The sequence below is a fragment of the Schistocerca serialis genome, chromosome 6, assembly GCF_023864345.2.
Source record: "Schistocerca serialis cubense isolate TAMUIC-IGC-003099 chromosome 6, iqSchSeri2.2, whole genome shotgun sequence".
Lineage (NCBI taxonomy): Eukaryota > Metazoa > Arthropoda > Insecta > Orthoptera > Acrididae > Schistocerca > Schistocerca serialis.
In genome coordinates, this window is record NC_064643.1 from 720,746,958 (window position 1) to 720,891,136 (window position 144,179).

Here is a 144,179-nt window from a genome sequence, read left to right on the forward strand (position 1 = left end):
TGCCTCGGGCATGGATGTTTGTGATGTCCTTAGGTTAGTTAGGTTTAACTAGTTCTAAGTTCTAGGGGACTAATGACCTCAGCAGTTGAGTCCCATAGTGCTCAGAGCCATTTGAACCATTTTTTGTAACGGTTCGTTCTGCCACGTCTCGATCCCTGAGTCAATAGATTGGGACGTTTGCAAGACAACAACCATCTGCACGAACAGTTCGATGTCGTTTGCAGCAGCATGGACTATCAGCTCGGAGACCATGGCTGCGGTTACCCTTGACGCTGCATCACTGACAGGAGCGCCTGCGATGGTGTACTCAACGACGAACCTGGGTGCACAAATGGCAAAACGTCATTTTTTCGGATGAATCCAGGTTCTGTTTACAGCATCATGATGGTCGTATCCGTGTTTCACGACCTCACGGTGAACGCACATTGGAAGCGTGTATTCGTCATCGCCATATTGGCGTATCACCCGGCGTGATGGTATGGGGTGCCATTGGTTACACGTCTCGGTCACCTCTTGTTCGCATTGACGGCACTTCGAACAGTGGACGTTACATTTCAGATGTGTTACGACCCGGGCTCTACCCTTCATTCGATCCCTGCGAAACCCAACATTTCAGCTGGATGTTGCATGTCCTGTACGGGCCTTTTTGGATACAGAAAATGTTCGACGCTGCCCTGGCCAGCACATTCTCAAGATCTCTCACCAACTGAAAACGTCTGGTCAATGGTGGCCGAGCAACTGGCTCGTCACAATACGCCAGTCACTACTGTTGATGAACTGTGGTATCGTGTTGAAGCTGCATGGGCAGCTGTACCTGTACACGCCATCCAAGCTCTGTTTGACTCAATGCCCAGGCGTATAGAGGCCGTTATACGGCCAGAGGTGGTTGTTCTGGGTAGTGATTTCTTAGGATCTATGCACCCAATTTGCGTGAAAATGTAATCACATGTCATTTCTGGTATAATATATTTGTCCAATGAATACCCGGTTATCATCTGCATTTCTTCTTGGTGTAACAATTTAAATGTATGACGTGGCCTAACAACCCTGGAGATTTTAATTTTAGTATCTTCTGTATGTTGTGAGGGACAGCTAACCTTACGATGTACAGTGTGGATATCACAATGATGCTTATCAGATTGACTGGCTGAGACTCAGATCGCTCCCCACCGGTTCATAAGCATTTAATGCAAGGAGTTGTTCGACGGATAGGTAATAGGACAAGGTTGGCCCCACTAAGCAAGGGTCTGATCGCTGTATATTACCAAAGGTAATAAACAGGTGATAATCTGACAATGAAATGAAACAGTTGTCCACATTAATTCATGTGGAATAAAGTCTCTTGCTTTCATTTGTATGACTAACAAATTATCGCATAACCTATTCAATTTCAGAAAGTAAGGAAATGCACAGAATACGAAATCTGACAACTATCGAAATGGGATGGTACTAATCTAACTTTTCACTGTCCCGACAAAGATTGGATAGTTAAGGTGAATTTGTTACATGCATAAGCTGTAAATGAATTACAGGAAGAGAAATCAATTGGGGACACAGCGTGATTGCCCAAAGCCACCGCAAGAGGGGGAAACTACCACATGCAAATAACATCAGTGACCGAGTCACGAATGAGGATTCAGGCACTCGAGAAAACTATACGATACACAGAACACAACCGACCCTAACAGCAGGCCTACCAACTTTCAGTGATTCTCTTCCCTTGGTCGCCCATGCAGCAATTTTTCACCACGTTCTGCACTCAGTAATGTGGAATGTTAAGAGCAAACTCTAACACATGAGGCACGGACTGCTGGACCAGACTTTCTGTCCAGCTGCTTACGTGTCACTGTATCAAGTGCTTTGTTCCGTGTCTCCAGTCGAAGTGTTCTCTTCCAGCACAGATTTCTCTCTCCTTTCTATATGCTTGCTCAGATCCTGTGCACCATAGAAAACGGCTCTGCAAAGTGCTCGACAGTGATATTTTTGTTAATAGGTCAACAATCTCCTCTGCTATCAACGTTAACAACCGTTCCCTTCCCACCTTTTACAGTTCTTAAAATTCAGAGTTGCGCTCCCACTCTTCAGCTAAGTTTCCTACTTCGGCCAATGTGCTTCTATATACCTCCAAATTTCTCAGAGGCTGGTGTCCTGAGTCTGTTATTTTTTAAGGTTAACCAATGAGGAACCCTCTCACAACTTTTTAAACAGGAGAGTATCCACTGTCCATAAGGTGGCCCATCATCTTCCAGAGAGAAAAGAATTCCTCACCACAATGCAGCTCCATCACCTCTGGCCGAATGCAGAGGTTACTATACATTACTGAGTTCCACCTGCACAGCGTTCTCTAAAAGTAACTCGACAGCATAAAACAAAGTTCCTTTGAAATGTGCGTTGGCCACGCGGCGCTGCTTGTAAAAACTAAAACTCTGCACGAATGCAGGTGTTCATCACGATAAGTCGTACTTCTGTGGGTGTGGTGCCTGATGCCATATTGTGAAGAGTGCATTATGCTGTAAACTGCCACAATAGTTCCCCGGTAGCCAGCCTGAACAACGCTTGCATTGTGGTGGGTAACTGCTACTAGCAGGCCTCGTTACAAACATTAGTTAAATGAGAAGAAAGTAAAGGAAAAAAAGGAAACATTTTAGACGGGTTCAGCTACAAGGGAGACGACACTTGTAAACCTGCCCCAGCGCGCACGACGCAACGGCAAGCTCGCACTTCCGTCACTCGCCGTCACTGATAGATTGGGGTGAGGGGATGGGAGTAGGTGCTACCCAGACACGTCACCAGAGATCAACCTGCCTGTGACTCTGGCTGGTCGGTGTCTCTTTTTGGGCAACCACACTGGGAGCTTTGACCTTGACCCAGTAAACTTCAGAGTCATATTAGCCTTAGTACCTAGGACTGCAGTGTCGAAAGTACATCGATGTAACCTGACGTGATTAAGTACTATTAGTTACCAGAGACCTATATGATTGAATCAGCATTCAGGACACTAAATAACTGAAGCACACATAACTTCGAAGTGCTGTCGGTTCAAAAAATGGCTCTGAGCACTATGGGACTCAACTGCTGAGGTCATTGGTCCCCTAGAACTTAGAACTAGTTAAACCTAACTAACCTAAGGACATCACAAACATCCATGCCCGAGGCAGGATTCGAACCTGCGACCGTAGCGGTCTTGCGGTCCCAGACTGCAGCGCCTTTAACCGCACGGCCACTTCGGCCGGCTGCTGTCGGTTCTTTTGCGGCGCTGAGTTATACACAATGAGAGTAATTTCCTTCATGAAAACACACAATGAGAGTAATTTCCTTCACGAAAACAAATTATTAATTACATATCCATGGTATCAAAAATTAATTCCTGATTTAACAGTTACAGTACGCAAAATACAACCGATATTAAATTATCATGACAAGGAGGAGATGACGAGGAGATTAGTGTTTAACGTCCCGGCGACAACGAGGTCATTAGAGACGGAGCGCAAGCTCGCGTGAGGGAAGGATGGGGAAGGAAATCGGCCGTGCCCTTTCAAAAGAACCATCCCGGCATTTGCCTGAAGCGAGTTAGGGAAATCACGGAAGACCTAAATCAGGATGGCCGGAGACGGGATTGAACCGTCGTCCTCCCGAATGCGAGTTCAGTGTGCTAACCACTGCGCCACCTCGCTCGGTTTATCATGACAAATAACATGGTATAATAATCAAATGATAGTGGTTTTTAGCCTAGTCGGCCGCAGTGACCGAGCGGTTCTAGGCTTTTCAGTCTGGAACCGCGCGACCGCTACGGTCGCAGGTTCGAATCCTGCCTCGGGCATGGATATGTGTGATGTCCTTAGGTTAGTTAGGTTTAAGTAGTTCTAAGTTCTAGGGGAGTGATGACCTAAGATGTTAAGTCCTATAGTGTTCAGAGCCATTTGAACCACTTTGTTACTTGCCTACTGTTTTTCTTATTGCTCATTCGTTGAAGTCATCGTGAAATGCGTCAGCCAAATGTTGTAATGATACGTTTCATGTTTCACTTTTATTGTACCTATTTATAGAAATCTCTATTTTACTGTAATGGGTAATGATAATAAGTGCAAAAATCGAGTCACTAACATATACCTAACGTTTCCACATATTTAGTGCATTTCCTTCATTCAATGCATGTCTGCATTCATGAAGTGGAGAAGCCATTTAATAGAAGGTCTGAAGCCACTTGCGGACACCAGACGAGAACTTATGGACAGGAAGAATTCTAAATGCAAACTGCTTGGGCTGGGCTGACCCCAACTGATTAGGAAACAAACGTCTTGATTCCCATTAGCTGCCGCCGTATTTTCCCATATCGAACATACTGATTCCCACATGCTGTCAACAGAGCGTCTAGTGGGGCGGTGGGTTGATTATAATACTAACAACGTTCAATCATAAGTCATAGAAGGAAATATTGTTGAATTGCTTTAAATATTGTTCGCCGTCTTTTACGAGAGCCTGGAAACTATTTCTGTGGTCAGCCAGAAAGCGATGGACCATAGTTCCACATTATTGTCCAGCCCACTGAAATAGATGTTTCTATTCTCTATTTGCTCAGCGGGATCAGGACTGTGATTATGAATGAAGATTTTTAGTTCTAATTGATACATATATTTGGTAGAGTTTCACACGCACAACATTGTTCAAATGGCTCTGAGCATTATTGGACTTAACATCTATGGTCATCAGTCCCCTAGAACTTAGAACTACTTAAACCTAACTAACCTAAGGACAACACACAACACCCAGTCATCACGAGGTAGAGAAAATCCCTGACCCCGCCGGGAATCGAACCCGGGAACCCGGCCGCGGGAAGCGAGAACGCTACCGCACGACCACGAGCAGCGGACGAGCATTGTAATGTTCATGATTTTCGTACTGACAGTAAATCACTCTATTCTAAACAGCACTATGAGCACTTCAGACGCGGTAAGTTCCTACTAAAATATCTTTTGCCCTGACTACTGTTAATCGAAATAAATGCTCGCCACAAAAATGGAAAATAATTGTCACCACTTGCCACGCGGATTTGTTAACATTACTGGCGCCACACTAACAGTTACTTTTGCGAAATCTAACCGATCCAGGACGGTGTACAGTCCTTGCGAGTTCACTCTCTGTTATTACTGAAAATAAGCGTTTTCTAACAGCCTGTCTGACGTCATCCGAGGAAGCGTGCACTCCAGCATTTGACTGACTCGGATCTTACAGGGGCTGGGTGCGAAGTGAAGCCTAGTCTTGACACTAGGGCTGTATTTATGTATGTGGCGCAGCGGACGGCCAAGAGAACACCCGCTGTCATCCGCTCTATGCCCACGGTAGCAGTCTCTAAACGGTCACCTCCTTTCAAACATAATATTTTATAACAACGTAATAAATCAATTTTGGAACTTCATAATTTTTTCAAGCATGTAGATAAGTTGGTTAAAATCACAGAAGAAGTTTTACCACACCTGCATTAAAACTTTGCCTCCAGAATTTTTAGGACGGAGCTGACAGTAGAACATGACCTCTGAACTACAACTTTAAGATACCTTTTATTGGTTGTTATTAACATCAAGGTCCAAAAACTTGTTATAGCTGTATTATTTATAGGTTTCGTCACGTGCTGTAACCAAAAATTTCTAGCATTAATATAACAGATACTTATTCTACTACAAATAAGGACGTTTTTGTTCCAAATTTAGTTTCCAGTAAGTTACTCGAAAACTATTAGAGGTAGCTTAATGGAATCACGTAGTGATTCATTTTATGTTGGACTGAAGCGTCCTACATATTTTCACATTTCTACTATTTAGAACCTTCAGTTTTTTCGTAAAAACGGGTATTCTGACCAAAATGTTGCTTTAATCACATTGAGACTTATACCAGTTCATTTTGACATACAACTGCACATTTTGGCGAATTTCTGGCTTCCTAGCTTTATTATTTAGCACCCCTTTTTTTCTTAAAACGATGTGTTGTTGTTGTTGTGGTCTTCAGTCCTGAGACTGGTTTGATGCAGCTCTCCATGCTACTCTATCCTGTGCAAGCTTCTTCATCTCCCAGTACCTACTGCAACCTACATCCTTCTGAATCTGTTTAGTGTATTCATCTCTTTGATCTCCCTCTACGATTTTTACCTTCCATGCTGCCCTCCAATACTAAATTGGTGATCCTTTGATGCCTCAGAATATGCCCTACCAACCGATCCCTTCTTCTAGTCAAGTAGTGCCAAAAAACTGTGTTTTGTTAAAAATATGGACCTAATCAATCTGAGACGTGACAGTTTAAACATTATTTCACTAAAGCATATGTTGACATGGAAAAGCAATGAAACTTTTAATTTCATTCTTAATTATTGTGCGATACTAGTGTGTTACGCACAGACGCGCTGTGGTGACGTGGCGCTACTAGCAGTGAACTGGGGAAGGCCCGGCACACTCGCTCGCCACTGTATCTCTGAAACGATACAGCCATTGTTTCCCACAGTCTCCGAAGCAATCTTCAGTTTGGCCAGGGAGGACGAGAGGCAGTGAAAAATAAAATTTTCAGAAGTCTTCCGATTTCAGATTTTTTGACTTCAAATCGTTTGATAACCCCAATGATTGAATCATTCTCGGCCATGTCTGCCCGAGATGAAACCTGGAGACCTTTATATTCGATTGGGGCCAAATGTAAGCAGTTGCACTGATTGCATTGCCTGGTGATTTGCCGTATATAATGTCTCCATTGGCGTTATTTGCAGTTAAGAACAAAGCTTTCTTATATGTTTCTTGTTTTCTGGGAGCAAAAAAAAAAAAAGTAATGCAGGGGACATCATCAGTATCCGGGGATCTGTAGAACTTCTCCCTGACGTTTCGTTCTCAACTACGGAAAACATCTTCCGAGTCGTTGACTCACCTCGGAAGATGTTCTCCGTAGTTGAGAACGAAACGTCAGGGAGAAGAAGTTCTACAGATCGACCACGGCAACTTAGCCCGGAAGTGTTTACTGATGAAGACGCCGGCCGTGAAAGCCTACATGGAATAATGCGGGGGACGTCAAATAATTAAGGCAACACATTTTTTTCTGAAAGCAGGTTCATTTTATTCAGGCTTCTAATACACTATATTATTCCCGACCCCTTTGGCTACGAAACGCTATTTTTCAGTACAATCTCCGTTCAATGCGACGGCTTTATGCCACCTTACTGGGAGGGCCTGTATATCCGAATGGTACCACTCCAATGGTAGATGTCGGGTCCAACGTCTTGCTGCGTCAATAACCTCCCCAACATCCAAGTACTGCTTCCTGCAGAATGCATCTTCCATTGGACCGAACATATGAAATTCGGAAGCTGCGTGATCCAGGCTATAGGGGGGATGAGGAAGAACAGTCTTTCGGATGCACAGACTTGTGTCAGACCTTACGTTGTCATGGAGAAGTTCGTTTGCATCACCACGGATGAATGTGTACGCACGTTCCAACATTGTAGAGTCACAGCTGTGTGCGGCCGGGAGATCGGACTGGTTTGCGGGACCCCCTTGCGATGATGACAAACGCCTCGTATAACGCTCCAGTGTGCTTCTGTTCACTGGGTCGTCAGCGTAGACACGTGCAAGCGTCTATGAATACCTGCGATGCTCTGCTTTCACGCCAAAAGAAACTCAGTGAAAGCTGTCTCTTTGGAACGCACCACCGTTACACAGGCCATTTTTAGGGCTAAGTATGGCGCCCCCACCTATCACAACTTCACGAAACTATATAGGCTGAAGCTGGAGTATTCCACCATGTTCCACAAAAATTCCACATTTTTTCAACCGAAATTCGCCGAGAAAAAAATGTATTGCATTAATTATTGAACGCCCCTCGTACCAACGAGAAATAGATAATTCCTTTACTCCATGAATTATAAATATTTGGTGTAACAGCTCAGGGCGACTCTTGGAGATCTCATTTATAAATAAATTTCTCTATTCTTTCAGACAACTTAAATTGCTTTGGCTTGAAAAATTCACAATATTCATTGCAGAGTCGTTCACAAATAAAAATTTGTCTACCCTTTTTGTGTGAAGAAACATTTTTCGCCATTGCTTAATGTAACTCTGGAAAGTTATTGGGAGACTTTTCTCTATCTTCAGCCTTTCTCTTCGCAGTATTATTGACTCCCTGCCGGTTTAATATACCACTATCATCCTTTTCATTGATATGTTCTAACTTCAAATGGACAATACAATATAAAGAATTTAATTTCAAAAAACAATAACATGTTATCATTGTACACTTGTATCTAACAACGCCATCTAGGATACACTTAGCCGGCCGGAGAGGCCGAGCGGTTCTACATGCTTCAGTCTGGAACCGCGTGACCGCTACGGTCGCAGGTTCGAATTCTGCCTCGGGCATGGATGTGCGTGATGTCCTTAGGTTAGTTAGCTTCAAGTACTTCTAAGTTCGAGGGGACTGATGACCTCAGAAGTTAAGTCCAATAGTGCTCATAGCCATTTGAACAATTTTTTTATTATACGCTTATGGAGAAAGGTCTTATAACGGTCTACTACCAACAGTTTGTTGCCCTTTTCACTAATCATTTTTTCAGCCTTCATCGTACACTCACAGTGCACCTATTACGTGCAAGGCTGAGTGACTTCTCCGGGTGGCGGTTATCACGGTATAAGTGTGTGTGTGTGTGTGTGTGTGTGTGTGTGTGTGTGCGGCCTTTATCACGGGATAATTATATATTTTTATTTTTATAATTATATTTTATGATTTTGGTTGGGGTGGCTCTAAATATTGGGGGCTAGCATGAGACTTTTAATTAACTTATACCGCGATAACACTCGTACAGACATCGGCTGCCCCCAAAGTACGTACGATATAATATTTTTCAAACACAACGCGCGACTCACCGCCTTCTAGTAAATAGTTTGCGTGAGCGCTGCTATTTAGAAAAGAAAATTTGCGTATTCTTACGCAAACTGGAATTATTGATATGAGTCTCAGGGGCTACTGGTTATTTATGTACCAAACTACATAAAGATTAACTGAGATATTGCGGCGCTTATTGTCTGAAAATATTTTCAATATTTCTTGTTCATTATTTGCAAGGCAAAACTGGAGAGAATCTCATCTGCCATTAGACGGCCAAAATGAAACATACTGAACTCATTCAGTACTGTGAATCTTAGTAAATGAAATTTATTACTACACTTTTTAACTTTGAAATAAATGAAAGATCAAAATTGAGAACTCTCTCGCATTTACATTTAATATTATGACGTGAAATTTTCATTAAATAATACAGTCAGCGTAATGGCCGACTAAATCCAGCTAGGCGAGATGAGCTCCGTGCTCTACGGAGTTCTGTAAAAACTTGGTTAATGAGAATTAATGGTTGCGATCATGTGAGATGACAACTAAGTCAATAATACACAATTTCTAATAACAATTTCTACTATATTTTGCAAAAATACGGATAAAACATACATTAATTATCAGACAGCACTACAAAGGTGGCCTACCGCTAGACAAAACAAAACAGGAGCACTTTCAATCGTCTCTGATCTTCATGGCCTATGTTACACAGAGATTATACCAAAAAACTGTGTTTTGTTAATTACATCGATATTTGTGTTCGGATAATAATGATTTACATTCTTTACTATATGTTATACATTCCGCAGACGTATTTAGTCTTTAGATAATTTATGATTCACAAGTCGCGAAACAAAAACTACCTTTCCCTTTCTCCAAATGTCCATTTATGTGACGGTGAAATGGAGTAGCGAAGTTCTGGTAGCCGAAAGTTAGTGGAAGCAACACAGATGTTATTGATCAGCGAACTATCAAAAGTGGAAGGCAAGTGTTTCACAATACAACCGCAGGGCGGCGCAAAAGGAGGATGCTAAGTTCACCGTACTTGGATATGATGTGACGTCATTATGACGTATACACGCTACATCGAAAACGATAGAAACCGTATATCGACTATTCGACTTTTGTGAACTTTCTAGAGGTTGTGACAGGGTAGCGCTGTGCTCTGCGCCATTCGTTTGTGAACAGTAGACTCCAAAGCTGAACTGAGTATATGATGACCAAACACATTGGTTCTCCGAGTAAGAGACCTTTACTGGTGCCAATTGCTGCAAGCTTCATCCAGCAAAAGTAACGAGACTTCTGCATAGTTTAAGGTATCCGCTCATGTTGTGATGCAATTCGTATTTTGCATAATCCTGTCTTAGCAAATTATACTGCTGACATAAACCACATTGACATGGCCAGGTACATGCTAAAACTATTGTGGTTGTATACATGACATAATATACAGTATGTCTGGTTTATCATACCACCATGGAATGCTTTGACACTGCATTCAATCATTTGATACGTCAGTCAGTACTAAACACTAACCTTTGGTTAAGATTACATTGAAAAATCCACTTCCCCTCGTATTTCATCTCCGGTCGACGATTTTTCTTCAACAATGCCTCATATTTTTCTTTTTAAGTTCGAAATTCAATCATTCTACACACCAGTCACTACTGGACACTCTGCTGTCCGAGTGTAAAATTACTTGGAAAAGTAAAGACTATCTTGGGATGGACATATAAATTACTTAGCTAACAAACTTGCACGAGTTCTCTTTCAGCTATATAATTTAAGAAAAAAATGTCAGCAAGGGTATGCTGCTACAATCTAATATGTACTGACAAGACCAATTGTATGAAACCATTCTAAAATGTTGATAATAAATAAATATTATTTTCGGCGTAAGCATTCAACACAACAATCACACAATCTAATCTGTTCCGGACATAAGAAGACTTCACTTTTTTACGAAACGTGTTGGCTGTGGTGTTTTCAAGGCCACAGTCAGGAATATTTCTATTAATATCCAGCTCTTTTATTTTCCGAAATACGTATACGCTGCCACACTGAGCTGTTTTCAGAATCGCACGTGTCAAAACAAACCACTAGCTGACGACAGTTTAGAATCTCGAACGTTCGTAAAAGTCGATAGGTGTGTTAATCGACTAAAGCGTATATACGTCATGATGACGTCACAGCATATCCAGGTTGGGTGAACTTAGCATCCTCCGGCGCAAAACGGCGGGAGCGTTGGCCAGGGGGCAGTGACCTGAGTGCTTACCGGCAGGTAGAACCTGTGGCCACGCCCCTTTGCCACTTTGCACAGTATTGCGCTGGGCTGTTGCGTGCGACTCCAGGTGTTTAGAATTTTGATCTTAATCCTATGTAGCAGAGGAAAGAATTCAGTGTGGGAATGCTGTAGCGTCGAGTCCAAAGCGAAATAAATGAGGCGCTATCTCTGTTAAAAGAACCCCTCGGTAGCGCGATTTTCGCCGAAAGTTATCTGACAAAGCCGGAGGGAGTCATGCTCGACAAGAGATAGCTGGCCAGCGGTTTTCTCGTGGCAAAGCTGTGTGGCAGTTACCGGACGCAAGACCACGCGAGCGACAGTTTGTTTTTCCCGATACGGGAAATCACTAGCTTAGGAAATATCTATTAGGTGAGAGGTTGGAGCTCTGTTTCTTAAAATTTCATTGGGTGATCGTTGTCCGCCCCCGGTAGCTGAATGGTTTCTCGGTGGGGGAGGGATTTTCCCTGCTTCGAGAACACTAGTCGGCGGTGCGGGTCTCTCGCATCGTCGAAGTATGGGACCTCATCATCGTCATCACCCCATTTATCATTAATTCTGCAGGCACGGTAGCTCAGCGTGTTCGGTCAGAGGGCCGATTGTCCTCTGTAATAAAGAAAACTGAGTGAAGGAATGAATGATCAACTTGAACAGATGTCATGTGACGTCCGCCCAGACCAAACGAAACGAACAATGCCGAACAAAACCATAAAAAAAATGGTCATCGTGACGGATTGTCAATCCTCTGGACCCGGGTTCGATTCCCGGATGGGTCGGGGAATTTTCTCCGGCCAGGGACTGGGTGTTGTGCTGTCCTCATCACATTCTTATCATCCTCATCGACTGCAGATCGCCGAAGAGGCGTCACATTGAAAGACCGGCACCCGGCGAACGGCCTGACCGACGGAGGGCCCTAGCCAAACGACAAAGTAAAATAAATTGGGTAATCGTTGACTGTGCTTTTCCAGTAGTGGAAGAAGCTTTGTACGGACATTTTGCGGGACACTCTGGAGCAGAGATAGACAGATAGATATCCAGCGATCATGGGCCTTGCAGATCACGCGCTGCTTCCACAAAGTGCCTCCATTCCTTCCCGTTTTGTGTCCGATTCCTCCAGGTGTCTTCAATTCCCAGGTCTGCTAAGTCCTTCACCATGTCGTCCATCCAGCGCTGCCTTGGTCGTCCAATGGGGGCGCTTGGTTTTTGGTTTCCCCGCTAGTGCCATCATCGCCTGTCTTCCATCTGGCATACGGGCCACTTGGCCCACCCATTGTATTCTTTTGCTCTTTATCTTGTGTAGGATAGTTGGTTGCCATATCAGTAGGTACAGTTCATCGTTTTTCCTCCTCCTCCATTCTCCATTATCTAAAACTGGTCCCCATACCTTCCTCACTACTCTTCTTTCAAATATTAATAGTTTTTCCCATTCGCGCTTAGTCATGCTCAATGTTTCTGAACCGTACATTACTGCTCGGCATGCCACTGTGTTGTAGATTTTCATCTTAGTGTTCAGTGAGACCGATTGAGAGCCAAGTGTCTCTTTGAGGGAATGCATGCATTTCGTTCCCACTGCTATTCTTTCTTCCTAATTGCATGAAGTATGTTTTGTCTCGATTCACTTTGAGCGCTACCTTCTGTGCATAATTGTCCATTTTCAGGTACATTTCTTTCAACTCGTGCTTTGATTCTCTTAATAGTACTACGTCATCTGCATATGCGAGGCAATTGAAGTTACCATCCATCTCTACTCCAGCCCACTCCTGTTGCCTACACTCTTTTATTACTTTCTCTAAGATGACATTGAACAGAACACATGAGAGGGCATCCCCTTCTCTGAGGCCTGTCTCAATCTCGACTGTTTCTGATATGGCTCCTCGGAAACGTCCTGCTGCCTTTGACCCTTCCATGCAAGCTTGCGCCATTCTCACTAGCTTCTCAGGTATTCTGAAGTCCCGCATTGCCTTGTGTAGGCTATTCCTGTGTCTGCTGTCATATGCACGTTGAAAATCGACGAACAGGCTGTAGATATCTTTATCATATTCCCAATGATTTTCAAACAATTGTCTTAGTGTGAAAATGTGAGCAGAGAGGCAAGTTTTTTTTATTTTTATTTTTATTTTTTAAGAACACTTGCACACTTGCACATGGTTGGTAGATGCGGTTAGAGGCACTTCACTTGAACGAGAGGTGCCGACTTCTATTTGAGAATCAACTCACCATTATATGACTGATAAACTGATGTTGCCGACAGGCTACAGGTCTTCCCGTTCTGAGCTATCATTCTGGTGCAATTATATTACAGCGACGGCTGTCACGTGAGGAGAAAGGTTAGGTGTTTTTCTTTCATTTCTTTTAACTTCGTTGGATAACACGACTTCATATTACCTTGTAGAAGGGATCTCATCCTTGATTGAGCGGATTTAGGTATTTGCATATAAAATCTATACGAGCAATTATTATATACCCAACAGTGGTTATGCGTTTTAGATGAAGACTCGTTGAGATGATTCTCATTCTTACTTCATCTGTTCCTTGCGGGTCTGTCATGCAGTATATGACTGCTTCTTTTCCCTTTTCTTGTTTTTGTGTCTGTAAATCACATTAATGTGTGCTTCCGGTTCGTGTGCACGCTCTCATAGACCAAACAAAATTGGCGTTAACGTTTTTCCTCCTAGCCATCAGTCTCCTGACTAGTTTGTGTGACCCGCCAGGAATTCCTGTCTTGTTTCAACCTTTTCATCTCAAAGTAGCGATTACAACTTACGTCCTCAATTACTTGCTGATGTATTCAAATCTCTGACTTATTCTGCAGTTTACACCCTCTACACCTCTCTCTAGCACTATGGAAGTTATTCCCTGATGTCTTAACAGATGTCTTGTCGTCATTTCCATTCTTCTTGTCAGTGTTTTCCATATATTAATTTCGTCGTCGATTCTGCGGCCAAACTCCACGTAATTTTCTTCACTCTTTTGTAGCACCACATCTCAAAGGCTTCGATTCTCTTCTGTTTCAGTTTTCCCACAATCAATGTCTCACTGCCATACAGTGCTGTACATACGGTATATTCTCAAAAACTTCTTCCTCAAATTAAGGCTTACGTTTGATATCACTGGACTTCTGTTGCCTTTTTTGTCAGTGCTGGTCTGCTTTCCATGTCCTCCATGCTCCGTCCATCGTGGATTGTTTTGCTGCCTAGGTAGCAGAATTGCTTAGTTTCGTCCGCTTCGTGGTTCTCAATTCTGATCTCAAGTTTCTCGCTGTCTTCATTTCTCCTACTTCTCACTGCTTTAGTCTGTCTTCGGTTTGCTCTCAATCCATATTCTGCACCCATTAAACTGTTCATTCCATTCAGCAGGTCATATAACTCGTCTTTAGTTTTCCAGAGGGTGACAATGTCATCAGCGAATCTTATCATTGATACCCTTTGATCTCGAATTTTAAGCCCACTCCTGAACCTTCCTTTTATTTCCATCATTGCTTCTTCTATGTACAGATTGAACAGTAAGTGCGAAAGACTACATCCCTGTCTTACACTCTTTTTAATAGGAGCACTTCGTACTTGGTCGTCCACTCTTATTATTCCCTCTTGGCTCTTGTACATATTGTTATTACCCGTCTTACACCTGTCTTACATCCATTTTACTCAGAGTACTGTGTTCTTGGTCTTCCAGCCTTATTGTTCCCTCTTGGTCCTTGTACATATTGCATATTACCCGTTTTTCTCTATATCTTAACCTTAGTTTTCTCAGAATTTCGAGTATCTTACACCATGTGGCACTGGCGGAAGCTTCTTTCAGGTCGACAATTCCTATGAACGTGTCTTCATTTTTCACAGTTTTGTTTCCATTATCAACTGCAATGTCAGAAGTGCTTCTCTGGTACCTTTATCTTTCCCAAAAGCAAACTGACCGTCATCCCAGAGATCCTCAGTTTTCTTATGCATCCTTCTGTGTATTATTCTTCTTAGCAAGTTCTCGCACTTGTCGGCTCTTGCTGTGTGAATGATGCTCCTCCGAAAGTATTATGGCATATCGCCAGTCTCATACATTCTGCACACCAACGAGTGTAGTGTTTTTTTGCTGCCAGCTCGTCAATGATTTCAGAAATTCCGATGGAACGCTTTCTGCCTCTTGTGCCTTACTTCATCATAAGTCGTCCAAAGCTCTTACATTATCAATTCAATAGATAGATAACCTTCCTCATTATAGTTTTGTAAGAACCGCAATCAGAGCTCATTTACAACGGCCTTCCGTTTCTCATCTTGCGATCCATTCCGTGACGTATTTGATTTCATATTTGAGTTTATTGCCATAAATCTGTCCCACGGTCATCTTAGTCGGAAGTGATTACAAACATGAACGAATGGTTCGTCAGCTCTAGTCGGCGTCCTGCTCGGGTGCCTGTAGCGATCTGAGAAAGCCTGGTCAGGATAGTCAAAATGAGGCATCTTTTAGCGGACGCTTCGACATAAGACTTAGGTTCTTATGAACAAAACGGAAGATCATTCCTTAAGCGTAGATCAATTGGCGCGTCTGGATTGGTTTGCAAAGGGCCAGCCAGCCTGTCATGGCGAGGCCGAGAGACGGTGCTTTAGAAATGTTAGTCACTGCGGAACTAAAAACTGCAAAAGGAGTTAGGAAGGTATACACGTGGAGCATGTCTGGGAACCGACGTCAGAGAGTGAGTGGGGGGTGGGGGGGGGGGGGGGGGGAAGGGAGAGAGAACTTCTCGCTTGGCGCCAACGGCCGACGTTCTCCAAGTCAGCTCGTGATTCCTTCTACAACCATTCCTCTGACTTCACACAGCGAGTGCCTAGAGGGCCGATAGTCGGGAGTTACATTTTCACAGTAACAAACAATCTCCTCTGCAGCAATTTCTTAATGAATTATACGAGGTGCGACAATAAAGTAATAAGACTGATTTTCTTTGCAAGATGTGGCAACCCTGGAGGCTTGCATAGGCACAATATCTTTGACCTTGGTCTATAAGCTGCTTCTAGTCCATGTGGCACATCGAAGCAACTGCTCAGTCGTGAGTTGTGCTGTAATAAGGTAACACGCGTTTGTGTCTCTTGTCACATAAATGGAACCGCGTAATATTGCGCAACGGTATGCCACTTCTTTTTGTGTTAAATTGAGTGAAAACGCGATGACAACTTACGGTAAGCTTCAGAAGGCTTTTGGAGAGGGGGTTATGTCAAGAGCTCAAGTTTTTCATTGGCATAAAATGTTTAGTGAAGGCAGAACGAATGTTGAAGACTGCAGAGGACGACCATCAACCTCACGGACAGATGTCAACTTGGCCAGGGTGCGTGAACTCATACGATCTGATATGGGTGCCTCCTGGACAAACAGTTAACCAATATTACTACAAAGAAATTTTGGGAAGACCTGATAAAAGAGTTCTTAGTGTCCGTGCCAACATTCCTGGTAACTGGATTCTGCATCACGATAATGCGGCATTCCATACTGCTCTGTCAGTACAGCAATTTTTAACCTCAAAACAAATTTCAGTGCTACCACAGCCACCTTGTTCACCAGATATCGCTCCATGCGACTTTTTTCTATTTCCAAGAGCCAAAACGGCGGTCAGGGAACACCAGTTTCAAACAACTTAATACGTCCAAAAAGCTGTGACGAGGGTCTTGGAGGATATTACAGAAAATGATTTCCAGAAATGTTACCATCAATGGCAGAAGCGCTGGAAAAAGTGTGTGTGATCAGAAGGGAATTACTTTGAAGGTAGCAACACTAAACTAGACTAAAATGGTAAGCAACATTTTTTTCACATCAGTCTCATTACTTTATTGTAGCACCTTGTACTTGAACATTACAAGAAAATTTAAAATGAAAAATTCTATACAGTTTTAGAATAGGTGGACGAACTGTGTGAAACATGTAAGGCATGGAAGATTATTTCCACTACTGGAAGTGTGTGAAACTACCCAAATTAACTGTCATTGTCTACTGGCTTCCTGGGGCATAGGGCAGCAGGTCAGAGGTGTGATCAATTTGGCAATCGATTCTACATCTGCATCTGCATACAAATACCGCAAACAATCATACAGTACATGGCAGAGAGTATTCATTACCACTAATAGTCATTTATCCTCTTGTTCTCTTCGCAAATAGAGCAAGGGAGAAACGACTGCCTATATGCTTCTGTATGAGCCCTAATGTCTCATATCTTCGTGACGTATGTTGGGGACAGCAGAATCTGTCTGCCGTCAGCCCCAGGTGCTGGTTCTCTAAATTTTCCTCGAAAAGAACATCGCCTTCCTTCCAGAGATTCTCATTTGAGTTCCCAAAGCGTCTCCGTAATACTTGAGTCTTGTTCGAACCAGCTGGTAACAAACCTAGTATTTCGCCTTTGAACTGCTTCGAGGTCTTTCTTCAATCCCATCTGGTACGGAACCCACACGCTCGAGCAGTACTCAAGAATAGGTCGCACCAGCGTCCTAAATGCGATCACCTTTACACGTGAACCACACTTTCCCAAAATTCTCCCAATAAACTGAAGTCGACCATTCACCTTCCGTACAACATTTCTCACATGCTCGTTTCATTTCATGTGACACTGGAACGTTACGCCCAGATATTTGAACCACGCGACTGTGTCAAGCAGCAGACCACTAACGCTGAATCCGAACACTACAGGTTTGTTTTTCGTACTCATCCGCATTAGCTTACATTTTTTTTTTTTTTTATATTTAGAGCTAGCTTCCATTCATCACATCAACTAGAAATTTTGTCTAAGGGCATATTATGTTTTCGTACAGTCACCCAACTTCGACACCTTATCGCACACCACAGTGTCATCGACAAACAACCGCAAGATTCATCGTAGCTTCATACCATCAGAATTTCCATATTAAACTGCTGCACCGCGATGGTTAGTCTCGAAGACCGTTTTTTCCGTGACGCCCGACCAAAATTTCCGTGTCTCAGTCTGTACAACTGTTGACTGGTAGGGATGCCAGGATACTAACGTGTGGCTGAATTCTTCTTCTTCCGCCTAAACGCTATAAACGGTGCAGGGAAACATTCCCCTAGCTTAAGTTCAAATAAAGAACAGATGAATCAAAATAAAGAAACTGTATTAGCACGAATGTTATCTGTGTAGTGGGAAGTTCTGTTTACAAGTTGTGACGTGGTTAAAAAAAGAAAGGGGACTCCACGCAGGTTCGAACGCAAGAAAACATTAATGCAGTAAGATAACAATTTAGCAGTCTGCAGAAATGTCTGCTCGAAAACAGGCTAAAGCTATTCAGTAAACTGGTGGAACGTGCGTCGAATTTTACAAGAGGACTTGTGATTTCGTCCGTACAAGATGGTCACTGTTTAACAATTGTTTGAATGTGTTTATGACAACCGTGTGAGGTCATGCGCAAACATCATTCAACTTGGGTTCGATTCCCGGCGAGGCCGGAAATCTTCTCTGTTCGAGGATTGGGTAGCGAATGGTCTTTTTCCTCGTATCGTCATAACTCATACTGAAATCGCTTTCATCGACTCATATGAAAAGTATAAGCGTACGTAACTTCATACCAGGGTATGACGTGGCCCTAATGAACGTTCTAAATTGTCGCAACACACTGTCGTATCTCCCACTGGTGAGATGGCAGTATGGGCATATCCCGAAGAAAAATCCTTTAGAGTGCGCCTGATTATGCTGTGATCCTTCGCAGCGATGAAGCACATTTTCGCTAATCAGGATGTGTTAATCGTCAAAATTTCCGATACTTCAGTGGACGAAACCTTTGTCAACATCATGAAAACCGACAACGTAATGACTGTGTAGCTGTACCGTTCACAGCTGGGAGATTTGGGATTATTTGTCCTTGCTCTTTTCAAGAGGATGTTCCCACTGTCACAGTAAACTCTCAACAATACACTCACGTGACCAAAACTTTTTTCTCTTCATCAGTATTCAACGCACTGCAGTTTGTCCAGGTAATCTTTCAGCTGCATGGAGACCTCGCTGAAACAGCTCAGACTTACCTCCAACTGCTGAGACATGTTTTCCTCAGACGCTTAATTTCTTCATGTGGTAACGTCCCCTGACCAACACGCTAATCGGACATTTCACCCTGTGACTTTTTTCTGTGACAGTATCTTAGGGCTGAGGTGTTCAAACATTGACCGAGGACTCTACCTGCCCTAAGAAATGCAATAAGGAAAGAAACTGGTCTTATTCCTCAAGAAATGATCGTTTGTGGAATGCACCACTTGAGTGAAAAAGTTTAAAAAATGACAAATTTCCAATGACACAACGTTCGTGTTAACACAGTTTATTTATTTTCGTCGATTTGTTTCTTATTTGAACTTTAAATCAGGGAGGATATTTTGCCACATACTGTACCTGCAGTATCGTCTAAGAACCGCCGGATCGACTCTTCCCTCGATGCTGTTAAAGTGACCCATCGTCCTTAGTGCCTGACGGCCGTTACCCACTGTGTCTTCGCAGAGCACGCAGTGCCACGACGTGGGCTCCGGAATGTCCACTCTACCACAGGCGCTGCTAAAATTCAACTCTCATTTGATTTAATACGGATACGTAGCATATGGACACTGACTGATAGGTAATGCTTCAGCCTGCTCGACGAGAGACGAACTCTCATAGTTCGTTTCTTACCGGTGTTGGGGAGAGATTCATATTTTCTCGTGTCTGTATTTAAAGTATCCTATTTTTTTTTTGCCACAATTTTAAGATGCGATTTTGTATTAATCTTTTTCGTGTTGCTCTCACTTCTATCATTCACACTGACGTTTAATCGCACTTACTCTACGAATGACCGGCCAATGTGGCCGAGCGGTTCTAGGCGTTTCAGTCTGGAACCGCGAGACCGCAACGGTCGCAGGTTCGAATCCTGCCTCGGGCATGGATGTGTGAGATGTCCTTAGGTTAGTTAGGTTTAAGTAGTTCTAAGTTCTAGGGGACTGATGACCTCAGATGTTAAGTCCCATAGTGCTCAGAGCCATTTGAACCAATCTTTCAGCAGTACGGAGACCTCACTCAAACAGCTCAGACTCATCCCCAACTGATGCGACATGTTTTACTCGGATTCTCAATTTCTTCATGTGGTAACGTCCCCTGTCCAACACGCTCACCGGACATTACACCCTGCGACTTTTCTCTGTCACAGTATCTTAAGGCTGATGTGTTCAAACTTTGGCCGAAGCCTTTGCCTGCCCTAAGAAATGCAGTAATGGAAGAAACCGGTCTTATTCCTTAAGAAATGATCGTTAGTGGAATGCACCACTTGAGTGAAAAAGTTTAAAAAATGACAAATTTCCAATGACACAACGTTCGTGTTAACACAGTTTATTTATTTTCGTCGATTTGTTTCTTATTTGAACTTTAAATCAGGGAGGATGTTTTGCCACATCCTGTACCTGCAGTATCGTCCGAGAACCGCCGGATCGACTCTTCCCTCGATGCTGTTAAAGTGACCCATCGTCCTTAACGCCTGACGGCCGTTACCCACTGTGTCTTCGCAGAGCACGCAGTGCCACGACGTGGGCTCCGGAATGTCCACTCTACCACAGGCGCTGCTAAAATTCACCTCTCATTTGATTTAATACGGATACGTAGCATATGGGCACTGACTGATAGGTATTGATTCAGCCTGCTCGACGAGAGACGTAGTTCGTTTCTTTCCGGTGTTGGGGAGAGATTCACATGCTCTCGTGTCTGCGATTGACGTATCCTATTCGTTTTGCCGCAATTTTAAGATGGGACTTTGTATTAATCTTTTTAGTGTTGCTCTCACTTCCAAGTATCATTCACACTGCCGTTTAATCGCACTTATTGAACGAATGTAAAATATCTCTTTCCCTGATTTTCGAGTCCAATAGCAATACTCCTAGTATTACAAATACTGCCTGCCATAGGTTACTGTTAATCGCAGTAGCACACCGCTCTTCTAAGTACTGAATTTGGCTTAACAAACAGTAACCTATGGGCTCAAACACTTGCATTAGCTGACGCTAATATAAACTGGCAGGATGCCCTGACTGGTTTCAAGAAAAGTCTAAACTGTGACCTCTCGGGTTTCCTCGGCGGGATTGATAAACAGTGTGCTTCCGGTACTTCCGCCGAGTCGTTGGTTCCATTTTACGCATTGAATTGACACAACTAGGCAGAACATCCGGAATCATAACATTTTAAAACCTAAATTTTCTATTTTCGGTATTTATGATTTTATGCAGTGTGGTTGTACCTTTCCTACCTTCCTCTAAACGACGTCCATTTATACAATGTGATCAAAAGTATCCGGACACGTGGCTGAAAATGACTTTCAGGTTCGTGGCGCCCTCCATCGGTAATGCTGGAATTCAATATGGTGTTGGCCCACCCTTAGCCTTGACGACAGCTTACACTCTCGCAGTCATACGTTCAATCAGGTGCTGGAAGGTTTCTTGAGGAATAACAATCCATACTTCACGGAGTTCTGCACTGAGGAGAGGTACCGATGTCGATCGGTGAGGCCTTGCTCGAAGTCAACGTTCCATGGATGTAATGGATGGAGAGGGTTGTATGGGCGCACGACGACAACGTCTTCAGCGCCCGCTCAGTTACAGACTGAGACGGGTGTCTAGAAAATACTCAGAACAGTAAGATAAAACAGAATGTAAAACACAGGTAACAAGGCTGGAAAAATATGTGCCTACCCACACCGAAACGTGGGACGAAGCATGCCGTCGGCAGTAAAACATGGACAACACAAGAAGAAAGTAGTAGAGGGAGCAAAAACAATGTAGCAGATGGAAGTGGCTGGCTGACCGCAAGGAAAAAGGGAGGAGCCAGCCACTTTGCAATACACTAAAACCTCCAGCGTTGCAAAAAAATTCCAAAGGTGTTCTATAGGATTCATGTCAGAACTCTGTGTAGACCAGTTCATTACACGGATGTTATTGTCATGTAATCACTCCGCCACCGACAGTGCATTATGAACAGATGTTCGATCGTGCTGAAAGATGCAATCACCATCTACGTATTGCTCTTCAACAGTGGGAAGCAAGAAGGTGCTTAAAACGTCAATGTAGGCCTGTGCTGTGATAGTGCCTCGCAAAACAACAAGGGATGCAAGCCCCCTCCATGAAAAACACGACCACACCATAACACCACTGCCTCCGAATTTTACTGTTGGCACTATACACGCTGGCAGACGACGTTCAAAGGGCATTCGCCATACCCACACCCTGCCATCGGATCGCCACATTGTGTACCGTGATTCGCCACTGCACAAAATATTTTTCCATTGTACAATCGTCCTATGTTTACGCTCCTTACACTAAGTGAGGCATCGTTTGGCATTAACCGGCGTGATGTGTAGCTTATGAGCAGCCGCTCGACAATGATATCCAAGTTTTCTCACCGCCCACCTAACTGTCATAATACTTGCAGTGGATCCTGATGCAGTTTGGAATTCCTGTGTGATGGTCTTGGATAGATGTCTGCCTATTACACATTATGACCCTCTTCAATTGTCGGCAGCCTCTGTCAGTCAACAGACGAGGTCGGCCTGTACGCTTTAGTGATGTACGTGTCCCTTCACGTTTCCGCTTCACTATCACATCGGAAACAGCGGCTCTATGGAAGGTTAGGAGTGTGGAAATCTCGCGTACAGACGTGTGACACAAGTGACACCCAGTGACCTGACCACGTTCGAAGTCTGCGAGTACCGCGGAGCGCCCCATTCTGCTCTCTTACGAGGTTTAATGACTACCGACGTCGCTCATATGGAGTAACTGGAAGTAGGTATCAGCACAATGCACCTAATATGGAAAACGTTTGTTTTTGGAGTGTCCGAACATTTTTGATCACATAGTGTATATTGCAGCACAAAATAACAGGGAAAAGTAAAAGAATACAGCAACTGAAGTAGAAAGCGGTTACGTTGTTATCGTCAATATGCCTCGTTTATCAACCACAGCTGTAAACAGCCTCTTAGAATTCCACATACGTACGGTCTTCAGTATTTGGCGTTCAAGGTCGTCGCTTCTGTCGTTAATCCATCTTATTTATCTCGTGCTCAGTTCCTTTTCTCATCACGAGTAATCCAACACAGACTATCCTTAATCTGTCTCCTTTAATTTGCCTCAGTATACGGCCTGGACATCTCAGTTCTGTTTCATAGTAGACTCTACCACTACCTCGATTTCTGTGTTTTCTCTTATCAATTTATTTACGTTTCTGTCCCTTCTACTTGGATGTAAAATTGCATCTTCCCAATGCTTAGCAGAGGTTGAAAATACATCTTCAGTTGTAAATTACTTTATTTTCACACGACCGGTTTCGGGCTGTTATAAGCCCATCCTTAGGTACCGTACTGGAAATAGCAAGCGACGGGAGATAATTTTCATACGCTGCAACACACATAAAAAACAAAAAAAAAAAAAATTTTTTCTAAAAAGTTTTAAAACAGGTAGGGCAGTGTGGTACAAATACTATGTCAATGCGCTAGTGGTACCAGACAGTACTACGGACGACTGCCTGGGTAGGGAATATACAGGGTGGTCCATTGATCGTGACCGGGCCAAATATCTCACGAAATAAGCATCAAACCAAAAAACTACAAAGAACGAAACTTGTCTAGATTGAAGGGGGAAACCATATGGCGCTATGGTTGGCCTGCTAGATGGCGCTGCCATAGGTCAAACGGATATCAACTGCGTTTTTTAAAATAGGAACCCCGATTTTTTTACATATTCGTGTAGTACGTAAATAAATATGTTTTAGTTGGACCACTTTTTTCGCTTTGTGATAGATGGCGCTGTAATAGTCATAGACATATGGCTCAAAATTTTAGACGAACAGTTGGTAACAGGTAGGTTTTTTAAATTAAAATACAAAACGTAGGTACGTTTGAACATTTTATTTCGGTTGTTCCAAAGTGATACATGTACCTTTGTGAACTTATCATTTCTGAGAACGCTTGCTGTGACAGCGTGATTACTTGTAAATACCACATTAATGCAATAAATGCTCAAAATGATGTCCGTCAACCTCAGTGCATTTGGCAATACGTGTAACGACATTCCTCTCAACAGCGAGTAGTTCGCCTTCCGTAATGTTCGCACATGCATTGACAATGCGCTGACGCATGTTGTCAGGCGTTGTCGGTGGATCACGATAGTAAATATCCTTCAACTTTCCCCACAGAAAGAAATCCGGGGACGTCAGATTCGACGAACGTGCTTCGACGACCAATCCACCTGTCATGAAATATGCTGTTCAATACCTCTTCAACCGCACGCGAGCTATGTGCCGGATATCCATCATGTTGGAAGTACATTGCCATTCTGTCATGCAGTGAAACATCTTGTAGTAAAATCGGTAGAACATTACGTAGGAAATCAGTATACATTGCACTATTTAGATTGCCATCGATAAAATGAGGGCCAATTATCCTACCTCCCATAATGCCGTGCCATACATTAACCCGCCAAGGTCGCTGATGTTCCACTTTTCGCAGCAATCGTGGATTTTCCGTTGCCCAATTGTGCATATTGTGCCGGTTAACGTTACCGCTGTTGGTGAATGACGCTTCGTCGATAAATAGAACGCGTGGAAAAAATCTGTCATCGTCCCGTAATCTCTCTTGTGCCCGGTGGCAGAACAAATGTAATTCCTGCTACTGATGTGCGGATTAGCCGCGATAGCAGCTAAAACACCTACTTGTTGCAGGCCGTGGTTGACGTTTCGCATCTGGCTGAACACTTCCTGTTTCCTTAAATAACGTAACTATCCGGCGAACGGTCCGGACACTTGGATGATGTCGTCCAGGATATCGAGCAGCATACATAGCACACGTCCGTTGGGCATTTTGATGAGAACAGCCATACATCTACACGATATCGACCTTTTCCGCAATTGGTAAACGGTCCATTTTAACACGGGTAATGTATCACGAAGCAAATACCGTCCGCACTGGCGGCATGTTACGTGATACCACGCACGTTTGTGACTATCACAGCGTCATCTATGAAAAAGCGAAAAAAGTGGTCCAACTAAAACATTCATATTTCTTTACGTACTACACGAATACGTAATAAAAAATGGGGGTTCCTATTTAAAAAAAACACAGTTGATATCCGTTTGTCCTATGGCAGCACCATCTAGCGGGCTAAACATAGCGCCATCTGGTTTCTCCCTTTAAGCTAGACGAGTTTCGTTCTTTGTAGTTTTTTCGTCTGATTCTTATTTCGTGAGATATTTGGCCGGTCACCATCAATGGAGCACCCTTTATGCAAATGATATCACGACACTTACGCTGTGCTGTGGTCCCCGAGCCCCGCGTATATCAGGCGCTGTGTGGTGCCTATAAGCGCAGAACAGGGAGCAACGGATGCGAACAAGGAGGCAAATTGGTAAACCCAATGCTTGTTGGGCAACTCTAATCGATTTTACTGTTTGCACGTTTCATGTTCGAGTTTCACTACCGTAAGTTAATACTGGCGCTAAACACTGATTATAGACAATACTTTTCCGGGAGACATTCTGTTTAAGTCAGGTTGTGAGTTTACTTCTGAATGCTGCATTCAGTTTCCCAAATGAACTACAAGCTACTTTTATCCTCGGCGTTACTTCCTTAAGTGTTCATCCCTTTGTCAATTGTTTCCATAACTCCATTATTTATCTCGAGAATTTTTCTGTCAGCGTGATTATTGCGCATTAATTTGGTCTGCTATAATTACTCTTCAGGTGTGCTGTTTTGTATGTCGTGTTCACTTCCTCCATTATTCACTGACATTCTTCTCGATATGAAACAAATAATGTCATCTGCAGATCGTAGATAACTCAAATGAGAATCGTTTGCGCGCCTATTGCTTCTTGTTGTCATTTTAATCATTTGAAGACCACCTCCAAGCTGTAGAAAATACTTTTAGGGAAATGGAGTCAATTTGCCTATTTCCTTTCTTAATTATTAGGGATGTCTCGATAGATCCAGTTGGTAATATGTTGTCCGTTGTGTGCTTTCGTAGTGCATGTTTTTAAGACTCTCGGGCATTACCGTGGATGGAGTTCCCGACACTTTGCAAAACATTCTGCCAAAGAATTTGCCAGTCATCTTTAGACAGTGGCTCACATTCACTTGAGTGAAACTTCTGTAATCATCAATATGGAGAATCTATTACACAAAACGTACTGTAATGTAACCGCGCTACATGCCCTTCCACGTCGTTACATCAGTGAAGCCTACCGCTACATTTAACTGTTGTCGCTCAGAAGGGTGAAGTGGAGATTAATAAGTTTGTTTACGTTAGGTTAATTGGCTACCATGAACCCATACAACGGTTAGTACTCTTGTTGTACTGATATTATAAAAATTCTTGGTCACCAATGAAAATTTCTTACGTCTACTTTCGGCCTTACAGAACAGTTTGAGGTGAAACATGTCAGTCGAAAGCAACTCTGTACACGGACAGTAGAAATTTGGAAAATTTAAAATCCACGGCCAGATCTGTATTTGACGTGTATATGGATAACGTGGAGCCGGTGGCGCTGGCCGAGCGGTTCTAGGCGCTTCAGTCCGGAACAGCGCGACTGCTACGGTCGCAGGTTCGAATCCTTCTTCGAGATTGGATGTGTGTGATGTCCTTAGGTTAGTTAGGTGTAAGTAGTTCTAAGTGCTAGGGGACTGATGACAGATGTTAAGTCCCATAGCGCTCAGAGCCATTTGATAACGTGGAAATTGTCTCTAAGGCCGAATCTGACCAATCGTAAATGTCAATAAATTTCTGCTTTTGACAACATTTAAGTGTCTCTGCGGAACCCTCGTTAATATTTAATGAGAAATAAGTTCCCTTTTGCTGTTTTAGTAGTACATAAAGCAGGCATGAAAAGAGACACTGTGTACGACTTTTTCACAAACTTAGCTACACAGCTAAGCGTTTTATTTATGCTGAAAACTGCAATTACGTCTCATGTCCTCAGCCTTGTTTGAACAATTGTTAGACTGGGCATAAGCAACAGTAATCTTCAGAAGACTACTGTCCATTGAACAAACAATGAACTTCTCTAGGATGTTGTTTCTGCTCACAAGGGAACCTCCCCATCGCACCCCCCTCAGATTTAGTTATAAGTTGGCACAGTGGATAGGCCTTGACAAACTGAACACAGATCAATTGAGAGAACAGGAAGAAGTTGTGTGGAACTGTGAAAAAAATAAGCAAAATATACAAACCGAGTAGTCCATTGGCCGCAAAGGCAACATCATGGAGACGGGCAGCCCAGGAGCGCCGTGGTCCCGTGGTAGCGTGAGCAGCTGCAGTCGGAGAGATCCGTGGTTCAAGTCTTCCCTAGAGTGAAAATTTTACTTTCTCTATTTTTGCATAGTTATTATCTGTCCGTTCGTTCGTTGACGTCTCTGTTCACTGTAATAAGTTTAGTGTCTGTGTTTTGCGATTGCATCGCAAAACCGTGCGATTAGTAGACGAGAGGACGTGCCTCTCCAATGGGAACCGAAAACATTTGATCGCAAGGTCATAGGTCAACCGATTCCTCCACAGGAAAACACGTCTGATGTATTCTACACGACACTGGTGACGGCATGTGCGTTACATGACAAGAATATGTTGTCGACCAACCTAACTTGTACACTTGGCGAATGGGTAAAAAGATTCTTCTACCTTGCCCGATTTACGTTTTCTTGTGAATGTGATAATCACTCCCAAAAAAAGTGATGGAAACATAAGAGTTTGTCACATATACTGAAAATAAAAAAATAAACTTTTCACTCGATGGAAGATTTGAACCAAGGTCCTTTCGTTCCGCAGCTACTCACGTTACCACGAGACCACGACGCTCCTGCGCTTCCAGTGTCCTTGATGTTGCCTATCTTCCATGAACTACTCAGTTTGTATATTTTGCTTATTTTTTTACAGTTCCACACAACTTCTTCCGGTTTTCTCAATTGATCTGTGTTCAGTTTTTCAAGACCTATCCACTGTGCCAACTTATAACTAAATCTGAGGGGGGTGCGATGGGGAGGTTCCCTTGTCAGAAAATCCGAACACAGACAAAACAATTCAAATAACGTAACATACGAATAAAATAATGACCTCAATTGATTCAAGTACATAAAAGTAAACATAAATGGAATGGAAATTTTCGTTGTGACTGCAGGCCTGTTTATGAAACGCACGAGTCTGACTTAGCCAGGCAGGATGAAGAATGATTTCATCGATTGCGGCCTACCAACAGATTCTTTCCTTAAGGGCCGCGCGGAGTGGACGAGCGGTTTGAGGCGCTATGTCACGGATTGCGCGGCCCCTCCTGCCGGAGGTTCGAGTCCTCCCTCGGGCATGGGTGTGTGTGTGTGTTGTTCTTAGCATGAGTTAGTTTAAGTAGCGTGTAAGCCTAGGGTCCGATGACCTTAGCAGTTTGGTCCCTTAAAAGTTGAGTAAGATTTTACATGCAGCTGTGTAAGACGGAAAGGGAACAAAAAGAGTGCAGCAAACACATCTTACGAACACAAAATTTTAGATTTATGTGCGATGGGCCGGTTAAATCCGAAAAGTCGTAACTAAGACGAATAAAGAAACGATGATAAGTTCACAATGAAGTTCTGCTCTGAAACTACAACTGATACCACAAGATTGAACTTTCCTTAGCGTCGTCGCTTTCAATCTTGTGGTATCGCTTGTGAGACATTAAAGACCGAAACATCAGTCAGTCTTAAACAGTTAATGTTTTGGAAAGTTTCCCTGCCTTCTAAGCAAATGACGAAACTTTATTCGAAGTTTTGATCTCCGCTGCCCAATTGTCAATTAGGATCTGCAGCGGATGATACCTTTAACAGCCCCTTTTACTCGTAGAGGCAGAGAATGAAAAGTATACAAAAATATAAAAATGTTGTCTGCAATTCCTTATTTGGATGATGACTGGATAACTTAGTTGTTATATCGTATTTAAAGTTATGCTGGGTGATAGTCAGATGCGACCACACAGACTTTGGTTTGGAATCGGTAGGTTATGAAACAGAGAAACTTTAATTCTAAATATTTAACAGTTATGAGCAGAAACATGTAGTGTTCAGTTTTGAGTTCAGTTAAAGGTACTATGATAGACTGGCATTAAATCCAAGAAAGCTTTCCGCTCTTGTTATTGGGTATCTTTTGTTTGCACAGATTTTAATTTCTACATGTAACTGACTTCATCTTCACTGGATGCAGAGTGACGTATTTTCAGCGAGCTGGTGGGTTAGCTTAGGGGTGCCACCGCGTAACCATGAATGAAGTTGTGCCGTAGGTGAGGCAAGAGCGGACTTCTTTTGCTCCTCCTCTAACACAGCTCGTTACTTCCGACAAGATTTAGGCTGTTACCAACCAGGCCAAGTTCGTGTAAACTCTATTAACTTTGCAGAAGTCGGCACGCAAGCCGCTCGAAGTTCCACGTAAGTGAGGATGTTAGTACTTCAGTGAAAGTGAGAAGCTACCACGAGATACTCCTTTAAAAGCACTGTACTGAGGAAGTGGACATTTCTTTGTACCACACTGCAGTCCGCCATTACAAGTCTTCAGAATTTCTAACAGGTTTCATGGAAAGGCCATAAAAGGAAACGAGTGTTGGTAAGAGCGTTTTAGTAATAACAATTGTTGTTGATCCTGGCATGGAACATAAAAATGAGGATATCTCCAGCAGTTGCATGTGTCAAGCAGCTAACAGATATTCTATGTACTAAACAGACATGGAGTGTCGCAAAATTTCTCGGTTGGTAAGGTACAGAAAGCAGCGGATTCACAGACGGATATTCGAGAAAGGGAACCAATAGTCTAAAAACAGTATTTCAAACGGCACGACGAGTTGAATGAACAATCGATATGGGGCACGTATGTGTGCACTATTTGTTTCGGCATCCTTTATTTTAACAAACATTACACAATAGTCTTTGTTGTTTTCGTTATGGCTTTTTTTTTTCCTTTGAGGGTAACAGGACGTCGTTGTTGTGTGAAACCCCTGTGTAAGATGAAGAGAAACTGATTTGTACGATTATGTCCTTGTCTCACTTTACGACAGACTTCTTAGATGACTGAGATAGTTTTTCTTTTCGTTCTAACCTCAACTGTAGCTTCAGTCATTAGGCATTAACTGGTTGCAGCGGAAAGTAGTGAAACAACGTTTACGTCACTTAACCGTTCTTAACTCCGTTCAGTTCGATGTTCTCCAAAATACTAATTCCCGTTTATTCAACATGTCATTTTTTTTCTTTGTAAAACTGATACCGAACCCTCTCAGTATTATGAATCTTATTTCACCGTTCATGGAGTATACATTCATCCTGATGCTATCATCGTTCTTACTAAAAGCGCAGTTCTGTTGACGATTTGCTATTCTCAGTTATTGATTCCGTTATTGCGCTCGTTGTCCCACGATACCTGCAGGTTCTTTGCAGTTAATTTCAGGGATTAGCAAATCCACCTACTGATTTGGTGATAGGTACTCAGTGCGTTCGGTCTCACGAACATCATTCAGTAGTTCAGCACGGTCGTATCTATTTTTTATTTTTTATTTTAATCTTCAGTCTCCTCGTTGGTAGAATTCCTCTCCTGTGAAGAACCCCGCTTTCTCTTCTCATTCCAAGTAACTTTCAGCATCCTCCTATTGCAACACAACTAAAACATTTCAATTCCCTTCTTCGCCGGCTTTCCCACAGCGGACGATTCACTCCCGTACAACACAGGCTGTAAATGTAAATATCTTGCTCACATTAAATCCGATGTTTTATACTAGTAGAGTCCCTTTGGCCAAGAAAGTCCGCTTTGTCTGTGCTGTTCTGCATTGTACACCCACCTCACTTTATCCTTCATGTGTTCCCTTGCTTCCAAGGCAGCAGAATTCCTTTACTTCGTCTACCTCACGATCCTCAAATTTGATGTTAAGGGGAGGTTTACTATCTTTTGGCTCAAAAAATCGATTTTTTAAAATTTCTTTTTTGGATCCATAAAAGTGTTTAGAATCCACCCCTCAAACGGTTTTTCCGAATGGAAATGTTTGTTATTCGCTGTTGAACAAAAAACTGAACCTGCCTGAAATCAGTCTTTTTCACGCACCAGTTTTTTTCTTTCAGAGGACGAGTTATTGCACCGGTGCTTGGGAGGAAACACACAAAATTCAAGTGAAAGTTTGAACGCATGTGTTCGGAAGTTAACCCCCAAGTGCGAAGACTGTGGAGATTGCAACTTTCCTCGCAGTGAGCAGCTTCAAAGAAGGGTATTCAGAAATTCTGAAGACCATGACAACGATTGGACGTCACCCTGGGACTCTATTCGACGCAGTTCTCCAAGCATTCGGACGACCACCGGACTCAAGCGGCCGAAAACCGCTTGTCACCGGCCGTACGAGAGGCTCTGGAGCAGCACAGGATGGCCCAGATCGAGCAGAACGCCCTCTGTGAGGGAGACGAAGGACTAATTTATGGACCCGAGTACCGCTTTTATTCCGATCCATCAACCATAAATATTTTTACTTGGCCGATGAAGTTGAAAAATCGATGAAAAAACCCTATTTTTTTCAAATGGCCGGCATTTTGTTTCCTATGGTCCAAATAACTTAAGCGAGGCACAACTCCTAAATAATATCATACACTTCGCGAACGTCAACTCCATTTTTATTTCAGGCGAGCCGGTTGACCTGTGACATACCGCGCGTGGAGATCTACATCGAAATTTTGTTTCATTCCGACGCACTTCCGCCTTTTCTATTCGACATTTCCGGTCGAAAAAGCTTCCAGTTTGTAGAGGAAATATCAATAAACATTTTGACGAAATTTGACATTGATCTCTATAACATATCCCAAGAAAAAAATCCTCAAAGAACATGGTTTTTTCGGGCCAAAGATAGTAAACTTCCCCTTGGGTTTCTCGTTGTTCTCATATCTGCTACTCTTCATTACTTTCGTTTATCTTCTGTTTGCTCTCAGTGCATAGTGTTTCCTAGTTAAACTGTTCATTCCGTTTAACAGGTTATCCAATTACTCCTCACTTCTACTGAGGATAGCTGTGTCCTCAGGGAATCTTATCATGGATATCATTTCTCCTAAATTTATTCCCACTCTTTAACCTGTCTTTTACTTACGTCATTGCTTCTTTAGTGAATAGACTGGGGCGACAGACTACAACCCACTTGCATACCCTTTTTAATCCCAGCATTTTGTTTTTCTGTTTTACACCCTTTGAAATCTGAGCATTTTGTTCTTGGTCTTCCATTTCTGTTCTTCTCTCTTGTTCTTTTCACATGTTGTATATCAGGTCTGCTCACGGCGTGTTTCGGCTTTGCTCGACCCTTCCCGGTACAGAGCGACATTTCATTTGGTACTGCGACGTGGCATTTATCGGTCGGCACGGCACTCTTCAGTCCGGTAGAATCGCTATGTCAGCGCTGTTTTCCCTCAGTTATTTCTTCGTGGTACGAAGGAAGCTCACAGGTCTAGACACTGTATGCATAAAAAGAGGCACTCTAGCGGTCTATCGTCACAACACTTTAAAACTGAATGGGGATGACAGAAGAGAGGGATGAGAATTCTCAGCATCTACTGTGAGCTCCCATAATCGACGGAGTCCGCAAATTTTCTATGCAACGACATTACGACACCATGTAGGAAGAATGTCTATGTTTAGTTGATAATGAAAGAGAAAAATTACAACATTTTTGGAAGTTTGCCTTGAAAATGGCGGGGTGTTCTCCCGCCGAAATATCGGCGGTCGCTGAAAGTGTTACCTGGCTGAATTCCCGGAAGTTATTTGAAAGTTGTATACGCCAGGAGAAACTCAGGTCTCAACATTTTTGGAAAGTTACTATCAACAATCGTCAAGTAAAGTATAAAATGCGTGTTTAACCATCAACGTATCTTCTTTGATGACCATGAAGTAGTACTGTCTGGAAACAAAGTTTTCCGCATCACTCACGTCGATACAGACATCATTATTGAACCGACGCAGTGCCTGACTTCCTCGCAACCTCAAGAGTGTGCACTGGGTACGCACCTTCAAAAACCATTGCCATTCCTACCAGAAGGGATCGAAATTTCAGACTGAACACCATGCTCAGTTCTCGAGGTCGGGAGGTAAGCTGTGCAATACTGCCTTCTACGCTTGCTTGCTCAGCCTTTGGATAAGCCCTTCGGTATACCGCGGCTTGATGCTGCGCAGGAGGTACTTAACGGCAGCACTAACCTCCGGTGCTTCGAGATAACTGCCAGTCCGCTGCGCTGGAGCTAAGCTACAAGCGGGCAGGGCCATCCCGCTGTTTATACACACCAAACTGCCGTCTGAGCCGTGGCCCACAGTAAATTACGGTGAGCACGTAAGCCCGGCGGAAATCTTAGACGTGGTCTTGTGAAGCGGAGTCTGGCACTCACCAATGTCAACCCCAACAGCGCGTTTCTAAGGTTGAACGATCAAACACCTTTCCCAACTGAAACGGGATTATAGGACAGACTGATGAGCAAAACATTGTGACCATTGTCCACCACGGAGTTGTATGCCGTTTGGTGGCCCTGAGAGCACGTGACGCAAAGAGAAATACACTCCGGGAAATTGAAATAAGAACACCGTGAAATCATTGTCCCAGGAAGGGGAAACTTTATTGACACATTCCTGGGGTCAGATACATCACATGATCACACTGACAGAACCACAGGCACATAGACACAGGCAACAGAGCATGCACAATGTCGGCACTAGTACAGTGTATATCCACCTTTCGCAGCAATGCAGGCTGCTATTCTCCCGTGGAGACGATCGTAGAGATGCTGGATGTAGTCCTGTGGAACGGCTTGCCATGCCATTTCCACCTGGCGCCTCAGTTGGACCAGCGTTCGTGCTGGACGTGCAGACCGCGTGAGACGACGCTTCATCCAGTCCCAAACATGCTCAATGGGGGACAGATCCGGAGATCTTGCTGGCCAGGGTAGTTGACTTACACCTTCTAGAGCACGTTGGGTGGCACGGGATACATGCGGACTGCATTGTCCTGTTGGAACAGCAAGTTCCCTTGCCGGTCTAGGAATGGTAGAACGATGGGTTCGATGACGGTTTGGATGTACCGTGCACTATTCAGTGTCCCCTCGACGATCACCAGTGGTGTACGGCCAGTGTAGGAGATCGCTCCCCACACCATGATGCCGGGTGTTGGCCCTGTGTGCCTCGGTCGTATGCAGTCCTGATTGTGGCGCTCACCTGCACGGCGCCAAACACGCATACGACCATCATTGGCACCAAGGCAGAAGCGACTCTCATCGCTGAAGACGACACGTCTCCATTCGTCCCTCCATTCACGCCTGTCGCGACACCACTGGAGGCGGGCTGCACGATGTTGGGGCGTGAGCGGAAGACGGCCTAACGGTGTGCGGGACCGTAGCCCAGCTTCATGGAGACGGTTGCGAATGGTCCTCGCCGATACCCCAGGAGCAACAGTGTCCCTAATTTGCTGGGAAGTGGCGGTGCGGTCCCCTACGGCACTGCGTAGGATCCTACGGTCTTGGCGTGCATCCGTGCGTCGCTGCGGTCCGGTCCCAGGTCGACGGGCACGTGCACCTTCCGCCGACCACTGGCGACAACATCGATGTACTGTGGAGACCTCACGCCCCACGTGTTGAGCAATTCGGCGGTACGTCCACCCGGCCTCCCGCATGCCCACTATACGCCCTCGCTCAAAGTCCGTCAACTGCACATACGGTTCACGTCCACGCTGCCGCGGCATGCTACCAGTGTTAAAGACTGCGATGGAGCTCCGTATGCCACGGCAAACTGGCTGACACTGACGGCGGCGATGCACAAATGCTGCGCAGCTAGCGCCATTCGACGGCCAACACCGCGGTTCCTGGTGTGTCCGCTGTGCCGTGTGTGTGATCATTGCTTGTACAGCCCTCTCGCAGTGTCCGGAGCAAGTATGGTGGGTCTGACACACCGGTGTCAATGTGTTCTTTTTTCCATTTCCAGGAGTGTATATCAGTGGAGCAGAGACGAATAGGGAACCATTCTAGCAACTGTTAGTGGCGCACGTGCGAAAATCCGCTGACTTAAGATACACGACGATGACGTGCTACAGACGCTAAATTTAAACGACGGGAAGAAAATGCTGCGATATGCAAATGATTAGCATTTCAGAGCATTCACAAAAGGTTGGCGCCAGTGGCGACACCTGCAACGTGCTGACATGAGGAAAGTTTACAACCGATTTCTAATACACATGCTCGAATCCTGCCTCGGGCATGGATGTGTGTGATGTCCTTTGGTTAGTTAGGTTTAAGTAGTTCTAAGTTCTCAGGGACTGATGACCACAGATGTTAAGTCCCATAGTGCTCAGAGCCATTTGAACCATTTTTTTGTCATACACAAACAGCAGTTGACCGGCGTTGCCTCGTGAAACGTTGTTGTGATGCCTCGTGTAAGGAGGAGAAATGGGTACCATCACGTTTCCGACTTTGATAAAGGTCGGATTGTACCCTATCGCGATCGCGGTTTATCGTATCGCGACATTGCTGCTCGCGTTGGTCGAGATCCAATGACTGTTAGAAGAATATGGAATCGGTGGGTTCAGGTGGGTAATACGGAACGCCGAGCTGGATCCCAACGGCCTCATTTCCCTAGCAGTCGAGATGACAGGCATCTCATCCCCATGGCTGTAACGGATCGTGAAGCCACGTCTTGATCCCTGGGTCAAGAGATGGGGACGTTTGCAAGAGAACAATCATCTGCACGAACAGTTCGACGACGTTTGCAGCAGCATGGACTATCAGCTCGGAGACCATGCCAGCGGCTACCCTCGACGCTGCATCACAGACAGGAGCGCTTGCGATGGTGTACTCAACGACGCACCTAGGTGCACGAATGGCAAAACGTCATTTTTTCGGATGAATCCAGGTTCTGTTTACAGCATCATGATGGTCACATCCGTGTTTGGCGACATCACGGTGAACGTACATTGGAAGCGTGTATTCGTCATCGCCATACTGGCGTATCACCCGGCGTGACGGTATGGGGTGCCATTGGTTACATGTCTCGGTCACCTCTTGTTCACATTGACGGCACTTTGAACAGTCGACGTTACATTTCAGATGTGTTACGACCCGTGGCTCTACGCTTCATTCGATCCCTGCGAAACCCTACATTTCAACAGCATAATGCACGACCGCATGTTGCAGGTCCTGTGCGGGCCTTTCTGGATACACAAAATGTTCGATTGCTGCCCTAGATAGCACATTCTCCAGATCTCTCACCAACTGAAAACGTCTGGTCAATGGTGGCCGAGCAACTGGCTCGTCACAATGCGGCAGTCACTACTCTTGATGACTTGTGGTATCGTGTTGAAGCTGCATGGGCAGCTGTACCTGTACACGCCATCCAAGCTCTGTTTGACTCAATGAACAGGCGTATCAAGGCCGTTATTACGGCCAGTGGTGGTTGTTCTGGGTACAGATTACTCGGGATCTATGCAGTCAAATTGCGTGAAAATGTAATCACATGTCAGTTCTAGTATAATATATTTGTTCAATGAATACCCGTTTATCATCTGCATTTCTTCTTGGGGTACCAACTTTAATGGCGAGACGAATAGGGAACCATTGTAGCAACTATTAGTGGCGCAGGTGCGAAAATCCGCCGACTTAAGATACTTTGATAAAAGCCAGATTATTTTGGCCCAGTGCCAGGGAGCGAGCATCTCAAAAACTGCGAAGCTGGTCGTCTGTTTGCGTGCTGCTGTCGTGAGCGTCAATAGGAAGTGGTTGAAGAGTGCTGAAACAACGAGTACGCGACAAGAAGTCGGACGTGCGCGCCTCATCACAGAGCATAGGGATCTGAGGCTTTCCTGCTCTCTAAAACAGGGTAGGCTGCGATCTGTGGCAGATTTGACGACAGAGCGCGGTGCTGGTGCAGGCGCAAGTGTTTTGGAGCACACTGTTGAGTGCAGAGTGTTGACTGTGCTGTTACGCAGTAGAGGACGTGTTTCCATGTTGCCCCAACAACACAGTGAATTATTATGATTAATTGAAACCCTCAGCTAACGACAGGTGTTGTTGCTATACTTCGATGGTGACAGCTGAAAATGTGTGCCCCGACCGGGACTCGAACCCGAGATCTCCTGCTTACATGGCAGACGCTCTGTCCATCTGAGCCACCGAGGACTGTAGGGACTCATGCCTTGCACGCTTCCCGTGAGACCCACATTCCCAACTGTCCACAATTCTACATATGTAATGTACCTAATAGATATTTGCCCATCCACTCGTTACCGCGCACACTTTGGCGATTCCCATAAGATTTCGGGCAACAAATTCGCACATAGCCTTTAACTGTATATATGATAGACCGACACCGTTGGCACAATAAGCGAGTCTACTGACATGCTACCGTCTTGTATCGCGTCATCCGTCGACGGGGGCGGCGCCATGGCAGTGGAATCCGCAACACGTAGAACGGATGTGTCGTCATCGCCCTGTGTTGGAGGCTGGAGCGCTGACTCAACAGTGGATATCGGCTGTCATGGTGAAGTGGTAGCTGTCGTGAAGGCTGCTACCCAAGTCACAGGAAGCAGCGTCGGCTGCGATGGCGAGTCCGCATTAGCCGGCGGCAGTTGAGTGATTCGACGTTGGATACAATCGAATCTGAGGTGTCCCTCCTTCCCACAACCAGAGCATGACTTGGGTTGCCCGTCGTAGATGACGATGGCACGGCAAACACCGATATTGAGATATGAAGGTATAGGTCTTTTAAGTTCTATTCGGACCTGGCGGACTCCGTTCAGTACAAGATATGTCTGGAATTGCGTCCATTTTTCCGCAATATGTTTGTGCACTGTGCCGTAGGGACGCAGCGCTGTCACGACGTCCTCCGCCGGTAGTTCGAATGGAAGTTCGAAAAGTCTGATCGAGTGGAATCCCATGGCAGAATAATCGACGTGCACAGTCCCCACATTACCATCCCCATGGCAGCAACGGAGGCCCTGTTTCGTCTCCCGAACAATTCGTTCACATCTTGAAATATACGATGCTACTCACAATGGACAAGTGGATGCCAAGAATGTCGGTCGCCGGTATTTTTTTCTCTTCTCGTAGGAATCGTTCGACTTCAAGTGCTTTGGATCGTGCAAATTCGTTGCGGAATGTAAATTTGAGCGTCCATTTTCTGTACTGGTGCGCCATGGCGATCTATATGCTGAGTACGGCCCGCGCGGGACGGCCGAGTACGATGTAAACAACACGAGCGCTCGCTCCGCGGCAGGAACACAAACAGCGCGTCCTCACCGCAGCACTGCCCAAGGCCAACTTCCCGTGGCCTTCCACTGATGACGATGAAATGATAATGAGGACAACACAACACCCAGTCCCTGAGCGGAGAAAATCTCCGACCCAGCCGGGAATCGAACCCGGGCCAGTTGGCGTGACAGACCGCCGCGCTGACCACTCAGCTATCGGGGCGGACAATAAAGAAACACGTGACGCTGTTCACATGAGTACTAAAAGAAACCCGCAAAATTTCGATTACGTGATAAGTCATACAAACCTGAAGGCTGTAAATTCAACTAATATTTTGGGATTACAATCAAAATAACTTAAACTGGAACGATCACATACGAGGGTGAGTTAAATGAAAACCTTAATTTTTTTAAAAAATATTATTTATTGTGCAGAAGTGGTACAAAGCTGTATCACTTTTCAACATAATGTCCCCCCACGCTCAATGCAAGTCCTCCAGCGCTTACAAAGTGCATAAATCCCTTTAGAGAAAATTTGTTTTCGTAGTCCGCGCAACCACTCATGCACCGCGTGGCGTACCTCTTCATCAGAACGGAACTTCTTTCCTCCCATTGCGTCTTTGAGCGGTTCAAACATATGGAAATCACTTGGGGCAAGGTCTAGTGAATGTGGTGGATGAGGAAGACACTCAAAATGCAGGTGTGTGATTGTTGCAACTGTTGTACGGGGAGTGTAGGGCTTTGCGTTGTCATGTTGCAAAAGGACACCTGCTGACAGCAATCCACGTCGCTTTGATTTGATTGCAGGCCGCAGATGATTTTTTAAGGTATCTGTGTATGATGCACTGGCGATAGTGGTCCCTCTAGGCATGTAATGCTCCAAAATGACGCCTTTTTCGTCCCAAAAGAGAGTCAGCATAACCTTCCCTGCTGATGGTTCTGTTCGAAACTTCTTTGGTTTTGGTTATGAGGAATGGCGCCATTTCTTGCTCGCTCTCTTCGTTTCCGGTTGGTGGAACTGAACCCAGATTTCGTCCCCTGTAACGATTCTTGCAAGGAAGCCATCACCTTCTCATTCAAAGCGCCGAAGAAGTTCTGCACAAGCATCAACAACTTCGTTCTCTCATTTCAGGAGTCAGCTGCCGTGGCACCCATCTTGCAGGGACTTTGTGAAACTGGGTCACATCATGCACAATGTGGTGTGCTGACCCATGACTAATCTGTAAACATGCTGCAATGTCATTCAGTGGCACTCGGCGGTTTTCCTTCACTATATCTTCAACTGCTGCTATGCTCTGTTGAGTCACAACTCGTTGTGCCTGACCTGGACGAGGAGCATCTTCCACTGAAGTCACACCACTTGCGAACTTCCTATTCCATTCGTAGACTTGTTGCTTTGACAAACATGCATCACCGTGCTGAATCTTCATTCGTCGATGAATTTCAATAGGATTCACACCTTCACTAAGCAAAAGCCGAATGACAGAACGCTGTTCTTCCCTGGTGCAAGTCGCAAGTGGGGTGGCCCACTTTATACCGATACTGCGACGGTATGTGTGCATCTGCACTATGCTGCCACATACAGGCCATTCTGCACGCTGTTTGTAGCACGCTTACCAACTTACAGGATATCGGCCGCAAATTTCGATTTGTTATTACAGAGTTAAGGTTTTAATTTGACTCACCCTCGTAGATAGTGTTGTGGGTAGAGCAAACCAAAGACTGTGATTCGTTGGCAGAACAGTTAAAAGTGCAACAGGTCTACTAAAGGCACTGCTTGCATCACGCTTGTTCGCCCTATTCTGGAGTGTTGCTGTGCGGTGTGGGTTCCGCATCAGGTGAGACTGACGGATAACATCGAAAAAGTACAAAGAAGGGCAGCTCGTTTTGTATCATCGCGAAATAGGCGAGATAGTGCCACGGACATGATACGTGAATTGGAGTTTCAATCACTAAAACAAAGACGTTTTTCATTGCGAAAGGATCTTCTCATGAAATTTCGATCGCCAGTTTTCTTCTCCGATTGCGAAAACATTCTGTTTGCATCCACCTACATGGGATAAATAATCATCACGATAAAATAACAGAAATCAGGGCTCGAACTGATAAATTTAAGAGCTCGTTTTCCATGTGCGCCGTTCGAGAATGGACGGTAGAGAGACAGCTTGAAGGTGGTTCATTGAACCCTCTGCCAGGCAATCATTTCATCCTGTCATGTGTAATGGTACTTGAATTACGTAACCATTACGGCACCTCACCTCAACCTCTCGATACCAGCAATATTCTACTGTGTTTCTGTAAAACAGTTAACATATTTCTGTGACAACATTCAGATTTGATTTCATTAATGTAGTGGCACTTCGATACATCGATATGTTTGTATTTCAATGATATCATTCTTATGTGTATTCTTTCTTTTGTCACTATGATCTTTGACGTACTTTTAACTCTGATTTTTGGGCGCGTAAGCGGTTATTAGAGAGACAAGCTTTGGTCGTCATGTTAAAAAGACGCAAATTGTAGTCAGTTTATGAAATGTGAACTTTAACAGTGAGGAAGATATTTTCAAGTATGTTTTATATTGTGAAGTGATGTTTTGGAACGATTTACGTGATATTGCAACAAAAGTAATAAAAAAGAAGTGTGACTTCAATTCGGAGTGCTGATTACCTTTTTACATCACCATTGTCCTAACCTGCAAAAGTTTAATCCTCAAGAATGGTTTATGAAACACATCTATAAAACTTTTGAATATCGCAGAGCCGGCCGGGGTGGCCGAGCGGTTCTAGGCGCTACAGTCTGGAACCGCGCAACCGCTACGGTCGCAGGTTCGAATCCTGCCTCGGGCATGGATGTGTGTGATGTCCTTAGGTTAGTTAGGTTTAAGTAGTTCTAAGTTCTAGAGGACTGATGACCTTAGAAGTTAATTCTCGTAGTGCTCAGAGCCATTTGAATATCGTAGAATAACACCTAGGCCTCTTTGCGTCCGAACTTGGAATCATCACTACCTAGATTTTCGACGATTGAGCCATGAATTCACAAACACGAAAAGACGAGTGCCTAGTTTATCCATTATTTCAAGAAATGACTTTATTAACTGTGCTCTAATGACACTTGCCACATAATATAACTTTGTTGTTGCCCGAAAATGCAATATTTAGCAGCGTGAGCATTACTACAATCGTAATTAATTTTTAACCTTTGTTGTGGTAGGGTTGTTAGACATGGAACAGAGCACAGTAATACGACGGAATGAAATGATTGCCTTTCGAGACGCTAACTGCTCGGAGGTCGTAAACGGCGGAACCAGTCAAGCCGCCCCCGCTACCTGAGGCACGGGCGAGACACGGACGGCCCTCCCGCACAGTATTCGCTCCCGCCTCAGAGAACAGCCGACGGCGGGGCACAATTAGCGCGCAACAGAGGCGGCCATGTCGGCTACACGGCCGCTTTGCTGTTCCCTCAGATTAAATTACGAAAAACGGCCGCTCCCTCAACCTCCCCGCGTTCAGAAAAGTTGCCCGCCAAGTAATTATTTACTCATCCATTAGCGGCCTCCCGCGGCGTGCCGTATTTTTAATTAAATTCTCCAGCTGAATTTTTTTTTTCTTTTCGCATAATTTTGTGAATAAATTTACATCCACATGAGACGTGGTCCTTCTAATGGCATTAATGTCAGAGTAAATTTTACTAAAAAAGAAGATTATTTGATTTATTCTGAAACAATGTCTGTGCCCATTCCTGCATAAAAGCGCTGTTACCAGCGTGAACTGAAGTTTTCACTTTATCTTTACCATTCTTACTACTGCTGTTGTGTGTGCGTGTGGTTTACGTGTAAGTTGTGCCGTTTCCGTGCACAGGTGCAGTTAAAAATATAACTGAATTAGAGAACTCTGCAGAAAATTGAAGAAAGAAACTCTTAACAATTGTAGTTTTATCCTTAGTAATGCACTCATGATATTACAACTGTTCATCCTACCTTCACACCTAACATTTCTTGATGGAGCCTAAACTATTATGTAAAACTGGGCAGCAGTTTTATTTCCATTTTGCTCTCTAAAATCGTTGCAGGAGAGAACTTCAGCGTGTCTTTATTTTCTCAGTACAAAATGTGCATCAGGAATCTCTGTATAACTACATCCGCCTCGTATTTACGTTTAGTTAAAAAATTTAAGGTGAAGCAGTCATCAACATTTTCCACAACACTTGGTCCTGTTGTAGGCGATGTCCTGTCGCCTCTCACCGACTTCTGAACTGAATCAGCCATTCAGTTACGGAGGGACGTACATTTAGCGTGTACTCTGATCTGCGGTGCAACTCGGCACTTTGTACACCACCAAACATTGCCGGAAGCGATAAGTGACACATATAATTTTAAATCAGAACGGAGATCAAAACGAAACTTTTGGGGCCGTAGCCTGGCACTTCACCACTGACCCAGCGATCTACAAATAAAAAACAAAATTGCATTTTCGATAAAATGTACATGTGTTTGAGGGATGAAGAATGGCTGCTGCAGATGAGTGTTCAAATAGAAATCGTTAAAGCTGAAAGCAAAGGAATGCTATGGAAGCTCTGAAAATTACTTCCAAAATATTGTACATGCAGGACACTAACAATGCTGTAATTACAGGAGTCTCAACGAAAGGTGATAGTCAAGACACAAGAAAATACTGAATCATTGATCTTCTTTCGTAATGCACTAGATATTCGCTAACATTATTGCCAGTTTTATGCAGTATACATTCGATTTTGATGAAGCGCCTGTAACGACTGGACATTTTCATTACTTGGTCGTAAGGGGATATTCATTGATCGTCGCTTCGTCACGTCCGTGGCGACTGAGGTTAAAAGAATGACGCCGCATGGGATTAGCCGAGCGGTCTAAGGCGCTGCAGTCATGGACTGTGCGGCTGGTCTCGGCGGAGGTTCGAGTCCTCCCTCGGGCATGGGTGTGTGTGTTTGTCCTTCGGATAATTTAGGTTAAGTAGTGTGTAAGCTTAGGGACTGATGACCTTAGCAGTTAAGTCCCATAAGATTTCACACACATTTGAACATTTTATTTCAAAAGAATGCCAAATGCCCCGACACTTTTCCTTAATTAGACGGAGAAAGGTTCACTCAGCTGTTGATCTTCCGTCCCTGGACCACAACGGCATCTGTCATCATGTAGTTGCAGAGATTGTTGCCGAGTCGATAATCCACTCTAAGACAAAAAAAACGGTGCACCACGAAGGAATTATCCAAATGGGAAGGAAATCAGTAGATGTGATAAATATGTATGGGCAAATAAATGATTACTATTACAGAAAAATTGGATAATTTAGTCAAGAGAAAGAGCTTCACAAACTGCTCAAGTCAGTAACGCGTTGCTACACATCTGGTCTTCATAGATGAAATTATTCGGCTTGGCATCGTTTGGTAGAGTTGTTTGACGTCCTCCTAAGGAATTTCGTGCCAAATTCTTTCCAACTGGCCCGTTAGATCGTCGAAATCCCGAGATGGTTACAGGGCCGCACCCATAATGCTGCAAATGTTCTCATTTTGAGAGAGATACGGCGACCTTTATGACCAAGATAGCTTGATCGTCAGCGGGACTCATCACTGAAGACCATTCTTCTCCAGACAGTGATAATCCAGGCCGAAGACGTTTCTCAAGACACCCCGCAAAGTGGTGGAATACCAACCTGAATGTCGCCCGCCGTATGGTCGGGCATCCAGGAGTGATGGTCTGGGGTGTCATTTGTTTTAATAGCAGAACCTCTTGGTTGTCATCCGCAGCACCCTTACAACATAGCGGTCCGTGGACGATATTCTTGTCCTTCATGGCAGGCCATTTTTGGCGTACAAGATAAATGCTCACAAGCACACGGCGAGAGTTTCTACTTCTTCTCTTTGTGCTTGCTAAACCCTTCCCTGGGCAGCAACAACGCCAGATCTCACCCCACCTGAGAACGTTTGGAGCATTATGGACAGGGCCCTCCAACGAGATCGGGATTTTCACGATCTAAAGTGGCAAATGGATAGGATTTGGCGCAATATCAAATGGCTCTGAGCACTATGGGACTCAACTGCTGAGGTCATTAGTCCCCTAGAACTTAGAACTAGTTAAACCTAACTAACCTAAGGACATCACACACATCCATGCCCGAGGCAGGATTCGAACCTGCGACCGTAGCGGTCTCGCGGTTCCAGACTGCAGCGCCAGAACCGCGCGGCCACTTCGGCCGGCTGGCACAATATCCCTTAGAATATCCAACAACTCTATCAGCCAATGCCGTGGCGAGTAAATGCTTGCATAAAGGCCAGAGATGGACCAATGCGTTACCGACTTGCTAAATTTGTTGAGCACTTTTTCTTGAATAAATCATCCATTCTCCTTAAATTTTATTGTTTTAGAGGATATATTTAATAAAGGGAAGAAGAGAAAGCTCAGTAAGTGACTGGTCTCTATTGAAATTAAAGGTGAAAGTAAACCAAACGCATTGATGCAGCCCTTTCATCCATTTAGATTTGCCCACTCACAATAACGAGCGATTTGGCGTGCTGCCTTTCTCCTATATGCCAGGTATTGCAAATGACAAACAAATCAAGAACTTCAGTAACGACAACGAAACCGGAAACCACTCTCCAAAGAGAGAGAGTGAGAGCTAATGGAAATGGGGAATGCAAGCCACGGGAAACTAGCTGCATAACAGCAACGGAGTAGCGCGTTGCAGCTTAGTACGTTACGGCTGACAGACTCGTAGCACTGAATGCTAGGAAAAGCAATCTATGTGACTGCACTAGTGTAGGTACCGTAGCTGCTTCCTGTCACCAGTCACGTTACTCGACTGCTATCTGGACTGTCCATGATGTGATGTGATATGATGTGATGGAATGTGACGTAGAGTCAGACAAATTCTAAGATGGTAGTAACCTCCGCGTTGCGCCTATTCGTGAAGTGACATATGTTACATTCTCAAGTAATTGAATACGGTTAGAGCTCGGACATAGTGTTTTTGTTACCTCGGGGTCAACCGGCTGTATGGTTCGTGGGGAAGTGAACAAGTCCCCGTAGCCGACGTAATCGGAGAAGTAGGCGCTAACTGTTCCTGTGACCTCAGACTGTTGGTGCTGATAAATCATTTAAAATTCATGTTTCAGGGCCTGCTTAGCAGCCAGTTTTTCGAACAAGCTGACATTTCGTATCCGTGCCGTCTAGTCATAGCTGAAAGTAACTGGTCTAAATTTAATAGTAAAATATGAAGGTATGATATCGGTGGTGTTAGCTGGTCAGAGAAAATTGGTTTTGATACTCACAAAAAAATGGTTCAAATGGCTCTGAGCACTATGGGACTTAACTTCTGAGGTCATCAGTCCCCTAGAACTTAGAACTACTTAAACTTAACTAACCTAAGGACGTCACACACATCCATTCCCGAGGCAGGATTCGAACCTGCCACCGTAGCGGTCGTGCAGCTCCAGACTGTAGCGCCTAGAACCACTCAGCCACTTCAGCCGGCGATACTCAGATTGATTGATTTCATTAGATACCTTTTTATTACCCAGCTAATAGGACTGGGCTCAGTACCAATAAAAATCGTCATCTCATCATCAACATAAACCTATAATCGGATTTTCTGGATTGATTTTCTTTCTTTCTCGCTTCCTCTCTTTGCTTTCTGGTATGGGGAAGGGCAGTCTCGATGGTTTCACCATTTGCTCCAACATCCCACGAAAAACTATGGGTTACAAGTTGAAACAAACTGGCTTTCGAACTAGATATGGAAGAATCGACCACAAGCCTGTAGTGAACAAAACTGTTGGACAGAGAAACAATTGTTACATTGTCCTTGAGTCACATATTCTGAGGAAGTGTTTGACTCAGCTCCATAAAAGCTTTTATGGCGATGAGAAATTGAAAACTAAAGTATATAACAATGCGACGGCTCCCAGATGTTTGTTTCAGTACGGATGCACTAGTACAATCCGAACTCGTACGGAAATTAATAATTTGCGAGAAGTCAGTTTAATGGACGAGGGACTCTGCATTCCGGCGTGCGACAAGTTGAAAATGTAAGTCGGTCTAGGACCGTGTCCGAATGACTGTAGCGGTTAAGCCAACCACCCTTGAGATGAGTCCCGGTCCAGTACAAATTTTCTACTTTCACCATTCCGTTATGGCAATTCCCTGTGCTGCTGGAAGTCAGGTATTCCCACCACTCTGTTTGTTTCTCAGTTCTCTATTTCATCAAAGCTGAAACTTTAGTCAGACATGGGCACTCACTATCACCAGAACCATTTACAGCTGTCCTAGGCTTTCCAGATCCTTGCGCCAGGAAAACTGACAACGTGTTAATAGAGCACAACGGGAGCATCTACGGTTTCTTGATGACACTGTAATAATTGCCACTGCCGCAAATAAACTTCAACAACTTACAGCATAGCTTACCAAAGAAAGTTACAAACTAAATCTGAAAATCGACTGTTATCAAGCTACAATAATGCAGAGTGAATATGCTGATGAGAAAATATTTTAAATTAACACTAACCTCAGAGAAATTGTTGATATATTCTTTATTTAGAGCATTCGATATGGACGGCTCTATGGATAAAAATTACAAAAAACAGAGGGAAAGGAAGCAGCAGAGTAGAAATGCATAAAAGTTATTTTCGAGAAGGAAATATCTTTCAAAGCTAGTTTTCCGGTGCTTCTGAAGCGGAAGGTTTCAAATCAATACGATTCGTCAGTTGTGACATATACCAGTGAGACACGAGCTTTTTGTACGAAGACCATTCAAAAACTGGGGCGTGCGTGACGAGATCACAATTGAACAGATTTGTCAGGACACAGGTTGGAATGTAGGGTTGACAGATGACATTAGAAAACCAAGCGGTGACCCCAATATTGTTTTCAACACAGTGGAGATGTATTTGCAACAAATAGTTTGTTCATGGAAGTCGTGTATTACGGTTTAATTGTACTGTCCATCAGCAGTCGCACAATTAACAGAAGTCTGGAGTTATACGATACAAGTGTGTCTGCCACGCTGAATATATCTCTAATTTCTCTATTGATTATCATTACCGTAAGGAATTATCTGCATTTTTGTAGTCGACCGACATGAATGAACGAATGAGTGCAAGATTACCATACAAGTTGGTTATAATCAAACATTCGCTACTTGAGCCTGTGTAGACAGGAAACTATTTACACCCTGGGTACCCAGCCTCATAGTTATGATGTTTAGACGGTGTGCTGCAGGATTTGAGTTGTTAGTAGTGTTAGTGTCATGACTTGCCGCCAGGCACCGGTACGGGAACAGCTACGTAGGGATCAAACAAAAGCATCAGTAGGCATCATAGTTGCAGACAGTCAATATGTGTCTGGCCAGGTGAGCAGGACTTCATCTACATCTACGTGATTACCCTGCTATTCACAATAAAGTGCCTGGCAGAGGGTTCAACGAACCATCTTCAAGCTGTCTCTTCACCGTTCATCTCTCGAACGGCGCCCAGGAAAAACGAGCGCTTACATTTTTCTGTGCGAGCCCTGATTTCTCTTATTTTATCGTGATGATCATTTCTGCCTATGTAGGTGGGTGCCAACAGAATTTTTCGCAATCGGAGAAGAAAACTGGTGATTGAAATTTCATGAGAAGATCCCGACGCAACGGAAAACGCCTTTGTTTTAGTGATTGCCACTCCAATTCACATACCATGTCTCTGATACTATCTCCCCTATTTCGCGATAATACAAATCGAGCTGCCCTTCTTTGTACTTTTTCGATGTCGTCCGTTAGGCCCACCTGATGCGGACCCCACACCGCACAGCAATACTCCAAAATAGGGCGGACAAGCGTAGTGTAAGCAGTCTCTTTGGTAGTCCTGTTGCACCTTCTAAGTGTTCTGCCAATGAATCCCAGTCTTTGGTTTGCTCTACCCACAATATTATCTATGTGCTGGTTCCAATTTAGGTTATTTGTAACTGTAATCCCTAAGTATTCAGTTGAATTTACAGCCTCCAGATTTGTGTGACTTATCGCATAATCGAAATTTAGCTGATTTCTTGTAGTACTCATGTGAATAACTTCACACTTTTCCTTCTTCAGGGTCAATTGCCACTTTTCGCACCATACAGATATCTTATCTAAATCATTTTCCAAGTCGTTTCGATAATCTGATTTTACAAGACGTGTACTCACGTTTGTTGGATGGTGAGTGGCTGCTTTTTACACAGAAAAACGAAACTTTTGCACTTTGTTTCTGATCCAGATACGCCTCTCGCGACACACGTGAACAGCAGGATGGCGTAATATTCTGCATCAGACACAAAGTGCAGAACTTTTGTTTTTCTGTGTAAAAAGCAGCCACACACCATCCAACGAACGTGAGTACACGAATAGCTAAGCAACACCTAAATACACACCAAAATAAATGGTTTCCACAACACTGCCACAACCCCAAGTATATACTTCTGACATACGAGGTTCACCTTCTAGTATTTGTTTGCTAACAGCCGCTCACATGGTCGCAGATGACATGACGTTCGCTAAGTAAGAAGACGGCAATAGAAAAAAAAGAGCACAGAAAATATGTCACAAACAGCGCCAATAATTGCTTAAAACATGCTGTAGCATACAAAATATATAAGGTAGTATGAAAATATCAATATAAAACTATATTTCAAAAGACAATTTGTAAAAATGCAATAATGTTTTACTGTGTTTGTACAACCATACCATTTTCTGTATGTTTTAGATTAAAAATCCCCATTGATGATGGTGATATTTGTTCCCGAAACTAGATTGGGATAGTAAAGAAATAAACGAATAACAAGGTGTTTTGCATCAAGGCGGACTCAATTTGTGACAGTAAAATACGATATTCATATTTCGGCTTGTTTCGAATCACTCGCCTATCTCAGTTATCCGATTGACGTTATAACTGGCGTGGATTACCACTAAAAATAAGATATCAACAAATTTTCTGCAGGAAAGATTTGGAGTCGCCCTTGGAGAGCAGATTCGTAAATGTGAAATTATTGCAGCTTTAGGGTGCTTCGTAAGTCATAACTGCATTGGAAACCAGATCTAATTCATCGTATAACTGTTTAATGGGTCATTCTTCTTGTGATACTCAAAGCTTAATGAAAAATTATTACTACACATTTTAAAAATGGACATAAAAGATAAAGTAGTATCAATTTTAGATGATTTCTGGTGTCTCGTCCACATTTATTGATACACTCGTCAGTCAGAACATTACGATCACCTGCTCAATACGTCTATGGTCACAAATTTTTTATCATCAGACTACCGGCTTCGGTGTATAATGTCCATCTTCAGATTTGAGTCAAAATATGGGAAAAACACAAATACACTATCAGATTGTCTACAGCTTAAAATAATAAAGTAGGCCATAATGAAAAGTATTATTGACATACATATGCATTTGTGAGGTTTAAACGTGAAGATGCATACCTTTTCTATAAAAACATGTCCCAATATTCTGGAGCCATAGTACCATCGCCAAGTGCTAAACAAAATAAGCGCCAGCATCGTCAGATGTATATAAATAATGGTATATACAAGAGTCATCTTGTCAGCAGCACTACTGTTCAAAGCAAGCTGCCATCCAATAGCCACAAAATCTTTGTGTTGCAAGTTCGCCTGATGCCGCTACTGTAGGCCTACACATATTCTTTACCGATTAATTGTATAATGTAAAGTAAAGGGGGGATAGAATCAGTAAATTCTGTAATGAGCTCATAAGGTGTAAGAGGCGTTACAGTAATATAAACCAATGAAATGAAACATGAGAGAAGCGATATTGTTAAAAAGGAGTAAGTTAAGAGACAGTAACTGACACACGGTCTAGTGGCGACATTATAGATAATGACATAAATAGTAAATAGCTTTCCGAGTACACAGAATAATACAAAAAATTACAAAACAGATAGCTGAAGAAGCCCAATGAATGAAAACAATTTGCCGCACATAATCAGCACCCTCTGTTAGCGCTAACGCCAGAACGTCGCATAGGGGAGAAGTGGTTAGAGGAACGTGACCGCCAGAGGGCCCCTCGTACATTCAGGCACGCGTCCCACTTAAAGAATGATAAAGCTCCGTACCAGTGGTGAGCAAGATTATCTAGTTAATAAAGTATATTACACATAATTAATATACAGGGTGATTATAATTAAACTTCAACTTTCAAACCACTGTAGAAACAACACCACTGGTCAAAATAACGTCCAATTTCAACGAAATATTATCGCAGAGGGGGACAACGTATGTCAGAAGAAAAATAAATAGCTACAAAATGTAGCAATAGATAGCGCTGTAAGCATCATAATTTAGTAGTGGTCGACTACAAATGACAAATGAATCTTACAAAAATGATTAAGGTGTACGTTTGACTTTAAACAAACTGTACTACTCAGTGTGCATGGGTGTACAGATGTTACACTGTTTGATACGTAAGCCCATCCACCACAGCAAGGTCATATCACATCGGATGGAGAAAATCAGTTTTTAAGTATCCAAAGACAAAAAACAGCATATAAAGCACCAATCAAAATGAAATCAGATCCCTGGACCTCGAACGTGCGTATGACCGCATATGGCATTCCGGTCTCCACTTCAAGCTCCAAACCTTCGCCCTTCCCATTAACTACGTCCGTCTGATCGGCTCCTTTCTCTCCCGCCGTCCTTCCTATGTCACCATCCATAACACAGATTCCTACACCTTTTTCCCCTCTGCTGGTGTGCCCCAAGGCTCCGTCCTCTCCCCCCTTCTGTACCTTTTGTACACAGCGGACATGCCGCCGCCGCCAGCCCCCGTCCACCTTCTCCAGTTTGCTGATGACACCGCCTTCCTTGCCCTTGCCCCCACCCTACTGCGCTCCCAACACCTTCTCCAATCCCATCTTGATCGGTTCACCGCTTGGTGCAACCAGTAATTGCTCAAGGTCGATCCCTCCAAAACCCAGGCGATCATTGTAGGCAAAACCACCCCTTCCTTTCGCCTCCTTGATTTCTATCTTACCATCTATGGCCGTCCTATCACCCTCACTCCCACCCTTACGTACCTTGGCGTCACCCTCGACCGTCGCCTCTCCTGGACTCCCCACCTCCGGACAATCCAAGCCAAGGCGCGCTCCCGACTCAGTCTCCTCAAGCTCCTCTCCGGCCGTACGTGGGGTCTGGACTCCTCCACCATCCCCCACACCTATAAGTCCCTCATCCGCCCTATCCTTTGTTATGCCCATCCGGCTTGGATCTCCGCCCCCCCTACCTTTTATAAATCCCTCCAAATCCTTGAACATCATGCTCTCCGCCTCGCCTATCACATCCGACTCCCCTCCCCCACGCGGATCCTGTACGATCTCATCCCCTTCCCCCACCTCCTCCTTTTCCTTGAAAGGCTATGGATCCTGTACACCTCCCGCAAACTCGATCCTCCTCACCCGCTCATCTCCCCGATCCTCTCCCACCCCCGCCCACTGCCGCGCCTGTATTCCCACGTCCCACTCGGTCTCCATCTCTCCACCCTCCTTACCCTCTCCCAAGGTGTCTTCCGCCAGCTCCCCCTCCCTGATGATGTCCTCCTCCCCTCCATCTACCCCTCCTACCAACTTTGATCCTCCCTCCCTCTTCCTGTATCTGTTCCTTTGGGCACCCTCCATCCCTCCCCCCCCCCCCACTTCTCCCCCAGGCCTCCCCTCCCCTGTCCTTCTACTCCTCCTCCCCTCTCCTCAGCCATTGGCATCTCTGTTCTCCCCTCTCCACCCTCTCCTCCCGCCCTCACCCTTCTTCCCCTCTTGGCAGGTCCCCGGACTCGCACACACTACGTGGACTTTCGCGTGCTGGAGATCATTGCCATCTGTGTCTCGTGTGTGTGACGTCGTTTAGTGTTTTTAGTGTCCGCCGTCACGCTTCTCCGTTCACTTGTGCCATCGGATTCATCAGTGTTATGTGCGCCGTGTCAACGTGTTTTCAGTGTCTTTCTCGTCGAGTGTGAACGGCTCCGTGTTTTTTGTGTGACTGTGACAGCTATTTTTTGCCCGTCACTATGTTCATTTTCATCCTCCGTTCTTGTACTGTGATTGTCAACTCTATGGCTGAAGAGCGGCGTAGCATGCCGCTGCCAGCCTACCTGATTGTTCAGGTGTTAAAATAACAATAAAGTAAAAAAAAAATGAAATCAGATTAATAATTTCCGTGTGCCTGGCGCAAGACATGTTCAATATGCTGTCCACCGTTTTCTACGACAAGTTGAAATTGAGAAACAGTATGTTCCACAACAGATGGAAGCATTTCCTGGATCACGTTCAGAATGTGTTACGCAATGCGGCCTTCAATGCAGCTACATTTTCAATCGGAACACTGAGCACAACATTTTTCAGATAGCCCCATAGCCAGAACACACACGGACTAAGATCGGGTGATCGACGGCCAGGCTGTAGGGAAATGGCGGCTGATAATTCTAGCATTTCCGAAATGGTGCTTCAGCAGCTGCTTAACTCGATTTGCAATGTGCAGAGGGGCGTCATCTTGCATAAAAATGATTCCATCAACACATCCAAGTTGTTGGAGAGTTGGAATGACGTGGTTGTGCAAAAGACGCTCATAGCGCTTACCAGTGACCGTACAGGTAACAGGACCGGAAGTACCTGTCTCTTCGAAAAATATGGTCCTGTGATAAATGATGCCGTAAACCCTCACCACGTAATGACCTTTTCAGGATGAAGTGGTACTAGTTGATTTGCGTGTGTGTTTTCCGTTGCCCATATTCGACAGTTCTCTGTATTGACATATCCTGTCAGATGGAAGTAGGCTTCGTCTGTCCAAAAAATCCTCCACGGCCAGTCATTGTCCACTTCCATGCGAGCAAGAAATTCTAAAGCAAAGGTCTCTCTTGCTGGCTGGTCAACAGGAAGCAACTCTTGCACATGGACAATTTTGAATGGATAGCAAAGAAGGATGTTGCGTAGGATTTTACGCACCGTGCTCACGGGTATGTCCAATGTTCGGGCAATTTTCCGTGCGCTACACGTTAGCACACCATCACTCGTCTTCTCCTGCATTGCTGTGCCCACTGCTTCCACTGACGTCGAATCAATTGCTCTCCTCCCTCTCCCATGTTGAGCACCAAAATAACAAGTCTTTTCGAATTTGCGAATCATTTTCTCCAGATCCACGCAGTCATCGGACCAACGCCTTTTTTCAAACGCTTTAGTGTCCGGAAGTTCTTCAGAGCGACATGTGCACAGTCATCATTCTTGTAAAACAGCTTTACAAGCAGAGCGCGACCCCGCATTGAGACAGTCATGGCGAACGTCGCAGAAGCGAAAGCAGGAAAAGCCGTGTACCCGGCGTGTTTATACCAACTTCAATGGATCGTGCGTATGACGGGTGTTTTCATTTACGTATTCTGACGCATAAAGCGCCGTCTATTGATCAGTTTTAACCCATTTTTTTTTCTTCTTCCGTACGTTTTTCCTCTTTTACGATAGTATTCCGTTGCAATTTGAAGACGTTCTGACCAGTGGTGTTATTTCTACAGCGTTTTGAAAGTTTAACTTTAATTATATTCACCCTGTATATTAATATTTTTATACACGGAGCAGGAACGGATTTCCAGAATGAGGTTTTCACTCTGCAGCGGAGTGTGCGCTGATATGAAACTTCCTGGCAGATTAAAACTGTGTGCCCGACCGAGACTCGAACTCGGAAACTTTGCCTTTCGCGGGCAAGTGCTCTACCATCTGAGCTACCGAAGCACGACTCACGCCCGGTACTCACAGCTTTACTTCTGCCAGTATCTCGTCTCCTACCTTCCAAACTTTACAGACGCTCTCCTGCGAACCATCCTTTCTTTCAGGAGTGCTGCTTCTGCAAGGTTCGCAGGAGAGCTTCTGTAAAGTTTGGAAGGTAGGAGACGAGATACTGGCAGAAGTAAAGCTGTGAGTACCGGGCGTGAGTCGTGCTTCGGTAGCTCAGATGGTAGAGCACTTGCCCGCGAAAGGCAAAGTTCCCGAGTTCGAGTCTCGGTCGGGCACACAGTTTTAATCTGCCAGGAAGTTTCATAGGAACGGATTTCATTGTTCAGATTGTGAGATGTGATGAAATGTGACCACTGCGTCCCTGCCTCCAAATGGATGAGCATGGAGTGATAGCGTCTCAGTTCCTCTTGTTCAGAAAAGTCCACTGTGTCACCAACGGAGGAAGAACGATGCTCAGTTTCTACATCGACTGGCTACTACTGGGTAAAACAGTTAATGCTGAGCAGTGTTGCAGTACGTTGATATGACTCAAACCTTCAGACAAACCGTCAAGAACAACCACAGGGGCAAGATGTCGAATGGGGTGTTGCTTCTCAAGGACACCGCTATAGTACATGTGGCCAACTAGACCCTCGCGATCCTCGAAAATTGCGATGGGAGGTCCTGGAACATCCTCCTTACAGTCCCGATATCTTACTATGTAACTCTAGTATCTCTGGTCCCTTAAAACAACGGTCACACGTTCATCTGCGACTAGGAAGTGCAGGACATTGTGGGAATCTGGATCCGTCAGCAACCCACGAGTTTCTACACAAACCGTGCACTCCATTCCTACGCAATGGGATCGGTGAGTCAGTGTTGGCAGTTACGTGTAATTGTACTGTTCCACATGAACTGCAATGGTAATATTGTTATTGAAATTTCTCTACACATGACTGTACTCTTCTTTCTATTTTGGCACACCATATACTTTGTGTTTCTCTTCATCGAAATAATTTCCTGCTGCTGTTCACTATTTCACTGCTGCTTATTTCTCTTGCAACGAGAAAGTTTTCAGTAGAAATGTTTGACGTCTTTCGTACACTATGTATCCCGGAAATTGAAACTCCGGTCTTCATATGCTTTCTCGGAATATCTTATTTGTTCACCTTATTTCTTGTATACTGAAACATCACTGTTAGACAGGTTTGGTATTAATAATTTTCGTATTCATATCGGTCTGTCTGTATCGACTTTCTGTGTACTGTACACATGAAAGCATGCATCCTGATTTTTAATAAATATTTCTTCCACAAGGACTACTAAGAAAGAAATTTTTTTTCATAGTGTGACACGCCCGGGAGTACAATTCGTGGTGGTGGGGGGGGACCCTTAAATTGATTTCTCACTTCGGACCGTGCGCCCTGTCAATACCACGTACCTGATACTCCCCCGGCGCTTGTATTGTTCTGCTCTACATTGCTGCTGGCTTGCCTGAAATTATCTATCGAAATATGCAAGCGTGTCTAGGGAAGCCACTCAACGTTAAAACACAACACTGTCCTACGTCTGGTATGAACAACTATATTCTGAGACGATAAAATAAAATCGCAGGTTGCACAGTTTGCATTCTAAGTCATAACTGTTCATCCTAATTAACGGATGATTACCAGTCCACAATATCACTCTGACGAGCGTACACGTAACCGAACACGGCGTGGATGATTGTTGATGATGCGGAAGCCGAATGATCGAACTAAAGTTCTTACGCTTGCCATGCATACACAGATTTCTTTTGAAACAAGTCCTCCTTGACACTATTAATGATATAACACTGTTTATAGAGATAATTTTTCAGTTCTCACTCTCACTTGTATGAGCATGCGCGTAACCGTCGCGACGCGGCTGATGGTTGTTGATGCGGAAACTCGATGACCGAACGCACTTTCTCACGCTCACTACAAGACACTGGGGCATGATTACACTCTTTTATGGTAACTAATTTCTACTGATTCACGTCAGTTCATTCTGGGAGACCGAACACGGCGCGGATGATTGATACTGTACGGTACGACACGCAACGATAGGAGACACAAATACGTTATCGGCGGCACTACTCATTTTTAATTACATCTTGACGCACTTTCCTCTGAATCACGTCCATATTTCATCACTTTACTGTAATAGCACTTCTACTTCCATACCAACAATGCCTCTCACATGGAGAGCTACCCATAACTCAACATAACAGTTCCGTGTCCCGCGCTCGACTCTGCAAACGCTCTGACCGAAAAGATACTCCGCAACCAAGGCAGCGATATGACAGTACACTTACAACAGGTTTAAAAACATTAATAGTTTTTCACAACAAGCTTATATTTGTTCTTATCAGTAGAGCTCCTCGCAATGAAATTACATCAATCATCATCTTAGCGTTTAGTTATGAGAAGGGTTACAGAGCAGGTTTAGGGTTTATGATTTGACTGTTGTAACAATCACTAGTGAATGCACAGAGAAGATGGGGTCACCCTCACCACACAGTACACTGTAATTCTTGAATAACACTTTCTGCGAGACATTAATGCTGTTTATATCATTTCACTTTCGTAGGAAGATATTTCAGAAAATTTACTCACGGTAAAACGAGATAACTGGACAAAAAATTAGTCACTCCTAGAAGAATCATTTAATACTGTACCGTCTAATTCCGCCCATGGACTTGGTAACCTCTCTGGATTCAGTCAGCCCACAAGGCTGTACAAGTACGTCGCATCCAGGTTAAGCCATTTAATGAGGATATGATCGTGAAATTGCACTAAAATACGGTGACGGTGATTTTGGCGTTTTACCTGCCGTTCACAAATGTCCCATGGACTTTCTGTGGAGTTCACGACCGGTATTTTTGCAGACCAGTCGAGATGTAATAGGTTGGGGCAGTGCTCACGAAACTAGTCACACATTCTTCCAGCCAGCCTAACTACGGTGTTGTCATCCTGAAGTGCCCATGTGAGCAATAGCTTCTTGCTACTCCAGATGTTCGTTGCATTTAGTTGCCGTCACAATGTCCTCTCGCTAACAGCTTGGTATGGACCTTCGTTCAGAGCCCGCAGCGTTTCCTGTCGGGTTTGGAAGCGATTTTGCGTCCTAAGCCGTAAAAACGCCTCTTGCGTCCCTCTGAGTCAGGATCTTTTCCTGACCAAGAGTTCGCTGACGTCGCCTTTCGGGGCCACGTGTGTTAAACCACTGCTAGCAGACACGTTGGAAAGACCGCTGCCTGTCACCAGCATATCCAGCAACTTCACACAGCACAGGGCACTGGGCACGGCCAAACAAGTCACATCCTTGTACAGGGTGTTACAAAAAGGTACGGCCAAACTTTCAGGAAACATTCCTCACACACAAATAAAGAAAAGATGTCATGTGCACATGTGTCCGGAAACGCTTAATTTCCATGTTAGAGCTCATTTTAGTTTCGCCAGTATGTACTGTACTTCCTCGATTCAGCGCCAGTTGGCCCAATTGAAGGAAGGTAATGTTGACTTCGGTGCTTGTGTTGACATGCGACTCATTGCTCTACAGTACTAGCTTCAAGCACATCAGTACGTAGCATCAACAGGTTAGTGTTCATCACGAACGTGGTTTTGCAGTCAGTGCAATGTTTACAAATGCGGAGTTGGCAGATGCCCATTTGATGTATGGATTAGCACATGGCAATAGCCGTGGCGCGGTACGTTTGTATCGAGACAGATTTCCAGAAAGAAGGTGTCCCTACAGGAAGACGTTCGAAGCATTTGATCGGCGTCTTAGGGAGCACGAAACATTCCAGCCTATGACTCGCGACTGGGGAAGACCTAGAACGACGAGGACACCTGCAATGGACGAGGCAATTCTTCGTGCAGTTGACGATAACCCTAATGTTAGCGTCAGAGAATTTGCTGCTGTACAAGGTAACGTTGACCACGTCACTGTATGGATAGTGCTACGGGAGAACCAGTTATTTCCGTACCCTGTACAGCGTGTGCAGGCACTATCAGCAGCTGATTGGCCTCCAAGGGTACAATTCTGCGAATGGTTCATCCAACAATGTGTCAATCCTCATTTCAGTGCAAATTTTCTCTTTACGGATGAGGCTTCATTCCAACGTGATCAAATTGTAAATGTTCACAATCAACATGTGTGGGCTGACGAGAATCCGCACGAAATTGTGCAATCACGTCATCAACACAGATTTTCTGTGAACGTTTGGGCAGGCATTGTTGGTGACGTCTTCATTGGGCCCCATGTTCTTCCACCTACGCTCAATGGAGCACGTTGTCATGATTTCATACGGGATACTCTACCCGTTTTGCTAGAACATGTACCTTTACAAGTACGACACATGTGGTTCATGCACGATGGAGCTCCTCCACGTTTCAGTCGAAGTATTCGTACGCTTCTCAACAACAGATTCGGTGACCGATGGATTGGTAGAGGCGGACCAATTCCATGACCTCCACGCTCTCCTGACCTCAACCATCTTGACTTTCATTTATGGGGGTATTTGAAAGCTCTTGTCTACGCAACCCCGGTACCAAATGTAGAGACTCTTCGTGCTCGTATTGTGGACGGCTGTGATACAATACGCCATTCTCCAGGGCTGCATCAGCGCATCAGGGATGCCATGCGACGGAGTGTCGATGCATGTATCCTCGCTAACGGAGGACATTTTGAACATTTCCTGTAACAAAGTGTTTGAAGTCACGCTGGTACGTTCTGTTGCTGTGTGTTTCCATTCCATAATTAATGTGATTAGAAGAGAAGTAATGAAATGAACTCTAACATGGAAAGTAAGCGTTTCCGGATACATGTCCACATAACATATTTTCTTTCTGTGTGTGTGAGGAATGTTTCCTGAAAGTTTGGCCGTATCTTTTTGTAACACCCTGTATGTACCTACTGTATACGTACAGTATCCACTTGAAACATGAATGTCTCACTGACCGCTGCTGCCTTATGTTCCCGTAGTGGCAGCGAGCGCGCGGCTCATCACGTGATTTGATTGCTGCGTCTTCTGTAAACATTTAAACATGGCTGGGTTGTCAGCAGCCGTTACAAGGTAAAATTATAACAACTGCAGCCCCCTGTCGCAAAAATGAAGCCTTTTTCTTCTGTAAAGGCTTAACGATTCATCTGTTGGTGCGTCTTACTGTTCACATAACTGCATCACGTGACTTTCCTTTAGTACTCATTCCATCTTCAAAATGTTGGTCCTTTATAATTCAGCTGTGTAACAATTATTCTTGTCCACGCCTCGTTCTTCCTTCAGAAGGAAATTACTGACGCCGTGGAGGCCCATGTTCCTACTAAAACCATCCACCCATACCGTCCCACTCTCCCTCCGCGGGCTGTCCTCCTCCTCCGTGAATCCCGCCGCCTCTATCGCTCCTTCCTGCGCACTCGTGACAGGGATACACTCCAACGCCACCGGCAAATACAGCGACGCGTACGGAACCTTATTATAGCAACGAAACGCCGAGACTGGCGCCAGACCTGCACACGACTCAACGCCACCCTCCCTATCAACTCCTCCAAGTACTGGTCCGCCTTCCATCGTCTTACTGGTTCCCTTTCCGCTCCCCACTACCCCCTTCTCCATAACGATCGCCCCCTTCCTGACAACCTCAGTAAGGCCAACCACTTCGCTTCCCACCTTTCCGAGGTCTTCTCCATCCCCGATGATCCCCACTTTGATTATTCTCTTTTCCCCACCGTTATGGAACGTGCCAATACCTCGGTCGCTCCACTTGCTCCTAGTCTCCAGTACTTGGGGCAGTTGCCCCCCTCCGACGTCAACACTCCCATCACAGCACAAGACATTAAACTTCTCCTCCAGTCCAAACACAACACGGCCCCTGGTCACGACTGTGTCACCTACCGTCACCTTCGAGAAAGCCCCTATTCCTTCCTGACTGTCCTCGCACATCTCTATAATGTCATCCCCTCTACTGGCTTCTACCCTGACCTGTGGAAGACCTCCCGTGTCCTCTTATTCCTCAAACCCAACAAACCCCCTTCTGCCGCCTCTTCCTATTGTCCCATCTGCCTCACCTCCGTCTTCAGTAAGGTCTTTGAATCCATCCTCTCCCATTGCATCCATCAGCACCTTGCTCAACACCACCTCCTCCCCCTTACCCAGTGTGGCTTCCTCAACCTTATTCACCTTCTGTCCCTCCAGCTCAACTCCTGTCGCTCCGCCATTTTTGTTTCCCTTGACCTCCAAAATGCCTATGACCGTGTATGGCATCCCGGTCTGCTCTTTAAACTCCAAACCTACGCCCTGCCTATCAATTTTGTCCGTCTGGTCGCTTCCTTCCTCTCGCACCATCCTTCCTATGTCACCCTCCACAACACCAACTCCCGTATCCTTTATCCCACAGCTGGCGTCCCCCAGAGTTCTGTCCTCTCCCCTCTCCTTTATCTCTTGTATATAGCTGATATGCCCAAGCCACCCCCACCAGTCCACCTTCTCCAATATGCTGATGACACCGCCTTCCTGGCTCTCTATCCTACCCTTCAACGGCCTCCATGTACCCTCCAAACCCACCTTAACCAGTTCACCACTTGGTGTAACCAGTGGTTCCTCCGTCTCAACCCCTCCAAAACCCAAGCAATCATCATGGGCCGCACCACTCGCTCCTTTCGCTTCAATGATTTCTACCTCACCCTTTATGGTTGTCCTATCCAACTCACCCCCACCCTGAAATACCTTGGCCTCACCCTTGATCGACACCTCACCTGGACCCCTCATCTCCTGACCATCCAGCAGAAAGCCCATTCCCGCCTCCGCCTGCTGAAACTCCTGTCCGGCCGGACATGGGGATTGCATCCTTCTACCATCCTCCACACCTACAAATCCCTCATCCGTTCTATCCTCTGTTATGCCAGTGTCGCCTGGATCTCCGCCCCCACCCGCTTTTACAAGGCCCTCCAAATCCTTGAACGCCATGCGCTCCACCTTGCCTTCCGTATCTGCCTTCCTTCCCCCACACGGCTCCTGTATGAACTGATCCCCTTCCCCCACCTCCTCCTGTTCCTCCAACATCTCAGCATCCTTTACATTGTTCACAGGGTTGATCCCCCCCACCCTCTGGTTTCCTCCTTCCTCTCCACCCCCCGCCCGTTGCCGCGCCTCTATCGCTGTATCCCTCCCTCTCTCCACCTCCACACCCTCCATCTCCTTCATCAGGGCGATTTCCAACGCCTCCCCCTCCCTGATGACGAACTTCGCCGTGACACCTACCCTTCCTTCCAACTATAATCTGGCCTTGTTCCCCCTCCCCTCCCCAGGGCCCCCTTCTCCTCTTTCCTCCTTCTCCCATAGCGGATTTTCCCCCGTCCCCCCCTCCCCTGAGATCCTGCACCCCATACTTGCCTCTCTCCTTCCCACATCCCTCCCCACCTGGCCCTCTTCCGCGCGCCCCCCGCTCCCCTCCCCCATCTCTTCCCCTCCCTCCCTTCTTCATGTCTCCCTTATCTCCTAGAACCTGGCAGATCCTCTGTACTGATCATCATCAGTGTGCCACATCAGTGTTGTGTTTAGTGCTGTTTCTCGTGTGCGTCAAGAGGTGTGATTTTAATTGTGTGCTGCCTTGGGGTTCGCCGTCAGTGTTACGTTGTGTGCTATGCCATCCGTCAACACCTTTATGCTCCAGTCATACTGTGCCTTGTGTTCTTTTAATCGTCGCAGTGTGTGGCTTTTTGCGTGTGCTACTTTTAAACAGTTTTTCATCTCCATTTTACAGTCACCCCGTTTTTTGTCTATTGCCTTCCATGATGTTCCCCCTTTTTTATATCTATGTTCACCTTATTCTCTCCTTTGCTGTTTTTAAATGTCTTCTATTGTTTTGTTCTCTGTCTTTCAGCTGAAGAGCAGCGCATATGCTGCTGCCAGACCACCCCGATGGGGAATTGGAATACAATAAAGAAAAAAAAATTATTCTTGTTAGGCTTACATTTCATCCAGACGTTTACATGGAGTGGTATTAGTGTCACAGTACAGACCCGTGGTCTAGGGGTAGCGTCTTTGATTCATAATCAAAACGTCTTCGGTCACGGGTTCGATCTCTGCCACTGCCTACATTTTGATAAATAATCAGCATTGGCGGCCGAAGACTTCCGGCATAAGAAGTCAGCCTCATTCTGCCAACGGCCTTGTCAAAGAGGGCGGAGGAGCGGATAGAGGTTCAGGGCACTCTCTTGTCCTAGGGGTGGGAAATTGCCCATAAAGGCGGAAGAATCAGCAATGATCAACGACATGAGGATGCAGAAGGCAATGGAAACTACTGCATTAAAGGCACGTAACGTGTATCCACAGGACATGTGGCCTGTATTTGAAGAAGTGTCATGATGATCTCTCCATTGGCAAAAGATTCCGGAATAGTCCCCCATTCGGATCTCCGGGAGGGGACTGCCAAGGGGGACGTTACCATGAGAAAAATATCGAATAATCTACAAAAGGATAACGTTCTACGAGTCGGGGCGTGGAATGTCAGAAGCTTGAACGTGGTAGGGAAACTAGAAAATCTGAAAAGGGAAATGCAAAGGCTCAATCTAGATGTAGTAGGGGTCAGTGAAGTGAAGTGGAAGGAAGACAAGGATTTCTGGTCAGATGAGTATCGGGTAATATCAACAGCAGCAGAAAATGGTATAACAGGTGTAGGATTCGTTATGAATAGGAAGGTAGGGCAGAGGGTGTGTTACTGTGAACAGTTCAGTGACCAGGTTGTTCTAATCAGAATCGACAGCAGACCAACACCGACAACGATAGTTCAGGTATACATGCCGACGTCACAAGCTGAAGATGAACAGATAGAGAAAGTGTATGAGGATATTGAAAGGGTAATGCAGTATGTAAAGGGGTACGAAAATCTAATAGTAACGGGCGACTGGAATGCAGTAGAAGAAAGGGGAAGGAGTAGAAGAAAAGGTTACAGGAGAATATGGGCTTGGGACAAAGAATGAAAGAGGACAAAGACTAATTGAGTTCTGTAACAAGTTTCAGCTAGTAATAGCGAATACCCTGTTCAATAATCACAAGAGGAGGAGGTATACTTGGAAAAGGCCGGGAGATACGGGAAGATTTCAATTAGATTACATCATGGTCAGACAGAGATTTAGAAATCAGATACTGGATTGTAAGGCGTACCCAGGAGCAGATATAGACTCAGATCACAATATAGTAGTGATAAGAGTAGGTTGAAGTTCAAGACATTAGTCAGGAAGAATCAATACGCAAAGAAGTGGGATACAGAAGTACTAAGGAATGACGAGATACGTTTGAAGTTCTCTAACGCTATAGATACAGCAATAAGGAATAGCGCAGTAGGCAGTACAGTTGAAGAGGAATGGACATCTCTAAAAAGGGCCATCACAGAAGTTGGGAAGGAAAACATAGGTACAAAGAAGGTAGCTGCGAAGAAACCATGGGTAAGAGAAGAAATACTTCAGTTGATTGATGAAAGGAGGAAGTACAAACATGTTCCGGGAAAATTAGGAATACAGAAATACAAGTCGCTGAGGAATGAAATAAATAGGAAGTGCAGGGAAGCTACGACGAAATGGCTGCAGGAAAAATGTGAAGACATCGAAAAAGATATGATTGCCGGAAGGACAGACTCAACATACAGGACAGACTCAACATACAGGAAAGTCAAAACAACCTTTGGTGACATTAAAAGCAACGGTGGTAACATTAAGAGTGCAACGGGAATTCCACTGTTAAATGCAGAGGAGAGAGCAGATAGGTGGAAAGATTACATTGAAAGCCTCTATGAGGGTGAAGATTTGTCTGATGCGATAGAAGAAGAAACAGGAGTCGATTTAGAAGAGATAGGGGATCCAGTGTTAGAATCGGAATTTAAAAGAGCTTTGGAGGACTTACGGTCAAATAAGGCAGAAGGGATAGATAACATTCTATCAGAATTTCTAAAATCATTGGGGGAAGTGGCAGCAAAACGACTATTCACGTTGGTGTGTAGAATATATGAGTCTGGCGATATACCATCTGACTTTCGGAAAAGCATAATCCACACAATTCCGAAGACGGCAAGAGCTGACAAGTGCGAGAATTATCGCACAATCAGCTTAACAGCTCATGCATCGAAGCTGATTACAAGAATAATATACAGAAGAATGGAAAAGAAAATTGAGGATGCGCTAGATGACTATCAGTTTGGCTTTAGGAAAGGTAAAGGCACAAGAGAGGATATTCTGACGATGCCGTAAATAATGGAAGCAAGACTAAAGAAAAATGACGACACGTTCATAGGATTTGTCGACCAGGAAAAAGCGTTCGACAATATAAAATGGTGCAAACTGTTCGAGATTCTGAAAAAAGTAGGGTAAGCTATAGGGAGAGACGGGTCATATACAATATGTACAACAACCAAGAGGGAATAATAAGAGTGGACGATCAAGAACGAAGTGCTCGTATTAAGAAGGGTGTAAGACAAGGCTGTAGCCTTTCGCCCCTACTCTTCAATGTGTACATCGAGGAAGCAATGATGGAAATAAAAGAAAGGTTCAGGAGTGGAATTAAAATACAAGGTGAAAGGATATCAATGATACGATTCGCTGATGACATTGCTATCCTGAGTGAAAGTGAAGAAGAATTAAATGATCTGCTGAACGGAATGAACAGTCTAATGAGTACAAAGTATGGTTTGAGAGTAAATCGGAGAAAGACGAACGTAATGAGAAGTAGTAGAAATGAGAACAGCGAGAAACTTAACATCAGGATTGATGGTCACGAAGTCAATGAAGTTACGGAATTCTGCTACCTAGGCAGTAAAATAACCAATGACGGACGGAGCAAGGAGGACATCAAAAGCAGACTCGCTATAGCAAAAAAGGCATTTCTGGCCAAGAGAAGTCTACTAATATCAAATACCGGCCTTAATTTGAGGAAGAAATTTCTGAAGATGTACGTCTGGAGAACAGCGTTGTATGGTAGTGAAAGATGGACTCTGGGAAAACCGGAACAGAAGAGAATCGAAGCATTTGAGATGTGGTGCTACAGACGAATGTTGAAAATTAGGTGGACTGATAAGGTAAGGAATGAGGAGGTTCTACGCAGAATCGGAGAGGAAAGGAATACGTGGAAAACATAAGGAGAAGGGACAGGATGATAGGACATCTGCTAAGACATGAGGGAATGACTTCCATGGTACTAGAGGGAGCTGTAGAGCGCAAAAACTGTAGAGGAAGACAGAGATTGGAATACGTCAAGCAAATCATTGAGGACGTAGGTTGCAAGTGCTACTCTGAGATGAAGAGGTTAGCACAGGAAAGGAATTCGTGGCGGGCCGCATCAAACCAGTCAGTAGACTGATGACCAAAAAAGAAAAAAAAAACAGCAATGTACATCTAGATTTTTCGTTTTTTTATTAACTGGATGAGACAAATACCAGGAATGATGCTTCAAATATACCCCTATAACTAGAAAATGTCATTAATGAACCCCACACCACATATGTTCTCCAACCAGCAGCACCACTTGACCTGAGTTTAGCAACATAAACAGTGGCCACGAAAGAACTGCCTTGCGGCCTTAACGTTTCGTTGCAGCAAAACACTACCCTATGCACACCAGCTGCCGATTTTCTGTTGCATGACAATCACCAACGAGAGTTTCCCACCAATCACTTACTAGAGTACCACAGGAAATAACCTCCCGGTACTCTTGTTTTCCTATCAGTCACCTATTACAGTTGACCTTCAGTCAGCCACCAGAGAAGCACAGGCATTATTAGCTTATCGTACAGCCATCCCCTTTCATAGCATCTACATCAACAACTACGTGATTTCTCTGCAATTCACAAATAGCGCTCACTAAAGGTCTTAGAAGAACGCGTATTTCGAGCACCTTCGGCACCCATAAAGTTTTGGCGAGCACTATTGGTTCGCCCAACTATTCGATTGCCATGTTCTTGGCAACATTTTTACGACCTTATGTGGGCCGATCACATTCGTATATCAAGAATTCGCATCATTTTATCAATAAATTAAACAGCGCAGCGGTCCAGCGGGAAGACATTTTGCTTAGTTTTGATGTGGTATCGCCAGTTACTATGATTCCGCTCAATGATGTGTTGCAACAACTGAATCACATTTTTTCTCCCGATATTTCAGAACCGTTTAAATATTGCTCCACGCCCACGTATTTCAAATGAAATGTTCTATGAACAGACTGATGGCGTGGCTGCGAGGAGCACATTACGTCCAGTTACAGCGAAATTATTCATGGAAAAATTCGAGGAGCAGGCACTGGAAACTGCCAATAAGAAACCGAAGATTCGGTTCCGGTACGTGGACGACACGTTTGTTCTGTGGAGGAGTGGCAGAGAGGAAGTAGGTCATTTTCACAAGCATCTCAACTCGATTAATCCGTAGATTCAGTTTACGGTGGAGGGTTAGGCAGGCGGAAGATTAAATTTTCTTGGTGTGCTAGAAGAAAATTGTTGGTGTGCTAGGGAAGAAAATTGTTGCTTAGATCACATGGTTTACCGAAAACACACGCACACGGACCGCTGCCTACACCAGAATTCGAACTACTACTCACAACAAAAGCGAGGCATCATAAAATGGTTGGCGGACAGAGCGAGAAACATCTGCGAACCAGAGCTGCTTGACACAGAATTAAAACATCTCACATATGCATTGCTCAAGGATGGTTACTCTTCCACTGAGGTAAGTAGAGCGTTAAGCCGGCTTCACAGTAATCATAGCGAAGCACAAGCGCCTCTTGTGAAATCGAAAACTGTCCTGCCTTTCGGTAACGACGTTACTGACCGGATAGGTAAAAATCTTGAAACAACGGAATGTCACGGTAATCTGCAGACACACCTGGAATATACAAGATCACCAAACAATTGGCCAAGGGACCGATGACCATCACAGTGTGGTCCCTTCAATCTCACAAACCAACCAACCAAACAATTGGCCAAGGATGCTCACCAATAGCTGGCAAAAAGTAGGAATTTATAGGACTGAGTGTAGCTGTTGGAAGGTGTATGCGGATGCTACAAAATGAACGGTCAAAAAGACTATAAGAGCACAGGGCAAATTGCCGACAGATGGAGATTGACAGCTCAACTGTTGCGGAACACGTGTTGCAGCCAGGAAACCACGTCACTCATATGATAGGACACAAGTACTGGCAGCCACAAACTGATACCACGAAAGACTACAGAGATGCGATAGTGTGAAACACCCCTGGAATTTTAATAAGAAGGAGGAGGGCGTGAAATTGAAGGTAATTTGGATACCGGTGCTGAAGATGCTGTGTACGAGTCTTCCGCCATGGGATGATAGTAAAAGCGGACGGCAGCAGTCGACAACAGGCAGTTTTGCCCGCGTATTCAAAACATGTGACGTCACACCATTGTGAGGGAGCACGCGTAACTGGAATTTGTTGCTGTCAGTTGCGGGACACTCAAAGAAGCTACGATCCCTCTTGAAAATGTCTTCCGCAAATGGACACGAAACGTTGAGTGTACATGTGAAATCCATTCGACCACAGCATAATAGTCCGGAAAATTTTATTAATCGTACCCACCAGGTAACTGGAATACACAGGATATAGGGGAAGGGATACATCAGTATCCACAGTTAACTATTCTGAAGAGAACTGCTGCAAGTCGGTTTAGTTGCTTTAATATTTTAAAATGATACAGCTTAGCACCCAAAATTATGTTATTTAAATTTTCATAGTTGTCAAAAAAATTCACAGTTACATATGAAAAGTCCAGGCAAAAAAGGATAAGGGTGCACTTTTTATAAAAAATGAGCTTGCAGTGAATTTGTATAGCTTAACCCCAATAGAACATGTTGAACTATTCCCAGAACGCTAAAAAGATGAATGTTTGTGGACAGATAGCCAACAAAAATATGTGGTTTAGGCAAGAAAGGTGAGGGTGCCATTGTATGGGAGCTACAAGGATGAAGGTCACTTAGTTGGCTATGCTGAATGTAGTGTGCTCTGCTTTCAGTTTACCCGGCTGTTGGTAGTTTAATGTTATGTTAACCGTTGAAAGGTGTTACCCAGTGTTGGTTAATTGGTTGTTGTGCCTTGTTTGGTCTATAACTTATTAATGAAAACGTGTGAAAATGAAGAGGATACAGCCTTTTAAAATAGTCCATGGAAAAGAAAATCCTTTGGCCTCATGCAAGATGCAATGGAAAAGTTGAGGTTAAATAGCCATGAAACAGAACCAGATGTAAGCGCTTATAACTAGAGTCTTTTAAATACACAATAGTAAGTGAAAGAAGTGATATTATTTCAAAGTTTAATCAGATTAAATCACATGAAAAACAGTCGATGCATCTTTGTGGATTAATACAGTGCTCTCGTATTACTCGTCATCGGCCTAGGAAATCAGAATCTGAGACTGACTTTCACACATATTTATATTCTTAAAAGGTGAGAATAATAGGGAATGAAAGGGTTTGTAAAATCCCTGTATGTTACAAATCATATTTATCACTTCATGGCATTACAGCTAACAGGCTGCAAAATCCTACAACAGAGTCTTTAAACAACATCTTTACCACCACTAGATATACAAGGAAAACACAGCTCCAGGCTAACAATCTTCCTGATGATATTGAAAATTCTGTAATTGAACACATTCAGTCCAGTCTCACTATGGTTTAGCAAAGTCTCAAAAACGCTACTTATCAGAGGTACTTACCGTGAGTATAATGTTTCGTCTCTACGAAAAGTTTATCCCAGACGATAAAATATCACCGGAAAAGTACATAGAAACTGTTAAAACACCAAATTTAATTTTACCTTTGGCTATCCAAGGTGTGAAACCTGTAGCATTTGTGACTAATTCACTGTGAAAATAGAATCTGTTCATTCGAAACTAAGGCTGCGTACTACTACTCAGGATGAAGCCTTAAAACTTAACCATGAACTAAAGAAGGTACCACAAAACAATTACACTTAAAGCGAGCTGATTCTTTTTACAAACTAAAGAAAAATGCTAGACTTGCAGCACAAAAAGACAAGATCAAAGAAACAATCACCATGGATTTCAGAAAAACCTACCTCCTCCAAATATCAGCACAAACGATGTTTGCTATGGACAGCAACTACCATTGTACATGTTTAACTTACACCAATTCTGAAGCTATTTCCTACACGTAATCTCAAACCACTGGCAAAAAAGGAGGAGATGACGATTGTTCCATGCTGTGGGATTTCATTTTTCATCATCTATACTCTGAAGTAAAGGAACTTTCAATTTTTTTGTGACTCGTGTAGTGGTCAAAACAACTACTACTCTGTGTTTAGAATGCTACACTACATTGAACATGACACCAAACTACTAGATACGATACAAATGGTTTCACCGGTTATAGAACATTCGTATTCACAATGAGATAAAAACATGGGTTTAGTTAACCAGAAGTCTGTGGTTGAACTTCCGTCTGAGTGGCCATTTACAGTCATTTCTTGTGACAATCAAGAAATATTCAGATCGTGGACCACCTTTCTTTCCCCACTATATGTAACCCAATGTCCCTTTAAAATACGTCCAGTGAGAAAACTGAAGATCGTCTGTCACGATCCTAGAATGATCTTACATCGGCAAACCTACAATGGCTTGGATGATGGAAATGTTGTTACCAAACTGAAGAGGAAAATCTTATGACTACCTGACATCCCTGATCACCTTCCTGAATGTTCCAAAAGCAAAGTTTGATGACCATCAGCAACTGAAGAAACTTTGTTCTGTCAAAGCTCAAATTTTTTTTGCATCAGTCCCTCATTTGTGAAGTGCACTACGTATTTAAGAAGCCTCCTATTAGTTTCAAGTAATTGTGTAGGCCAATTTATATCAAGTGTCATTTTAAGTGTTCCAAAATCTACCACACAAACAATATATTTAAAGATTTCACTACAAATCGATAAACAGTCATCTTTTTGCCCTACATTTTTGTGACATAAATCAATTATAATGTTATTTTTATATACAAAAGTAATGCAAAAAGAGTATCTACACAATAAAAATGAGCCAGATATGTTATTTATCGGTGTAACATCATAATAAATATGGTTTTTTGTTTAGGATTTAGTTGTTTCATCTTAAAATTAAAACCACTGTTTCCTCAAAACTTTATTTATTGGACCATCATTCTTTTTTTCTTGGACTCATCATATCTCTGATGCATAAAATGCATGTTTGACCACGAATATTTATAGTCTCAATATCCTCTTCAGTACTGCTGTGTGCACATTTAGTATTAGTGTGTTTGCTTCTGAAAGTTCTGTGTCGTATATTGATATTCATGACAGGCTCTGCACTTTATTTAAGTAATGACAAATGTAATGTTGCAGCTAAACCATTTTAACGCTTATCCATGAAGATGGTCCATTAGTGAAACCGGTTGATATTTGGGTTTAAAATAAAATCAGCTGGTGGTCAAACATGCATTTCATGCGTTACTTAATAGCTGTTGATAGTCACCTTCCAAATATGTTTAAATCATATTTTTGAGATTATCTGCAAGGGGTTAGGAATCTTTACGAACCTAGTAGAATATTCCATACTTTTAACCATTTCTAAAACGTATTATATTTAAAATTTATTATTTTAATAATTATTTCGTGCTTTTTAGTGTTGTGTATGCGACATTTTTCAATCTACTTGAAATATTTTAGTGAGATTATGACAGAGACATGTGGCAGATTTGAGGTTTATTGCAGTTTTTCTTCAAATGGTTCAAATGGCTCTGAGCACTATGGGACTCAACTGCTGAGGTCATTAGTCCCCCAGAACTTAGAACTAGTTAAACCTAACTAACCTAAGGACATCACAAACATCCATGCCCGAGGCAGGATTCGAACCTGCGACCGTAGCGGTCTTGCGGTTCCAGACTGCAGCGCCTTTAACCGCACGGCCACTTCGGCTGGCACAGTTTTTCTTCACCTGACGTAACGAGTAAGTTACTTTCTCCTCAAAAAGGTCGTGGAGGTAAAAATTATAATTCGAGTTCTCATGAAGGCTTACCAGCAATCGTTCTACTGTGAATCAGTCATGACTGGAACAGTAAAAGTGGCAAATAACTGTAGTACACAAGTAAGCTCCTTCACACATCAGACAATAAAGTGAATAATATTGCATTATCAGCCGGTTATGAGCTATGCTTAAAAATTCAAATCTCTAGATCGTTGGGAAGTTTGTTTAAAGTAAATTGCAAAATCTGTACCAAATGGACAGACAGACAGACAGACAAGAAAGGGATATCTGTCTCACCTTCCCTCCTGTCTGCTCAGCTGTGCCCCTCTGCTTGCGTACCACATAAAACTGCTTCTGATGCTACCCACACAACATGCCAGCCCTGCAGGGTAGCCGAAATATCACGCACTACTAATTATTTTCACTCTGTCCCTTACTCCTATGGATCAGACAAACAAGGATCTACATCTACATCTACATCTACATCTACATGGATACTCTGCAAATCACACTTAAGTGTGGCAGAGTGTTCATCGAACCACCTTCACAATTTTCTATTATTCCAATCTCGTACAGTGCGTGGAAAGAACGAACATCTATATGTTTCCGTACGAGCTCTGATTTCCCTTATTTTATCGAAGTGATAGTTTCTCCATATGTAGGTGTCAACAAAATATTTTCGCATTCGGAGGAGAAAGTAGGTGACTGGAATTTCGCGAGAAGATTCCGTTGCAACGAAAAACGCCTTCCTTTTAATGATGTCCAGCCCAAATCCTGTATCATGTCAGTGACACTCTCTCCCATATTTCGCGGTAATACAAAGCGTGCAGCTCTTCTTTGAACTTTTCCGATGTACTCCGTCAGTCCTATCTGGTAAGGATCCCACACCATGCAGCAGTATTCTAAAAGAGGATGGACAAGCATAGTGTAGGCAGTCTCCTTAGTAGGTCTGTCACGTTTTCTACGTGTCCTGCAAATAAAACGCAGTCTTTGATTAGCCCTCCCCAAAACATCTTCTATGTGTTCCTTCCAATTTAAATTGTTTAATTGTAATACCTAGGTATTTAGTTGAATTTACGGTTTTTAGATTAGACTGATTTATCGTGTAACCGAACATTAACGTCCGCAGCTCGTGGTCGTGCGGTAGTGTTCTCGCTTCCCACGTCCGGGTTCCCGGGTTCGATTCCCGGCGGGGTCAGGGATTTTCTCTGCCTCGTGATGACTGGGTGTTGTGTGATGTCCTTAGGCTAGTTAGGTTTAAGTAGTTCTAAGTTCTCGGGGACTGATACCGAGCGAGGTGGCGCAGTGGTTAGCACACTGGACTCGCATTCGGGAGGACGACGGTTCAATCCCGTCTCCGGCCATCCTGATTTAGGTTTTCCGTGATTTCAGTAAATCGCTTCAGGCAAATGCCGGGATGGTTCGTTTGAAAGGGCACGGCCGATTTCCTTCCCCATCCTTCCCTCACCCGAGCTTGCGCTCCGTCTCTAATGACCTCGTTGTCGACGGGACGTTAAACACTAATATCCTCCTCCTCCTCGGGGACTGATGACCATGGATGTCAATTCCTATAGTGCTCAGAGCCAACCGAACATTAACGCGTTGCTTTTAGCACTCATGTGGATGGCCTCACACTTTTCGTTATTTGAGGTCAACTGCCACTTTACGCTCCCTCCCGATATTTCTTCCAAATCGTTTTGCAATCGTTTTTTTTTTATCTCTTGATGATTTTACTAGTCCATAAACGACAGCGACATCTGCAAACAACCGAAGATGGCTGCTCAGATTGTCTCTCAAATCGTTTATATAGGTAAGGAAGAGCAAAGGGCCTATAACATTACCTTGGGGAACACCAGAAATCACTCCTGTTTTACTCGACGACTTTCCGTCAATTATTACGAACTGTGACCTCTCTCTCAGGAAGTCACAGATCCAGTCACATAAGTGAGACAATATTCCATAAGCACGCAGTTTCACTACGAGCCGCTTGTGTGGTACAGTGTCAAAAGCCTTTCGGAAATCCAGGAATACGGAATCGATCTGAAATCCCTTGTCAATAGCACTCAGCACTTCATGTGGGTAAAGAGCTAGTTGTGTTTCGCAGGAACGATGTTTTCTAAACCCATGTTGACTGTGTGTCAATAGGCCGTTTTCTTCGAGGTAATTCATTATGTTCGAACACAATATATGTTCTAAAATCCTGCTGCATATCGACGTAAACGATATGGGCCTGTAATTTAGTGGATTACTCCTACTACCTTTCTTGAATATTGGTGTGGCCTGTGCAGCTTTACAGTCTTTGGGTGCGGATCTTTCGTCGAGCGAACGGTTGTATATGATTGTTAAGTATGGAGCTAATGCATCAGCATACTCCGAAAGGAACCTAATTGGTATACAGTCTGCACCAGATGACTTGCTATTATTAAGTGATTTAAGGATGCGATTTAATACTGCATTGTCATTCAATCGTGAGCTATGTTTAAAATTGCAAGTGTTTGGCAGTTAGTTTAAAATCAATTGGAAAATTTGTATCGAACAGAGAGTGCTAAAAAAGTCTCGTCGTAGGCTATGGTCATTAAGTTTTGACTAATCAGTGTAGTGTGAAGAGCTCAACCACCTCCTGCCTGCAGCCTCCCGTTTAGAGTCCCCACGCCCCACAGCAGGGCTGTTTCTCGCACTGGCCGTTAATTACCATTACACAGGTGACGAGTACGCTGGGGAAGGGCCCATTAGGGAGTGCGGCGGACCGGAAACCGCGAGGAAAACGCCGCGCCGCGCCGCGCCGCAACAAGTGCCATTGCTGCGCCTATCACGTGACGGGACGGGCGATCGGTCGGCTGGCCACCCCCCCGTGTGCGGACCGGATTGATTAGTCTGCTAATGAGGGCGTTCCGTGATATACCTGTTTGTGGCCCACGGGAGACACGCATTACACGCTTCGTGCCACAGTGGAGCCCGTTCTGCGGCCAGCCTCATTCGACCCTCCAAAACCACTTTCGGCGATCTCGTTACATACGGACAAACTACGTGCAGGGATATCTGTACTTCATTGTTGTCTCTAGGTGCAAACTGTGAATTTTACATGTACTTCCTCGCCGAAATTCTAGTAAACGTGCAGAAATACAATCCAGTAAAGGACACTATTTACGTGCTGTCACACTAGTAAAGAACGATCACAAAGATTTCCTCAGTTGGAAGTGCCAAGCAGTATAGTGCGACTGCAGTAAAGGAAACATCAGAATGTATCGAAAGATTTCTAGTCATGAGGACAACGTTTGGTAATCTAGTGGCGCGCGCACTGCATTATCAAACTCATGCAAAGTCATCTGAACTGTATGGGAAACGTAGTGTGTACTGCCGTGACGAGGGCAAACTGAAATTTCGGCGGTCTGGCGGTGAATGTGTCTTTTAGATTACAAATATCCTTTTCGACGTACTACTCTTCCAGATCAGCCCAGATCGCCGTAAAATTTTCATTCCTTCAGTGTTGTTGTGCAAGGTCTACATAATTCTTGGTGCTCCAAGCACATGACGCAGTACACTCTGAGATAAAGAAATAAAACTACAAACTGCGAAGCAATTATCCGAATGGGAAAGATACCGGTAGATACGACTATCATCAGGGCTCAGTTCGAACTGTGACTTGTCACTAACAAGGGAACCTCCCCATCGCACCCCCCTCAGATTTAGTTATAAGTTGGCACAGTGGATAGGCCTTGAAAAACTGAACACAGATCAATCGAGAAAACAGGAAGAAGTTGTATGGAACTATAAAAAAAAAGCAAAGTATACAAACTGATTAGTCCATGTGCAAGATATACTCCATCAAGAAGAGACACGATTGAGGAACACCGTGGTCCCGTGGTTAGCGTGAGCAGCTACGGAACGAGAGGTCCTTGGTTCAAGTCTCCCCTCGAGCGAAAAAATTTTCTTTGCAAAGTTGTGATCTGTCCGTTCGTTCATTGACGTCTCTGTTCACTGTAATAAGTTTAGTGTATGTGTTTTGCGACCGCATCGCAAAACCGTGCGATTAGTAGACGAAAGGACGCGCCTCTCCAATGGGAACCGAAAACATTTGATCGCAAGGTCATAGGTCAACCGATTCCTCCACAGGAAAACACGTCTGATATATTCTATACGACACTGGTGACGGCATGTGCATCACATGACAGGAATATGTTGTCGACCCACCTAACTTGTACACTTGGCAAATGGGTAAAAAGATTCATCTACGTTGCCCGATTTAGGGTTTCTTGTGGAGGTGATAATTACTCCCAAAAAGTGATGAAAACATCAATTTGTCACATAAACTGCAACAAATGAATCCAAAAATCTCACAGTCGCACACTTTTCCCTGTGCTCTGTCAAAACATATCTTTTTAACTTTTTCAAATTTTTCCGTTTGTAGACCGCCAAATCCTGCATATGTCCAAGCAGATCTGAACATGCCCTGGAATTTTGGAGAGCGAAGTTGATTTATGTGTGAGTGCCTGAACTTTGATAAATGTCTGAAAATAAAAAATTAAAATTTTCGCTCGAAGGAAGCCTTGAACCAAGGACCTACCGTTCCATAGCTGCTCACGCTAACCACGGGACCACGGCGCTCCTGAGTTCTGTCTCTCCTTGATGGAGCATATCTTACACATGGACTAATCAGTTTGTATATTTTGCTTATTTTTTCATAGTTCCACACAACTTCTTCCTGTTTTCTCGATTGATCTGTGTTCAGTTTTTCAGGGTCTATCCACTGTGGCAACTTATAACTAAATCTGAGTGGGGTGCGATGGGGAGGTTCCCTCGTAAGACACTTCTACTCAGCTACATTACAGGTGGGAGACGTGTCTGGAGACGCCCCAGACAACGATGTGATACTAATCTGACTGCCACTCGCCATATGGTCCGACAGCCAGGATTCGGTCTTTGGAGCACTTTCTCTTCATAGTCGGACCCCTTTGGTTATCATATGCGGCAGCCTTGCAGCACAGCGGTACGTCAGCGAAGTCCTGTACCCCGCTTTGCTGCCCTCCATGGCAAATCATTCTGAGCTTACCAAATAAATGCCCACCTGCACGCGACAAGAGTTTCTAATGCTTCTCTTCGCACTTGCCAAACCCTTCCTTGGCTAGTAACAACGCCAGATCTCTTCCCAGTTGAGAAAGTTTAGGGCATTATGGGCAGCGCCCTCCAACCATCTAGGGATTTTGATGATCTAACAGGCCAATTCGACAGAATTTGGCACAGTATCCCCCTGGAGAACATCCAACACATCTGTCGATCAATGTTTGCAAAACGGCTGGGGGTGGAGCAATCCATTATTGACTTGCTCTGTTTGTGAGGCCCCTGCTACTGAATAAATCATCCACATCCAATTTTTCTGAAAATGTGATCATTTGTTTGGCAGTACATGTACATCACATGTACTGATTTCCATCCCATTCGGATAATTCCTTCGTGGTGCCTCGCCTATTTTTTTTTTTTATGTATAAGCGGAACAAAGAAATGGGAAATCGTTCTAGCAACGATACAACCAGAAAATGGGAAAAATCCACTAACATAAAGGACTTTGACAAAAGGAAGGTGGTTATGGACCGTGCGCCTGGGGACGAGGATCAGAGAAACGGCGAAATAGATCGGCTATTCGCGTGCTACTTTCGTGAGCATCAACGAAAACCAGTGGAGGATGATGAAATCACAAGCAGGCGACAACGTGCTGAAAGTTCACGTGGAGGCCGGAGGCTGGCCCACTCTGTGAAATAGGCTGGGCGACTATACGTGGCAGATCTGACGACAGAGTATAATCCTGGTGCAAGCACAAGTGTTTCGGAGCCCGCTGTATTGCAGAAAAAAGGTATCTGCAAAACACAGTCCCTACGTGTTCTCATGTCAACCTAGGACATCATCAGTTTCGACTGCAGTGCGCAAGGCATCATCAGGGTAGATGGTAGTATCCAGGTGACAAAAAAGAAGAAGGAAGATTAGGGTTTAACATCCTGTCGAGATCGAGATGAAAGTCTGTTCGAATGATATACAATGCCACGGGCACACGTTCGGCAGTTTTATGCTAAAAAGGCCATTCAGCTCAGCTTCCATGGGAGCAGTGATGGTAATTACAGTCGTAATGACAACTGTGAAATACGTGAGCGTTGTTTCGGACCACTTGCACGCCTTAATGCTTGATGACTTCCCCGATGACGATAGCACCATCCAGAGGTGCTGCACGAATTTGAGAAACGTGATAGAGAACTCACTTTGATATTTCGGCCTCCAAATTTACCTCGTCTGAAACCCGGTGCTATATTTCTGGGACGGTATCAGGAACTACCTTCACGGCCAGCAGTTTGTTGCCCATTATTTATGGTGGTGGTGGTGGTTAGTGTTTAACGTCCCGTCGACAACGAGGTCATTAGAGACGGAGCGCAAGCTCGGATTAGGGAAGGATTGGGAAGGAAATGGGCCGCGCCCTTTCAAAGGAGCCATCCCGGCATTTGCCTGAAACGATTTAGGGAAATCACGGAAAACCTAAATCAGGATGGCTGGAGACGGGATTGAACCGTCGTCCTCCCGAATGCGAGTCCAGTGTGCTAACCACTGCGCCACCTCGCTCGGTCCATTATTTATGGGAATTGCGTCACCTCTGAATAGACGTCCGGCACTACTACATCCGAACACCCAGCTCTTCGGACCCTACCTCCTTGTTGATTCCAAACTCACTGTTTCTTTGAGTTCCGAAAGTCAACCGACACTCTAATAAGACGGTGGTCACAATGTTTAGCTTCATTCGAGTAGCTATAAGTTGGGTTGTTTAACCTCTCACTTAAATACACTGTCCAGTCACATTAATGAGACCAACTTTCAAAAGCCTGAATAACCATCTTTTTCCCAGTGTGGATCCTTGCGAGATGTGCAGGAAGAGAGTCAATGAGGTTCTGGGTGGAGCCACGCAAACCCGTGACTTGGCCAGTTGCGTTAGCTTTCCTCGTTGAAGATCCATGACGCAAATAGCCCTACCGAGGTTGTCCCACAGATTCAGGGAGTCTCGTGGACAGGAGATAAATGTAAACGCATCCTGATGCTCTTCGACAACACAGATACACTTTGATCTGTGTGACATGGTGCACTATCCTGCTGGTAAATGCCATGGTTCCGAGGAAAACGAACAGCATGTAGGTACGGATGTGGTCCTCGAAAATAGCTGGTTACTTATAATGATGCATTGTGCCTTGCAGAATGACGCGATTATCCAGGGGATACCCGCCGGACTGGACCCTTCCGACGATTGTCGCTGTGTGCTTCCTTTCAGACGTTCCACGCCATACATGTCAATGACCAATTGTCTGAGAGAGCAACAAAAAATGTGATTCATCTGAAAAGCACCGCCGGCCGTGTGGCCGAGCGGTTCTAGGCACTTCGGTCTGGAACCGCGCGACCGCAACGGTCGCAGGTTCGAACCCTGCCTCGGGCATGGATGTGTGTGATGTCCTTAGGTTAGTTAGGTTTAAGTAGTTCTAAGTTCTAGGGGACTGATGACCTCAGATGTTAAGTCCCATAGTGCTGGAACCATTTTTTTTAAAATCACCTCTCGACACTGAGTGGATATCCAGTTGCTGCACAGGCGTGCAAATTCCAGCCTTTGTCGCCCATGGGCAACAGTCAGATGGGTGCCTGAACCCAGCGCCTGCAGCGGAGGCAACGTTCGCTGAATTGTCGTTAAGGAGGCATTGTTGGTAACACCTCCCTTTATCTGGGCGGTCAGCTGCTCAATAGTTACACGTCTATTCCCTCATACACATCTCCACCGGCGTTGTTGACTTTGTCATTTGGTGCACCAAAGTTACTTCGGTATCTGTTTTGGAAAGCGCAATTTATCCACGTACGGCACAATTTAACCACGGTAGCACGCGGACAGTTCACGAATTAGCCGTTTCGGGAATGTTTCCACCCTTGGCGCGAAAGCCATGATCATGTCATTTTGGATTTTTAGATAAGTCGCTCCATATCTACATTACGACTACTCCACTGTTTTCCACATCCCCCAACACAGTTTATACATCCTCCACTGCTGGTGCAGCCACTTGCCATCTGTCAATGGTTACTGCACGTTGACGTCGAACGTAGATGGTGGTCACATTAATGGAAGAGGACTGTGTATTTTCTGAATGGTTGCCCGTATACCACATCTAAACGTTCGACATTTAGATCTCTTTTCTGACCGCCGCCTCACAGTTATTTGACAGCAACAAGTAAGTAAGTTACGATATTTTCCAAATCGCTTATGGGCGTGCAGACGTTTACAAATAACGATTTTAAGATGTTTTTAATGTCCTTATTGCATTGTTAATTTTTTTCAGTCATCAGTCGTCTGACAGATTTGATATTACCCAGCCCGATTTCCTTACCTCCACAATTTTCTTCATCTCAGAGTAGAAATTTACATCTCAAGTCACACATTCAATTCTCTGAGTTGCGCTAGAATTTTATTCTGTACAACAGCTTCCAGAAACGTACGAGTCATAACCTGAGGTCTTTGCTTGCCGATTCAGCAGAGAGCCTTCAGATTTCTTTTTGTATCGGTCCACTTAATTTCGAGTATCTTTCTGTAGTACCATTCCCTTCTCTTCTGCTCTCTTCGGATTTTCTCACATCCTAGGGCATATTTCCATACAATTCTGTGCTCCAGACCCACATTCACAGAAATTTTCTCCTCACGTTGTGGCCTATGTTTGATACTAGTAGATTTCTAAAGACGAGAATTGCCCCCTAGCTTGCGCTAAATCTGCTCCTTATATCTTCTCCGTTTTGTCCGTCGTTATTTCACTTCCGAGTTAGCAGAATTTCTCTACTTCGTGTACTACATGGTTTCTAAGTTTATCGTTATTCACAATTGTGCTACTCCTCGTTGTTTCATCTTTCAATCGAACTCTCATGCCATATTTAGTGCTCAGTAGATTTTATTCCGATCCGTAACTCCTGTGATTCATCCTGACTGATGACAAGAATATCATCAGTATATTTTATGATCGATATTCTTTTTCGCTGATTTATATCCCTTCTTTTGAACCTCTCTTTTATTACTTTCGGTCCTCAACAACTTACCGTGGTAGTATTCACAGCTGTCTTTTCTAGCTGGTACACCGAGATGACGAATAAATAGGGACACCATTTCTGTACTACAGTTCATGCCAATAACACCCAAGAGAATGGTTTCAAAGTTCTGATTCGAATTAGTTGGTAGGCCACATAGCTTTCATGAAGTCTTATTCCGAGCTAATTAACAAGTATTGTACGTAATAGATTTAACTCTGAGATACGTATCTCAAAATGTGTAATCAAAATATTACTCCGTGCTGCTTATAATACATCAACTTTTAAATCTAGTGCATTCCCGTAATTGATACATGTGAGAAAGCATTCATGGATGCTTTGGTAAATACAAAATTTACAATGGAAGCAAGTAAGGAAGTTGAAGCCAGGACTGAATATTTTTTAAATTTCGTATTTTTCTCAGATTAATGTAGGACCAGTTTGTCTACAATTGCCGTGTTTGAGACAGTCTTGATGTTAACGAAGAATGCGTACATCTTTAAACAGAAGCGTAATTCTACTAATAAGTTTAACATGTTAAATAAACGAAACCCCATTCTTTCGCGTCCGTTAATTTTTCCTAGTTGTTGTTGTAGTCATCTGTCCAAAGTCTGGTTTAACGCAGGTCTCCATCGAACTCTATCCTGAGCAAGCCTCTTCGTATCCGAGTAACTACTGCAATCTACATCCTTCTGAATCAGCTTACTGTATTAAATCTATATTCGATGTTAACAAATTTCTCTTCTTCAGAAATACTCTTCTTGCCTTTGACAGACTTCATTTTATATCCTCGCTACTTGGGCCATTCTCAGTTATTTTTCTTCCCAAATAACAAAACTCATCTACTACTTTCAATGTCTCATTTCCTAATCTAATTCTCTCGGCATCACTTGCTTTAATTCGACTGCGTTTCGTTATCATCGTTTTGCTTTTGTTGATCTTAATCTTGTATCCTCCTTTCTAGACACTCTCCATTCCGTTCAACTGCTCTCCCTAGCCCTTTGCTGTCTCTGACAGAATTACAATGTCATCGCCCAATCACAAAATTTTTATTTATTCTCCCTGTACTTTAATTCCTACTACAAATTTTTCTTCTCAGTCACTGCTTTCGATTCATGCCCCACGACTACTATAATTGCCGTCTGGTTTCTGTACAAGTTGTAAATAGCCTTTTGCTATCTGAATTTTCCCCTGTTACACTCAGAATTTCAAAGAGACAATTCTAGTCAACATTGTCAAAAGGTTTTTGTAGATCTACAAATGAAATAAACGTAGTTTTGCCTTCCTTAACCTATCTTCTATGAGAAGTCGTATAGTTAATATTGTTTCACGTTTTCCTGAATTTCTCCGGAATCCCAACTAATACTCCCCAAGATCGATTTCTACCAGTTTTTCCATTTTTCTGTACAGAATTCGTGTTATTATTTTCCAACCATGAGTCATTTAGTTGATAATTCGGTAATATTCACTCATGTCAGCGCCTTCTTTCTTAGGAATTATTATATTTTTCTTGATGTCTGAGGGTATTTCGCCTGTCTCATACGTCTAGCTCACCAGATGGAAGAGTTTTCTCATGGCTGGCTCTCTCAAGGTTGTCAATAGTTCTAACGGAATGTTGTCTACTCCCGGGGGCTACCAAACAGTACAAAAGCAGAGAAATTGCTGTTAGGGGTTTCCCGATAAGCTTTGATTGTCATCCAAAAACTTTGAAAAAATTATTTTCTTCAAAACGAACTATTTTTAAGGTCGCTGCTGTTATTGCAGGCGCCACGTGAAATTGGGGTTTCTAGGAAATCACAGTCAAGACTCTCCTTGGATATATTCTGCACCAATGTTTTATAGTCCTAATCACACTTATACAACTGGAGACATCAAACGAATTGAGTCGCCAACCAGAGGACGTACCTAGCTAGTATAACCTCCGCAAAAGTGGAACTTCGACGCTGAGGGAACTTTGAGGGCAAATTGATCTCTGAGGTTACTGATTGTGTCTTTCCGGATGTCGTGCCCAGTTGTTGTTTTCCGTTTCATGCTCGATATTGCGACCAACGACCCAGCTGTCTACGTCGGGTGCTGCGAATTTTCTGTTGCGCCTACACACTGGCTGGTGTCCAGACATCCTTTTAGATTTAACGCAGTAAGCAAGCAAACAGCAAAATTCGCTCTCGGTCGACGTATCGCTGCACGTCTTCAAACCCCTAGGACACTTCAGGAGCTCCGACAGGCACTGGTGCAAGAATGGGAGGCTGTACCCCAGCAGCTATTCGACCACCTGATCCAGAGTATGCCAACCCGTTGTGCGGCCTGTGTTCGTGTGCATGGTGATTATATCCCATATTGATGTCGGGGTACATGAGCAGGAAACAGTGGCGTTTTGTAGCACATGTGCTTCGGGACTGTTTTCTCAACTTATCACCAATACTGTGGACTTACAGATCTGTGTCGAGTGTGTTCCCTATGTGGCTATGCTATTAGCGCCAGTTGTGTGTAGTGCCACGTTGTGTGGCACCACAGTCTGCAATTATCCTTAATTTATGAGCGTGAGTGTACATCCCTGGCTGTCTTTCATAACTTAGGGCTCGCCATTGAAAACAATAATATTAACACTCTGAACACTACTTCAGAGTCAATTGAAGTCTCTACTGATGTTAACTAGTTTGTAACTGTCTCAGCGCTAATTAGGCTACCGTACTACTTCTGTAACGTGTGGTGTACGAACTAGGGGTCCTTGTTTCCAGAAACAAAGTACACATTTCACTCTTACTTTTACTTATCGTTCTGATAATTTATGTTCCCCTCCAAATCAGAGTGTCGGCATTCACCTCTGAGGCAGGAATCAACACCAACACACCTTGCGAACTTTCCTCGTGAAAATTAAAGAACCTTCTTCCTAATATCGGTCGCTACATCCGACACACACGAATTTTGAAAGTAAGTCTATCCATCAGACATACAACAACTAAATAATTTATCATTTAATAAATTTAATTATGCTTGCTGTACCAGAATGACACTAACAAGACTTTAAATGACTTCCTCCTCAAACATTACCTTACTAACTTCGCAGAGAAAAGATGAAGTTAGTAATTGTCACTAGACTGTTACTTTTATCTTGAGACTTTTAGCAGATGGATTTAAACAAATGAAATTTGAGTAAGTGCAGTTACAATGCGAACCATCGAAGTTGCATATCTCCATTTTCTTACTTCAATAAACCATGTAAATATTGCATCATTATTATCATTCATCTACTAAACAACCTTGTAATTTTAAGACGGCATTTAAGCACAGTAAAGATACTTACCTGAAATAAGACGGTAATACTTGTCAGAATTAACTGTCACTGTGCTGAATCAAAAGCACTTTTCATAACAGAGTTTGTTAACACAAGTCTAGCTTTCCTGTACATCATAAAGGAAATTAATTGTCTACAACTTGCCTTGTCAGAAGCAGTACAGTTGGAAATGTGCCGCAAAAATACTTCTGACAATTCTTCGCGTCTCTTATTAATCAGATAGACCAAACGCCCCACATTGTCGACCTTTGAGAAACATTCTTGAAGTAAGATGATGTAATTCTTGCAACACCATATTTAGTCCGGAAACGTCTTGCATCCATGGCTACAATTTAAATAAGATGACATATTAATGGAGAAGTGTTAGTTTTGGCCTTCTTCCACAAGTTTTACCAATGTCAACACGAAATATTTAATATCTTAGTGAGCGGAACAGTGAATGACACCACTCGTCTAATGCTGGCTGGATACTTCCTTATAGTTCAGTCTCGCTGCGGTCTACTTCTTTCCACATAAAAGGCGTTCACAAAACGCAAACTGCCAATGCTATCTCGACGCTGTTAATAGGGTCAGCCCGCTGTGCGTCTGACTTCATAAAAAAGGCGTTCCCGAAACGGAACGATAAGGGAAGAAGCTTGGCCGTTCCCGGGCGTAATGGCTTTCTCATTTCTTTGGCAGAATACTACACTTTTCGTGATAATAAAATACAACATCTTCTGAGTGAGCTCCGACTTTATAAATATAATTGATTTGAATCCTTAAGTGCACAACAATGACATAACAGTACAGTTAGTAATCACAATATACTTTTACAGTTGTTTGAAAATATCTCTCTAACTAAAATCATCTTTATACCAGACTGAAAAATGCTGCTGTTGTGTGACGAATGTGTCCTGGTCAGAGTTAGTGATTTAAAAGGAGGGAACTAGCTTTTCGACTTACCTGAAGCTTCAAAAATTTTATACTAAAATACCTTGACATATTCGCGTTCTTTAACTTGTCACTATTAGTACCCATGTCATGTAATATAACTGTGTCAAATAAACTTACATGGTACATGATGTCATGTCGTGTAACGTGACGCGTCCCATCATATCATCCAACATGTCACTTGTCCTGTCGTGCAGTATTAAAGTTTAGGAAGCATGCATGCCCACTCTGGAATACTTCCTATTATAGATGCACTACCACTCTCGGATACTTTCTATTGAAAATGCATCCCACTCTCTATGAGCACATAAATTTGTGTGCACCCCTCACGGCATATGTAACAGGACGTAGGTCTAACAGAGCTCACTGTATTGTGGAATTAGAGTTAACTCGTAAAAAAGTGCGCATATGTCACGATCTGTTGATATATATGTCTTTGAAGCTGCCAGATAAATCAAAGAGCTAGTTTCCTTCTCTTACATCCCTAACTCTGCCAAGGACATCTTCGCCTTTTGGTGCTACGATATGAGTATTTTTCAATGTGGTTCCACAACTTTCACTCTTACATAACTTCGACGTTAGGCCGCCATAGCTTGGCAACCGATGTAGGTTTTTGTCGACTCTGGCGACAATTGACCCGTTACAGGTTTGTTTATTGTCTTTCGAACAGTGTTCTTTATGTAGTGACACGGGATAAAGCTTTCACAAAGCACCAGAACGACCTTACTTACATGTATTTGTGTGACTTCTTACTTGAAAACCTATCCGCGTAAGTGGCGGGCATAAACAACTCACAAAATAGTGATTTTTTGGACACAGCACACGACCGAAGTTACATTTGAGGTTTTAATTTTACCTAAAAATGAATTTTTTAATTTTACCTAAAAATGAATGTTTTAATTTATTTTTTTGGAATTTCATCCGTTTCCGCTCATCAAGTTCACGCAAGAACCAATTTTACGTGCTACACTTAGCTCGACTTTAAACCATCGTGTCGCGACAATGGTTAAAAAGTTTCGTTTTGACTTTAACCGTTTACCTTCCTGCAAAACCTGAACCAATTCGTACAAGTTTGAAGTACAGAAGTGCCGCGCTTCAGAAACCTCTCAGGCAAACTTTTTTTCCCACGTAAAATCCAAATGAAGCAAAGTCGTTTAAAACGGTTAAAACTGATCTTAGAATATGGACCGATACGCCGGTGGGCCAAATTTGAGCCATCAGTTTCACTCCAGTACGGAGTTATTTGGGGGTGGTTATTTTTGCACGTGAAATCCGAACGAGGATGACACTTTTTGCACGTAAAATCCTAATGCAGCACATGTAAATGGTGCTATTTGCTGAACATTAATTTCAGTCCCATTAAAATCTTTTGCAAAAGGAATTAATGTATTCGCACAATTGGCCTTGGCGCCAGTTTCAGTTCGTCGTTCAAAACTTGATTAATATACCGTAACATAGTTACAGTAAAACAAATGTTCGAATGGCTATGCAAACAGCCGCTGTTCCGCGCTAAATCAAAAATTTTTACCTCATATTCCTGGCTAGAGTAGGAACTGAGCACTAACAAGTCTCAAACTGCGATTCTACGCGAGGCCTTTTCAGACACATTTGTTACAGCGTTTCCGCGATACTCACCTAACAAATCGTAAAGATACGGACTACGTAGTACGTAGACGAAACAGTAACAGTGTTATGCGGTCTCCGTGTATTCCTAATGGTCTTTCCATCCTTCCGTATCGACATTGCTCCGCGTGTCTTCTTTCGTCGGCCCAGGGTCCTTTGTGTGCGAAACCAGATTCCGTAACAGCAGTCCGGATGCCGCCAGCGGTGTTCTGTATCGGCACGAGGCCTAACCTCCAGACCTCTCTCTGCCGCATCGCCTGTCGATACGCGGGTCGGCCTGTCAGCCCCTGACGTTGCCGGCACGCGCTCCCAGATACTTCCATCTGTGCTCCGTCCCCGATAAGCAGCGCCGTACTTCCGACATCTGTCACAGCGCGCTTGTGTGCCGTTCTGTGCGTCGGAGACACCCGCCAGCCGACGGCTGCCATCTCGAAACGAGCTGTCTGATTGGAGGTGCGAGTGCAGCGTGGGTGGATGAAGGGAGCTTCCAACTGCTGCTCGTCTGCCCCAGCTGTTTTCTTCCTCTTCTCCCTCCTTTCGCCTCCTTCGCTTCTAGAGTCTTCCTTCTGTAAGCTCATGGTACAGAGACGTTGATATCTCCGTCACTGTATATTACGACACTCTGTGAAAAATTCATTCCACCAACGCAAGAAAAGTAAGATAGGATTTTCAAACACGTTTCAGTATGTCTTTAAGCTGGAGTAAATGAGAATAATCTACAGTCAGTAACAGTCATACATAACGTTTACTGTTGGCTACGGTATGGTCTTTCACGACCAAATGTGTGAGAAATCTTATGGGACTTAACTGCCAAGGTCATCAGTCCCTAAGCTTACACACTACTTAACCTAAATTATCCTAAGGAGAAACACACACACCTATGCCCGAGAGAGGACTCGAACCTCTGCCGGGATCAGCCGCATAGTCCATGACTGCAGCGCCTTAGACCGCACGGCTAATCCCACGCGGCCTTTCACGACCAAAAAACGTCCTGAATTTCAGGTTCGATCTTATCCTCTGTTTAGATTTTGAATGGAAATCATCAAGAATAGCGGCTGAAGGTAACTGATAAGAGAAGTCACCCTCATTGCGGCTACGGCTTGTCAAAAAAACCGGAAGACTGATTAGAGTTTCACGACACCTTATTGTCCTTACCATGCCAAACTGTCCCTAAAGATGAAAGTACCCGAAGTTATTGACATGAAGTTGCAGAAGGCTATGGAAACCACAACATTACCGACACATAACATGTATCCGAAGGACATGTGACCTGTAACTTAGACATGCCATATCAAACCAGTTAGGAGGATGATGACTCAAAAAATTGATAAAGAAACGAGAATATATATCCTGTTGAGCGCTAAAATGTTAAATAAATTCATGAGACACACTGAGAAAAAAAAGAAGTCAGGTTAGTATAGGAACATATGTGGCAGTACTTGTAGGCCCACTACGATTTATCTCAGAAAATAGATTGAACAATGACAAACTCACATGTATTGCCTCTGTAGATTAGTGAAAGCTTTTTACAGTGCTGACTCGAATACACCCTGAAATATTCTATAGATATAACTACTTCTACTACTGTTACTACTGCTGCTGCTACTACTACTACTCCACAGCTCTACAAAACTTACACAAGATAAATAAAGTAACATAACATATTGACAACTCGGTGGAAATACGAGGCGTGTTTTTTAAGTAAGTACCGTTTTGAAATTAAGCCTGTACCTTAATCTAAGCACTGATTCTTCCTTGTTTACGTTTTGTACTGAGTGTTTAAGATGCCTCTGATAATCGTGCGCCTCGCCGACTGTGAAGTACGGGCTTATAAGATTTCTTAGTGCTAAAGGCCTAAAAGAGATCGATATTCATCGTGAGATCTGTGAAGTTTACGGAGAAAACATTATGAGTGATGGAATGGTAAAAAAGTGGATGAGAGCATTTAAAGATGGCCGCAAAAATGTGCATGATGAACAACGGAGTGGGCGTCCTTCGGTCGTTAGTGAAAGTTTGGTGCAGGAAGTGGACAATAAGGTGAGAGAAAACAGACGCTTTACGATTTCCTAATGTCTCTCGTAGTGTTTTGTATGGCTTTGTGACCAAGCACTTGAATTACCGAAAATCGTTCGCACGTTGGTTACCGAAAATGTTGACGGTTGTGCACAAAACCAAACGTTTAGACAGTGCTTTGACTTTCCTTGAGCGGTACCACAACGACGGTGATGATTACTTAAAATCAAATTGTTACGGGTGATGAAACATGGGTGGCCTACGTCACACCAGAATCAAAGCAACAGTCCATGGAAATTAAGCAAGGGCATCGTTTTGCTGCAAGACAATGCCCGTCCGCATGTGCCGAATCAGACCAAAGACCTCATCACATCTTTTCGATGGGAAACTCTAGATCATCCTCCGTACAGCCTCGATCTTGCGCCCAGTGACTACCATCTGTTTCTGCATGTGAAGAAACACCTGGGCGGTCAGCGCCTTCAAGACGATGACGAAGTCAAAACAGTGGTGATGCAACGGTTGATAAATCCGGCGGCTGACTTCTGTGAGGAGGGTATTCAGAAACTGATACAACGTTATGACAAGTGCCTCAATATTGACGGAAATTATGTAGAAAAGTAGATTAAGGTACAGGCTTTCGTGTAAAAATATAATTATTGAGACATCTTAGCACGTATTTTTTTTGTTAAATTTCAAAACGGTACTTACTTAAAAAAGACGCCTCGTATATGAAAGTGCAGGAGCGTGTTGCCACAGGTCTCCCAGTCGTGCAGGGAAAGCTGGACGTCAAATGGCGTGTCGTCAGCTTGGATAAGGCGCCAAATGGGGCCGGCCCCACAACACGAGGCAGTTAAAGACAAACAACGACGTACGTCAGTCAGCGAGCAGTTATGGTGCACGGTGCAGGATTTCCTCATTATTACGTGGTCTGAAGATAACATTTGGATTACTTCACACAGGGAAGAACCATCGGGGAAGTGCAAGGAGGACGAAGTGTGATGAGTGTGGCCGAGGAGTTTGGTATTACTCACAGCTTTGTTTCATGAGTAAGCGAGCAAAACTTCGTTCTGTTTATCATCGACAATGAGGTAGCAATGCGTAACTCATACACACAAGTGGCTTCTCAGTACACAGGCGCTGCAGAGTTGACCAAACTGTAGAATTGAAGTCAGGAGTTGCAACACCCCAGCACAACACAGAGTGCTCAGGGGATCCAGAAAACAAGGCCGCATTCTGCCATCCTTGCGACATGGAAACGTCATTGGCATAGACCGACCGGTATAAATACCAATTTCCAGATGGGACAGATCACGCTCCATCAACGATCCATCAAGATTGATCAACGATCCAACAGCCAGCCCAGTCTGAAGAACTTGTCTGCTGTGGGCTGCTGCAGCCTCTGCTATTCCTTCGCTGATGAGAAGACTTTGGCACCTCCTACCACCAAGCTCCTGAAGGCCTGGCTGACTGGCGAGCTGCCATACTGCCATCATCCCAGGGGAGCGCAGCAGCTGCCCCTTCCGACCTGCATCTACAAACAGACACCAGCCTCACTCGCCGTTCTGTCGTTTAAAGGCAGTGGCGTAACTCTTCATGACTACAGCCAACTTGTGCAGATTATAAATAAGTTTTGTAGCACAAATATCGTGAGGTTAAACTATTGATTGGTGTTACTTTCGATTTCCAGTGGTGTTAGTCCATATCTGTAGTCACGTTTACAAATAACAGGCAAACCAGATAAATACCAAGGAGCAGGTATACATCTGTTATAATGCCAAGAATGTGAATCAGTACATCTGGGGATGATAGACAGGAATTTCAAAACTAGGTATAAAGAACATAAAAGAAGCTGGAAGTATGAAAATAGCCATTCTACACTTGCCAAACACCTGATGAGGTATGGACAAGAACCATCCAACATTGAACAAGACATGAAAATGACTCAGTGAAAAATCACAAAAAAAACTCTTGCCATTACAAGAATACTTTCATATACAAAGAGCCCTTGTAATGAAAAATAAAGTAATTAATGACCAAATCAATATAAACAATTACTCCCTAATTATGTTAGCCTCAAAAAACAATAACAAACAGCAATCTGAAATATAACACACACAAAACAAATTAAAAATACCAAACTACACAAACAACACAAAAAAGACCAAAGATAAACACACAGTGACAGTTGGCAACACTACACTCTGTAAACCCCCACATATTGATCACGACATGAAAAGTGAAAGTTATGTGCTGTAATAAACACGGGTGAAAGAACACCGGAAATGGGACAGTTGGAACATGGGGACTCAATCAACACACCTCCAGTATCACACACATGAAATAACAACACTCGAAATCGTAAGCAACATCAAAATGATAATTTAGCTCTACGATATCGTTTCTAATCTGAAAAGCAGAGAAAAACATGACAAAATGTAACATAATAATTCAAGGTAATTTAAGGAGATGGGACCTGGATAAACCGACAGAACCAGAGGTTGTACAGAGTTTCAGGGAGAGCATAAGGTAACAATTGACAAGAATGGGGGAAAGAAATACAGTAGAGGAAGAATGGGTAGCTTTGAGGGATGAAGTAGTGAAGGCAGCAGACGATCAAGTAGGTAAGAAGATGAGGCTAGTAAAAATCCTTGGGTAACAGAACAAATATTGAATTTAATTGATGAAAGTAGAAAATATAAAAATGCAGTAAATGGAGCAGGCAAAAATGAATGCAAATGTCTCAAAAATGAGATCGACAGGAAGTGCAAAATGGCTAAGCAGTGATGGCTAGAGGACAAATGTAAGGATGTAGAGGCGTATCTCACTAGGGGTAAGATAGATACTGCCTACAGGAAAATTAAAGAGACCTTTGCAGAAAAGAGAACCACTTGTATGAATATCAAGAGCTCAGATGGAAACCCAGTTCTAAGCAAAGAAGGGAAAGCAGAAAGGTGGAAGGAGTATATAGAGAGTCTATACAAGGGCGATGTACTCGAGAACTATATTACGGAAATGGAAGAGGCTGTAGATGATGATGAAATGGGAGATACGATACTGCGTGAAGAGTTTGACAGAGCACTGAAAGACCTGAGTCGAAACAAGGCCCCGGGAGTAGACAACATTCCACTAGAACTACTGACAGCCTTGGGAGAGCCAGTCCTGACAAAACTCTACCATCTGGTGAGCAAGATGTATGAGACAGGAGAAATACCCTCAGACTTCAAGAAGAATATAATAATTCCAATCCCAAAGAAAGCAGGTGTTGACAGATGTGAAAATTACTGAACTATCAGTTTAATAAGCCATGGTTGCAAAATACTAACACGAATTCTTTACAGATGAATGGAAAAACTGGTAGAAGCCGACCTTGGGGAAGATCAGTTTGGATTCCGTAGAAATGTTTGAACACGTGAGGCAATACTGACCCTACGACTTATCTTAGAAGCTAGATTAAGGAAAGGCAAACCTACGTTTCTAGCATTTGTAGACTTAGAGAATATTTTTGACAATATTGATTGGAATACTCTATTTCAAGCTGCGCGGGATTAGCCGAGCGGTCAAAGGCGCTGCAGTCATGGAGTGTGCGGCTGGTCCCGGCGGAGGTTCGAGTCCTCCCTCGGGCATGGGTGTGTGTGTGTTTGTCCTTAGGATAATTTAGGTTAAGTAGTGTGTAAGCTTAGGGACTGATGACCTTAGCAGTTAAGTTCCAGAAGATTTCACACACATTTGACCAACCCTCTTTCAAATCCTGAAGGTGGCAGGGGTAAAATACAGGGCGCGAAAAGCTATTTACAATTTGTACAGAAAGCAAATGGCAGTTATAACAGTCGAGGGACATCAAAGGGAAGCAGTGGTTGGGAAGGGAGTCAGAAAGAGTTGTAGCCTCTCCCCGATGTTATTCAATCTCTATATTGAGCAAGCGGTGAAGGAAACAAAAGAAAAATTCGGAGTAGGTATTAAAATCCATGGAGAAGAAATAAAAACTTTGAGGTTCGCCGATGACATTGTAATTCTGTCAGAGACAGCAAAGAACTTGGAAGAGCAGTTGAACGGAATGGATAGTGTCTTCAATGGAGGATATAAGATGAACATCAACAAAAGCAAAACAAGGATAATGGAATGTAGTCGAATTAAGTCGGGTGATGCTGAGGGAATTAGATTAGGAAATGAGACACTTAAAGTAGTAAAGGAGTTTTGCTATTTGGGGAGCAAAATAACTGATGATGGTCGAAGTAGGATATAAAATGTAGACTGCCAATGGCAAAGAAAGCATTTCTGAAGAAGTTTGTTAACTTCGAGTATAGATGTAAGTGTCAGGAAGTTGTTTCTGAAAGTATTTGTGTGGAGTGTAGTCATGTATGGAAGTGAAACATGAACAATAAATAGTTTGGACAAGAAGAGAATAGAAGCTTTCGAAATGTGGTGCTACAGAAGAATGCTGAAGATTAGATGGGTAGATCACATAACTAATGAGGAGGTATTGAATAGAATTGGGGAGAAGAGAAGTTTGTGGCACAACTTGACTAGAAGAAGGGATCGGTTGGTAGGACATGTTCTGAGGCATCAAGGAATCACTAATTTAGTATTGAAGGGCAGCGTGGAGGGTAAAAATCGTAGAGGGAGACCAAGAGATGAATACACTAAGCAGATTCAGAAGGATGTAGGTTGCAGTAGGTACTGGGAGATGAAGAAGCTTGCACAGGATAGAGTAGCATGGAGAGCTGCATCAAACCAGTCTCAGGACTGAATACTACTACAACAACAACAATAACATATTGTAACTAGTGCATAGTTTTTTATTTGTATAAAAAGGAACATGTATTACAGGCCGCAGAAGACGCTTCACAAATAAGAGGAGCGAAGCGCGTGTGGCAAAAACCAGCCTTTCATTTAGTTGCATAGACGCTCACACGTCTATGAATTTTATAGCAACTAAGGAACGACGGAAAACTAAAAAATAATTATAATAAAGTATTCTAACACGTTCTGAATGAGAATTAGCTTATTATACCGGGTGGTCAAAAAGTCAGTATAATGTACGTAGAGAGGTAAAAACTGTCACACATGCTTGGAATGACATGAGGTTTTAATAGAACCAAAAAAAAAAAAAAAAAAAAAATCAAAGTTCGCAAAATATCCGACAGATGGTGCTGGACAGCAAAACGTCAGTGACTGCTACCGTGACGGGTGCAAGGTATGCCGATATGTTACAGAATCCCATCATCCCCAGCCTGGCTGATAAACATCCACCCCATATTGTTAGACGCGTGAAAGATCTCTTGCGCGCTTCGTTTGGTGACGATCGTGTGCTCAGCCGCCACTTTCGGCATGCTTGGCCTCCCAGGTCCGCAGGCCTCAGTCCGTGCGATTATTGGATTTGGGGTTAACTGAAGTCGCAAGTGTATCGTGATTGGCCGATATCTCTAGGGATGCTGAAAGGCAACATCCGACGCCACTGCCTCACCGTAAGTCCGGACATGCTTTACAGTGCTGTTCACAGCCTTATTCCTCGACTACAGCTATTGTTGAGGAATGATGGTGGTCATATTGAGCATTTCCTGTAAAGATCATCATCTTTGCTTTGTCTTACTTTGTTATGCTAATTATTGCTATTCTGATCAGATGAAGCGCAATCTGTCGGACATTTTTTGAACTTTTTTATTTTTTTGGTTCTAATAAAACCCCATGTCATTCCAAGCATATGTGTCAATTTGTACCTCTCTATCTACGTTATTCCGTGATTTATTCAGTTTTCAAATTTATACTGACTTTTTGATCACCAGGTACTAAAAATGATGCAGAGCTAAAGAGAACGATGTTTACATGACAATATCAGGGTGGCAAAAGACAAAAACGAACAGCCATACATCTCATAGCTGCCGTAGAAAAAAATTGAAGACTGCACCCTCGTTTAATTGTGCAGATAGTGTAATATAATTGTTGGTATATGTGCTCTTTGGTCCTGAATCGTTATAAAAAATTTTACAGACTTCCAGCGGTACTGACTGTATGCGTCTATTCTTCTAATGCCTCTTCCATGTCTCTGCTGCAACTGGCGAGAGCGGGGACCCCGCGAGTCCGTTCGTAAGAATTTAATTTGTACGTGAAGTAGGTGCTCGCGAGACACTGATGCTCAAAATTATAGACGTCAGTTCTCACGACCGCAGATACCTACGCTCACCCAAAGAGTACAAGAACTTTTGGTATATAGTGTAGATGAAGAATTTTCAAGACTGCTACATGGTATTATCATTTATGCAGAACTGAACTGAATCGTGAAGGAAGGACCAATTTGTCTAAAATAAGAGACATGTTGACAGGACACAGCTAACAGTAAAAGTTGCAATGATGAGAAGTTTGCAGAGAGCTGAGAGGTAAAAACTACGAAAAAAAAACAGAGGTTTCACTGCAGTATGCGGATTCAGATGGATGTACATTATACAGCATTGTATGGTAGTGAGACTCGGACTGTGGTAAATACGGAAAAGAAGAGAATCGAAACGAATGAGATGTGGCACTACATAAGAATGTTGAAAAGCCGGCCGCTGTGGCCGATCGGTTCTAGGCGCTCCAGTCCGAAACCGCGCTGCTGTTACGGTCGCAGGTTTGAATCCTGCCTCGGGCATGGATTTGTGTGATGTCCTTCGGTTAGCTGGATTTAAGTAGTTCTAAGTCTAGGGGACTGATAACCTCAGATATTAAGTCCCATAGTGCTTAGAGCCATTTGAATGTTGAAAATGATTTGGGTTGGTAAGGTAAGGGATCAATGCAGACTCGACAGGGAAACGAATATACAGAAAGCGCTGATAAGAAGAAGGGACAGGATGGTAGGACATCTGTTATGACGTCAGGGAGTGACTTCCATGGTACTAGAGGGAGCCATAGAGGGTCAAAACTGTAGACGAATATAGACACTGCAATACAGCCAGCAAATAATTGAGGATGTAAGCTACAACTGCTAATCTGAGATGAACGGTTGGCATAGGAAAGGAATTGGTGGTGGGCTGCATCGAATCAGTCAGAAGATTGAAGATTCCAAAAAATTAAGGTAATTACCACCCCACATCGAATGCGACTGTCTACGAAAAGCAGGACAGAATCGACTTCTGATCTGGTACATATTTACTCGCCACGTAATCAGTTACCTCATTAGATACGGCCACGTTCTATTGACCGACCTACGCATTTCCCGACTCACGCCAAGCGCCGCTCGCTCCCACGGGTCCTAGGGAGGTGATGTCCTGCGACGCAGCTGCGGCAGCTGACATTAGAGGCCCAAGGCGCTGTGGCGGCCATTACGGTGGGCGCGTGAGCCGCCTCCAGGACGCGAGAAATTGCGTCACTCAGCCGGCAACAAAGCCGCCGCCGGGAGAGGCGGAATATAAAACAGCGCCGGCGGCAATCATTGGCGCAGTGGGCGTGTCTGCTCTCCTCTCCGCATCTCTCGCCTGTTTTGCTGCTTCCGTTCAAGTCGCTCCTTTCCTTTAGAGGTATATTTTCTCCAAATGTGCAGGCTACTTGACTATTATACACTACTGGCCATTAAAATTGCTGCACCAAGAAGAAATGCAGATGATAAACGGGTATTCACTGGACAAATATATTATACTAGAACTGACATGTGGTTACATTTCCACGCAATTTGGGTGCATACATCCTGAGAAATCAGTACCCAGAACAACCACTTCTGGCCGTAATAACGGCCTTGATAAGCCTGGGCATTTAGTCAAACAGAGCTTGGATGGCGTGTACAAGTACAGCTCCCCATGCAGCTTCAACACGATACCACAGTTCATCAAGAATAGTGACTGACGTATTGTGACGACCCAGTTGCTCGGCCACCATTGACCAAACGTTTTCAATTGGTGACAGATCTGGAGGATGTGCTGGCCAGTGCTGCTGTCGAACATTTTCTGAATCCAGAAAGGCCAGTACAGGACCTGCAACATGCGGTCTTGCATTATCCTGATGAAATGTAGGGTGTCGCAGGGATCGAGTGAAGGGTAGAGCCACGGGTCGTAACACATCTGAAATGTACACTGTTCAAAGTGCCGTCAATGCGAACAAGAGGTTACCGAGACGTTTAACCAATGGCACCCCATACCATCACGCTGGGTGATACGCCAGTATGGCGATGACGAATAAACGCTTCCAATGCGCGTTCACCGCAATGTCGCCAAGCACGCATGCGACCACAATGATGCTGTAAACAGAACCTGGATGGATCCTAAAAAATGACGTTTTGCCATTCGTGCACCCAGGTTTGTCGTTGAGTATACCATCGCTGGTGCTCCTGTCTGTGATGCAGAGTCAAGGGTAACCGCAGTCATGGTCTCCGAGCTGATAGTCCATGCTGCAGTAAACATCGGCGTACTGTGCGTCCAGATGGTTGTTGTTTTGCAAACGTCCCCATCTATTGACTCAGGGATCAAGACGTGGCTGTACGATCCGTTTCAGCCATGCGGATAAGATGCCTGTCATATCGACTGTTACTGATACGAGGCCGTTGGGATCCAGCACGGCGTTCCGTATTACCCTCATAAACCCACCGACTCCATATTCTGCTAACAGTCTTTGGATCTCGACCAATGTCGCGATACGATAAACCGCAATCGCGGTGGGCTACAATCCGACCTTTATCAAAGTCGGAAACGTGATGGTACGCATTTCTCCTCCTTACACGAGGCATCACAGCAACGTTTAACCAAGCAACGCCGGTCAACTCCCTTTTGTGTGTGAGAAATCGGTTGGAAACTTTCCTCATGTCAGCACGTTGTAGGTGTCGCCACCGGCGCCAACCTTGTGTGAATGCTCTGAAAACCTAATCATTTGCGTATCACAGCATCTTCTTCCTGTCGGTTAAATTTCGTGTCTGTAGCACGCCATCTTCGTGGTGTAGCAATTTTAATGGCCAGTAGTGTAGCTATAAGTCAAAGGAGAGATTACTAGACAATAAAACAAGTAATCGAAATAAACGTAGGCCTGGAAACAAGTAGTCTCGGAGATACACCGAGTGAGGTGGCGCTGTGGTTAGCTCACTGCCCTCGCGTGCGGGAGGACGACGATTCAAACCGCGTCTTGCCATTCTGATTTAGGTTTCACCTGACTTCTCTAAACCGCTTCAGGCAAATGACGGGATGGTTCCTTCGAGAGGGCATGGCCAGTTTCCTTCTCCATCCTTCTCCCATCCGATGAGACCGATGACGTCACTGTTTGGTCCCTCCCCCAAATCAGCCAACCAACCATCGTCGGTACTACGTATGCACAAGTGCAGTCATCCCAATATTAGAACACCGTATGATATAGTGATATTGCTTCATTCTCTGCCATTATTTCGTGGTTGTTTTACTGAGAGTACTGAGGAAGTTTGCTGGGGAAGAAAGTTTGTGTATTTCTCCCTGGGAAGGTGCACTCCCAGTATCGTCTCAAGTCCTGCTTGTCACAAGAATGTATTATCATTATCGTATGCATCAGTTACAGTAATACACATTTAGCAAAACAAAGAAATATATATAAAACTGACCAAGTGAAATAATATACAGTACACAAGTTTTAAAACGGCTCAGACTACACCCGGATGTTGATGGACTCGATCCAGCGGAGTGCCTCGTGGAATGCTTGATGGAGCTTCTCAATGCTACCAGGGAAGCGTCTGATTGGACACTCATTCACAATGTGGCTCATTGTTTGGGTGTCACCACCGTCAAACATACTGTCACTTGAAAAGTCCCACTTGTATTTCCACCTACCCTCCTCAGTCCGATATCTGTTTAACTGGACCTACACCTCCCTTGGTTGGTGGATGCCTGGAACTGGAACTGTTGGACTGTCTATAAGTTCGTGGTTTCGGGTTTGCGGTGCGGGATTAGCCGAGCGGTCTAAGGCGCTGCAGTCAGGGACTGTGCGGCTGGTCCCGGCGGAGGCTCGAGTCCTCCCTCGGGCATGGGTGTGTGTGTTGGTCCTTAGTATAATTTAGGTTAAGTAGTATGTAAGCTTAGGGACTGATGACCTTAGCAGTTAGGTCTCATAAGATTTCACACACATTTGAACACATTTTTGTTTCGGCTTCTTGTAGCTTGCCATTCACGTTTCCACTCTGCGTCCTCGTCGAATCCTGTGATAACATTTGGACTCCCATTTCATATGCTGGTCTTCTAAGTTTGCGGCGTTTCCTGTTCAGTGAGAGCAAACCGTAATGATGAGGGATCGAGTTGTTTCCAGAAACTTGCTGACAGAGGTTGTAAAGAGCAGCCTTTCGACGGAGGTCTGGTGGACAGATGTTGTGTATGACTTTGTACAAAACGGTGAGGAGAGGTGGGCTACAGAGTGAGACGTCAACTGTCGTCGTAGGGAAGCTGGACAGGAGCAGAAATGATAGCGAACAGTGTAACACAACAAGCAGAAGATTTATGTAACTTCTCCAAATGAACGACGACTCAAATAATGCAGCAATAAGGACAGTCCAGCTATCACAGTGCCAACGAGGAAGAAGTTCCCTTCGCTAAGCATGAAGGATAGTACAGTAGCGAAGAGGCTCCATTGCAAGTGGAGTATCTGTCTGCCGGAGGCCATCCTACCCTGCGGCAGCAGAAGGCGCTCAGGGTACAGATCCTAAGGACGCGTGGCTCAGCGAACGCGTGCCATTGGGTACCCCAGATCCCGTGTGACTGCCATCGGTGTGAGATGGAAACCTGCAATTCCATTGCCAAATGTGACACCTGTGGCTGATATCGACACGAGATTCCATGCAGAAGGCAGTGAGTTTCAGTAGGAGGAGCAGTGAATAGTTTTTCGCAGAACTGGAGCCTCGGTCTGTTCTGTGCATTTGTTGGCGGAACCAGTAGTCTGTCCTTTCTATGGGAAAATAGCCTCAGAGCAACCAGAATTGTCCCCAGAGAATAACTGATTGCTATATTTTGCCTTTTCTGTACGAACATCAAAGGACAGGCCGCCGTGGCGCCACCCAACCAGCGTGAGAAAGTTAGTTGCTTTCACTCCAAAATTCAGTTGTATCCAATCGAATGATTTGCACCTACGCTTGACGCGATGAGACTGACCAATCGATCGGGTATTGCCACATGGCTATACCTACCTCGTGCCTGTTAAGATGCTTTTAGCATTCCCAGTGTGGGAAATTTCTGTTGGACTCCCCTGTTTTTACGAGAAACAAGTGGTATTCTCGTTTGTCACGTTGGCATCAGCAATGAGTCACCCCATCCACGTGGGTTTTTTTCGAAGGTTGCGCAATTGAGAGTTGTGAGCTAAACTTCAGAGCTTCGTTTTCCAGCTGCCCAGCTTCCATCTAGTGCTAATCGTAGCACGCTAGCTGATTTTGAGGAAGCATAAGTGTCACAACTGGTGGTGGCTCAATCCATATTCTCAGCAGTTCACAACTTACTTGTTCTGCCAAAGAGCTTGTGTTGCCTAATGAATATAACTCTTCGGTTTTCCACCTCATTGACTTTGGATTCGCGAGCTGCCCAGATGAAAAATGTTTCTTGCGTTTTCTCCATTCAGTCTTGAATATTATTAGATGCCCCACCCGAAACAGCGTTAGTATCATTTTATGTAATTTCAGTTGAACTTTTAGAGGACTTGGCCCTGTGTCAGAATTTATATGAATTCTGGTCATTCAGTGGTGCACATAAAAATTTGTTTCATTCAGCCTTGACTTACATTTCGAAATCCCTTAAGCATTCTACAACTTTCCGCATGATTAGGCAATCCACAAATAACAAATCTGAACTGCTTCGTACCTAAGCTGTTGTATTCATTATAACGCTGTAATAGCTATGTACCATGGCGAAACATAACCATCAGTAATTTCATGGTTATAGAAGATAACGAGCATTGCATTCGATCATCTCATATGATAATAAATTTTTTGATTAAGAAGCGAGAGATATTTTCGATTTTTCCTGGATCTGAATCTTTGATTAGTATTTTTCTTGATAATTTTGGGTAACGACTTTGCGCTCTTCAGTTATAACAGACAGTAACATTTTTACAGCAAGGTTTTATCACAACTCAGGCAAAGGATATACTGCACTCTTGACTCAGTTTTACAAGCCACAGGAAACAAAACCATTCGGTTGTTAAGGTTATGTTGCAGCTTCGCCGCTGGCCTACTGCTCTCAGTCAGTTGAGTACGTTACTTTCATTGATATGAAGCGCAGAGTGACCTTGAAATAATCACTTACAGCTCAGATTTAGGGCTGTGACGGCTACGTTCGAGCAGCGAGGCAGCAGCCTAGACACGGCCTTAAGTTCCAGGTACGAGATCCAGCAAAGAACAGCGAACGCCGTGTAGCATTTCAAGTAATTGCCATGACTCCACACATATTTTCAAACGAAGAAATGACTGACATCCACTTGATGTACAGGGGTGCTAATGTCAGTGAGGGGTATGCAGCACAATTTGTATCAGAAAGCGTATCGTTGTAACTTAAAGAGTCTAGGAAGAAACCCTTAATGGAACTGAACATAGCAAGTAGTTAATGTCTGCTGAGCGGCCGAGATCGCGCTGACAATGAAAGATTGTAACTTAACGAGACTTGGGAGAATCACGAGGCTGTAGTGGAAAATTACAAACAGTTAAGTGGGTTTTGAGTCTGCCAAGACCAGAAAGCTAGAAGTTTGGAAAGGGAGAGGACCTACGGACAATGGCAAGATTAGCGGGAGCGAGCGACAGGGTTTTACCAGCAGAGCAATTATAGACGGCCGCAAGACCCTAAAAGTACCCTAAAGTGCACGGCTGGGTAATGGCAGACATGGTACACCTTCTAATAACATCAAATGAGGCCAGGTACACTAGTAAAACAAATGCAAGAACATGAACTGTAATCATAAACATATTTACAATCAAGCCATTCATTCTACAAAAAATATTTGCACTTACTGAATGATAAACAATTATTGTATGGTACGGAATAAGCGATATAGCTGGTAATGGCATTGCACAGTAGCCATCATGGAAACAAACAACGAATATTACATTATTATTGTTAAATATTCTACAGTATGAAGTTTTTATGTCCAGCCAGATCGTCCACGACTGCTACGCTGATATAATGAAGCAGCATGTTGTTATTAGGGAGCCGATTTATTAAATGATGATCAATGATAATTACGATACAAATGAGAGTGTGCTACAAGCACAAATAGGACGACGTTAACAAAATACGTAATTAAAAATCGTAAGAATTGTTGTCAGTAGACGCGTCAACTGACTGTCAGAATATTTATTTTAGGTGTAGAACAATTAGTATAGGAATGGTGGACCACGTGCATGTAAGTGAAATTTTGTCTGAAGGATCGTGACGTTGGGAGATGTTGGTTGTGGAAGAGGTAGTCTTGGAAACAGGGTGGATGAAGAAAAGGCAGAACTGCTGGGGACGTCGCTCGGAAAGCAGAAACTCTGGTTTTCATCTATCGAAGAATACGGCAGACAGGTGCCGTTATATTTACGTAGAGACATTTTTGGCGATTTATCGGATCTAAGTAACAGGCATCTAAGAAAACCAATGGCGAAACTTACGCATTGAGTACACGTCGTGATTTGCGTGGGGAAGCTGTCATCTTCCCTGTCACACTAAAAAATTCAAGGGCTGTGATATAGTTCAATAATTAATGCGAGTAGAAACCGCTTGTAAGACCACCGTTTAGTAGGAGTTTGAACCATACTAAGCAAGCCATCATTTCTTAAAAGTTAAATCTGCATTGTTGCCTCCGTTTATTACAAATGTTTCCCCGTCTGCCCATGTTCATTATTTATAATTCCGCTATGTGTCTGTCTTCAATTATTCTACGCCAGGATCATCTTTTAGTAACTTACTTTGCTAATACAGCAACGGGGCGTAAGCCATATAATCCCTAGCACTTTCAAGAGCCAAGATTTATTCAGAGAAGTACATTTGCCCCCCCCCCCCCCCCCCACGTATCATTAACAGAAGAGCAGTACGTTGCAAACTCAGATAAGACAGCCAGACAGCAAAGTATTCACTAGTCTTTTACAGCTTACATGCAACATGCAGGTAGATCAAGAATAGTATCAGGTTCACTGTCTGAGGAGCATGTACTGCAACAAGTAGACACAGTAGCAGGCACAAGTAGGAAAAAGGTTGCTGCACCAGAACACGTGTCGCACTCCACCATATAGTGGATATCCACGGAGTAACGGTTGTATCTATATCACGTACAAACTGTTAAAGTCCTTTCCGCACCTTGCTTTCCAGTCCGAGTTGCCGTATGTCATTTATAACAGACTGCTCAAGCTTTACTTGAGATTGTACGAGGTGCATTCAAGTTCTAAGGCCTCCGATTTTTTTTCTAATTAACTACTCACCCGAAATCGATGAAACTGGCGTTACTTCTCGACGTAATCCCCCTGCAGACGTACACATTTTTCACAACGCTGACGCCGTGATTCCATGGCAGCGGCGAAGGCTTCTTTAGGAGTCTGTTTTGACCACTGGAAAATCGCTGAGGCAATAGCAGCACGGCTGGTGAATGTGCGGTCACGGAGTGTGTCTTTCATTTTTGGAAAAATCCAAAAGTCACTAGGAGCCAGGTCAGGTGAGTAGGGAGCATGAGGAATCACTTCAAAGTTGTTATCACGAAGAAACTGTTGCGTAACGTTAGCTCAATATTCAGGTGCGTTGTCTTGGTGAAACAGCACACGCGCAGCCCTTCCCGGACGTTTTTGTTGCAGTGCAGGAAGGAATTTGTTCTTCAAAACATTTTCGTAGGATGCACCTGTTACCTTAGTGCCCTTTGGAATGCAATGGGTAAGGATTACGCCCTCGCTGTCCCAGAACATGGACATCATCATTTTTTCAGCACTGGCGGTTACCCGAAATTTTTTTGGTGGTGGTGAATCTGTGTGCTTCCATTGAGCTGACTGGCGCTCTGTTTCTGGATTGAAACATGGCATCCACGTCTCATCCATTGTCACAACCGATGAAAAGAAAGTCCATTTCATGCTGTCGTTGCACGTCAACATTGCTTGGCAACATGCCACAAGGGCAGCCATGTGGTCTCCCGTCAGCATTCATGGCACCCGCCTGGATGACACTTATCGCATATTCAGGTCGTCATGCAGGACTGTGTACACAGAACCCACAGAAATGCCAACTCTGGCGGCGGTCTGTTCAACAGTCATTCGGCGATACTCAAAAACAATTCTGTCCACTTTCTCGAACATGTCGTCAGACCAGCTTGTGCGAGCCCGATGTTGTTTTGGTTTGTTGTCACATCATGTTCTGCCTTCATTAAACTGTCACACCCACGAATGCACTTTTGACACATCCATAACTCCATCACCACATGTCTCCTTCAACTGTCGATGAATTTCAATTGGTTTCACACCACGCAAATTCAGAAAACGAATGATTGCACGCTGTTCAAGTAAGGAAAACGTCGCCATTTTAAGTATTTAAAACAGTTCTCATTCTCGCCGCTGGCGGTAAAATTCCATCTGCTGTACGGTGCTGCCATCTCTGGGACGTATTGACAATGAATGCGGCCTCATTTTAAAATAATGCGCATGTTTCTATCTCTTTCCAGTCCGGAGGAAAAAAATCGGAGGCCTTAGAACTTGAATGCACCTCGTATTATCGTCATCTGCAACATATACGTTTGGGCTTGTGAGACCTCACGTGCCACGATTGAGAAGGTAGATCAGCGGAGATTTTCCGTAAACGTTTGGGCAGCTGTCGTTGGTAGGTTCACATTTCCTACCTGGCCGCCTTACTGGTCGTGTATACTTTCATTTCCTGCAACACAAGCAAAGCAATTATTTGGATGATATTCCTTACGGTGAAATGATTCGTATGTGGTGCATGCGTGATGGTGCTTGGGAGTACTTAGCACGACTCTTTGGCAACAAAATAAATGGTTCAAATGGCTCTGAGCACTATGGGACTTAACTGCTGCTGTCATCAGTCCCCTAGAACTTAGAACTACTTAAACCTAACTAACCTAAGGACATCACACACATCCATGCCCGAGGCAGGATTCGAACCTGCGACCGTAGCGATTGCGCGGTTACAGACTGAAGCGCCTAGAACCGCTCGGCCACACTCTTTGGCAACAAGTGTATCGATCGTGGCTCGTCGAAACCATGCCGCACGAGGTCCACCGACTGGAACCGTAGGATTTTTGTGCTAAAATATCTGAAAGCTTCGGTGTTTTCCAGCACTGCTGATACTACGATTAATGTCGGGTACGTATTGTGGGTGGTGTTCAGTGCATTCGGAACATGTCTCGATTGTTTAATGTGTACAGTGAAGCGGAAGAAAAGGATCTCTGCTTCCGGATTGTAACTAAGTCCTCACTTCCCGATCGACCTCTCATCCAGTTGTTACGTGTGATTGCCTTTACCTTATTTAAACTTTACGGTCGCCTTCTCGTAGCTTTCTTGATGCTGTGGACATGCTACGCAGTGCTACTGCTTCTGATCGTGTTACTTCGTCTCCATCTGTAGAGGGTCGAGCGCTGTAATAAATCTCAGATCTACGCCAACTATTTATGAAATGACTTAAACAGTGTATCGTTAACACTTCTGTGTTTTGTATCTATTTTTTCTCTACACACAACTTCAGTGACAATTCCAGGCGAACAGATCTCAGACAAGTTCAACATACATACGTTTTGCTTCTACATCATCCTATTGCTTCTGATTAAGTGAAAGTTCTCAAAACGATTTTCATTTTTTTTCTGCCTGTTTACATTCTTGGGAACTTCTCTCTTTTCCTTGAAACCCAAGGCATCGCCAAGCTGCGACGTATAAAAAACAGGCGGTCTGCCGCAGCAGGTGGAGAGGTTTACTTGCGGTCGCGCCTTGTCATTGTCCGCAACTGACGTGGCTTACACTCTGCCCAGACATAAAAACGGGAGCGCGCACGGTGAGACGTTTTACCATTACCAACTACCTAAACTACGTCCCCAGCTATCACGGACATATTTCGCTGACGTATGAAGATGACAATGGAACATGTCATTCCCAAGAATCCCGTGTTACACTACAACGGGCATCGGTAAAGAGAAGTGCTGAAGTCTGCTTTCACATGAACAGCGGCCATGTGCAACACTTAGAACTATTGTAATATCTTTATCCTCATTTGCATGTATGTAGTTTGGATCCTCAAGGACTCTGTTACAGGGTGTTAATGTAGTCAGTCGTAATACGCCACATCGGGGAAGCCACTGATTTTTGGACCTGTGTTTATCAGGGCTATTTGCTTATTTCATTGTCCTCCAGTCGTCATTTTCGTTTCTGCCTGTAACAAGCACCCTAGATAATGCAATTTTTAGTAGGTATTACAGAGACTGACAAAGACCACAGTTGTGTAAATATACGTCTCGACATATACTCGAAAATTCCTAACGCCAGTAAAAATATCCACAAATTCTCTCTTCGAAGTAGTGTCAACGATGAGACTCGTCCAAAACTAAAGATCAGAATGTTTTGCTCACTGAGATTTTTTAAGTTCTAATGACGAAGTCGGAGGAACTACAATTATAAGTACTTCCACAAAATGGCCTCGGAATTTTATCACATATAAGGGTTAGTAGTAGAAAGTTTATTAGCTCTAAATAAAGCTATGGTCAATAAACCTTGTGAAGAAGTCAGGAGTGGTTCTCACTGATGACATACAATATGCGATACGACATTTTGAATTCAAGGTTGCACCATGCGATGGTTATCCGTGCAACGCTCGTATTCACACAAAAGCGATACAACAAACAACAAGGCTGAGCAGGCAGCTACAGCCTCGCGTGTGCACACCACTGCTAGCATTGTCAGGGAGAACAATCACATATGTCACGTATGTACTCGGCACTGGAAAGAGGTATGGCTCACCTTCCAGCAACAAAAACAATTTCGGTATGTTTGTTAGCTACATTTCGTATACAGCACTGTGTAACGTAAAATGCACCAACCGTAAGATAGCCAGTGATTTTTAACTCCAATTTTCTTTTCGAAATATGCACTAAGTTTTAGTTATTTCAGAAGTATCACAACAACTATGGGCAATAGAGAAAAGAAAATCAGATCATTATCAAACTATGATATCAGACTATGAGATGAAAATTACTGAATAATTTTCTCAAAATCGAATGAAAGAGATTGACTGGCAAAAAATGTACAAGAGTCTCAAAACAGTGGTTTTTAATTTCTTACACGACAAGTAACAGTTGTACTGAGATACTAACTACAGAAACGGATTGCTTCATATACATAAACCATTATTTTTTTTAGGCACATCAGATGACTTGAAATTTTTCTCTCCATGTAATAGACGATTCAGTTGCATGGAGCAACTGGTACTCGAATGAGCAGCACGACACAACGGAAAATCGCAATGGCATTGCATTGCTGTCGCTCCAAATGTGACCCAGTTACCGTAAGTCAGTTCAACTACGTTTCTACACATTCCGCTAACGCGGGTTGCTTGTGCGTCATATTGTGAATCGCTTCGCGTATCTCGTTGCATATCGAATCATCTTAGTGGCATCTGTGCCTCTTCTACACACTCATCCCTGAGTACGACACATTTTTACCATGATGGATCACTTGGCGTGCACCTCAGTTGTAGCAGTCTGCATTTTGGCTATTAAGGAAAGGTTCCACCTCGAAAATCACCATGCCGTCATTCTGAAAATTCCTGCCATACAATGATTTTTACAATCGAGGACAGAAGAACAGAATGGGTGTCATGCCACGGAAATGTGGTAAGCGAGTCAGAATTTGATATCTCAACAGAGATTCACCAACTGCGAAATGGTCGCGTATACAAACAGTGATACAATAACTGTCAAATGTTTTTTATTCCAGTCTTTGATCACAATATGAATTCTTTAGACGATGATCGGTTTCAGTCCGTAATGACCATCATCAGATCTTTTTTTACACCATGTCCTAAAGTGAGAAGGCCATAATGGCATCGTCATATAGATCAGAAATAAGGTGTAGAATAGGCCGCATCGTCCACACAGTCATTATTGCAATGAGTTGCAATAATGACTCTGTGGACGATGCGGCCTATTCTAAAACTTATTTCAGATCTATATGACGATGCTATGCTGATTATATTTATATGTTATGACGATGCCATTATGGCCTTATCACTTTAGGAAATAGTGTAAAAAAAAGATCTGAGGATGGTCATTACGGACTGAAACCGGTCATCGTCTAAAGAATTCATATTGTGATCAAAGTCTGGAATAAAAAGCATTAGAGAGAGCATCTTTTACTGTGCCCTGTGCAGCTAATCTATTTTTTGGAAGATAAATACCCCATCAGCCAGCTTCCCGCGAAATATCGTCCCCACGGCCTCTGGCAACCCCATCCGTAGTGTGCTCCTGTCGCGGTTTGCCTCATACGAGCATTATCTGTTAGCATCACACCATGGCAGGCCCAAAACGCATCACCTTAGTCGATGATGTTTGCGTCTTTGCTTTTTTCTGTGGTCGTGACCCAGATGTTTACACTGCTTTCTTTGTTCCTTGTTTTGTGGTAATGATGATGATCCCAAAATTCCTCCGTGTTGAATAGATGGCTGAAGAATACATCTGGATTGACCTGACCCGCTGCAACATTTCAGTGCTACTTTGGTTCGGTGAGAATTTTAGAATGGGTCGGGGAACCCACAAGATGACAAACTTCGTTGTATTCAAAATGTAGTGGAAGTTCTTGAAAGCCTAGCCATGTCATTTGCATCTTTTTAACCGCATTTTACATAAGACGATTATAGGTGTCTTCAGACTAGAAGATGAGTTTCATGTATTCTACGATGTGGATGTCTAAAAATTGTCTAATTCCCTCAGAAAATTGACATCCGCACTGACTCTAGTGCGATCGTCCATCTGTCGTACCCTGAAATATTATATTTGAAAATATTATATTTGAAAATCGGGAAAAATAATAGTGTGATTGAAAGTGGGTGGGAATCTCCGTTCGGCTTTACAGTTCCATTAGGAGAGCCAGAACCCAAAAACGATGGAAGTATCGTTTCGAGTATTTTGTACCCTAAAATAGTAGCGACTTTTTTCTTTAAAATAATTTTGTTTCTAACTGAGTTAGTACATTTAATTTACTTTCTAAAAATACTTGCTGCATGATCTCTGAAAAATCTGTCGTTCAGATTTTGGTGTAATTACACAAAGAACATAGTCCCACCTTTGGCTTACATGGTACTACAGATAAACGTTTCCGTTTAAGACGGCGAGTCTCAAGAATAACGTAATACCTTTGTTGCTTTGGCAATTGTTAATTCAGTGCAGACATGGCGCGATTCAGTAATTTTTTCATAAAGAGGAAACGTCAAGAAAGGTACATATGTATCAGAATAATGTCACCTTCTTGTGATAAACAGTGAGGCTCTCTGTGGGGAGACAACGAATGCAGGCAAGTTATGGATCTGAGGACCAAAATTCTGGTCCAAATCACACTACTCACACCTTCGTTGTGAATGTGTGTACGTCCACGAACACATTTCTTCAGTAACTCAGTGTTGGACAGATATCGAAATATTGGCTTCGTAATGTCCGTAACAACTTTCGATACTTCGTGTTTAAGTGTAAAAACATACTCTGATCCTTGTTATCTATTGTTATTGTACTAAAGTCTTGGCCATTCTGAACTTAATCCATTTAAAAGTTAAAGATCTGAAGGCAAAAAATTGTGCTGTGTACTTGTGAATATATGAGATTTTGCCACGTACAGCGTTGGAAACATTATTTAGGGACATGTGGTTTGGAAAATGCAAGATCGGTGCTGTCTCATTCATAAACGGCGAGAGGATAACTAACACTGAGAGGAACCCCCAAAGATTTGGAGAGGCTCGCAAGAAAAGCAAGAAAGCTGCTAAACCAATCAGAGATGAAGAGTTGTCTAGCGCCTCTGAAAATCTTTCTTACTGTTTGGGACTTCATTAAGTTGCTGTTGTAAATCATACTCTCACACATTTTGTTATAGCTTTTCCATAATACGTTAAAAACTTTTATAAAGGCTATGTGCGAACTAAATGTGATGAAAATGATTAGTAATAATCTGAAATCCATCGAACGAACCCACCAAGCTCTTCCAAAATGTTATTTAATAGCGCACTTGGCGTAAGAGAAAAATTTCAAAAAGAAAAATACAGAAAAAAACCAAGAAGTATTGGTTTGGCTTTCAGTGATTTACAGAAAGTATATCATACAGTTCCGCGGAATCTGATTTCGCAAGCATTGTATTTGGCTTATACAGAGGACACCTTACTGCAAAGAATACGAAAAATATATAAACCAAATCTCAAAGTATACTTTCAATGAAATTTACAAGAAACAAATGCGTGTTACAAGACTGCACATGTTACCAACATAGGAGTTTAATTCAAACTTTATTCAGAAGTTGGTCATGGTGCATGGTCTCTTAATGTTGCAGAACGGCATTACAACTGTACACGGAACATACATACATACATACATACATATTCTACTATCTGATGATGACCAAGTTGTCATGCCATATGACAGAGAGTATGTAAATTACGTATGTAATCATTTAGTAAGAGAATTTAAAAACTGGGATCTGCAAACTATCAAATAACAGAATACGTGGCTAGCATTCGAGACGAACTGTATATGGGAACAAAATCAACAATATTAAAAACTTTTGTTACCTGGTATGTACTAGTAAACTTTAAAGGTAACCTACACATCTCATTCCACGCCACGTCTATTGTCCAAAAAAAGTACCACTTTGTCAGTGCATGTTCAGCATTTCCTGCAGACGCGGTTTTGCTGCGGTATGGCTAACAGATGCTTCACAGTGGAGGAGTGAAATTGCATGGTTACTGGAAATGTGCGAGTTTTTCGGGCAAAGTGTCTAAATTTTCCACAGATACAACACTAAATTATGACCATGTATAGGCGAATTGCAACGACGCGTCCAGCTGTCGTGAATTGGTGCCACCGATTTGACCAAGGTCACTTGATGTGAGTGATGCTGATCGAGAAGCAAAGCTGTCGACATGTGTAACTTACTTTTTTAAGTAAACTAGTATTTTAGAAAAAAAAAGAAAGTCTTATGTTGAAATTAAGAAAATAGCTACAAACGGAGAGAAAGTAATTAGGATGCTCAACTCAGTCTCACGAAGCAGGAATGCGGCGAACGGAAATGAAAGAATAATATTCGCAATTAGAGATTATTGTATCGTATGGACCAGAAGGTATTAATTAGCTTAAAGTATCAGAGATAGACTTTTGAAGAAGCCCCGCACCAATTTCAAGAAAATAAAAAGTGTGGAACGATAAATTTTTCAAGAGAACAGAAGTAAAAGGAGGAATATCTGATGTGTAAGATTGAAGGACATTGCAGTGGTATGGACATGTACGAAGAATGGAAAAAACAAGAATGCCAAAGCTTATAGTGGTATGCTCAACTGAAGGAAGAAAGAGAGGAGCATGATAAATGACTACCTGGCTCCAAAATTTACAGTTGATATTGAGAAAACTTGGTGCAGAAGAAGACACACAAGATCGAAATATGGGGAGATATCTCTTGAAGTTCCACACTGTCGCCTGATAAACAAAGTAAGAGCCTACGGAATATCAGACCAGCTGTGTGGCTGGATTGAAGAGTTTTTAGCAAACAGAACACAGCATGTTGTTCTCAATGGAGAGACGTCTACAGACGTTAAAGTAATCACTGGCGTGCCACAGGGGAGTGTTATGGAACCATTGCTTTTCACAATATATATAAATGACCTAGTAGATATTGTCGGAAGCTCCATGCGGCTTTTCGCGGATGATGCTGTAGTATACAGAGAAGTTGCAGCATTAGAAAATTGTAGCGAAATGGAGGAAGATCTGCAGCGGATAGGCACTTGGTGCAGGGAGTAGCAACTGACCCTTAACATAGACAAATGTAATGTATTGCGAATACACAGAAAGAAGGATCCTTTATTGTATGATTATGTGATGGTGGAACAAACACTGGTAGCAGTTACTTCTGTAAAATATCTGGGAGTATGCGTGCGGAACGATTTGAAGTGGAATGATGATATAAAACTGATTGTTGGTAAGGCGGGTACCAGGTTGAGATTCATTGGGAGAGTCCTTAGAAAATGTAGTCCATCAACAAAGGAGGTGGCTTACAAAACACTAGTTCGACCTATACTTGAGCATTGCTCATCAGTGTGGGATCCGTACCAGATCGGTCTGACGGAAGAGATAAAGAAGATCCAAAGTAGAGCGGCGCCTTTCGTCACAGGGTTATTTGGTAAGCATGATAGCGTTACGGAGATGTTTAGCAAACTCAAGTGGCAGACTCTGCAAGAGAGGCGCTCTGCATCGCGGTGTAGCTTGCTGTCCAGGTTTCGAGAGGGTGCGTTTCTGGATGAGGTATCGAATATATTGCTTCCCCCTACTTATACCTCCCGAGGAGATCACGAATGTAAAATTAGAGAGGTTTGAGCGCGCACGGAGTCTTTCCGGCAGTCGTTCTTCCCGAGAGCCATACGCGACTGTAATAGGAAAGGGAGGTAATGACAGTGGCACGTAAAGTGCCCTCCGCCACACACCGTTGGGTGGCTTGCGGAGTATAAATGTAGATGTAGATGTAGATGTAGAAGAGGGAGTATTGAAGACGTTTTTCCTAATACTATCAAACTTCTGAGCTACTGTTAGGTTGGAGAAGGAACGGCTGTGTTGAGAAAATTTCAGTTAATAACAGCACAATAAATTTAACATGTCAGGTATAGGAGGCTCTGGTTCTCCTAAAATTCTGGAGAGTCTTGGCCTCCTCGTTAGTGTTTCAACAGCTGTTGGCAACTCGACGTTTACGTTACAATCCTTAGGAGCAAACGCGCGTGTCGTGCAAGGAGCGTTCCGGGGAAGTGAGCGCGCCCTGCGCCCGGTGACGAGAAGTTAATCGGCGAGCAGCGACCCAGATTTAGGCGGCGGGTGCGCGTGGCTGGAACAAAGGCACACCGCACAAAGGCGGGTGGGCGACAGCGCCGGCCCAGCAGCCGAGCCACCACTCAGCGACAATGCAGCGGCCGCCGCCGCCACAACGCCTGCACGCTGCAGGATAGGCAACCGAGTGGCACACCGCCCCTGCCCCCGAGGTTGCAAGCTACCCGCGTCACAGACCCGCGGTGCATCCTGGACCCGCGCTGAATCATTTAATGCGTTTACCATTTGCTACCGCTGGGAACTGTGTTTGTCTCCCCCACGCAGAGGTGCGTTCTGTTGGGCTCTGAATTGTTCGAGGGCAAGTAGGACTTGTGGTAACATAATCCAGCCTGCCTGCAGAATGAACTGCAGCATTTCCTTGTTCTAGTTATTATTATTGTAGTTATTATTACTACAGACATTCTTTCAGCGAAAACATTATCTTATTCAGCGCTGAACTGGGCACCAGTGATGGTAGCAGGGCTGTAGCAGTGCCGCATAAGGACGGTAACGTTGTTACACTATGTTCACTGCCTGACACTAGCTGTTTTTAACCACGTTACAAGACTGGCTGCTTGAGAAAATTGTACTATATATTCACACAGATTCTTCAAAGTTAATATACAAAACGTTTACAAACATTGACAAAAATCTTTCGTTTGATCACTATGGAACATCTGGGCAACCAGATGATGAAACTGCAGTTGAAGAACAAATTGAAAACTGAAAAATACAAAATCTCTATAGACCTGCCCGTCTTTCAGATGGTAGAAATCTATGAAAAATGTGTCACACATTCCGACAAGAACTCACAACCCGTTAATACTTATCAAATTGCGAAAGTGCGTTTGGTCATCACCATTTAAAGTGTCAAACTGAAACAACTGAAGACACTGTTGTTAAACGGTTTCTCTACTCCCATGATCACAACTTTTTAATAAGCAGGTCGTCATAGTTTTGGTAAATGGATTAAATAATTTTAAAGTTCAATTTAACTCAGTACTTACCTGTTCTGGAACAAGAATTTAACAGCAGTAAATTTGTGACTGATGTAAAATTAGGAAAGCAACAATGCTGACTTACTAATCCGAAAACAATTATTCATGATCCAGTAAGTATTCTAGAAAATGCCGAAAGGGACGCTTGTTTCCCTAGGCACTTTCTTCCTGATTTTGTAAAATATTTCTTCTAGTCGTACACACAAAAGCGAAATTCCAGTACCAAAATATGTGAAATGTATAACAATACCACGCATTCTCAAGGCCAACAGTGTTCTGTAGAATGTGGTACTTGTTTCACCATTTGTAATAAGGTATTGTTGAAAATCAGCCGCGAAGTGTTAAATAAGAACAATTTTTCTCTCAGTTTAGTTATTTAAATGAAACTGAAGGAAAATTTAAAGTGTGAAACAATTTTATACAAAAGTTTTGGTTTCATCAAAAACATTCAAACCCCGAACGAAATTTAGATGTAATGCGTCATCTTTCGAGAAACAAAACATGTCCCCCTATCTTTATATAGCTTAGAACAAACGAACCACCAAATTTAAGAGTTAAAAAACATCACAAAATAATATCGTTCCTCTGTAGGATGTTCTTTCTCTCACATCTGTCGTTCACTACTCCCGAGAGTTGGGTTGGCATTTGTGGAACAAACTCTGTTCCTTTCAGCGAAGCTTCCCAGTAGGCGAGAAGTGGAGCAGAAGCGGTCCTAATTGGGAATATGTGGGATGCGATTTTCAGCTGTGGCGTCCGTCTGAAGACAAAGAAAAACCTCCTGTAAACGTTGATCAGAACCATATGACTAGACTTTCTTTTAATTCATTTTCATGAACAATATTGTCCATTCGGGAAACGACGTTTCTGTGAAGGTCAGCTCCGCTCTGTTCGTCCACGAGATTTAGAAAGTACTGACGAACCGTGACCAAGTTGACGCTAAGTTCCCCTAGTTCTGGAAAGGTTCCTATGCAGTCCCTGGTTGTCACTTAGTGAACAAAACACGATATAAAGGAATACGGAAACATCTTTTTGACTGGAATGAAGATAACCTAGCGTATGGAGTCATATGAGTTCTAGACACATTTTTCACGGGCACCAGTTGCAGACGGAACAGAAATAAAGGGAATGATGGTACAAGATGTACCCTCCTCCACAAATAATAACGGGAAGCTGCGGAAATGTAGATGTAGGCAGATAAAATAGGTTCTACATTTGACAAGAACAAACTGGGCGTTAAATGGAATGTCATTGCTCTCAACGTGTTAACATCGATGTGATTTTAAGAAAAATCTCGCTTTTAAATAAGCACAAATTATCCATAGTGCCAGACAGTGTGCTTGTAAAGTGGCATTCACACTTTGCCATAAACCAGACAGTGAATGCACGAGAAGCTCTTCACCGCCAGCTGTCAAGTTTAGATACTCGTCAGCTACTTCACATTTTGTGCCTCAGCTACAGTACAGTGAGCCAAGCGGAAATACGAACACCTGTATACACACTTTTTGATGTACTGTTTGCTTACCAAAACCAAAACCTAAGTTATACAAGCATAGAAGAAGTAGGGGACAGTCGTAGGATGAGGAAAAGTATGACATGAGTGAAATGATGAATCACGAAAATGATGACTGATTAAAATTTTGCAGTTATATCATAAGAGAACTCTTGAGGCAAGCCACTTGCGTCAAGCGTTTTCGAACATGATAGTGCACAAGTAAGCCTATGTGAGTTTACCTCGACAGGGCGTTTCCTCAGAACTGGATTGACAGAGGCAGCCAAATTAACTCCTGTCCTAGGTCACGTGGCAATACCCTCTTGGACTTATCTGTGTGGCGATTTGTCGAAAAGCTTGTTTTCCAAGCGGCGTTGGCTGCATTGTTTATGAGGATTTGTTGAAACTGAAACACAGTGCAGGCTCCCACCGACTGGTATTTAGATCGTAAATGTCGTTAATTCTCCCTGTCTGTGGCAGGCTGAGAAGGGAGTTCGCTTAATTTTATCAGCAGGGATTACTTTTATTCATTTTTATATAAGCCTGCTGTGGGGAAGGATCTTATGCACACTTTTTCTCTCTCGGCAGCGTAACCTTCCCTGACTATTCTGCCCGCTTTAGAATTGATGTTTAGGCCCATCAAAGTAGAGATTACAATCTTATCGATTGAATTTAAAGTCGCAACGAATAACGGAATTGTAATTTTGGGGATAATCAGAGAAAACTACATCCTGCACAAATCTAGTATTGTGCCAATAATTTTAGTAAAGGGCACAGCGTGATTGATATGATTCTCTTTTCTTAGGTATGGTTTAAATGAGCAAGCCGAGAACGGAAAATACTTCGAAAAACAAAGTTAATTTTATTTTAACCAACATTAGACAAATTTACGAAGTTATTTCTTAACAATCTTTTGAATACACATTTCACTAATTCTGCTTTGAATTTTCATTTAACTATGGACAAATATTATCTAACTGTGTTTAACTATGCACATAGATTATTTCTCCTTTGAATTACAAGCCGTGTTGCCTTTGATTTGCATCGTCCTGTTGGGGGAAGGAAAATCTTGGAGAGCACGTGGTCACTACTACTGTGCTGATACATGCAGATGCACTAAGCTATCACTGAAATGCAAATATCGTAACTATTTCTCTATGCAGATTTTCTATGTACAGTGGCTGGCATCGAGCAGGACTCGTGCCTGGTATCTCCAACGCTAAGTGCTTGAATATGAAACGATTCATCTTAGAAAAGCTACACTCGTCACTAAATTTTCAATAAGTTGTTAAACATCGACACACGCTAGCATAAATGTTCAGCAATCGCAAAACCTGGCTACAACTCCCTCTATTAGCTTTCTCGGCGGTTGCAGTTTGGAACTGTGCACCACGTGGCGGGTCGTAACGGAAATCTCGAACGGAGAAGATTATTCTTATATCGGATAAATTGAACAAAATCAATAAATGGTTCTTAATTAATCAATAGCGAAAAAGCCTCTGATAAATAAATTGCTAACATTAAACATATTTAAACATTCAAATACCTTTGTCCTGATTTCGACGCAGGGTTCTGAAGGAACGTCTGGTCGCTTGCCTGTCTTCCAAAAAACTCCCCGTAACCGTTGCACGGCTCTTTGTCCCGAGCAGCGCGAGGTGGTGGGGGAGGCCCATGACCAATCTCAGGTAAGGAAACGTTTGCATTAGACTTTCGCACCTCTGGTCGAACCGTCTTGTTCCTGCTCTTTTCCTTCCACTGACTGTCTTAAAGTTGGTAGAAGATTCTAAGACCCACAACATATCTGGTTTGTCTGCTAACACACTCAAAACATTCACACGTGACCATGTACTTTAAGGAGAGATGGGGAAATGTAAATAGGGACACAGGACGTGCATATTGTAATGAGAATAAAAGACTCTGACCCATAATTGTTTCTACATGCATGTAATTTGGGGCTGAAATTATTTCACTGTTCATTAATTATGTAAAGTAATTGAATTTACGCTGATAATGTCTATCAGCTGATAGCAGCATAACACTGATTTTAACTGTGTAACTAAACCTATTGTTACGTTACAACAAGTTAAATGTCTTGCGTGCTTATAAAATACCACTTACAGGAAAAGAATTTAAGACATGCCACTTTGTTAATGATACAGTCAAAAAATCCTTAAAATATATCACTTGGATGTGATGCCATAATACACTGAAATTTTGAAGTTTCTTTTGAAAGCACAGGCTCTTATTGAACGAAAGATTTCAACTACATAAAATTTTCTGAGCGTAACGGTGGAGACATTGATAAAATGTTTTTACGGCAAGGAAGCGCTGTGCCAACTTTGAGGATCAGGTAACATTGAGGGACAGCAAGAAGTGTTCCACTCCTTAATAATGAACGAGCCCGAGTGAGCTCTTTAGCGGAAAGATTTAAAATGTACGGCGCGTTATTGCATGCTTCCTACCCGCTTTGAAGACGAGGAGAAAGGCAGGGAAAGAGATAAAGGGGGATGGATGAGCGGGAAAGGGGGTGATGAGATTCCCGGTAGGATGAGTCGATGGCGTTTTCTTCTGGCAAGTTGGCAGTGCCGCTGCGGCGCGCTGTTGCATTTCTAATGAGGCACTAACAACGGAGGAGATTCTTCCTGGGAGGTGCCCGTGGCAGAGATGATGAAAAAGGAAATAGCAAAGCAGCGGGGACGGGGGAGAGAGTGGGCTTGAGGGAGTGGATGGTCTGGGAGTAAAAAAATCCGGCGGACAGGAGTAGACTCGCGGGACGTCGGGCGGCCGACGCCACGGGACGCCAAACTTTGTTAGCGCTGCAGCTCCCACCCGCAGGCGCCTGATGCGGGCTCCGTGTCCACGGCGCGGCTCTTTCTGCCTCCTGCTTTCCCTTCCTCTAGGTCGTCGTTGCCCCACCGTGCGGTGATGTGGTGCCATAGAGGAGGCCACTGACTCCAGCAGAGGCTATTTAAATCGTTAACCAGTTGATATACGCTTGTTCAGGTTAGTCTTTAATCTTCAGATACCATCTCTGTCTTCTGATTGGTTTGGAGCGGCCCGCCACAGTTGCATTTCCTATACCAACCTCTTCATCCATACTAGCACTCGCAACCTACATTCTCAATTATTTGTTTGATTGCGAAGCCCCTTGCGAGCAAAAAGCTGTCTCGCCGGGCATGCCTTTAAGATCCATGTTAACTATTCTTAACGTGTACAATGTTAATGCGTAATGTCATTTCGAAGGCCATAAGCCGTGCGGGATTAGCCGAGCGGCTTAAGGCGGTGCAGTCATGGACTGTGCGGCTGGTCCCGGCGGAGGTTCGAGTCCTCCCCCGGGCATGGATTTGTGTGTTTGTCCTTAGTATAATTTAGGTTAAGTAGTGTGCAAGCTTAGGGACTGATGACCTTAGCAGTTAAGTCCATAAGGCTTCACACACATTCGAACATTTAGAGGCCATAACTATAGATAACCAACACGAATTTTCTACGGAAGATTGGGAAAACAGGTAGAAGCTGACCTCAGTTTGAATTCTGGAGAAATGTAGGAACACACGTGTCAATACTGACCCTCAGAAGTCAGTTTAACGAAAGGCAAGTCTGCATTTATAACATTTGTAGACTTAGAAAAAGCTTTTGACAATGTTGACTGGAATAGTCTCTTTGAAATTCTGAAGGTAGCAAAGGTAAAAGACAGGGAACGTAAGGCTACTTACCTCTTGTATAAAAACCGGACGGCATGAAAGGAGAGCAGTGGTTGAGAAGCGGATAAGGCAGGATTGTAAGTATCCCCGATCATATTCAATATGTACATTGGAAAAACAATAAAGGAAAGCAAAGACAAATTTGGAGTAGGAATCACACTTCAGGTGGAGGAAATAAGAAATTTGAGGTTAGCTGGTGACATTGTAATTCTGTCAGAGACAGAAAAGGACATGGAAGAGGAGTTGAACTGCATGGACAATGTCTTGGGAAGAGAATGTTTGAAGATCATTAACAAAAGCAAAACGAGGAGAACAGTATGTAGCGGAATTAAATCAAGTGATGCGAGGTGAATTTGATTAGGAAATGAGACCCTTAAAGTAGTATATGAGTTTTGCTATTTGGACAGCAAAAATAACTGATGATGGCCGAAGTAGAGAGGACATGAAATGTCGACTGGCAATGGCAAGGAAAGCATTTCTGAACAAGCTTAATTTAGTAACAACCAATATACCGGGTGATCAAAATGTCAGTATAAATTTGAAAACTGAATAAATCACGGAATAATGTAGATAGAGAGGTACAAATGGGCACACATGCTTTGAATGACATGGGTTTTATTAGAACCAAAACAATAAAAACGTTCAAAAAATGCCAGACAGATGGTGCATCATCTAATCAGAATAGCAATAATTAGGATAACAGTGTAAGACAAAGCAAATATGATGTTATTTACAGGAAATGCTCAATATGTCCACCATCATTCCTCAATAATAGCTGTAGTCGAAGAATAATGTTGTGAACAACACTGCTAAGTATGTCCGAAGTTATGATGAGGCATTGGCGTCGGATGTGTCGTTCAGCATCCCTAGAGATGTCGGTCGATCACGATACACTTGCGACTTCAGGTAACCCCAAAGCCAATAATCGAACGGACTGAGGTCTGGGGACCTGGGAGGCCAAGCATGACGAAAGTGGCGGCTGAGCACACGATCATCACCAAACGACGCGCGCAAGAGATCTTTCACGCGTCTAGCAATATGGGGCGTTTTTTTTTTCTAATAAAAACCCATGTCATTCCAAGCATGTGTGTCAATTTTTACCTCTCTATCCACACTATTAAGTGGTTTATTAAATTCGTCAAATTTATACTGACATTTTGATCACCCGGTATATTTAAGTGTTAGGAAATCTTTTGTGAAGATATTTGTCTGGAGTATAGCCATGTATGAAAGTGAAACATGTACGATAAACAGTTCAGACAAAAAGAGAATAACAGCTTTCGAAATGTGATGCGACAGAAGAATGTTGAAGATTAGGTGGGTTGATCTTGTAACTAATGAGGAAGTACTGAATGGAGTTGGCGAGACAAGAAATTTGTGGCTCATCATGACGAAAAGACGTTTGATAGAAAGCATTCTGGGACATCAAGGGAAGCGTATGGGATGAAAATCGTAGAGGAAGATCAAGAAATGATTACAGTAACCAGATTCAGAAAAATGTACGTTGATGTAGTTATTCAGAGGTGAAGACGCTATCACAGGATAGAGTAGCGTGGAGAGCTGCATAAAACCAGTTTTCTAACTGAAGACTTATGCAAAACTTTATTTTAACATGAATGGAAGGTGTCAAACACAAACAATCTTTCAGTTAGAAAAAATTCATTCAATGAATTATAATAAAAATGGGCAGATTATTAAAGATTTCTGAATGATTCATAAACTCATTCTACATAATTTAACTACTGGGTTTTTGACTGGTTAGCAGAGTTACTTCCCCCAACAAGATAACTAAGCTCTCATATCGTAAAATATCACACAGTAATTTTGTCCGAAAATTTTTTAACTCCAAATGAGCAGAGTGACTGGACACCTGGTTGATCAAGATGCTCATGCACTCAATGCAGTAACTGCTAATCTGAAACAGGTGATCGAACAGAAATCCCCAATTGTGGGCCAACAATGCCCTACCACGCCAGCGCTGCGGTTTATACTCGCCGTAGTTATTTCCGGATAGTTGTGCTACTCACTGCTGACACGCGGATGTCTCTGCTGCAGAGGACGTCGGCGCAGTACTGCTGCTGCAACTCCTAACTCTGGTCGTCCACTAAAATGCACTCTCTAGACCGCATCTTCAGCATCCCTATTGCGCACTCCAAACTCCATCCACCGTCAACTCTTTCCACTGTCTCTTTACTTTCTGGCGTGTTCTTAAGACTATCTGTAGTGTCTTTCCAAGCCATACACGTCAACCAACAGCGAAAAGTGCATACAGGGAATTCCAATGGCGAGGATCTCTTCAGAATCCCGTCATGACAATTCGTCACGATACCAGTCCAGTCACATCGCAAGTTGCCTTCCCACTTATTTATTTCAGCTCTGTCTCCATGGCATCACTGCCTAATTTACCAATGGCACGTTTTCGAACCTCCGAAATTAGAGAGCCATATGCGAAGCTAGGCCCATCACTTTGGCTGCCCATATTTCTTTCGGAAAGCGAACGATAGTTGTCTACGAAAGCATTTTTCGAAATATAGCAGAGCTGTTTGCGTGGCGACTCGGCCACAGTTCTGCTGGTAGGCAGGCCCAGGTTGTAAAATACACAGCTGTCACTGCGCCATCTGGCCGCACCCTGGCGACACAGCATCCACAAACACAGGCACCTGAGGTCGCAGTCTCTACTCAGGACAAAGAGCCAACCTTTTTCCGTAGCGGTCTGTCCGTCCTGTCCCAAATCCGAAGCGCTGTGCTTTCTCACACTGACAAATGTCATCCAGAAAACAGGCATTCCAGTACCGATTTAAAACGAAAGAAAATTACAGTTCCAAGTTAAAATGAGGCTAGAAAGTTGCAGTATGTACAGTCCTTGAAATTCGATGTAATTTAACAAAAGTTTCTCTTGTAATCCGCACCGTTTCATTTCTTAATTGGCTTCATATTGAGTGAAATGTTGTTGTTGTTGTTGTGGTCTTCAGTCCTGAGACTGGTTTGATGCAGCTCTCCAAGCTACTCTATCCAGTGCCTGCAACCTACATACTTCTGAATCTGCTTAGTGTATTCATCTCTTGGTCTCTCTCTACGATTTTTACCCTCCACGCTGCCCTCCAATGCTAAACTTGTGATCCCTTGATGCCTCAGAACATGTCCTACCAACCGATCCCTTCTTCTAGTCAAGTTGTGCCACAAACTCCTCTTCTCCCCAATTCTATTCAATACCTCCTCATTCGCTATGTGATCTACCCATCTAATTTTCAACATTCTTCTGTAGCACCACATTTCGAAAGCATCTATTCTCTTCTTGTCCAAACTATTTATCGTCCATGTTTCACTTCCATACATGGCTACACTCCATACAAATACTTTCAGAAACGACTTCCTGACACTTAAATAGATACTTAATGTTAACAAATCTCTCCTCTTCAGAAATGCTTTCCTTGCCATTGCCAGTCTACATTTGATATCCTCTCTACTTCGACCATCATCAGTTATTTTGCTCCCCAAATAGCAAAACTCCTTTACTACTTTAAGTGTCTCATTTCCTAATCTAATTCCCTCTGCATCACCCGACTTAATTCGACTACATTCCATTATCATCATTTTGCTTTTGTTGATGTTCATCTTATATCCTCCTTTCAAGACACTGTCCATTCCGTTCAACTGTTCTTCCAAGACCTTTGCTGTCTCTGACAGAATTACAATGTCATCGGCGAACCTCAAAGTTTTTATTGACTGATAAAGGCATGCAAAATACCTTGCCGTGTTTCAGGATGTACTCGACGCTATGTCTTCCCCTACTGTGTTAAGCTTCTACTATTAAGTACTTCTTGACGTCTTAATACGTTGTATCATCCAGGCCCTATTTCATGTCAGCGTTTTCCACAAGTTTTCCTCCTCGTCATTCCTGCAAAGAACCTCCTCATTACATACCAGTTTACCTACTATTCACCATCCTTCGACAGTACTACATCTCAAACGTTCTTGTTCTCATCTTTTCTAGTTTTTCACTGCCCATGATTCACTTCCGTCGAAAGATGTGTTCCAAACTTACATTCTTAAAAATCTCATCCTCAGGTTAGGGCCTACATTCGATCATAGTAGACTTCTTTTGGGATAAAATTCCCGCTTCACATATGCTAGTCTGCTTTTCACGCCCACTTGCTTCTGTCGTCATGTGCTATTTTATTTCCATTGCTTCACATCCTCTACGGCGTGATCCCAAAATTTGATGTCATGTTCACTGCTAATCCCGTTTCTGTTACTGTTGGTTATTTTCGTCTTTGATCGGTTTACTTTCAGTCCATATTTAGTAGTCATTACACTGTTGGTTCCATTCAATATGTCCTGTAGTTCTTCATTTTTGCTTTATTCACCAATAGCCGGACAACGGTGCGCATTTCAGAAAAAAACAGGAGAGACACGATGACGACGTAATGCGGCAAGACCGTCAGCTACATGGGGTTCAAACCCACGCCGTAGTCGGGCAACAGGGCTGACCGAACGGCGGACCCAACACACGAACAGCAAGTCAGCAGCAACCAATGCAACAGCAAAGTACAACGAACTTGCGACACAACGCTGTCAAAAGGTCAAGCACGAGCCACAGTACAAAGCGATACCAAAGAGTAAGACTAATATCAAAGCGAAGCCGTCGACGAGTAGTCAATAGTATGGTCCAGATAGTAACGAACGTTACCAGACTAAGTACGCGACAGGCTGAGCGGTCTTTTTTTTTTTTTTTTTTTTTTTCTTTATTGATATTTTGCACCTCATACAAGGTGGGCTGGCAGCGGAAAATTTTACTCCGCTCTTCAGCCACAAGCAGTACAATAAAATAGAAAACCAATGAAGATAGAAAAGTAACACAATGGCTGTTAAAAAACAGTAGATACAATAATTAAACCACATGAAGCCGTTCACACTCGACGAAAAACAAGAAAAACTGTCGGCACTGTGCACAAATACTGATGATCTAGATGATGCACATGATGCACGTGAACGAAGGAGCGTGGTTCTAGGCGTGCAGTCCGGAACTGCGCGACTGCTACAGTCGCAGGTTCGAATCCTGCCTCAGGCATGGATGTGTGTGATGTCCTTAGGTTAGTTAGGTTTACGTAGTTCTAAGTTCTAGGGGACTGATGACCACAGATGTTAAGTCCCATAGTGCTCAGGGCCATTTGGACCATTTTGAAGGAGAGTGGGCGGCGAAACACTGAATCACAAACACGATGGCACACACACGAAAAACTGATGCCGATGATCTCCGGCACGCGAATGTCCACTTAACGTGTGCGAGTCCGGGGACCTGCCAAGAGGGGAAAAAGTTTGTGGGGGAGGGAGAGGGGAGAGCAGAGATGCCAGTGGCAGAGGAGATGGTGGGAGGAATGAATGTAGGGGGGTAGGGGAAGCCCAGGGGAGGAGGGAGGAGGGAGGGAAGGGAGAGAGAAGGGAGAGAGGGTGCCCATAGGAAAAAACACAGGAAGTGGGAGGGGAGTATCAAAGTTGGTAGGAGGGGTAGATGGGGGGGGAGGAGGGTCTCGTCAGGGAGGGGGAGCTGGCGGACACCACCTTGGGAGAGGGCAAGGAGAGTGGAGAGATGGAGAGCAGGTGGGACATGGAAATACAGGCGCGGCAGTGGACCGGGGTGGGAGAGGATGTGAAAGACGAACAGGTGCAGGGGATCTGGTTTACGGGAGGTGTAGAGGATCCATATCTGTTCGAGGAAAAGGAGGAGGTAGGGGAACGGGATAAGGTCGTACAGGATCCGCGTGGGGGAGGGAAGCGGCTACGATAGGTGAGGCGAAGAGCATGGCGTTCAAGGATTTGAAGGGATTTGTAAAAGGTAGGAGGGGCAGAGATCCAAGCAGGGTGGGCGTAGCAGAGGATAGGGTGGATGAGGGATTGTAGGTGTGGAGGATGGTGGAGGGGTACAGACCCCATGTACGGCGCTGAGCGGTCGAGTTGCAGCGGTATTAATGCCAACTGAGAAGGACTACTAGCCAGCGTATTCACATAGTGAGTCGGTGGCGCACTCACTTAGCGAGTGCAGCACTGCGGCAATACTGCCCTCTATCGTGCATCGAGGTCTATTTACTCTGGTGGGCATTCAACTTCTGCACAACCCGACACCAGAATTTTCATTACGGATAGCCATGCTATCGGCGAACTTATCTTTGACTTGTTTCATCGTTAATTTTTATCCCACTCTTGCATCTTTCTGTTATTTCCGTCGCTGCCTCATCAGTATACAGACTGAACCGTAGGGGCGAAATATAAATGCCTGTCTTACTCCCTTTTTAATCCAAGCACTTTTTTGTCACTCTTCTATTCTTATTTTCTCCTCTTGGTTCTTGTACATATTTTATATTATCCGTCTATCCCTACAGGTTACTCCTATCGTCCTCAAAACCTCAAACATATCGCACCATTTTACATTGTCGAACTCTTCTTACAGTTCGACAGATCATATGAACACGTCTCGATTTTTCTTGCATCCATTATCAAGCGGTAAGTCGTAAGTGTCTCTCTTGTGCCTATATCTTTAAAAGTCAAACTTTTCGTCATCTAACAGATCTTCAGTTACCTTTTCCTTTCATAAAATATAGTTATGTTACCAATTTTTTTGTTTGATTGCTGGTGTGTTTGCTGTCGTTGTAGACATCGAAATCCATTTGCGATAGTCATGTAGCTCGCCGCTACCGAGCCTAAATAAAGTAACGCAGTCAATCGTGTAGGATGCGTATCGTGTGTTATTACCCTTTCCGTATTTGAAAGATAACATCACTGCAAGAACCTACGATGAGTTATTGGAAGTATACGGAAATAGCGTAACATTGTGTGACACATCTGTTAGGTGGTGTAGACACTTCCAGTATACTCAGACGGGAATGAAGCGGCGGGCGATCGCCCTGTGAAGAGGCGAAATGAGAAGTGGTGCTTTGAGACTGGCGAGAGTTGGGAAAGTGAAAATCAGTCACCGATCAGTATTAACCATCTTGAACCACACTTTGAACATGACAAAGGAATGAGTCCGCTAGGTTCGGCAATTCATTCACGCCTATTCCAAAGGTATGCCCGATCGTGTCAGCAGCGGTAATGTTGTGGCTGTGTCAAACGTATCAAGATGACTTCTTTATCGACCTAATCGCCATGTATAAATGCTGGATGTGCCACTACGATCCGGAGACAAAGAGGGGAATAAGCAGTCGAAATAAATTGGTTCACAACCGCCAGAAATGTGAAGACGTACGATCGCCATGCGAGGTGGTATAGGTAGGTTTTTTAGACTGCCTTGGTGTGTTGCCAGCCACGCAGTTAAGAGGCACACCATCGATGGAGCATACTACAGATGTACGTGGCAGCAGACTGATATGCTGGTGTAGGCACAAGTGTTTTGAGGCACATCGTTCAGCGCACAGTGCTGAACATGGGATTCTGCAGCAGACAACCCCTACCTGGTCCCATGTTCACCTAACGACAAAATCATTGAAGATTGTAATCGGTAGGGAGTCTTCGATATTCAACCGTGGGTCAATGGAAGGCTGTCGTCTGGTCGGGTTAATCACGCCTGAATGAATGGTGTGTTGAATCTTCCTCAAAGAAGACAGAGTCTCTCCCCAGAGTTAATGTCTGTGTCACAAGGACAAAGTCGCAACACAATGGTTTGAGGACTGTGGTGGTGACCTCTCGTTGATGTCTAGGCCACCAAATTCGCCTGATTCGAACACAATGGATCATGGCCCCTAACGCTATTGGCTGCTCTCTCGCGCCCAGAAACCACTGCCCCGCAATTTACATGACCTCTGTCGACATCAGGTAACATATACTTCCGAAAACTTGCCAAGAGCTTGTCGAAATCGTACCACGTACAATCTTTGGTGCACTGCGTTTCATGTACTGACACACTATTAAGTAAGCAGTCAAAAATTTTTGGGTCACGGGAGTATTTGTACGTGCAGCATAACGAACTTACGTCTGCTGTGCTGCTAACGAGATGATGACAGCCTGTGGAATATACAGCAACCTTTCAACAAATAAACTGCAAACAGCTCTTAGGTAACCATACCTTACAAAACTATGTGACAAGTTTCTGTTTTTATTGCGGTAAGTAAATGAACTGTTTTCTTGGGATGAATATTAGTTGTAGTAATCGACGTAGGCCTTTAATCCTCAGAGGTAAGTGAGAAGCCCCTTATGAGAAGTTTCAGTTGAAACGTCGGAAAATAGTGACAATGTTTCCGACCGGTCGTGCAATCTCTCCGAGAAGCTCTGATAGCTGTAACTGACGATACCGTAGGGCCCGAATCTGCCGCAGCGTAAGGGTATCTACGGAAATTGTATTTCCATATTAATGAACGTGATAACCACCGGAGATCCAGATGACTCTGATGAATAGTAATAGGTATCACGAGAGAACCTGAATCTGTGAATAATAATAAGAATTATAAAATACTTAAAGAATTCGTTATGTAGGTTCTCTTTCTTGCTTCTAAAGTAATAACGTACTCACGATAAAAAGTACAGAAAGAAAGACATTGACAGGAAAGATTGTTAAGTACAGTGAAGATGACCTGCCCCTTCCATACTACGGCAGTTTAGTTGGTAATGTTTCAAAAGCTCCTATCTAAATAAAATGTATGGTATGTAGTAAGTAGACATCATGCTACACAACTGACAGCACATAAGACCCGTAAAATGAATAAGCACTTCCATAATCAAGTTTTAATGAAGCTTTAATATCGAAAGCATTACTCTGCCTAGTTTCTGTGATTACGATTACCCTTTTTCGTGGATCAAATGCATTTGACACTTTTATAATGACTCGTCTGATGGCGTTGTAACAAGTACTGAGGGACTCTGGCTGTGGCGACTTAAGGACCATGGAGCTAAATTAAAAAATATATATATCTGAGCTATCACAGAGCATTTCCGACAGTCCTTCTGAGCACACGCAATTCGCATCTGAAAGAGTAAGGGGGAATAAACAACAGTTGTAAAAGAAGATCCCACCACCACACATCGTAATGCGTGTAAAACGTTTATGTAGATGAACACATCTGCGTGATTTTTGGAAAGATAGTACTCAGTCTTGCGCCATTAATTAGATTCTGTAGGAATCACTCACAGAAAGAAGTCAGGAGTTAGGTCAGACCATAATGGTGGCGATGTTGTAAGTCAGCTTCAACCGGCCCAGCTGCAAGTACACGCATCACGAAGAAAAAAATGGCTCTGAGCACTATGGGACTTAACTTCTGAGGTCATCAGTCCGCTAGAACTTTGAACTACTTAAAAGTAATTAACCTAAGGACATCACACACATCCATGCCCGAGGCAGGATTCGAACCTGCGAACATAGCGATAGCGCGGTTCCAGACTATAGCGCCTAAAACCACTCGGCCATCTGGTCGGCCATCACAAAGAGATCACATCAGTGTGATATGAGAATGTGGAGGGGATGTGGAAATACGGCTCACTGGGGTAACTGTGGATCGACACAATACTTTGACATATCTAGGCACTGTGTGTTCAAGAAACAATAACATTCTAGTGATGCAGAGTGACACATTTACTTCCTTTGTATCACACTGAAGTGCGCGTCATATATCTTGGCGGCCGAGTTTAGGTTCGTTCTGCGCATCTGACGTCACAAAACACAGTCAGCCAATGAACAGAGAACGACGTTGCCACATCTCGACTGCAGTGCAGAGCACGGACGAGTGTCTTCAGTTTTAGAAACGTTCAGTCATAAATAAAGTAATAGAACAAAAGCAATGTCTTGATAGCAGACTTTCTTTTATAGAAAGTTTGGAAAAAGCATTCCTTACACCAATTGCTTCATATTCTATTAATTAAACCAAACAAGCAATAAGACTCCTAATTCAGGCGATAGCAAGGAAAGGTGTTTGTTTCAATCTCACGAACTGCTTTTTCGCAATAAACAACAGCGGTAATTGTTTATTTCCTATCGTACTTCGACGAAGCGTGAGTAATTCATAGTCATACCAACAGTGTTTATAAGTAGTTGCGTGAGGTGTTAGAGTCCTTGTGGAGTTTCACTGTCTGATGAGGTGAGATAGCGGAACTGTTAAGGTGTTGGGCTGCCAAGTGAAAGGTTGTGAGTTCAAACCTTGTGCGGTGCTTAATATTTTCTTTATTTACAAACAATATTGGAGTGGCTTACTTCACGAATTTTATTCGTTTGAATGAAATTTCTAGTGCTTTGCCTCTTCATTAACTTTTTCGCTGCTGCATACACGTGCTCCCCGCATTCCGCGCTGTGCGCGATTTTGTTATCACTGCACTTCTCGCCTGTGCAGACACATGGTGTTCCCACTGCTTTGACACACTTATCATTCGATTTCCAAAAACTATTTGGCCAAAAAATTTGATTTTTACACGTCTTCTTGACTGATACCTTCCCCCCATAAATGACTTAATTTTGTTTTGATGTGCAGCATTAAATGTAATAAACCATTGCACGAAATTTTGAAGAGTTTGCAGAGGTAAAAGTCCATAGAGTATACTTTCCGGATGGTCGATTTTAGTTGTCACAATGTTGAGAATGAAATGTGGACAAGATACCTAAATTTCAAATAATATTTACTGTATAACAATATCTCATCTAATTTAAGTACCACATAGGTGTCGTATGTAATATTGAGAAATATTCCGTCTTTCGCGACTGTAATAAAAGTTTTATTTACACACAGCGCGTTTGGCTTTATTTTAAAGCACTTCCATCGGTGAAAGGTATGGCACATACACAATGGTATTCATGTTCTATTTCTTGTTTTTGTTCCACAGTCGCAGTTTTACCAATGGTATTCAAATATATCCCTCTTCTGCAACTGTAATAAGCGACTTATATAGACCAGACGCGTTTCTCTCTTTTGAAGCATCATGTATTTTGTGTCCTCCATTGCCAAATCACCTTTCGTAGTTTTGTGCTGCGGTAGCACAATATTCAACGTTTGTGTTGGCTCATCAGTGTTTTAGCAAATAAATGCTGTTTGTATGTGCCACACACAAAATTATATTTCACGTAGCTCTGAGCACTTCACTGACAGACGGTATATTCAAGTCCTAATGTTTTTGTAAGTCCAGTAAGTCCACAGTTTTGTTTAATGTATTTTGTCTACTTCCTTTTGATTGATTGAAGTGCTTTAAAATAAAGCCAAACGTGCCCAGTGTAAGTAAAACTTTTGTTACAGTCGCGAAAGGTGGAATATTTCTCAATATTACATACGACACTTATGTGGTGCTTAAATTAAATGAAATATATAGGTATCTTGTCCACATTTCATTCTCAACATTGTGGCAACTAAAATCGACCATCTGGAAAGTATACTCTATGGACTTTTACCTCTGCAAACTCTTCAAAATTTCGTGCAATGGTTTACTATATTTAATGCTGCGTAATAACTGCGTTGAACATCGAAACAAAATTAAGTCATTTGTGGGGGGAAGGTATCAGTCAAGAAGAAAGGTAAAAATCTAATTTTTGAGCCAAATAGTTTTTGTGGAATCGAATGATAAAGAGTGTTAAAGCAGTCGGAACACAATGTGTCTGCACAGGCGAGCAATGCAGTGACAAAATCGCTCACAGCGCGGAATGCAGGGAGCACGTCTTTGTAGCAGCGAAAGGGTTAATGCGGCCGTGGTGGCTTTACTTCACGAACTTCGCGCTCCCCCCTAAACGTAAGCTTGCGAACTATGCTATACTATGGCGCTGCTTCTATTGGCGCGTGCGTCGTGTGCAACTGGCAACGCAGCAATCTCCCGCGTCTAGGCGGGCATGCGCGAGCCGCCAAGATAAAAGAATTGAACTATAGTAATTAATGCGTGCGGGTTTTCAGTCTCAAAACTCTGCACTTATACCAGTTTACTGCATGACTGAATACCAGTTTCGTTCATAGACAGCATCACATTGCTTCAGCAAACGTTTGTGAAGCTATTCCTATGGAGATTCGCAATAAGGCAGAATAGCGTGAAAAACTCTTGGAACGCAGTAGATAAGGTAGAAGCGTTCGTTTTTACGAGCATATGATTTAACTTCAATATCAGCACATTCGTATATCTTTCGAGTGTTCTTATGCGTTCTCGCAAAGAACCCCTGAGTGTGGTGATGTCGTTTTGAATTTTCCGATTGTTATGGCTGTGAATCAATATTTCCTTTTTGGTTTCATTTTGTGGGGTTCGACCCATGGGTTCTTACACACAATTATTTCGGCAGCCCACATGCAATGGAAATATCTTAGACCTTGCAGCTACAAACAGGTCGCGCCTTACCAACGACGTCAGTATAGAGACGGTGATTGGTGACTATGATGTCATCGTAGTGACTACAGTTAGTGACGTCAATAAACAAGTCAAGAAGGCTAGGAAAGTGTTTGTGCTAGAAAAAGCAGATAGAACGTTATTAGCATTCCACGTAGACAATGAACTGACATCATTTAATTCAAGTATGATGCACGTAGACGAATTGCGAGCAAAGTTTAAACAAATTGCAAATCGTGCTCTGAAGAAACATGTGTCTAGTAAGTGGCTTAACACTTTCGTGAGCCGTGGGAAACATGCTTCCCACTACAGTGAACTCGCTCCTAGTCAGTTCCCACCTCTGTACGGTGCTACCACCTAGTGAACTGTATAGGGTACTACTTCCAGTCGGAAGTTCCCACCGTTTTTGCTGTACCATCGCGGAGGGGCATTGTATAGCTGAGTGTTTCTCTGTAGAGGAGCCTTTCAGTGCTGTTTGCGTGACATTTTGTGATTTTTTCCTCAAAGCTATAGTGTAAGGTAAATACTTTTGATTTACCCAAATTTATGAAGGAAAACGTAAAATTGGAACGAAGAGAGTTCCAGTTTGAAACAAAAGGAGCCATTTCTGCAGTAAAATGGATGGATAACCGTCCAGTCACTTTCCTGTCCTCAATTCATGACCCATGAGAAACAGCCACAGTGAAAAGGAAAAACAAGGATGGTACTAGTACAGAGATTTCTTGTCCTAAAATTGTGGCAGAATGCAATAAAATAATGGGTAGTGTCGATAAGTTTGATCAGTTACGAGAAAGGTATGCTATTGGCTGACGTTCTGTAAAATGGTGGCACAGAATATTTTATTTCCTGGTGGATGTTGCTGCAGTGAACAGTTTTATTTTGTGGAAAATAAGTAAAAGAGAATGTGGACAGCACGATCAGCTCACATACAGGATCCATCTAGCCAGACAATCGATCGCTGGCTTCTCATCCCAAAAAACGCGTGGACAAAAACATGTCTTTCTGGCAAAAAGGGGTAAAGTACCTGAAGATTTTCGTCATGTGGCTGTAGGGGAGCATCAACCCATTTTAGGAGAAACCTATTGGACGTTCCGTCATTGTAGTACCAAAGCTGCGGAAAAGAGCACTCGCTGTGTTTGTACGTATTGTCAAATACCACTTTGCATAGACCCATGTTTCAGAAAATTTCATGGCAAGTAATTGTGAAGAATCATTGTAACAGGAGAAGTAAATTTATCAAATAAATATAACATATATTGAAAAAGTTGTTTTTGTTATTTAACTCCAAGGAAGAGCAGTGGGAAGAATACTTCCCACCTTGCTGTGTGACCTCACTTTCACAGTTGGAGCAAATTTGATATTTTGTATGATAAATATACCTATGTGTTAATTACTATCTGCTCTCCATTCATTAAAAAAACTGCTCAATAATTTTGCCCACGAAAGGGTTAAGGACGGGAAAAACCCACCGAGCTTTAGCAACGAACTTCGTAAAACGGTAAGGAAACAAAGGTTGTTGTACTCTCGTTCAAAACAGCACCCGCAAATGACGACAGGCAAAGGTTATTAGAGATTTGCGTGCCTGTGAAAAGATCTATGCGTGAAGCATATTACACCGACACTAATAAACCAAAACATTATTACCACTGCCCACAGCGATCTCGGATGCCACCTAGCGGCGTTACTGGAACGTCACGCCCTAACAAAAGTATGTAAGCAGAGCAAACATGGATGCGGGATTATCCTAGCGAAGATATGGGCTGCAGTGGGGAAGTCCATTGAGACACACGATTTTGGAAAATGGCAGGTTATTATCACGCAGAGCCTATGAACAAGTGTCTCGAAACGGCCAAGCTGATCGAATGTTCACGTGCTACTGTCGTGAGCATCTACAGAAAGAGTTGGAGAGTGAAACTACCACTAGGCGCTAAATAGTTGGACGTCCACGACCCCTCACAGAACTTGGGGTTCTGAGGCTTGTCTGCTCTCTACAGTGGGGTAGATGGTAACCTGTGGCATATCTGACGAAAGAGGGCAATGCTGGTGCACGCACAGGTATTTCGGAGCACACTGTTCATGGCTCATTGTTGAACATGGAGCTCTGTAGCAGACCATCCCCACGTGTTCAGATATTGACCGAAATATTGCGATTGCGATTGCGATTACGATTGCAGCGAGCACGGGAAACTCGGGATTCGACCATCGATCGGTGGAAACGTTTCGGATTTTCGGGTCACACATTTTTACTAAACTAGGTCCATGGTCGTCTCCACGAACGCCATCACCTATGTGAGCGGCTGATGGAAGCAGAATAATGCACCTGCATGGGACATGTGGAAGTGATCGAAGCCACACTGACAGCCGCGATCCTCCTGCCTCCCTTCATGGCTTATATCTTCCCCGTCGGCGATATCATCTTTCAGCATGGTTTCCTTGTCTCGACGGCAGAAGCGTACAACAGTGGTTTGAGGAGCATTGGTGTACTCACGTTGATGTCTGGGCGACTAAATTCGCCTGATGTAAATCCTTGGAACCCACCTGGGTCGCTAGCGGGCACTATCACCGCGTATACGAATCAGTGGTCCGTTATTTACACGAATTACGTGACCAGCACGCACACATATAATGACACATATCTCCTAAAACGTACCAGCAAACTGTCGGATTTCTGATACGCAGAACTGAAGGCGTTAAATATTAGAATCAGAAAGATCAAAATTCGTATGAAGCTTCAGTTTGATAAAAAAATATTAAATATGTCACCCCATGAAGTTACCTCTAATAGTTTTCAAGAAATTTATTAGAATATAAGTTTAGAACATAAACGTCCCTATTTGAAATAGATTAAGTATCATTTATATTGATGATAGAAAGTTTTGATTACAGCACTTGATTACATACATTAAACAATACAGCTGTAACAAGTTCCACCACTTCAGTCCAAATAACAAACAATACAAGGTCTCTTACAGATGTATTTCAGAGATCATGTTCTACTGTCGGTTTCGTTCTAAAAATTCTAGCCGGCAAATTTAAATGCAGTCGAGCTGAAACTTTTTCAATAACTAAGGCAAACTTAACTTTACTCATATAAAAATTACGAAGATTGTGAATTGATTCACGACAGAGTTATGAAATACACTGGTGTCCAAAATTAAAACAACAAACGGAAATTTTGCAAGGTTGCGTTTATTTTGCCACAGAACAGTCCAAACTGGTGATAATAAAGTAGAAACAATATTAAAATACAGAACATAAACAACTGCAACATAAATAACGGTAGATAAAAATGTTCTTCGTTTTTTCCAGCTTAACGGATTTGCACACACATCCTGACAATTGCTTAATGTGCTGAATATGTGATAGATAGATGTGATTCAATTATTGTAAACTATCAAACAGTGCTTAAAATAATCATATATAAGTTGTAAATTTCTGAACGTACCATGGCGTTACCCTTCTCTGATGAAGATATTGACGTATTGCTACACTAAACTTATGAAGATGACAAATTAATTCGTCGAAAATGTATTTGCAGCTGATGACTGGAATTTATCCTGAGAAAATAATATACAACAGTTGCTGAAAACTACAGCTGTGTATAAGATAATCAATCTGAATTTAAGTTTTGAATTATTTCCCTAAATCTCTTAAAGCTAATGCCAGAATGGTTTCTTCAAAACTGAACTGTTGATTTTCTTCCTCCGTCCTAACTTCGTCTTTAACGACGCTAAACTGTATGCTTCTTTACTGCTTCCTTTTTAGATGAGATAGCTCTACCGTAATCAAACCGGAAATTCTACTCGCCAGAAATGGCAGGTTTCGTATTGTCCAGCTACAAAGCAAATTGCGCCTTTTCTTGCAACAAAACTGTTCTCACTTTATGTCCGACTGTTTACAGCCACATGCAGGGTGGAGAAAAATAACGAGATAACAAGATCGGTAATGGATAGGGGCTCCAAACCGAGAAAAATTTTCCAAATAACAACAGATCGGACCACCAAACTACAACAGACCGGCGAAGAATGCGTGGCACTGTGTAACCTTACTAACTGATCCCAACAATACCTGTTACGCTAAAGAGCTCAGGTATCAAATAAATTAGCTGATTTTAATGGCTTTAACTTACATTGAAAGCTTTTCAAATTTGAAATACTCATCCACGGCTGGTTGTTCTAGCAGTGAACTTTCTGTGCTGTTTACTAGCTAAAGTTTGACTTTTTACTCAATATTCCAAAAGTACTCTGATTAGATATTAAAATGTTCTGCAAACTATCGTTGCACTAAGCTACTCTAACATGCTATTTGATTACAATGAAACCTAATGCCTACGTGTTTTAATTCTTGCTGGTGTACAGAAAGCATGACAAGCTCATTCGGACAATCCGTACTGCTACACTCACTCTGACATGTTCACTTATTGGACAACTTTTGTGCGCTAATGGGTGAGTGTCTTGTCATCGCCGTAGTTCAACAATGGTGATTATTTGGAACATTTTTCTCTATCACGCTTACCTCTCCCTTGCTCTGATCTTATTGTCAAGTTCCATTTCTCCACCCCGTATACTCCTGTACTTCTACAAATTTGAGTGTATCTGGTCATTGCAATCGAGAAACTATGATGAGAAGCCGGCCAGAGTGGCAGTGCGGTTCTAGACGCTACAGTCTGGAACCGGGCGACCGCTACGGTCGCGGGTTCGAATCCTGCCTCGGGCATGGATGTGTGTGATGTCCTTAGGTTAGTTAGGTTTAATTAGTTCTAAGTTCTAGGCGACTGATGACCTCAGAAGTTAAGTCGCATAGTGCTCAGAGCCCAGCCATAAGATGAGAAACATTTTTATTTTTATTTTTATATTTTTTAATTTATGGTTTCCATTTTAGTCGCTCATTTATTTTCGTGCGATGTGACTAGTTTCGATCAAAGTTGATCATCCTCGATCTTTGTAGCTGTGTAAGCAAGCCATCGTATTCACATAGAACTACACAACAGAATCACACGGATACGATGAGTTGGCGAAATGGGTTCCTTTTGACGTTTTGAGCGTTGATATAGACTGCAGTCATTAATGATACGACTGTATGCTGTCCAGTCACCACCACAACTTCGTCTGGTACTTCATACATTTTGACTGTATGTCGTTAAATTGTGAATATTTGCAACGTCGCATCATTTGAGGCAAAATATTGTAAAGACAGGAAACTTCTTTTCTATTGTCACTTTCAGATATTATCGTAAAATCCAGCTCCAACGTCCAGACAACCAGCCTTGTTATTTAAATACCCATTCAACAAAATCGTCGAATTGTTGGTTTCTGCGTCGTCAGTTAGAATTTACATTAATATTTTCCAACATTAATAGGTCATAGGATTCTTTCCTACGTAATCTGAATGTAAACATTTCATCAAGAACTCGTTTACACCTCTTTCCTGTCCATCATGAAACACAAATAATTGTGTTGTAAAACCTCCTCATCGAAGTATTATAAAACCAAACACACACACACACACATATATATATATATATATATATATATATATATATATAGTGTCCGAAAAATCTTTCCCTGATTACATAAATTGATAACTCAGGCTAGAAGTAAGATACAAACATGAAACTGGTGTCTAATTGTTTACAAACTATCAAAGTTTTTTTCACACGCCAGTAAACTTCCACATGAGCACATGAGCACCCTTGGTAGCACGTGGCACATCTAGGCGATATTCAGTTTCCGTCCACACATTAGCCAACATTAGCCAACATCAGAGGAGGGATCGATTCAATGACTGTGGTTATCCGTTGCCGCAGGGTTTCAAAATCTGGTACACGTGTTCGGTAGACCTCGTCCTTGACGTAACCCCATAAAAAGAAGTCTAATGGGGTTATGTCAGGAGAGCGTGGAGGCCAAACCGTTGGCCCATCACGACCAATCCATCGCCCAGGAAAGGTCATATCGAGATAGGCACTGACGTCCAAACCCCAATGAGGCGGTGCACCGTCTTGCTGAAACAAGACAGCGGGGTGATACTGAAGCAGCTGAGGAAAAGCATACAGTTGCAACATGTCTAGATGCACTGTAGATGTGATGGTAGCCTCAGAGAAGAAGAATGGCCCGATAATTCGATCGTGCAATAGCGCGCACCAAACATTTACGTTTGGACTGCCTCTGCTGCACTCCATGACCTCGCCACGGGGTTGTGAACCCCAAATGCGCACATTATGGTTATTCACTATTCCACTGACAATAAAAGGTCGCTCCGTCGGAAAAGGCAATTCGTCTGAGATAACGATCATCGTCCCCAATAAGTGCTAGCATTTCGACCGCAAAGTCATTGGGGGAACAACAAGGACTGAACTATTTGCACTTTGTATGCACGGAACAATAAACTTTTGTGTAAAATGTAATGGAGAGAGCTTTCTGGAATCTGTAATTCACGTGAGGCCCTGCGCACCGATTTCCTCGGACTCCGCAGAATTGACTGCCTTACAGCTTCCACCCTGTCTGCTGAGGTTCTTGGTCGACCAGACCTCGGATGGTCAGCAACCGATCCTGTGTTCTTGAACTTCTCATACCAGGCTTTAATGCCCTCGACATCAGGTGGATTCCTTCCAAATGTTGTCTGGAAGTGTCTCTGCACTGTGGTTGGTGATCGTGTCTCATGGTACCACAGGACACACTGTGCCTTCTCCTTATTGGCTAACATGGCTTCTTGGGCACTGCACCTCATCCACTACTTACGTACTGCGAACCTAAAACAAAAAAAAACTTTGATAGTTGTAAACAATTCGACACAAGTTTCATATTTATAACTTACTTCTAGTCGGAGTTGTGAATTTATGTATATCAATATATATATTAGTTCTCGCTAGCACTTCCAGCATTTTCATGTGCTGCTAATTAATTGCTTAAAATTTTACATGAGTCACAAATGATGCACTTCTTCTTTGACATACGAGATAGTATACATGATACAGTGATTATTAATTATGTTTCACAAACACTTCGATGTACAATGCCAGGCCACGTATAAGAAAAGTTCTTGACTGATTCCATGTAAATGAAAGTGATTCTAGAGGGGTCAAGAAAAGTGAAGACATTTCAAAAGACATATATAACAATGAAAACTGTTTCATTTGCTAAATTGTAAAATCATATTCGGCGCAGGAAATGTAGAATACGCTTAGACTTTTTATTGAGATAAACGGCCGTCGACCAACTGTGTGTTGTACAACTCGCTACCCCATAACAACCCCTCCTGCATGAGCGGGATCAACTTTGCATTTTCAAATGGAAACCCCTTATTTTTACTGCATAATCCGATTCTCTGCCAATAAATACGAACAGTTGTTTCCATTCCTGTCAGATGGCGCTGTAATCTACACATATGAGAGGGGTCTATTTTCGCCACTACCAACAAACGCATTTCATTCTATATTTGATTTACGACGTAATTGTGAACCATTACGCCCTAACGGCCGATATTTATGTTCGAAATTTTCTTTAGTGTTGCGAATTTGACCGTACGTTACAATATAGTTAGCCATTCCAACGTCAGGTTATAAACTGGGTTTAGATAATCCAGTAACGGCGACGTGGGTGTAATAGTTTACTGTGTTTGCTATCGGCGAGTCCCCCTGCCTTTCACCGATGAGCTGCTTGATTTCGGTACGTATCCATGGCAAGTGCGCCTGTCACTAACACTACATGGACATTTTGCCTACATTGGATGTGTTTTGTATTCTGCCGATAGTTACGGCGGTTAAATGGAAACACGCACCGAAATTAGTCACCCTGATGGCGGGGTTCGAGGGCGGCCACCGAAATCAAGCTTTCCCATGAGTTTGCGATTCGCCACAATCAACCTCGTAGGGAAAGAAACCTACGTTAACAAGCCAATAACTTATTTTCCGGAAATGTTAGAGTGTAGCCACATTATCTGTACTGTACAATCACCTTTTCAACATTGAAGTAGCGTTTGGATAACAGTATCAACTGTCAGAACATAAGGGTTTACAATTACATCGTAAATGCAAAGTAGGATCAAATGCGTCGGTTCTTGATTGCAAAAATAGGCACATCTGATATTTGTCAATTACAGAGCCATCTACCACAAATGGCAAATAACTGTTTGAGTAAACCGTATTTACTTTTTGGCGTAGAATCCTAATATGTAATAAATTTTGGAATGTTGTGGTAAGTTCTTATGGGACCAAACTGCTGAGTTCATCGGTCCCTAAGCTTACACACTGCTGAATCTAACTTACGCTAAGGACAACACACACCCACCCATGCCCGAGGGAGGACTCTAACCTCCGACGCAGGAAATTGCGCGAACCGTGACAAGACGCCCTAAACCGCGCGGTGATAACATGTGGGGGGGGGGGGGGGGGGTCCCATTTGTAAGTGCAAAGCCGACCCCGCCCGCGCGGGATGATTGGTTAGGAGATGACCAGTTTTAGGGCAGACAGATGTGCCTTTTACTAACATTTACTTTTCACAGTGTTTCAAAATGCGTCAAATAGGTGGCAAAGTTCTCTGCGATACTGGGCAACTTCTGTATCAGCACAATACGAAGATGATGAACTTTGATCAGAAATAAATACGCAACAGAGACGGAAAAATAAAGAATAAATTTTAGGTATCAGCTCAGTTGCGGAAGTTCTGACAACGAAGGCAATAGTTAATTGAGTTTTTTTCTTGTTGTTTAATCCTCCATGTAAGCACACGCAATCGATTCATCAATAAGATTTCTCAGTAGTTTATTGCCATACACTCTCTAAGCAGACATCTTTTGCTCCTCCGGTTTCCCTCTGTGTCAAGAATCTGAGAGACCTTCGTGCAAAGATATGGACACAGAAAAATATTGCAAATTGTTAATAACGTAGCCCATTTTCTTACAGCAGTCGGTGATACGCGAATCCACCATTCTCAAAGAGAAATATTTCTACAGAGTGTCTTCTTCAAACTTTTCTCTGCAGGGGAACTTCCAGAACTCTCCTCTGGAGATCTCTACTCACCTGTAACTCGGCTGTAGCCCTCACTTTACGAAACAGCCACGAACACAGTGACTCGTGCACTTTTACCGCCGGCTGTCTGGAAATAGACCAAACTCGGGCATGGCATCGCAAGACTTAGTGCTGGCGGAAATATTCAGATGCGCCAAACTTGGAGCATCAGCAATGCAAAGCAGTTAGCCGCGTCGGCCGCGTTAAATAACGCATTCAGCTGCCGTGCGCTTCTGTTCCAGCAGGCGCTTCCCTGCGCCTCTCAGGTTCCCAGCACCACGGCGCGCTGCTCTTTCCGGTATTCAACATCACAGAGCAGGAATGACTACGCGGTGATCGAAGGCACTGCGCGTTATCACCACCATCAAACTAGGATTGTTAATTAACTTTCGCATCACACTGTCACTTTATGTCCTGAGTTGAGGTCGAAACATCGATATCACAAGTATTTTTCTGTTTATAAACATTTATTTATTTGTAACAGTAACGTTGAATAGTTGTTGCTGTTACTTATGCAAATGTAAACACGTCATGACGGTATATTTACGAGGGTTGCTCAGAAAGTAATGCACCGCATTTTTTTTCTCTCAGCTGAAAACAATGCTACGAAAGTGAAAGTTTGTGTATGTATTATTTGAAGTCTCTTCAGTGAGAGCGTCAAGTTTCTGTCACTTCGAACAGATAGCGTAGCTGCAGGACAGTTTCAAAATGACGTCTGTAGGTGATGTACGAGGCGTGTTTTTTAAGAAAGAACAGTTTTGAAATTTAAAAAATAGGTGCTAAGATATCTCAAAAATTTTATTTTTACGTGAAAGCCTGTACCTTAACCTACTTTTCTACATAAATTCTGTCAATACTGAGGCACTTGTCATAACGTTGTACCAGTTTTTGAATGCCCTCCTCATAGAAGTCTGCCACCTTACTTGTTAACCACTGCATCACTACCGTTTTGTGATGATTTCTTAAGTCAAATTGTTACGGTCGATGAAACATGGGTGGCCTATGTCACAACAGAATCAAAGCAATAGTCCATGGAATGGTGGCATTCAGATTCACCCTGAAAAGTGAAGTTTAAGCAAACAATTTCTGCCTGGAAAATCATGTGCACAGTTTTTCGGGACAGAAAAGGAGTACTGCTTGTGGAATTTCTGCCTCGTAATGAGACAATCAATGCAGCAGATTACTGTAAGACATTGCACAATCCGCGCCGTTCAATTTAGAACAAAAGACGTGGCAGGTTGAGCAAGGGCATCGTTTTGCTGCAAGACAATGCCCGTCCGCATGTGGCGAATCAGACCAAAGAGCTCATCACATCTTTTCGATGGGAAATTCTAGATCATCCTCCGTACAGCCCCGATCTTGCGCCCAGTGACTACCATCTGTTCTTGCACTTGAAGAAACAGCTGGGCGGTCAGCGTCTTCAAGACGATGACTTAGTCAAAACAGTGGTGATGCAGTGGTTAACAGGTCAGGCGGCAGACTTCTATGAGGAAGGTATTCAAAAACTGGTACAACATTATGACAAGTGCCTCAGTATTGACGGAAATTATGTAGAAAAGTAGATTAAGGTACAGGCTTTCATGTAAAAATAAAATTATTGAGATATATTAGCACGTCTTTTTTTATTTCAAAACGGTACTTACTTAAGAAAACACGCCTCGTACGTTGCCAGCAACTTGCCGCTATCGAATTTCTCTCTGCAGAGAGAGAGAAACTGTGGGGAATATCCACAGACGCTTGTGCAAAGTCTATGGAGCATCTGCTGCCGACATAAGTACAGTTAGTGGCTGGACACGGAGGGTGAGGTTATCAGAAGGCGGTTCGACGGAGCTCCACTATTTGCAGAGGTAGGGGCACCATCCATGGCTGTCACACCTGACACACCTAACCTAGCTCCCACCGACTTCCACTTCCTTGAGCCATTAAAGGCTGCCATTCGTGGAAGACACTTTGAGGACGATTAGGAGGTGATCTACACAGCGAAGAAGTGGCTGCACCACTAGGACAATTTTTGGTACCGACAGGACACACAGCCCTTGTTTCGCGCTGGAGGAAGACCATAGATCATTATGGAGATTACGTGGGAAAATAGCGTGTGTAAACAAAAGACCATTCTTTCTTGTACGTACCAACGGCCTAGCCGCAGTGGATACACCGATTCCCGTCAGATCACCGGAGTTAAGCGCTGTCGGGTGTGAGCGGCACTTGGATGGGTGCCCATCCGGACCACCATGCGCTGTTGACATTTTTCGGGGTGCACTCAGCGTCCTGATGCCAATTGAGGAGTTACTCGACCAAATAGTAACGACTCCGGTCACAGAAAACCATCATAACGACCTGGAGAGCGGTGTGCTGACCACACGCCCCTCCTATCCGCATCCACAGCTGAGGATGACACGGCGATCGGATGGTCCCGCTGGGCCACTTGTTGGCTGAAGACGGAGTGCTTTTTTCTTGTGCGTAATCCTCATTATGTTCAATAACGAACTGTTGAAGAAAAAGATGCGTTGCATTATTTTCTGGGCAACTCTTGTACATTTCATGGGAAGATGTATAAAAGGGCTAATCGTGGTTATGTCATTAGCAAGAGACGCTTTATGTGTTGAAAAATATCAGTCCAGATTGTGCTACGGAGTTCATATATGACTTATTAATGTGATTGCATGGCTACATATACTGGTGTGAAAAACTTAAGGACGAAAGTACGAGGGTGTGTCAAATGAAATCCTTAAATATTTTTTTAAATATTATTTATTGTGCAGAAATGGTACAAAGCTGTATCACTTTTCAATCTCCCCCACGCTCAATGCAAGTCCTCCAGAGCTTACAAAGTGCATAAATTCCTTTAGAAAAAAATTCTTTTGGTAGTCCGCGCAACCACTCATGCACCTCGTGGCGTACCTCTTCATCAGAACGGAACTTCTTTCCTCCCATTGCGACTTTTAGTGGTCCAGACATATGGAAATCACTTTGGACAAGGTCTGGTGAGTATGGTGGATGAGGAAGACATTCAAAATGCAGGTCTGTGATTGTTGCAATTGTTGTACGGGCAGTGTGGGGCCTTGCACTGTCATGTTGCAAAAGTACACCTGCTGACAGCAATCCACGTCGATTTGATTTGATTGCAGGCCGCAGATGACTTTTTAGGACATCTGTGTATGATGCACTTGTGACAGTAGTCCCTCAAGGCATGTAATGCTAAAATATGACGCCTTTTTCGTCCCAAAAGAGAGTCAGCATAACCTTCCCTGCTGATGGTTCTGTTCGAAACTTCGAGATCTTTGGTTTTGGTGTTGTGGAATGGCGCCATTACTTGCTCGCTCTCATCGTTTCCGGTTGGTGGAACTGAACCCAGGATTCGTCCCCAGTAGCGATTCTAGCAAGGAAGCCATCACCTTCTCGTTCAAAGCGCCGAAGAAGTTCTTCACAAGCATCAACACGTCGCTCTCTCATTTCAGGAGTCAGCTGCCGTGGCACCCACCTTGCAGACACTTTGTGAAACTGGAGAATATCATGCACAATGTGGTGTGCTGACACATGACTAATCTGTAAATATGCTGAAATGTCATTCATTGTCACTCGGCGGATTTCCTTCACTATGGATTCAACTGCTGCAATGTTCTGTGGAGTCACAGCTCGTTGTGCCTGGCCTGGACGAGGAGCATCTTCCACTGAAGTCACATCATTTGCGAACTTTCTACTCCATTCGTAGACTTGCTTCTGTGACAAACATTCATCACCATACTGAACCTTCATTCGTCGATAAATTTCAGTAGGTTTCACACCTTCACTGCGCAAAAACCGAATAACAGAACGCTGTTCTTCCCTGGTGCTAGTAGCAAGTGGGGCGGCCCTTTTTATACTGATACTGCGACGGTATGTGTGCATCTGCAGTATGCTGCCACCTACAGGCCATTCTGCACGCTGTTTGTAGCACGCTTACCAATTTACAGGATAACGGCGCAACATTTCGATTTGTTATTACAAATTTAAGGTTTTAATTTGACTCACCCTCGTAACTTCCGCACGTCTCGTCACTGCCCAGTAACGTAGCTGAATAAATCTTGGACCGTACTTACCAAGATTTGCCACGGTATAGTACAGAAGATTACTGACAGAAATACGCAATAAGAAGAAGGAGAAAAATGACACTTCCGTTCTAAGACAATGGTTGCAGTGAAGTCATCGCGATTTACGGGGGTGTGTGATCACCAACGTGCTCCCATTCTCGCCGCAAGTTTGGTGAGGAGTTTTTGCGGCAGAACTTTCCACTCCTCCACTTGCGAATCCGACAACTGCTGGATGCTCGTTGGTGCCTGTGGACGTGCTGCTGTGCGTTCCTTCAACGCATGCCACACGTGCTCGATGCGATTTAAACCGGGAGAACGGACAGGCCAGACAATTCACTGAATATCCTCCCTTTCCAAAAACTTCTCCGCTTTTCGATTTCGATCCTTAAAAATGAACTCATTGACTAGAGCGCCATTGAAAAGACCCATGTGTGGAAGGAGTACAGCGACACAATAACCTTGTCCGGTCAGTGCACCACGTTCAAGGTTTTGGAGGTCAGTACGCCCATGCCGCATAATGCCTCTTCGCTACTGTAACGTCCGGACCACCAAAACGACCATGTTCGACAATGCTGGAGGTTTCCTCATATGGCGAGTGGTGGAAATAGGTGAGCCAACCGTGAATGTTGTTCGAGTCATTACGTTTTTCTTTCAGTTTCTTTC